This window comes from Anopheles stephensi, chromosome 3 (genome assembly GCF_013141755.1).
Source record: "Anopheles stephensi strain Indian chromosome 3, UCI_ANSTEP_V1.0, whole genome shotgun sequence".
Taxonomy (NCBI): Eukaryota; Metazoa; Arthropoda; class Insecta; order Diptera; family Culicidae; genus Anopheles; species Anopheles stephensi.
In genome coordinates this window covers 34,285,527-34,391,803 of record NC_050203.1, presented here as the reverse complement: position 1 = coordinate 34,391,803, position 106,277 = coordinate 34,285,527, and the positions used below count along the sequence as shown (strand labels likewise).

Here is a 106,277-nt window from a genome sequence, read left to right as displayed (position 1 = left end):
TTACTTTGTGCTTCTTTCTTTCTTCTTTCTTTTCTTTATCGCTCCCCAGCAAGCGGTGTGGTTCCTTTTAAACTTTTACACAAACATTTGATCAAGCATCATCAAACATTACTTTGCTACAGATTTTAATCGTCGTGGCACGTGCTTTTGCTGTACGTGTACGATTGCCGTCACCAGACACCAGAAGAACACAACAAAGAAATCAATCCCTGCTCCCTAGCGATCGGTGGATCGTCGTGATCGTTGATTTATGTTACAATCAAGACCTCGCGTCTTGGCACACAGTCTTCGGATGTTGCGAACATTCTCATTCAACCGTACAGCAAAATGCCACATCTGCTGTATATAATATGTATATATATTTTTGTTCTCCTTAACGATTAACCACCTACAAATGACTATTGTATTTGCTTTATAAAATGAAAAGAAAGGACTGCTACCGCAGGCGGGCGTAAATGAGTAAAAATAAAAATGAGAATTTTGAATCTGAAAATGGGTTATTTTAGCTTTAAAAAACTATTTAAAACTAAATATGTGTATAGTAATAATAATAATTAAAAATCACAATAAGCCGCTGGTCAATAATTAGGAAGGAAGGATGATAAATGAACGAACAAGTTTTAGCGCACAAGCATTAATATAAAAAAGGGACAAAGTACTATGAAATTGTGTTACAAAACTAAACGGGGGAAAAGAGGGAGGGGATAAGCAAAAAAAGGAAACCATAATAGTACACGTTTAATATGTATATGTACCAAGTGTTTGTAGCTTAAACTCAACCTTTGAATGAAGGACGCGCGTGAACTGAACACGGGAGGGAGGGGCAAGATGCGTTTTGCGCTCTGTGTGTATTGCTTCTGCTGTTGGGATGTGTTAATATATCTGCCGGAGATGGATCATCCTACATGGAAAACTAAAAACCTCCAACTAACGTCGTCTATCGTGTCCATTGTCCGCCGAGGATTCCGTCGAGCGAGTGGAAAGCGATCTGAGTGGCATTCGGAACGGGCAACACGGTTCCTTTGGGTAGAGCGTTAAGCTGCAAGTGCCAGAATGTCCGACTGGAAGAGTGTGAAGCTGCCTGAATCGATCGATGATACCGCCTCTTGGCCTCTTGAGATCAACTGCAGTAACTAATTACCTAGCAGTATAGGGAGGTGCATGACAATTCAGGTGCAGATATATAGAAGACAACACCGGAGAAAAGATGATGAAATTGGTAACTATCGTCAGAACTTTCCTGCCAGACCACCAATACAAGGATCTTTCTAGCTTTATGTGTTCCATAGCGGTCCGGCGAGTTTTAGGGTCAAATTCGACATCTTTGCAAACTGCCATTGGTGTAATATAGATAGATAGGGATGGGTTTAGACGTTAATGATCTCGTGCAATTGACACCGGGCATGGCTGTTGCATAGGTAAATCTTGGCGGTGGATCTTCCATGATCAGATATGCTAAATGCCCCCATCGCTGGCTTACTTAGTGACTTGATTTTACCCGTAGCAAGGTACCCAGCCCTGCGTACATTGAGACGGTCTGGTGAAGATCGGCGCCGTTGACGTCTCGGCCACCGGATCGCTCCAACCGGTGTCTGAATGCAGCATGTCTATAGCAGAACAAAGACAAGGACGCTCTATGGTAGCCCCCTTCAAGTTGCGGATGTCTTGACGCTCATGTATTAGGTGGGTCCTCTGCTTACTCTTGTTGTTGTTGGATTGTTTCCAACCCCTTCACGTTAAAATAGAGATCTTACAGCATTTATAGCCATCAAACGTCTGGCTAAAGTCATCAAATACCTTAAGGTCGTCTCCCTGTCGTCTTGAGGTTTCGCGGTGCCACAAGCATAAAGGTTCACTCTCATGCTTAGCTTTCATTTTAAGGCACAGTTCGCCCGTGGTGTTCGCCCTCTGTCACGCCCATTTCATATCGCTTTCCATCTCGTCCCATTCTACCCCACTTTACACAGCGCGTACCGTCGTTTCATTCCGCCATTGTCCAATCCTCATCTCTTCCCGATTATTTCATCTATTTGCCTATAATGGGATAGCAAAATTTCGTTAAATCTACCGAATCCAAATTCATCCAAAACAGTGTGGCAAAGTTGACTGCGGGACTATATTTTTTTTTAAACACGATTGCAACGATCGGAACGGTTGGTCCCGCTCGTCGAGCTACTAAATTGCAATTGCAAGGTCGGATATCTTCATACACACACACATATTTTATTAGCCTACCGGTGGAATTAAAAAAAACTGTCTTGCTCATACGGTTTACGTGCGCGTAAACATCGAACAAAGAGCGATCCTCCCGCTCCAGCTCCTGGTGTGGGGAACGAAATTGCCAAACCAGTCGTAAGTAGTAGGGGTTTTGTTCTTTAAATAAATAAACATTAAGCACTATACACACTAGAGCATGCGGGGAAAAAGAGGCGTTGCGCGTGTGTGTGTGTGCTCTAAAAATTATTAAGATTTGCTACTACAAGTCTAAGGGCGTGTGCAAAAGGGCGCTATCAAGAATCGGGCCTCTCACACTTATTACATTAAACACACACACACACACACACACACACACAAATATACATTATACGAACACAGACGAATACACGCGCTTTCTTTAAAAACGAAAAACTGGAAACAAAACGAAGATCACACAAATTATGAAAGACACCGAACTTTGAGATCCACCAAAACTTGTCGCCAGGTATGCCAGGAGCATCGGGAAGGATGAGAATTAGGGACGGAAAGTCCAGTACGCAGCGGTGCTGTGGCAGAGTCGTTGCATTTAATCTTTCCCCCAAAAGGCCACCATCATTCCCCAACGTGTATTACTACTACTCGCTTAAAACAAAACAAAAACACTGATTAAAACGTATGTGTTAGTCTAACAAAACCCCTTTCTGGCAGGATTTTTGCGCTCCATCGGGTTTTTCTGTGCGCTCGTACGGGACAGAGAGAGAGAGAGAGAGAGAGAGCGAGCGCGGAAGCAAGTAAAAAAAAGGGATAAAAATGAAATAGTTAATTAAAAACCAAAACTTTATAGAACCAATCGTTTAAAACCATTATTAACCTCATTGAGTAATGCGATGAGATGTTGTTGAGGAAAGAAAAGGAAAAATAAAGCACACACACACACACACGCACGCTTATGTTAGAGAGTTTTTTTTCTCTAACAGGAGTTGAAAAAACGGAAAAATCTGTACACAGTCAACTATATCTCCTAATATGTCCAATGATGCCTATTTTGTCTGGAGGACTCTGCACGGATGCAGAGCATATTGCAAATTGCACTGCAGGAAAGGGGTTCTCTCTCTCTCTCTCTCTCTCTCTCTCTCTCTCTCTCTCTCTCTCTTTCACCTTTGGGTCGAGAGTTCAATTAAAACATGTGTGCTGATTGTTACAATTATTCGGAAAGTATAAAAAACGAGACGAGTTAAGCAGTCTGCCCTCGAACGTCTCTGTCACTTTGCACGTACCGGTCTTGGGTGAAGCTTAAATTCGCACGATTAGAGTAGAAGAAGGAAAACACAAATCTGACGCATCTAGCGACGCAGGGTGACGACGATGATGAGGGTGAAGTGGTTAAAAAATAAGGCGATACAAAAGACACAACCACAAGCGAGCTGAATCCTGGTGGCACAGCCTACTCGTTTTCCGACGACTCATGGTCCTGGTGCTGCCGTTCCTGGTGGATTTTATCCAACCGTCGCAGCTTCGATGGTAGCGCCGGCTCGAAGGCGGTCGGTTCGGTTAGCTTGCGCACAACCGTACCGCCGGGCTTTTCGCGCACCAACACCGGTACCTTACGATCGTGTATCTGTTTTGTGGAAAGCAGGATATTTACTACTTTGAACGGTTGCAAACGTAAACCATCACACGTACCGTAGGGCTTTGGCCGGGACTGGAGGGAAAGGTAAGCACCCGCACGTTCGGCGAGCCCTTCAGCGAGTTGATCTTGTTGGTGGTCGACACGTACAGGTTCATGCCGGAGCTGAACTGGCGTGGCGATTTCTGTATGTTGCGCACCTGCGACTTGGGCGTTGGGGACAGGAACAAGGATGCCTGCGACTGAGATGATGAGAGAGGGGAGCGAAAGGGAGAAGATGAATCCAGGCACAGGTAGAACAGCACAGCCGATGTGGACACTTACAATGTCCGTGTTGTAATACTGCAAAGCGAACTGGTGCACCGTCCTCACGTAGATGTCGTTGTAGAACTTGATGATATCACCGTACACCTCCCGATCGTACTGTACCGACGTGCCGGCCATTTCCGTCACCGGCAACCGTTCGGGTTCGGCCGACTGTTGCTGCTGCTGCTGCTGCTGCTCACCATTCGCGCCACCGCTTTCCTCCGACGGTGGCGTACCGTTTTCGTGCCGAATGAACACGCTCCGATAGATGGAACTGTTGGCCTGGGGCTGGCTGTGGTAGCAGTGCATGATCTGCTTGAACGTGTTCGGCAGCTTCTTGATGCGCATCGTCACAAACACGGCGCACATGAGCAGCTGATCGAGGTGCCGATCGCGCATCAGCTCCTTCGCGCGTTTCGTGATCGTAAACTCCAGTATCGTCCAGATCAGCTTCTGAATATCCTCCGTGTCGATGCCGAGATTCTGGCAGAGATTGCACAGCCGATCGTACGCGACCTGGTACATCTGGGAAGCAAAACCGAACAAAGAAGAAGGGTAAATGGGAACGTATCAACGCAGTGCGCGAGGAAAAGCTTACCTTGCGGAAGAAAAAGTTCAACCGGCGGGTTTCGATCGACGGTGGATGATGATGGTGGTGATCGTTGGTGCTGCGCTGAGGAGAGCTAAACGATGAGATCGGATGCGAGTCATTGCTACCGTTGGCAGCGTGGCCTGTACACGAACGAGTGGGAAAAAAAACGAGAGTGGACCCAGTTAAGCGATTGTGATGGTAAAATGATGAATATTTGGACGAATTGATGAATGATTTTGTTTGTTTGTTAGTTAGTTATGATATGAATAGGAAGCAGATTACAGGACACATGGATGATGCAGCTGTTAAAACTTTAAATCAAATGCCATCGATCGAATTCAGCAACAAGCTGTTAGTGGGAATGGATTATGTTCGAATAAAACAGAGGTTTGAAGATACATCATACGAAGCTGGCAGCGTAACACGACGGAGCGCGAGATGGAAAGCAAGTTAGGCCTGAGGGAGATTATTATAGCAAGGGGCAGTCAATCGTGCATCTGTCGTCAAGGATCTTGGTGTATGGCTGGACACAGGTCTGACCTTCTTGTAGGACGACTCTTGGTGTATTGAAGCGTGTAGCCCATGGTTTTAGCGACCCCCGATTGCCTTAAAACCTTATTTAGACCATCGTTAGAGTACTGCTCAGTGAAATGGTAACGCCTACCGCCAGCACCCACATGGACATGCTGGTGAGCGAGTCCAACGGTCCTTCACAAGATTTGCAATACGCTACGTTACTTGATCTGCAGTTCGCCGATCGTTTTCACAGTCCACCCTTGCTGCAGCGGTTCTATTAAACTCTATTGATGCGCCTGTCCTACGCTCCTCGATTCGCTCATATGTTCACGTCCCCCTGTGTTAATACCTCCTCGGCGTACATCAGGAGGGGCGGAGCGATCCGCTAGTTTGCGCAATTCCTTTTCCCATCTTTTTCAATAGCACCTCGCTCGCCTTCTTCACCTGGCTTACTAGGTCAGATTATAAGTTCATTAGAAGTTGGTCAAGGTAACTGGATTAGGTTAGATTAGGTTATTTAGCATGTAAGGGAAACTCCCTTTTTTTGAAGCCTTTAAGGCGAACAATAAATCAAATACATACATAAATTTAGTTAGTTAAGATTAAGAAGCATCGATACATGTTTACCATTCTATTTTTGAGTTAAATGTCTTTTTTCAAATGGTTTAAGTTTAGCTTGAATACTACATAGAAGAAGTTGCTACAACATTGATATCCTCTTTTGCCATGCGGACCTCTTTGCCACATTGCCGGCGATAGAGATTCGTCTTGGCCAGACATGGCAATCAGTTCTAAACATAAGTCCAGCTTTGGCCTTCATTTGATACACTTCAAAGCACTTCGACCACGATGGTTTTCGCAGAATATTATCGTTTGTCGATCCATTTAATATATTGAGTCAATCCGCTTTGAAGATAGTTTTATACTTTTTGTCCTTCATAAAGCTTGGAATGGGAACCGATGCGAAGGTATAGTTAGTCAAGCATTACAACATCTTCCAGACTAAATGCTGCCTCCTGCTGATCTCTGCCTGAACGAATGAGAAAACCGCGCTCGAATGCCGCCCAGATTAGATAGACCAACAATGGAAAAAAAGGTAAGCGAAAGATGAGAAATGGGTTTACACTAGGATGCGATGCGTGAGATATGCTGGGAAGAATGCAACAGAGCGGAGGGATGCGAATGCGTTCTACACAAACCTGGCACAGTGGCCATCTCGGACGACGAAGCGGACGGTGCTGTGGTGCCTGATCCAGCAGCAGCAGCAGCAGCAGTTACGCCAACAGCTGTACCCGCCGCCATCGAAGCTGTGACCGGTGGGGCAACTTTCGACGGCGTTGCGGGAGGATCAACGAAAAGCTTTTTCTTGGCCGAATCGGGATGTGGCACCGGACGGCCGGTTGTTGATGGTGTCGCCGCCGCCGAAGATGACGCCGAAGGACCGGCGGCACTGGAAGAACCTGCAATGCCGGATGAGCTGCCACCTGAATAGGGGGGAGGAGGGGAGGGGGGTGGAGGGAGGTTGGTACAGATAATAGTTATTGCTGTGCACCTGTTTCTCTCACGTGTGCTTCCTGAAACAGACCACTAGGAGATTTTTTGTTTGGTTTCCCGTCCCTACAAACTTACCCCGGGTACCGTTCGGTGTGTTGGGTACGGAATCAGCCTTCAGCGGCGTTACGCCGGCAATGGCGGCCCGCTGCTCAACGTCCTTGTTTTCCGGAATTTGATAGTTTTCCTTCTCCATGCATTCCCACAACACGGACGAGCTTTTCCAGCTGATCGAATCAACGAGCTGTTCCTCAATCTGGCAAACAAAATGTTATGTTAGAATGGAAAAACTCCACCAAGTTATGCTCGCTCAACCCTCCATACCCTCCGCAGATGGTTAACGATGTCCGACGTGAAGATGTCACTGTTGGACGATACCGTCACCTCGATGATGTTGAAGAACTGAAACGGCTGCATGCCGAACACCTCCAATATCCAGGGAAAGTTGTGCTGCTCCTGGCGCAGGAAGAAAATCACCTCGGCCGCGCACACGATCAGCGTTTCGTTGAAAATGCTGTTCGAGCACAGGTCAAAGATCGCCTTCGATACCACCATCGTCGGGCGCTTCTTCAGCTCCCACGGTATAATGTTCTCCAGCAGCTGGTAGTACAGGGCCTCGATCGCCACGAACCGGCTCTCGGCCGACCGCGCATTCCAGCCCTCGTTCCCGGTCAGCTTGTCGACGAACCGCTTCCGCATCCGCACCACGTGCTCCAGCACGGTCGGCAGTGGGCTGGGCGTGCAGTTTTGCATCAGCGCGTGAAACGTATCGCGCGGTTGGCCCGGACTGTGGCCCTGAATTTTCTTCAGCAGCTGCGTTAGGGTGCCACGCACAACGAACGCCCCATTGGTCGGCAGATCCGCCACGAGCCCCGCACGGTTCATGTTCAGCGCCGCACCGGTACCGCTCTGGCCCGACTTGATGCTGAGCGGCGTACGGGGATGCACGGTCCAACGATTCCGCTGCTGGCTCGTGGGCGAGATGCGACTGTTGAGCGCGATGCGCTCGTCCAGCATGCCGCACCGCAGAATGCTCCGTTCGTAGCGGCGGTTAAAGAGCTTCAGATTTTCCTCGAAATTGGACACCGACACCAGGCCGGTGTAGGTCGTCGCTCCACCGTCCGTCGTGACGCGGGTAGCTTTCAGGTCCCTCGCATCGAGCAATCCCGACAGCGAAGGCAGAAAGATGTTCGCGTTCGTTTCGTCCACGCTCTCCACCAAGGTCGGATACTCACTGCACAGCAACTCCCGCACGTTCACGCGCATTGCTGCTTCGGCCGCGCCGTCGATCGAGCTGCTGCCACCGTCGCTCAGCACGTTCGGATTGATCAGATCCATGCGACCGTCGGTCACCACATTCCGGTAGATGAGATCCATCACGCACACGAACAGATCGAGCGCGGTGGTGAAATCGTGCCGCTGTTCCTTGTGCTGCTCCTTCACGGTGAGAAACAGCAGCCAGCTGAACTCGCGCAGCTTATTGTACGAGCAGGGATTCGGTTTCGATTTCTTGTTGCGCTTCGGCTCGTCCGGCACGATGTTGGCTTCGTTGAAGATGCGCGGGAACGCCTCACTGAACACGGCGTACGTCCGGTACGCGACGGAAAACTCGTGGTTCAAATTTTTCACCACCAGCTGCAGGTGGGTCGGCAGCGAACGAATCTCGGCCCAGTGCGACATTTTGTTGAAGAATTCCTGGATGCTGCAAGACATTAGAACGGATCGGCGCGTTAGTGGGATAAAGGCTCATATTTTAGCCGGTTGTAGCGATGGACATACTTGATATTGCACTGTGACAGCAAGTTGGTAATGTTCACCCCATTGCCCTGTATGAAGTGGTCCGGATGGCCGACGGCTGGTAGCTCCTGCAGGCAAGCCACGTACAGCGCACAACACATCCAGTGTTTCGCATTTCCCTACAAAGAAAAAAAAATAAGAAAGAGCAGATAAGATTTATGCAAAAACAAAAGGAAGCACTTTCTAGCATTGATCAATCTGATGTTTAAAATCCGCCACTCGTGTGTGTGTGTGTGTGTGCTCCAGGACAATAACCTCCTTTGTACATGCAGTGCACTGCTTCTTACGCCACATGTCACATTCGATCGGTGTTGAACGATTATTTAACCGGGAGCGGGACTCTCGTTGAGCTCGTCGTCGAGTGTGAATTAAGCTCGCAGCAATACGGGGAGCGGGCGAGCGCGCGCGAGCGATTCTGTTTGGTAAATATTCATCACCACTTTTTTGCTTACACTTGCCCAACACGGTGCCGCTCCGGTGCTCGAATGTATGTAGTTGCTTTTACTTGGCAAAATGGTAGAATATTTTAAAAGACTCTTGGTGTGATAGAGCTGAGAAGTATGGTAGAAGAAGCTTAATTTTACTTCAAGATAGTGTGGATGGGACCTGTTGCATGTCCTATACTATGAGCCACTATCCAAATTCAAATAAAAGAAGAGTTTGAAATTGATCCTAGGTCCTCGAAAAAAATGGATTTGCCTTTTCAATATTTAATAGCCTCAACCAATAGCTTAACCACTCTTTAAATGAGCCAAAAGTGTTCGTTTTTACTTCTGAATAGCATGTGGTGGGACCTGCTAGAAATGCTGTATTATGAGCCAAGTTTATAAATAAATTAATCTGATTGGTTTTGAACAAAACATAACTTTCTGTTTAATGTTTAACAAATTAAAAGGCAAAAAATGGCTTCTTCAAGATAAGAACTTCCTACACATTCCACCCGAAATAGGGCTTCATAAGTGATCTTCCTCCGTTTCACCTTCGCCTCGCAGATAAAAACAAGGGCAAGCTACGCACAAGTACACTTTAAACGGAATATACACTTCAACTATCCGGAAACAGCTGTTTACTGGCGTGAAATGGGAAACCGGCCGGCTACCCAAAAAAAAAAATGCGAATGACACACTCACACACAACAAGAAAATGAACACAGCGAGAAGCAAAAGCAAGCTCACACTGGTTCCCGCCGGTTCGTGGGTTTCTTTCCCCCTCCTATACCTTCAGCAACCTACTGCGCACAGTTGCGTACATTTTCCCGCCACGATCCTGTCGCTGCTGCTGCTGCTGCTGATGATGATCGTCGCTGTACGGGCCCGGCCCAGCTGTTCTGTCGCCGCGCTTTGTGACGAGCGCGGTATCATCATACCGGAACGCGTCACCATCATAAAGCGCCGTTCGTTCGATAAAACACACGATGATGACCTCCTTCTTTTTTTGGTGTGTGGAACTTCTGAACTGCATCGCACGGAATGGTGTGTAATGGCAAAACACCACAAGAGAAGTATTTCCACACCAAAAGACATACGCCGAGAGAGATAGAGCGATGGGGAAGAGATTTTTTGCGAGGTCAATCGTTGTGCAGCTCGTCACCACACCCAATCGTCGTCATTCGGATTGCATTTGAATCCCGCCACGTAGCTCGCGAATAGCAATGCATCACAGCAGGTACGTGATAGCACAATATGCCGGAAAGATCCCACTAGCTTACGGCTTGCGTGCGAGAAATGCATCGAGAAATGCACGTGCAGATCCGTGAAATCCTCGAATGGGATGTGCCAGCCATGTATGCACCCCCGTCAACCTTGCTGGCCCTTCCTAATCTTCCCTCGTTATGGGTTTCATGCTTCGTTCAGGTGAAAAAGGACCTGCTTTTAAGGTTCATCATCAATGTAAGGTTTCGCTCTTGGCTTTAAAAAAAAACGATCGGAAACGAAACTCATCTCGGGGGCAAAAAGGTCACATTGGGTTTCCTATTCGCTTCGTTCGGTGCACGGAGGATTTAAAAATTAAAAATGGGACTTACTTCGAGCGAACGGTTCTTTAAGCGAGAATTGTGCTTGGTATGTAGGTTCTTCGGTCATTTGTTTTGGAAGGGCTTCTCAGCAGAGACTTTAACTGACGGCCGTGACTGCTTGTCAGAAGCTTGACAGCGAATTTCGGCGCGAAAAAAGTCTACAGCAAATGCACTTAACATTGGCTTACCCTAAATAAAATCAATTATAGCGATAAGGACAGGCCAGGCCGTTTTCCGGATAATACACAAAGAAAATTGTTTTTGTAGCAACAGTTTGCTTGTTTCGTAATTTTTTGTATCATTTTTTAAACTATTTTTTTAATAAATGAAACCATTTCAATATGTTTCGCCGATCTAGGTGAAAAGACAAATAAATTTAAAATAGAGCCCTTCACTCAAAAAAAATAGACGGAAACGAATTAAATAATCATCATTTCAGCGTTTCACATACCATAGCGATCGTGTTCGTGATCGCGATCAGTAGTTTTATTTGTTTGACGTATTTTCTCCCCATCCATTCTTGTCCCATTTTTTCATTCCTTTTTCTTCGAGGTTTGAGAACACCATTTTCTTGGCCATTAAAGCGACGAAGTTTCCTCCATTTTTTGGCCAGATTTGGGTGACTGCACACAGCCCAAGAAAACTAGATCTAGAGATTTTTGCCAAAAAAAAAACTAATTTAACGAACAAAATCCCTTTCCAGGAGAGCTGGAAACTACCTGAACAGAAGACTAGACAATTAGTAATAGTGCAACATCATCCTTCTTGGCCAAAATTGCCCCTCTTCGAACGCGCGAGAGACGTCATACAGGGGACATAGAAATTAGCGATTGCAACCAGAACACCACCGCACGCACGGCAACACATTTTGGAGGAATCCGCTTCGGGCCGGGTGGGGGCAATGTGCTCGATGTAATGCATCAACTGACCGGCAACTGCTGCCGATCGGTCGCATAAACCAATCGTTCCGCGCGCATTTTTCTGTAGCACACAAAAAACACACATCGGGCGTGAGAGTGGGTAGGGGGTGGGTCACGGTAAAGTTCAGACGGGCGAGAGAGCAGGCGTATGGCAGGAGCAAACGACAAGACGGAGAAGAAGAGAAGCGATCGATTAATGGTCGAAAAATAGACACGCGCGCAATGTGCGAATGTGGTGCGCGGCGGCCATGTGCAGTGCGCGCGCGCTTCTGCTGCCGTCTCTAATCTACATCTCGGCCAGGGCGTGCTGGTGCACTTTTTTCTTCCATTGCGTGCTTCTTTGTCTGGCGATCGTGCGCTCGCTGCAATCGGAAAGGTAAGGTAGAGAAGAGAGCCACAAGGTGCAATAGACACACATTTGCCAATGCGGATTGATTGCCGGGCGCACACTTCTGGCAAACGGGAACCAACGCTATCGCCTTGAGCGTTGACCGGGAGGCGAATGGAGCGGGGAGGTGTGGGCAGCTCGAAATTGCAATACGCACGGGCACGTAATGCCCCGGCCGTGCTTTGCCTGATGCCATTTCTGTTCGGTTAGACGATATTTCAAGGTGTGTAATGGCCTAGCAACGGTGGTGATCTGTGGTGCGGTGGTTATATCTGAATCGCCCCGCTTCTAGAACCGGTGGTCACCCACGATCACGATCACGATAAAATAGCTAGGAGCTGGATTCATCTAGATGATTCGTTTTCTTCTTTCTTGGCACCTTAACCTCTAAAGGCCTCTTGCATGCCATTTCTGGCTTTCTGTGGCTTGATTTTACCCGTAGCTGGAAAGTCAAGTCCTGTGTACGGAGAGGCGGCAGTCTGGATGGGATTTGAAACCCAGATGGTCCTGCCGTGTGAAGACCGGCGCCGCTGTCGCCTCGGCCACCGGACCGGTAGACTCAATGTTTAGGGGAAATTACTTATTGTGTCATTGTTTAAATCTTTTGTAAGCATTTAAACACTAAATATCAAATGATTACATTTGTAACCGACTATAGGTAAAAATACAAGCAGGATTGACTTGGGATATTTTTTTTACCGGAATTATAACTCAAATGTTCATAGTTATTTTACAAGCAGCCATTTTCTGGCTAGCAATGTTATGCGTGTGTTTTAAAACAAGAAAATGTTATAAGAAAAAAATATAGCCCAAGATTTTAATTAACCTGGCCAAGTTTTTATTTGAAGAAAAAAAATAATTTAACGAGTTTCGAAAAATATTACGATGCATTTTTAGTGGAACGAACACAAAAATATAAACCTCAAAACTTATCCATGCTTAAAAAAACTCTAGAGATATGCTGTTTTGGCTATTCCAAAATTTTACACAAAAAACTTATCAAATTCTACATAAATCTTGTAAAAGCATTAGTCAAAATACTATTTTATTACTAACGTTTAGCTGTATGTGTTCGTGTGCGCTGCACTGTTGCCCTTAGCAACGAAGTAGTAGAAAAATCAAGATGGCTGTTTTGTAAAGTATTTCACCCTTTAGCTCCACCCTCTCCACTCACTTACCCCATGAGGTACAGTTACAGTTTAAAAAAAAAACTTATCACTTAACAGGTACAGTTACAATTCTGATAAAAAGTACCTTCCGTTAATACGCGAAGATCGTTACGCAATGATCTGGTGTACTGGAAACCACACATACACATACATACAGTAGTTAAAAAAAGTAAAACTTAATTTAGCTTTGTACAGTATACAATTGTTTTCAAGAATACAATGACAAGAAAATCAAACTCATCAAAATTTTAATTAGATTTTGGATTCGTTTGGGCAGTCTCTTGATCTTTAAACTACAGCCCCCTTGTATTACGTAACCCTGGCGCAACTCCAGCTCCATCAGAACGATCTTTTTGTGGAGTATTGCATTGAGGATAGCCAGTTTATCAATTAAAGTTAATTAAATACCTGCAATTATTATTAAAGCATGCCTTAATTTCGTGTACCATGTGATGGCTAGATAGTACATTTATGACCGCTTTAACGAATAAGCCCAATAATTAAATTCATTATTAAAATGAGTGTCGATGCCAATGAAACATGGTCAACAACCATAGGAAGGGACAAGAAACCATAGGAAGCTATGGGGTTAACTTCTTGTTAGACGTTAGTCGTCTACATACATATCGAAATGATTACTTTCCCAAAACACTTAACGAGCCCATAATGAGATAGGTTTTACAATCTCGGGTCGGTTGTTGCTGACCGGAAATGGTATGCAACAGGTCATACGATAAATATCGGCCAATTGGAAATCGCGACCGGACACCCACTTCCACCCCATTCCAACTATTCCGGCTTAGGGTAAATAATACTGATGGACAGGGAGACACTGGATTGCAAAGAAGAAGGCAGCACAACCCTCCGTGCAACACGCACGCACCGTAGAGTTCATTATAGCAAAGGCACATACATACATACACACACATACGATCAATGTAATACGTCCGGTGTACGTCACACAGCTTAACTTTTAATGTAATTGATGCAACTTAACATATTAAAATCCTTTAAACAGATAACAGTTATAGATAAATGTTAAGAACCCAATAGAAAATAGGGCTTCAGCCACTTACCGTAAGATCGTACTGATCGCGTGCTCGTTCGTACGAACGCCACGATTGCATCTCCGTGTCCGCATCGATGTTGAGTGCACGGCAAATTTCCCGATGCGTTTCCCGTTCACCATCCAGTGGGTTCGGTACCGTTTCCTCCTTGAAGGACATGTTGAGGCGTGTAATTGCACTTGGATCACGATTAATCTACTACCAGCCGTACTAGCACAATCCGTTCGTCCGTCCTTAACGGAGCCTAGCTTGATGGTTTATGTTCGAATGGCCTTTTTTCCTGCTTTAGTTCGGTACAGTTTTTCCAGGCACAGTAAAATGCAACCCTTGATGTCTCTCAGCAGTAGGCCATGTGTAGCCTGCTGTTGCAAAGAAAAGCGCCGCTTGCTATACACGCACGCACACACACTGAAGCATCGATCACGCACTGTCACCGTACAGCGAATACACAAGCTTGGAATGCCTAACAAACGCGGATGGAAAATTGTTTTTCTTTTTTTAATCTGGTTTTCTCAAAATCGCTCTTTGTTCAGTAAAGGCACCTTTACTAAAATTGCAGTGATCGTTCCTTTACACTGTTCAGGTAAACCTTCCCAATAAAAACACACACGCTCACAGTAATGTATCCGATGCCGAAATATCCGACGGGCACTGCTCATACACACCAAGCACCGTACAAACGCCACCACTGAAACGGAGAAGATTTCGGGCAGACAATCGGCAGGAGAACTCTGGCTAAACGCTGGACACACCGCAGGATGCACTTGATGCTGCTGCTGCAATTAATGTTGCATTGTTGATCTTGACACTACGGCTGCTGCCATCCAACTGTTCGGACTTCTCCATTCAATGCCGTCAGGAAAAGTGTCGCCCAGGCATAGGTTGGCCCCAAAGCACTTCACCATCACTACCCCACGGCACAAAAAAAAGGTTGACTTCCAGTATTGAACCTCCGGCTGGGCGCGGACGAGCACGGTCGAAGGGTTTCACGAAGGGGAGCGATAGTACGGGGGGGTAGCGGAGCCTATCGCGAATTGCGCGTCTTTTCGAGGGTGTTTACGTTCCCTTGTCGCAGCGAGGAGGAGGCAGGGCGCACGTACCCGTAAACCGTAGTTCACACACAGATAAAACAACCCCACAGCAAGCGGGCGCAAAGTGTCCAGCCAGCTTCCGCGGCAAATGGCGTACTCGTTCACTTGGACCGCCGCAGCGCCAACAGTACGGGGGCGAAAACAGCGAAGCCGGCACAGCGAATCACGAAATCCACCACAGTAGTTTTCTCCATTTTTCTTTTTGTTTCCCTCTTGCACCGAGCGCGCGAAAGCAAAAGCTTCACAAATGCTTGATCTTTTTTTTAGGCGCGCGACCACACGAAATGACGGCTGGCAGGCGGCTGACAGATGGCGGTGACAGTGGCCCCTAGCGCGCGGCTACACATAGCGGAAACGCTGCGTAGGGTATTTTGACGTTTGGCAATTTCCCAGCTAGCAAAAGCGAAAAAACATCGCTGCACGGGTGTGATGGCGCGCGAACACACAAGCGCTACTTCGGTAGTGAGGTTTTGTGTTGAGGAGAGCAAAATATATTCTAAAAATGCAGAAGAATTTAAGTACCGCATACGGGGATGGCTTGGTGGTATAGAATTAAAGCCGCGAATTTTTCACTCAATAGTTATACATCGTTATAAAATTACTCCCGGACAATAGATTTTTAACAAGGCCTGGCGTTCAAACTATGCAGTGCAGGAACACCTAATAAGCTTTTCAAGATCTAAGACACTCTCCCAGATAACCGCATAACCATACCCTGCGTGGTCCTAATCTAAGATTCTTATCCGAATACATTACAAAAATATGTATTCGGAATAAGCATGGATGTTTGGTGATTCAACTGCATATTCATCAGGTTTCATTAGCTTTTTCGTGGTTAATGTAGTGAATCAGGCCAGGTCAATTTAAGATTATTTATTTATTTATTAAATATTACGGCCGATGCCGTATTGTCCCAATGTAAGATAAACTATGCAGATTGTTAAAAGTTAAGCATAGCTTTTATTGATGTAAAAAACCTAGGGAAAACACTTGAACCTAGGAAAACACACTCAAATGTAGGTTTTGAAAATGAAATACCGAAGTAAGAAGCTAAATTATTCGTACATTTTACATTATCTTTCATGTTGCACAATCTTTCATTGTATAATCCGCATTATGGAATAAGTATTTCATTTTTATGTCACGAAATATTATACAGACGCCTTATACCGATCTTAAAAGTCGGGTCTTATATCGAAATGTGACTGTCAGAGTGTTGCTAAAAAGCTTTGACTCATTTATCTGTAGCTTCATAGTTACTTAACGCCCTGCATAGTCAGGGCCAGCCATGGCTTACTGGCTTACAAGACTTATTACTACTACACAACGAGGAAACGGTCCGGATAGGATTCGATTCATGGTGCCTTCTATGAAATAAACAGTTCTTAGAAAAAGGGATTTCTTCACCTTCTGCAATTCGTATATTTCTATTCTACTTATTCTTTGGCACTACAATATGGAGAGGTAGCTCTGGCTTTTGCTCTAGTACAAGTCTGAATTTTGGAAGCGATCCAAACGGGAATTGATAATCGGTATTGCAGTAACCGGAACATTAGCCTTGTTTCCGCCTTGGCCACCGGATCGCTCTGTTTACATTCGACAAAAGTTTAATGACGTTCTTCATCTCACTCACTCACTCATCAGACACTGGTAGTTTGGAGTAACTTAAAAAAACCTTGAAAACTTTGCATCTCCTAGCTCTACTCATTCTCATCTGAATTCGGATGATGTGGCGTTGAACGTTTTAAACGTTTTTATTTCGTGTTGTAAAACGTGATAATTCACGAGAGCAAACATTTTTGCTCACCTTATCGAATAGCGAACCCTGTAAAAATTACCGGTTCGCTCTCACTCACACCATTAGACGGTGGAGAAGATCTGTCAGTTTTATTATGCATTGCTCTTTCAAACGTGATTTTGGTACCGAGCCTTCTCAACCTGCGGCCGTTTAATTGTCTCTCATCTCTCGTAGCGCGCGGACGTGTGTGGCGGGTGTTCGCGGTCGTGTGTGTCGTCGACTCGGTTCGGCTGTTTCGTTTCTGTGTTCTAAGCTACAGTAAAATGTTGCCAACCCAACCATAAGTGACGGTGTTCCGTACAGTGAGTGGTAAAATATTTAAAGTTAATGGAAGCGGAAGTTTTTGGGGCGTGTGTGATTGTGTGGTGGGGTGGGGTTTAGTGTACAATTATGCGTACCGTCACACCGATAGCTGAAACTGGGTTGCTGGCTTCTGGGGTGTCTTGGTAGTGGGCAACAATATTCACTGGGAGTTTAAGCACAAGCGGGAAAACGGTGTTACATCTATCTCTTGTACAGCGGTAGAAAGGTGAAGGTTACTTGGATTCTAGTATCTTCTTTACGATACGCATCCAGTGAAACAGTGAAGCAATTTACGTTCTATTTTCCGGAATTTAATTAGGTGAACCGTGCTGCATTCAAATAAAAGCAGCTTGTGTAAACGTGGTGTTTCCGTCTTTGCATGGCGTACGGTGTAGAAAGAAAAACGGGCTCCATCAAGGCTGTGGTTCCTGTTTGCGACCAAAAAAGTGCATTCGTGTACGCACACATAGAAGGCTCCACAGAGTACAGGCTCCTCCAGGTGAGCAGAATTATGGTGGTGTGACACACAGCGAAGTAGCCCTGTCGTTGGGTTCTATTTCTTCCATGCACCATGTTCCATGTTGTACGCGTGTGTTACAGGTGTGTGCAGCGTTGTGCATACGTGTTACCTACGTTGCTAGGGCCTGGAATTCGATCTTAGTAGCTGTCGGTTGGAGTGTGTTTTCGGAGGGAACGATATATTCCCCCCAAAAAGGTGAAGTGAACGGTAAAGCAAGTGAAATCTTTCAACCTCCCGGGAGAGCGAGCCCCACAATTTCCCGACTCCCAAGTTCCTTCGCTGGAGTAAGTAAGCGGGAGGAATTTCTGGGGCTCCCGTACATCATCAACATCATCTGGTTGTGTGGCGCGCATAGCTCGACGTTGTTCCCGTACAGTGAAAGAATGAAATGCGAGAGAAATCAGCCGCTAATGGCTGAAGCACCGTGAGTGAGAGTGAGTGAGAGCGATAAGGTGTGCTACTGGGTGACGACCCCCCCCCCATTCACAACACCCACCACCCACCGAATCCCACCTCTCGCTTCCCTATTTTCTCTTTCGCGGGTTCAACCAGTTCCATGAAGTGTCTCGGAATCGGCGAAGGAATCTTGGAATCTGGTCGGAATCGAAGGTCTCAACGAAAGTGTGCGTATTTGTTGTGAACACTACTCACCACACACACACACACGCGTACAACAGCGGGTTCGCGAAGTGATGTTGTGAAAGGTGCTACTTCACATGGTGGTGTGCGTATTTTTTGCCCCGTGTTGTTTTGTTCTACCGGTGGAGTTACCCTACCAACCCTCCCGCTTCTCTCCCTTCACGCTCCACGCGTGGGGATGCTTCCGTTATCAACGTGAGTAAGGCGTGCGTGAGCTGAAGCGTTCAGCTCATCTCACAACAGCTCACACGGCGAACGAACGCACCATCGATCTCTCGCGCGTTTTGTTTATCCGTTCATTAGCGTGTGGTGTGTCTCTTTGCCACCTTTTTCACTTCCATCGCGAAACCGCAAACTGATGCGGTATTCCTCTGCCACCTCCTTTTCACCTTGCAGTCCCCCTTCCTTCTCCACCTCTCAAGACCGCAAAAAACCACTTTACGCGTGCGACTCCTTACGTACGTCATTCTCGCGTCGCGCCAAGACAACCGGCGAAGAAGAAATCCTCAGCTCTCCGGGGGTTGTCTGGAATGATGATGGTGTGGTGCAACGTCTTTCTAACTTAATGCATTCATTTTAGAAATTTTAAGCACCAGAACCACTCAAACCCGTAAACAGCAGCACAGCTTCGAGAGGCAGAGTGGTTCTATACAGTTGTTTTTTGTTCACAGGTAAGTCCAGTGTAATGCTAAGCACGGGTTTAAAGCTGGGCAACGGCTCATCATATAGAAGCATTTTCATATCATCTACATAACTAAACGATTCTTGGAATATAAAAGAATTATCTCTTAAAATCATGGAATGACTGAGTACTCTTACAACGAATTTAAGGAATCTTTTTTAAGTACTTAACAAGAAGTGGGAAATAATAGTTTCCATGCTAAACTAAAGCCCATAATAAGTATCAGCCTGTATATTTCGGCGGCCACGTTCGTCACGTTATTTATGAAGACGCAATATTTATGGTATAGCACTCTTTCTCTATACCTCAAAAGAGATGATCGACACTCGAATGATCGAAGACGGTATATAGCTTTGGAGAGAGCTATTTAGCCTTCAAAGCGTTTACACTGTTTTTCGGTTCATGCAACAAGTGTTCTCATGTTTATAACAGTATGCGATTTTGATAGAACACACAAACAAAGCAGTTCAAACCCTTTTTAATGTTTAGTCCACGGTCTATTGTTGTAAACTTTCGTATCGGACATTGTTGTTCGTATCGGACATTGTAACGTAGAGACATTTGTTATATATGACGTTTTATCAAACTAGAAACATAATATCTAATCGATAACTAAACAGAACTACAAGGCCTCTTGATAGTCGAGAATCTTACGCCGATCAAGCACGTCAAACGATGACACGTTGTATGGTAGTCAAGATCCTTTTGAAGAAGTGGTTTGTTGGGCGATGAAATCCTGTCGACTGTTAAAACCCCCATGCCGATTTCGAATATGAGCATAAACAACCAATTTTGCAGTACACCAAATGCTTGTTGTGCGAAATTTTGCTCGGCAAAAGGAAGCTCGTTGAAGGAAAGATTTTTGGAAAAAAAAAACTGTTCAATGCCTTATCATGGAAAATTCTTCATTTTATACATCTTTAGAAATTTGATTCACTGTTTGCTGATGTTCAGTTTTACTGGACGACTTGCTTAAATCAAATGTGTTCAAAGCTAATTCTACTATGATGGATAACTTTCAAAGAAACTTTCGTCTTTTGAAAGCTTGAATTGATACATTTAAAATGTGTTCTTGTAAATTTAACAACAAAATAAAACACATTTTGTAATTATTTTTGCCTAATATTGGGAATGCTTTGTCACTTTTTCACGTTAAACGAAATTTATCTATACTTCAAACCACACGAAGATAACTAAATTTCAAAAATAAAGTCGTTCAAAACACCTTTTATTGTAGTATTAATATTTTTGAAACATATTTAAAAAAAAATGTTCTATATCATGTAGGTTTTTGATTTGGCTTTAAAGTTTTTTAAGTATTTAAGTTTTCTTTATAGTTTGGTTGAGAATTTTCATGTTTCATGTACTACTACCTTTCGAAGTATATTATTTTTTAAATTCTGTTTAACTTATTAAAACATTTAAGAATTTTTGCTTTATCTAAAAGCAATCTAGTCTTTGCACGGTTGTGTTGTGTGGAATGAAAAGGAATATAATAATTGATGATCCTACTAATCAATTTTCATTTATTCCTTCCGTTATTCACTTCATCATTTAAAAGAGTACGTGTGTTGATTGATAAGGGTTGCATTAATGAAAATGTGGCAAGGTCTGCTATAAAACTTTTATGCAAATATGTCTTTTAGCTACCGAAGTAAATTATATGCGAATTAGGTTTAGTTTAACTTTGCAGTTGCGTGTGCTACTTTTTTCATCCGATTGTATCTCTGTCCGATTGGAAGATTCAGATATGAAACAGCTACGATCAGTTCTTCTCCCACCAAGCGTTCGAATTCGTGTGCTCGAATCGAAGGTGAGAAAAGGGCATTACGTATTACGATTCGTCTCACTGCGTTAAACAAACTCCGGACAGACGGTGAGACGAGGTGTCCATCAATAATCTGACGTCCACGTGATGCTGTTTAGTGCCGTAATTGCAATCATTATCAGTGTTGGGAGGAAGGTTTTGCTTCTATTTATTGCTGTTCCAATCACAGCTTCCAGAATCAGAGGCAGAGGGGTATTGGTGTACAAATGCATCCCTGTATTTCCTCAACAATTATTTTGTCTTGTTACTACAATTAAAATTTTTAATGCTATTCACAATTTGAATTTTGTGAGGAAATGCTTCACTACAGTCAACACTGCCTTTGTGCGTATTGGTGTGTCCTCATGGGCTACACAACCCATATGTGATACCCGTTGGCCAATAAAAGACTTCACAAGAGCGCCAGCTGCTGCTGCTGCTGCTGCAACGGGGTTGGAAAAATAAACCATAAAAACAAACTCAAGTGATAAGAACCTCGCACACTGAAACGAAGCTACAATCATTCCAACAAACCAACAAACGACGCCACTCAGCTGGCTGTTCAATATACGCACCGAGCACATTAGTCACTGTTTATTTTTCATTTCAAAAGCAACCTTTAATAATGGTACTGTGTTTTTCCATTTAAGGAAAACTTTTGCCAAAACAGGGTGAGCCATCTGATGGGGAAAAATGAAATGCGTGTGTGTGGTCACATTAACCTTAACGCTTGTTTTGGTATTCGAATGCAATTGCGATTTGCTATCACGTTCGAGGTTTAATGCTTGCAGAGGTTTATCAGTGGCCGGGACGGTTGCAGTTCAAGCTGCTGTCGGTAGTAGCAGCGTATAAGTGTTATTGAGCTATTAAACCGCGCTATTAATGTGGTATAACCTTTCGCCCAAAAGTGGTTTCAAGTATCGGATTTTTTCTTTTTCGGTTTCTCAATTGGCTATCGTTAAGTGGCTTGCTGTGAAGGGTACCCGTAACACCCGAAATTGGTTTCAAGTGGATTGTTATGGAAAATGTTGTTAAAGATAATTTAATCTATGTGTTGGATTGATCTTTGCTAGCTTATTAGAGCTGGGTGTTTTTGCTTAGCTCCTTTTTTTTTTCCCCCAATAAGAAGGAAATATTAGAAAATAAAGCTTCCTGGAAGCAGATCAAACGGACGAAGCAGAGCAAAGATAATTCCATCTCGAGTCCAGACTTTAAAGGATGTCTTTTGACCAAACAAAACCTTGACAAATCTCTACAAATCTATCAGCAAACGGGATAAGACAACGAAAATGTTGCCAGCTCTGTACCCTTGACCCTTCTGGCGCGATGGCAACAAGGGTTAACAGTGTTGTTTATGTTTTAAATCACTTGTTCCGATCTGACTTTCTCCTATTGTTTCGAGGCTTTCTACTAAAAAAAAAAATAAAAAATAAAAGAAAGAACTGTAAATTCATAAATTTAACCCACTAAGCAGTTCTTCCTTGCCAGGATGGAGCTGGCCGTGATCCAAAGCTGATTGAGACTAAGGGTGTTCGTTCGGATCGATATCCCATTTTGCTGCACAACGCTTCCGGGGGTCGATCGAGTCTCGTTTGGTTTGATTAACTTTTTTCCCTATTGTTGGCCGGCTGCCCTTCGGGGCACTGCTCGAGTTTAGTTGCTGTGACCTTGGGCGAGGGATGCTTATAAAACCTAACCGGTCTATTGTTGGGAAAAGGCTGTCCAAAAGGAAGTATCCAAAAAAGGAAGGAAGTTTTCGAAGCATGTTCGAAGATTTGGGAGATGATAAAGTGTAAAATATCTTTTTTTAATTTATGTCTCTGCACTTTCTTAGGATAGTACAGTACGATAGAAAGCATTCTTCGATACCGTCACGCAAAAATGTTTTTTTAAAGAGAAATGTTATATAGCAATTGAAATAGGGTTAGCTCGCCCACTTCCAAAAGCAATAATTTATAATATCCAAAAGTAATTAATGCTTTTTGCATTTGTACAATGTTACAAATAGGAAAGAAAATCCCAATTGTTTTAAGTTCTTTAGCAATGATTCCGTCTGATAATTCCAATATCATGACAATGAGGCATCAAGCCGTCATGCTTAAATAAATAATTCCAATATCACCTTGAGTGTGTGTGTGTTGAAAATTGGTAAAAATTTGTTAAAAATTGAATTAAGTTTACGAGTTAAATGCAATAAAAAAACATAGTTTTAAATAAAAAACGAACAAGCAATATGATTAAAAAAAGTTAACTAGTTGAAATATTTCTAAATTTATTTTACTATTTTTATTCATATTTTAATATCAAATACTACTTAATGAAGAGTTCCATTTCGTTTCAAGTAAGGAATATAGTTCAGAATATATGTTATTATCAAATGCAAAATGATTTTATTAATTTAAAATTTATTGTCAGTCCTGAAATAATTTCTTTTGAGCGTGGTGAAAGAGCGAATTTTAATTAGTTTAAAAATAACTTCCATTTTAAGCATATTTTTCATAGCACTGCTGTCAGCAAAATTTTGGGTCAGCTATTTCACGTGAAATCCCCCCCTAGTACATTATTGTCTACGGAATGATCTCAACAATTTCTGACATCAAAAAAGGAAGAATGTCCCTAAATGCGTATGGCAAAATGTTACCAACAACACACACACATACACACACACGCTTTCTCCACCGTAGAAAATGTACCTTTCTTTCGGTAAATTGCTGTACGATTCGGAACCGTCCCGCCATGCGTATGTGACGAAAGATTGTCCCCGTTTGCTTGTTCCACGAGGGGAAGGTAGTACGAACCTGTAGCATTGTGCAGCCGAATGGGGCTTGGTGTAAACGTTTCTCGCACAACATTAATTTTTGCACCACCGTGCGACGTAAAATTGAAGAAATATTTCAAAAAACCGCGATTTGTCATAGTGCATTGTTTGTACAGTGGAGGGCAAAAGCTGGTAAATTCGCTGCTGCTGGACACAAACTCGGTTGAATTTATTTTCGTACAGCCCCGTGTGGTTGGAAGCTGCATCTAACCGCAAGTTATCTTCACTTCGCCGTTACGACTCATTCGAGAGATACGTTTGCTTTACGACCTTTTGGCCAGTGACCCTGTGGCCTCGCATCTCGTTAGCGCCACTGTTCAACCGTTCAACAGATGATAGATGGCGTAGAGAAGGGAATTCTAGTGCTCAGACAGTTTTTGTTTTCGGGGTAGTGTTGGTCTCGGTTGAGCAGGCTGCCGGGTATGCGTCTGTCTCTTACCATCACAACAGCACGAAAGCCCAAAAGCTAAAGCTTAAAAATTGATGGCATTGCGATAAAAAAGAAGAACTTTAAATCGATGAGCCCTTCCATTTTGTTGACCGCGCGTGTGTGTGTGTGCGTAATAGCACAAGACATGATAAACTAGAGCACGATGATGATCCGAAAGAGGAACAATCGGTACGATTTTACTGGCACCGGGGGAGACTGGTGAGAAAAAGCTCGAAATTGAACAGCTGCGGCTGGAATGTCTGCCGCCGACGGGTAGGGTGGCGGCTCGAATCAGAAGGCTTTGAAATGGTGAGCTGTCAACAGTGCCTCTTTAGCTCAGTTGGCAGAGCGCTGGTCTTGTAAACCAGCGGTCGTGAGTTCGATTCTCACAGGAGGCAGGAAGGGAATTAGTATCCACCACACGGTGTAGAAGAGACATTTTCAAACGCGTGAGTGTATTTTTATTTTGATGAAATTTTACCGTTTTTGATGTTGATCAAAATTATATGTCTATACAATAGTGCATTGTGTATGTGTATCTGCTGCTGAATAAGTAAGTAAAATAAATAAAAGGGTATTTATTTCCTAATACAGATATAAAACTCACACTGAGTTTGTATGATAGTCATTTAATAAAGTTATACTCAGTTGTATCTGCATTGCTTCATATTAATATGTTTGATCATGTTAATTATGAAATATTAATTAGTTTAGGATGAGATCGTTGTGTAAAGTTTATTATTGTCAAATATTTGAATTATAAAATTTTTTAGTAGCATGGATTTTTTTTTTTATTTTAAGATTACATTTCAACAAAGGTTACAGAAAGATCGATGAATATTGATGATATTTTTAGTCTGATGGTAATTGAATCGAGTAAAAGTAGAACTAAGGACAAGCGTAATCGTAGAGAATTTCATTCAATTTGTGACATTTATTACTAAACTAAAATTCAAATTGAATATTTCAATACATTTAAACATTACATTACATATATTTCTTAACTAATTTTGCATTTGACACACCAATTTGATAGGTCAAATATTTTTATCTCTATTTGCTTTCACTTCATACCGGATGGAAACAATGCAAGAGAAAGTTTGCAAATTTGTACGTTTCTTGTGTACATCGAAATCCTCGCGGAAAGTATTTAAAATGCATAATTGAATAAGATGCCTTTCTGACATCTGCTGCTTTTTACCAGGCTCTCTGCACTGGAGGTCGCTAGCATTGCATGAATAATTGAATCTTTACCCGTGCTCAATATTCTTTTTATGTTTTTAATTTAAAAACATATTTTGTGGGGATCACCTATCCAAGGGTTTTCTGTTTTAAGTAAAATTGTAAGAAAAATTGTAAGCGAAGAAACTTCACAAATTGTCCACAGAACATTTAGCTTTCCTAGTGAATCTTTTTGACCAGTTACCCTTCAATTCTTGCCTGTTTTCCATTTCACGCCATTTCCATCCAGACCCCAGAAAGGTACATCTACTGAAAGGTTGTTGGTGGTGTGTTTTTCTTTTTCAAATATGAAATCTCTTTCCCTTTTCCTACAGTGAAAATGTTCTGTGGATTATGTACAATGCATGAAAAACGAGAGCTCGAAGACAGTTAGAAACAACTGAAAATTTCACTCGGCTTTAATTTTCCCTCTGCATTATCTTTTTTTCTACCTTCAAACGACACACCTGTACCGCACCGGAGAAGAAGTTGGGTTCATGAACATGAAAAGATATGTTTTTCCGATGTTTCAAAAGCATCCAGTTGTGCTACACCCTTTCTTCCGAAAGCCGTTGGTTCAAAGTCGAAAGTTCGTGTTAGAATTGGCAACATCTGCCGAACCATGGTCGGCAGGGTGTTCGGTGCTGGTGTTCACATGGTAGTTTGTTTGTTTATGTTTTGTTTCGATTCAGCAAGCAAATGGAACTGCTGTATAGCAGCCGGGGTTACCGCTAGCTCGTTGCAAGGCATGTTCAAAGGTGAACCAAATCCAGTGTTCAATAGAATTCCGACGGCGCGCAGTAGCGCAAAGACAGCAAACATAATAAGAAGTAGCAGCAAAAAACACCCACCCATAGGTGGACGGTGTATCACTGTGGACCGAGAGTTTCCCGGTGCCGGTGAATTCGAATTAGAAAACGCACTGTGGTGGGACTGGGTGCTGAAAAATGAAATGAACCTTTGCTCATAAATTGCCACCTCAGGGCCTCGGTTATCCGATCGCAGTGCGCCTGGTTTTTTATTTTTGCTCTTCCAACTTTTGAATTGGAGAAGTGTAAAAATTGCCGAGTTGTGAAGCGAAAAAATCTTCCAACCTGGAAAACCGCCCACATTTGGGTAAATTCAATTTCGAATTCGCTTGTGCGTATTGTGAACGTTGCTTTCCTGAGAGCTGTGGAAGCTGGAGGAATCGGCAAACCGACGCACTGTCCCGTGTTTCGCGTGTTTGCGTTCGAGGTAAGAACGGATGGATGGTTCGGTTCAGGTTTGTTTGTTTATTTGATCGCCGATAAGCAGCAATTCTCGGGTGGTATTATTTCGTGAAGCGCCTGAATTGGCTGGAGTGGCTCGATGGTAAGAGCTGAGAAGTGTTCCAAATTTCATCCACAGCAAATCTGGGAACAAATGGTAAAATGTGATATTGTTAAGAGTTAAAATTAGGAAAAAACTTTACATGAAAGGATGTAATTATTGAAATGTAAGAATTTTTAACAATTGGTGATTTGTATCCATGCCATAGGAATCAGGACATAGCACAGCATCGTTGTCGTTATGGTCTAATTTGAAGATGTTAATGCGAAGTCATCTGACCTAATCTTAATATGGTGATTAGACTACCCTTTGGCAGTTGCATGAGTGAGATGATGCTATAGCTGTAAGTACTTTTCAATTGCATTAATTCCTTCACGGATATTTCCGAGTCAGCGATCGCCTGAATTGTAGATCCTGGATATTGCTGCATGTTTTCATCTCGAGCACCCTGGCCTTAGAGATGCAATAATATCGAGCAAATTCATCGAGCGGTTTGATGATAACCGTTTAGAATTCACAACCATTATGAAAAAATGGCTTCCCGGAAATTTGAATAAAGATGGACGAAGTATTATACTACTTAAGAATCTTCATATGATGGTTACTAGTGAAGGAAAAGGTTATTTCAGTAATTGAAGATTCGACCTGTCAGCTTACAAAGGTATACAGTTGAAGAGCAGCTGCTAGTAGCGTCGCTGATATTAATCTTTAATTTGCCAGTCTTTAGCACCTTTGTAGTCTTGCAGTTTGCTGCTGCTACTGAGGAGAGTTGAGGACCAACGAAGACTATGCCATCAGTTCAGGTAGCGATATTGATAGACTGTCAGAAAAGGGACTCTTTTTGGTGTCTGAGACAGTAATGACCAATTACCTAGGCGTTATTTCGAGTTCCAGAATAGCGGATCGAATTTTAGAGAAGTGTATTTTTATTTTCTTGTGTTAAAAAAATTGTGTATCCATAAAGTTTATCAGTAAAATTTGCTTTTGTTGCTTTTTCTTTTTTTTGTAAATTGATTTAATTTAATACCTCTTCTTCTTTCTTGGCCTAACGACCTCTTAGGTCATGCCTGCCAGTTCTGGGTTCTAGACTTATTGATACTGCATAGTTGGATAGTTAGTAGTGAGGACTAACTATGGGAGAACGGTCCAGATGAGATTTGAACCATGGTCTTGCCGTGTGAAGTCTTGGGCCGCTGTCGCATCTTTCAACAGGACGCCCGGGCATTTAATTATAGTAACGGTTGTCAAAAAGTCAATAACATTTCTTGTGATGATTTAACATGCTCAAGAGAGAATATCTTCTACTTCTTCGGTGGCACTACAACCTCGAGAGGTATTGGCCTGCCAATTTCTGGCTTTCTGTGACTGGTTTTACCCATAGCAAAGTAGTCAGCCCTGCGTACGGGGAGGCGGTCTGAATGGGATTTGAACCCCGGTCCTGCCGTGTGAAGACCGGCGCCGCTGTCGCCTCGGCCACCGAACCGCCCCCTAGAGAGAATATATTACACAATAATTTATCACAAATGGAACTTTGAGCTAATTGTGAAGCAATAGAGTATAATAAGTTTAATGTTTTAAGTTCTCGATTTACTTTACTCTTACTTTAGCTTGAACATTGATGCTTTTTACTGATCAGTGTTCATCTTTCGTTTCTCTCATTCGCCCTTGTTGTCTCAAAATTGACTGCCCCAAACGTGCCCTGCAGTGTCCTGGCATCGATAAAAACAAAACGACATTTAAATAGCTTTTTAGTAGGTCTTTTACTATTATCCCTGTCTACCCTTCGTAGCCGATGGCATTCGTCCGGACAGTTGGAAAGTATAGGAGCATAAACTGACAGTAATACCTTCCGTTCAGGATCCGCCCAGTCCATTCTGAACAACCCAACCCATCACCGGGGCCAGTGGCAATTGTACTGCGCGTGGCAACCAGTGCGAAACAGTGCAGAAACACAAATCATTATAAATTTGTAATTAGACGTCTGGCAAAAGGGTCACCGACAGAGACGATGAGCCGCACCAGACAGCCCTAACATTTTCTATCACGCTAGACAAACGGTGGGCAATACAAACCAACCGCTAATGATTTGCAACAACTCGTCTAACAAACAAACAAAGTTTGCTGCTCCTCAGGCCTGGCAAAAATTAATGGTGACTGTCCCTGTGGGATTTGCATTTTATTAAACGGTCAACGGGTGACACCTTCGTCGGAGAAAGGTAAATTAATCATCTTATTCCTTCCACGCGTCGAATATCACACTCTGGAGAGATAGATAGGGCCGTCAATGGGAAGGAATTTTGTTGATAAATTTATTATAGCCGATGAAGGAATGAGAAATCAGAATTGCTTGACGTGGCTTATTGGGGCGCCTATCTTATGTGTCCCTCGCTGCGTTCTTCCAGCTCGTCGGAACAGAATGGATGCCTTTCTGTCTCTGTGTCTCTCATAAATTCCAGCATTGTTTGCGTGCTGCTGCTGGTCCTCCTGCTGCTTACGGGTGTTGACAGATAGTAAAATAATATGTCTCCTATCAAGCATGCTTTATCACGGCCGCGTTTATGCCGTGATATCTTGCTCACGATGACAGTGGACTTATGGGGTCTCATAAATATGGCACCTCCAAACCGTGTGCCCAGCGTGTGGAGATACAGAAGCTGTTGAGGATTATTCTTTTTACCGCCCTTTATAAATCAGACTGACGGCTCACTTTGGTTGGAAAATAAATATTATCACAATGCTTTCGGTTTTTGCTGACATTGAAGAAGAGAATTGTTTTATCGTACGCTGGAAATGAAAATATTGATCCATTCGAGCTTTGTATTTAAATGTTCGTTTTTTTAACTGGCTGACTGGAGCGGGGAAAATCCCACTCAGGCGTAATGTTTCCAAAACAACGCGCAAGGTAGAAGCATAATCATCAACATAACCATTGCCGGTAGCATGTGGCAAGCTTTTCCGATCGAAAGGCGCCCTGAAGAGCGAATGTTTGTAGGAATTACTCCGATTTCGTCCTATGAATTCTATAAGAAAGTTCAAAAGAAAAACGGTAAGCGAACGTTAGCGAACGATCAAACACAGATTGAAGACGCCAAGGAGATGAAAAGTGATTGTGCTTGTGTGTGGAGCAAATCGAGAAGATGCTTCGTCGGCACGATGAGGAGAAATGTGTTTGGAACGTAATGGAAAATGTAAATTTTCTTTCACCTTGCGTCTTTTGAATGTGAAGCGCTTCAAAGAAGATGCCAAAGGTAGGTTTCAAGGGATTCCTTTTAGAAGATTTTAAATAATTTGAACAGAAGTTGATGGAATTTTTTAACTTTATGAGATGTTTAAAATATCGAAAATTACATAAATAATTAAGGCATTCATTTGATGTGTCTGGCATACATACTGGCTAATAGACCTTCTTGTTAATGTTTGCATTGCGATCCTGCGATCCTCAAAATCGCGATTAAACTGCCAAAAACAGTTTTCCAAAGAACGACCATTATTATCATGAATCGAAGCGGGATAAGTTTTGGTATGTGCTTCTGTCACGACAACCCGGAGCAGATATCATACGAAATAAGCATAGCCCCCCCCCCATAAAGCACAAGCGCTCCTGATTATGCCTCAAGGAACTTTCTACTCTGCCCAAGTGTAGAACAAAAGAAAAGCCGTCTGGTTGGAAGTACAGTGGAAGACAAGTTGCATGAACTTTAAAGTGGCCTGAATATTTTGCAGCGCATACGTCTCTCAAAGTTCCGGTGAGTTGATCATATCATGCAAAAATGGAAAGAGACTAAGTGTACGTGCCGTGAAGTCTTTTTTCGGCTTAAAAGACATCCACATTTTTGCAGATTGCAAAGAACAAAAGAGGATTAGATTCTATAATGTTGATGCTTCTGGCAATGGAGGTTTAAAGAAATTTGAAAGGGATTTTTGAAGGGATTTGTCTGCAAAACGTACTTGTCCAATTCCAAACCAAACTCTTTGTGGGAGCAACTCGCTTAACACGTCTCCAAGTTAGTTTTGGTGCTAAAACAAATTTTTCCTCCCATAACGAATATCGTACATCAACATTTCCAGATAGTTTTAGCTCTACCTGGACCTACCTAGGGTTGAGATTGGGTCACTTCTTCTTTGGCCCAACGACCTCTGAGGTCATGATTGCCATTTCTGGTTTAACGATACCACGTAGTTGGATAGTCAGACCTCACTGCGGAAGTACGGGTCCGGATGGGACTTGAACGCCGGTTCTGCCGTATGGAAACCGGCTCCGTAATCGCCAGACCATCTTACCATTACCATTCCCAAAATTACCTTAAAATTATCATCAAATGTTACGCATTTGACTCTACTTTAGAAAGGCGTTAGTCGACGGGACCGAATCAGGTTTGCACCACGAACTTTTCAACTCTTGAAAAACAAACCCCATTTGATACCGTATTATTCACGTATCTCGTACGACCCCGTACCTAATTGATATTCAAGCGCGTAGTGACCTTTAAAGGGCCACGCGTAAAAATTCGATCGATTCAGTTCCTCCAGCAGCTCCAGCGTCTGAGGCAAAACTTTAATACCTATCTCTTCTTTTCTCTCTCTCTCTCTCTCTCTCTCTTTGTCTTTCTCGCCTCAATCAAAGAAACAATACCGCACAGTTGTTGTTGAACACCCGCAAGGTGTTGGTTTACAGCTTGAATGTGAAATGTACATGTTATACCCCACGGAGAATTGTAACCGGTCGGAGGCGTCGAAGTAGCCAACCGCATGTAAATGGTGTGTGCGGCGGCTTGTGCGTGTTCCGGTCCGCAAAAACACCATCGCACCCTCGCTCGGTGCTCATATTCTCGGTCTAACAGAAACGTGATAACACTACATTTGGTTGAACAAATGATAGTTGCCCCCCTCACAGGCGTTGGGCTACCAGGGCTAACAGTAAAATAGCTAGGCAAGTGTCTGGCCGGTACATGGGAGTTCGTAGAAGTTCCAGCAGTCACCCGTCAGTCAGATGCTTTTCCCGGTGGAGTCATTTCGTCGTTTTCTTTCTGGCGGTGAATCGGTCGGCTGAGCTCTGCCTGCCGGTGGTCACGTAACCGTGATTCGGAATCCGGTCTATCTCGGAGGTGTAATGGTGATGTTGGTGGTGGGTAACAGCTCGGCGAAGGAAGAACTCCTGATGTGTGACTTCCTGCTGTTAGACAGCGCTGGGGTGAAGTTTGATGCCGTCTGTCGGTGACAGGAAGCTTGGTATCGGGTAGAGCTGCCCGAGAAACAGTTCTCTAATCATCATCATCATCACGGTTACAGGCTGCCCCGCAGGTAAACGTGCTTACCAACGTGCTCGCTGTGCTGGAACACCTGTGACGGCTTCCGATGACGGGGATCTCGTGTGCGTAAAGCGTGAGCTTTTCAATTGCCATCCCTCGGTACCGGTTGAGAAATTACTCAATCCCGGTAGAGTTGTGAATATTAACGATGTTGGTTCTTTCTGGTTCGGAATACTCCCCACATCGAGAATCGTCAGGCTAGCTCTCCAAAGCTTTTCCAGAATCAATTCCTCACACATATAAAGCTTAACAATGTGTCCTCTTTATATCCTCACGAATCTATTGCAGCACAAAAGAGGCAATGGCGTACGTGTGTTATCTTACACTTGACAGCTGGTATCCAGCACTCTGCAAGTTGGCCACTGCTACTACTCCACAAGGATTACTGTTCCAGAAACTGAAATCTATTTTTACATCCTTCATTGTCGGATGCAGTATCATTTCGAGAGCATGGACTGCATTCAGTGTGCATCACTGCACCCGAGAGCGCACTCGAATGATGTGCCTTCGGAGCAAGCGTTTATTCTGACAAACGAGAACATTGTGTTATAAAGGCGTATCCGACGCTTTTCTAGCGCACCGTGACACGTGTACGTTTGTCCAGTACGATGTATTTTAGTATTTTTCTAGCATTAGATAATCCTTGTTGCAAAGCATAACACACTGCAATAACCAATCGCTCCGTACCGTCGTCCGTATGTATGATGCCTTTTCCCATACACCTGGCAGGCGGCAGCTTGCGTTGTGCGAGGGGGGGGGGGGGGGTTGGAAACAATGGGTGAAAGTGAGGATAAAAACTGTAACTGTAACGTAACGTGTAGGAATAAGTACGGAAACCATACGGAAATGCCAATTAGGAATAGGAAAATGGTTGTGAAACACATCGGGCCCCCCTGCGTGTGTGTGTGTAGTGACGTGGTTGTTTGAACCATTTTCCCAGCTAACGTTTCGTTCTTCTTTTTTTCCATAACTCTATCCCAACCCCAACTCAGTGTGTTTGTGGTGGTAGCAGAGGCACATCATGCAGCTCTAGCGAATGTGTGCTTTACTCTGTTCTGCTACCAGGAAGGAAATGCAAATGTAAAGCCTTCTTGCCGGTATACAGTTCTCTTTACTTTGTTCCGTCAGGCTTTTACCCTTTGCAAATCAGGTTTTGATTCAGGTTATGTCTGTGACAAGTCGCTTGAACGGGATGAATAAAATATTAATTTAACAATAGTAAATTAGTGTAGTAATTGTAGTTATAAGGTAAATTATATGCAATTCGGTGCATAAATCCAGTTTATTTCTGTGACGTTTCTGTTCAAGGCTTTCATTGATCCGTATTGACAATTATGCGAATCTAGTTCATGTGCTGCCCAGCCGCATCTTCTTTACTCTCAATTTCATGTGAGCGCAACAGATCTTCAATTGGTTGGCTGGTTTTTCTCCAGTTTTTGACCGACACACCCGGACGGGACTCAATTAGAAGAAATTGATGTTCAATTGATCGTTTGAATTCGCGATCCGTTACGAGTAGTTGGCGGCAAAAGATGTTAAACAGCAATTAAAACCGGGAAACCCAATACGGGATATCATTGGGCAGCTAGCCAAAAACGCCATGCTAGAGCTGTTGCTTGTGATTCGTTTGGCACATTGTTTGTAAACTATTGCCACACTACTTAGCGAGCGGATGGATGTGTGGAGCAGACACGAAATGGCAGCCGGTGTCCAAGGAAAGCGTAACCACCATGCGTCTCCATTTGCTGTATATGAACGGGAAACAAGCAACCTAATATGTTTTTCCTTCTCTTTAATGGTAGGGCTGGGAAAATCGGTTATTGATTTTTTCTCGACCACCTTGCTTGTACTGGTACTGGTCGTTTCCGTTCCCGGTCGCCGGATGTAGGTCATATGAAATTTGGTTTTAGTGTTCCGGGTCTTGCTGGGGGAGAGATAAGCGAGATAGTACTGGTTCCGGTGGATGTTTGCATGGAGATTTATTTAAAGTGTATTCTTGGCTTGAGGATCGGCAAAGTTATGTAACTCAGTGGGTTTCTGGTTCCCTAAATTATTAAACGATTTGTAGAACGAAGTTGTTTCATGGACTTCTAAGTACTACTGTTTATTCTGTAATATTTGTATCGTTAGGTTAAGACACATGGCAATTTCTTTCATTTTTTTTTAATTGAAGATCTTTTTTAGATATTATGACTTGATATAGTTTTGGCTGTTGGATTTCTTTCTACGAAGTATATCAATGTCATCTTTTTATCATAATGGAACAAGTTAAAACTATTATCAATAGTTTAAATTATCTAGTCTTATCTTACTATTTTTCCTTCTATTTTATACATTCCTTTTTAAAGGGTTCTCGAGATAAACTAGCTATGTTCACGCCCTGTTTAACCTGAACTCAAGATAACGTGTAGGGACGACTCGTTGGTAGATGCGACATCGGCGCCGGTCTTCACACGGCAGGCATGACCCAAAAGGTTGTTAGGCCAAGAAAGAAGAGAATAAGTGTCGCTAGAACTCTTTTTCGGAGGTGTCAGAGGTGATTAGAAATGGCTCGAACATTTTTCAGTAAAGTAGGAAAACAATGTTTTCATAAAAAAATTATTTAAATTTAAAATTTTACTTCACTTGAATAAAGCACTCCAGGCTAGCTTTGTAAAGTTTGTTTAAAGTTTTAAATCAACTTGAAAGCAAAACGGCCAGGCCGTTCTTAATGAATAAAAAAAAACAACTTGAATGAATTAATTTACATTAAACCAAAAATCTCCAAAGTTTCTCGTTTTCCATTGCAATTGAACTTTAAAATCTTCCATCAACCAGCTCAAGTCTAGAAACCTGCTCTCGATGGATGCCTCTTGTGAGTTTGATTTATTAGCACAATCATGTCCAATTACTCGCTGCCCTGTACCACCGGCAATCTGTACCGGCCCGGTTCGTACAACATTTACCCACAACCTTGCCTTCCCGTTCGCTCAGTCCCCGCAACACAACAACGGCACAAGACACTTACCGCTCGACGTGATGTCACGAGCTGGGTAGTTGTGCCGTATGCAATGCTCCACCGTGTTGGAAGGTGGGCAGGAAAAATGTTTATTATTCCTTGCGACGAGCCAGGCCATGCATGGAAACCACAGTACTAATGTGCGCCTTGTGTGTGATCGCAAACGAAAACGAGGTTCTTCCCATCGTTCGAAGCGTTTGTTTAGATACGCGTTCACGGTTGTCTATTTTGGAGTTTCGATTTTGATTCCACCGAGCGAGGTGAGCGAAAGATGTGGAACACGCCTGGGGCAAAATCACACAGCGAAGAGGATGAATTTTCTTTTTTTTTTCAATTACCGAGAAAAAGCCAAAAGGTCAAATACACGGCTGGCACTAGCAGGTTAGTTTTGTTTTTTTCTTTCGCCTCAAATCTCAAATCAATGTTTATCTTAAATCCGGTAGGTGAAGCCAATGCCACGGGTAGATTGATTCAATGACCAACGGGGGATTAAAGCAATTGAGAAGCAATTCGTTTGACTGGTACCAGGAAGGAAGGCGAAAAATAGAAATGGAGCTCCAGATCCAGGTCCAACCTCATTTCGTTCTACATGAACGAGCAAATAATTAGGGAGCAGCAAAGAGAGCTCCATTTTAAAGCGATTTCCCTCGAAGAGAGTGTATCCGGAACCTTGAGGTGGTGGAAAAAATGGAGCAAAATACGTAGTCGCACACACTGGTGTAACAGACACGCAGTTTTATGAACCTCCGTTTTTTCTAGGACCGCGAATCCTCCCTCCCAACGTTACGATATCAGAATCGATTCGGAATCATACAATTGTTTACGATTTATTTTTATGTCCTTCTCGTGCGCGATCTTCCCTCATACGATGAAGTCAGCACTACTGAACTGGATTGAATTTCATATCGTGTGGAACAGAGTTTATTGTACCGTTTAGCTTCATTCGAATCTGCTTATTAATTTGATACGGTCATTTTGCAACTAGAGTTCAGGATGTGCCAACGGTGAACATGGTGCACTGTATAAATTGTATTTGGTGGCGTAGGTTGATGCTAATCGTGTACCGGTGCATTGAATTTATACATTTCTCATGCAATCGGAACCATACCTAGGGCAGATTGACGCAATGAACGCATCTCTAGCCGCAACACGACTTGGAGGTGTGATCAGTTTCCTTGCAAGGTGTGATGGCTACACGCAGCTCACGAATGCATCTCGCGGGAGATAAATCCATTCACTCTCATTAGCTTTGTTTGTTTATCTGCTGCTGCCCGGTTGAAATGTGGCCGGATGGTAATGTTGCCACGAGCAGTCTCGCTCAATAGCTGCGAGAGGTGATGATATTATATTTATTTAAATCAAGTCAGTCAGTATCGATTTTGCCGGGCGTTCGTTTTTATCGTTCATTTTGCATACAAAAGGTGGCAACCGACAATGGGAACAGATTTAATTGTGTTTTTTTTTGTCTTAGCTCACAAACTGTTTGATCGTTGCTAGCGTTATTATATGCATTTGATATAAGTACTCAACTTTATAGCTTAATATTCTACAAATTTATTGTGGCCCGGTGGAGGAAACGTTAGCGATGCCGATTTTTCTCACAAAGGACTATACATTAAATCTCAACCGGATCGTCTTCCTATACGGAGGAATTTAATTTTACGAATTGAACGTTAAAGGGTTAAATTTTCCCTCTCTAAACAAAATGCTTTAGGTATTTATGTAAGAATTTCAACGTATTTTTACTGAAAGGGTTGATTTTGAATTGAGGAGGTTGCTTACACAAAGGAAACAGTATCGAGCGCATTACTGACCGTTTCTCTATGGGCTTTTTTCTATCTAACGTGTGGACTATTATCCTAAAATACTTACATATCGGGCCTTAACAATTCTCAATGCCGCTCACTCGATCCCGGCCGTTCCTGCGAACGCAACAAAGCCATCACTCAGTTTGGGCCTACCATGCCTCCTCTGTCCGTGTTGTTCATGTGCACGGTTTAAAAGGACTTCACGGGCCGAGCCGTTGGGTGTCATTCTTATGACATGACCAGCCCACCGGAACCTGGCGAATCTTATTCGTGGGTGAGATCACCGTACGTGGAGCTCGTCATTAGGGCGGCTCTTTCATTGTACACATGCCGGGCTAAAAATTCTTTTGAGCATCTTCCTACTGAACGCGGGTAATAGTGTTTCATCAGCAATGGGCAGATTTCATGTTTCAGAGGCGTATGTGACTGGTTATCCACCTACGTGTAAGTTAGGTCAAGGAGGACAAGTTTGAAGTGAAGTTTGAGACAGTTTTGGAGTCAAGGAACAAGAAGAAGAGCAGACTACATATTTACTTATGAGCATTACAAGATTTCGATCCTTAAAATGGGAATTTTAAAACACTCAAGAGAGTTTATCAAACGAACTATGGATAATAACAAGTCTACTGTGGAACTTTGTTATTGAATAATGGAATCTTACATTCAATGACGATGAGAATGCGGCTGTGGAATTTTCAGTTATGTGGAAATGAGTTATGAATTTTCGGTCGAGTGTATGATCCAATTCTGTTAAACTGGGAATTTATTAATTGTCATGCAATAGGGTTTAACAGAAAAATTTGTTAAAAAAGTTTATATGACTATAGTTTAATCTACAGCCCTTGCTGTGTAACATGCTTGCAATATTCCCCTATCCTGCCGTAATATTCTCCTTAACGATCCAAAATTTCCGTTATATGGATCAAAATCATATATTCTAGTGAAAAAAGAATAACTTCGTTTTTAACATCAGTGTATACAAAAGAACCTCTAAAGTAGCGACTAAAACACAACCCAAAAAACGTTTAAGCTACAACCGGGTTAAATGACGGAGAAAAGAATGAAACAAACTGTGCAAACACCATCTTCAATCTACCGTTTTTATTGACTACACTTTTATTTACTTGCGTTTCACCTCGCATTGTCAGCACTTCTTGTGCAGACATGGATAAAATGGCGCTCATGGCAATAACTCCTTGTCTATCCCGGTCTTATCCCGATCATGGCTGGTTGAGATCGTAACTTTAGTTGTTGGCAGTGTGTTTGCTGTGCTCTAATTTGGAATTGTTTGAATTTAGTTTATGCGCTTTCTCTGGAGCAAAATCGAAACGTACCGTAGCAGCTGTTAGTGGAATGTTTAAATCATAAAGTATCATGCACCTCCATCGAACATCCAGTACACACACACGCACCATGGAGTAGATATTGTTGTTTGATAAACGGTCGAAAAATGATATTTATTCTCAAGTTGCGTTGCTCAACAGTGCGAAAACCATCCTTTTCGGAGCGAGTACATCGTGGATTGTCTGTTCATTACTTTATTATCTCATGGTCTGCTTACAGCTTCACAGCCGGTTGTGTTATGAACCATCGTTTATAAAACAAATATGTAGGAGAACTTTTTTTAAATTTCAGTTCTTCTTTCCTGGAAACTGAACTGAACACACAAAGCAAGCGGGTACGAATTTATTACACAATATTTTTCGTTTTCCACGCTGCTGGTTGAAATGAAACACATTCTCCTCCATCTGTTGAATCCATGTGTTGTTGCGTCCATATGGCTCGTTTGCTGAATCGTTTGGGCACCGCTCATTGATATAGTTGGCACGGGCAACTACATTTCCCAGAACGATTTAGTGCTCAATTTCGATCGTCATATCTCATTCCATTAGGTGAAATATTCATTCCTCGATGTGTTGCTGTCTCCCTCTGTGTCATATTTTCCATTCGTCGAACGAATCCATATTGCACTGTCGCTGCAATGTCACAATCTTGCCATACTAATCCCTTATGGGTTGTTTTATTCCTCCTTTTATTACAGATGTTTAACCACTCCAATAAACCAGCCATCATCAAACCGTGGTGTAGTAGTGTGAATAAGCAAAAGTGCCGCAGAAAGTGTTAGAAGCATAGCAGCTGAGTAACTGGGCGTCTCCATTTTTTCACGTTAGGAAATTGTTAGTGAAAAAGATATCCAAGATTAAAAAAAAAAGATAGGTTAAGTGTCCTTCCGTCAAGGGGTTTCTAATCCCCCCACCGAGCCGAGCTCCATCTTTAGCCGAACGTGTAGTGGATTAGTGGGGAGCAAGTGTTATCCATTTTTGCTCCGAGGCCATCAAACCCATCTTAGAAAACAATACAAACCCCACCCGGGTGAAGACATAAAACCCGTGCCCGTGACACGGTGCAGAGCCACTAGGTAAAACACAAAAGCCTTCACAATGGGTGACAGCACGATTGGATCGGTAAGCTTCCTGCATCTCGGTGACATTGTGTCCCTGTACTCGGAAGGAAGCGTCTCCGGATTTCTTAGTACCCTCGGGTAAGTTTCGTTTGTTGCTAGACACTTTCTGGTGTTGGCAGCACATCGTTTGTCGTTTGTCGTGTAACCCTTGTTCAAACTATTCTACTCATACGTGTACAGTCTAGTCGATGATCGTGTGGTCGTGTGTCCTGGGGCTGGTGATCTTAACGATCCGCCGGAAAAGTTTCGCGACTGCCTCATCAAAATATGTCCCATGAACCGATACTCCGCCCAGAAGCAGTTCTGGAAGGCGGCCAAACAGAGCACAACAACGAACACCGACACGAGCCTGCTCAAGAGGTTGCACGTAAGTTTCGTTTTTAATTTTGCCAATTCGGGGCTTTTATTAAAGCAATAGCTTTAAGAAAGCATAGAAGGGTACATTACATGCAGAGATTTACATACGGTGATGGAAAATAGAGTAAGACCGTCCACGGTTTTCCATTGAGGTTATATTGACAATTATAAACGAATTGACTAAGTTTTTTTTTTCGTAAAATTTTGTATAAAGTTCTAGCTTATGCTTCAAGATGTCGAATTCAGAAGTCAATTCAGAGTACTTTTTGTCTTTCTGATGAAAATATGGCCAAAACATATTATACAACAGAACAAGACTATTCGTCAAATTTAAAATTCGAACATTTTTTTTCATGGTTTGGGTATCCTTTCTTTCTAATTTTTTACCATAACTCAGTCTAGTTTTGTTATTAAAAAAGTAGGATTGTTCTTTGTAATAAATTTTTGACTTTATTTACGATATTATTTTATTATTTTATTTATTTTTATTTATTTATTTATATTCTTAGTACTACGGCTTGACACAGTATTGTCTATATTTTTTTCTTATTCAGTGATTTTTTAACTAAAAAAAGTGATATAAAAAGTTGAGATGTTGAGGAGCATGTGTCAATTTTTTCTTGTACCTAGTAGAATAGTATCGAAAACAATATTTTAAAAATCGGATATAAAAGTGGTCATACTTTATTGTGCATTACTGTATCGCTTGTTATGGTCACTTGAGCAAATTTCTCTAAAAAGTTCTAACATGAAGTCCTTTGTAAAAACAATGTTTTAATAAATTAAATAATAGTAAAGTATAAAAGTAGAGGTAAATAATTTTAGATAAGTTGATAGATATTAGTAGAACGCGAGAAGAAAAAATACAAATTACCTTGAGCTATAATATTGACACTCTTAGTAAGTCACGTGATGTTTAAGAACACTTTAGTCGCATTTCGCCACGTGCCAATTGCCGAAAAGTTGAGCTGGAGTCGTGCAAAAAGAAGGACACAAGTTCCCACTTTAACCCAACTTGTCATTGCTAGAAGTTTAGAAGTCCGTCGGCAAAGTTTAACTCCCCCCTGGAGTATCATTTGAATGTCAGCCAACGTGTTTTAACACGCAACAGGGAATACTTTGCAAGTTTCACTTTCACTTTCGCCAGTTTCAACTTCTAAGCAGCTTGTTCTCTCTCTTTCTCCGTCCTCACCAGCATGCGGCCGAAATAGAGAAGAAACAAAATGAGTCGGAAAACAAGAAGCTACTCGGCACGGTCGTCCAGTACGGCAGCGTCGTCCAGCTACTCCATCTCAAATCGAACAAGTACGTCACGGTCAACATCCGATTGCCGGCGCTGCTCGAGAAGAACGCAATGCGCGTGTACCTGGACGCGAACGGTAACGAAGGCTCGTGGTTCTACATTATGCCCTTCTACAAGCTCCGTTCGGCCGGTGACAATGTGGTGGTGAGTGATAAGGTTATCCTGAAGCCGGTCAACGCTAACCGGCAGAATCTGCACGTGGCCGCCACCTACGAACTGCCGGACAATCCGGGCAGCAAGGAGGTAAACGTTTTGAACTCGTCCACCTCCTGGAAGATCACGCTCTTCATGGAGCAGCGCGAAAACCAGGAAGATGTGCTGAAGGGTGGCGATGTGGTGCGGTTGTTCCACGCCGAGCAGGAAAAGTTCCTCACGATGGACGAGTACAAGAAGCAGCAGCACGTGTTTTTACGTACGACCGGTAGAAGCAGTGCGACGGCGGCCACCAGCAGTAAAGCCCTGTGGGAGGTGGAAGTGGTCCAGCACGATAGTTGTCGGGGTGGTGCCGGGCATTGGAATTCGTTGTTTCGCTTCAAACATCTGGCCACCGGGTACTATCTGGCGGCGGAAATCGATGAAGACATTTCGCGGACGGAAAAGTCGAGCAGCTCCAGCCATCCGCAAGGTGGCGATTCGTTCCGCTTAGTGCCGGTGCCCCATTCTACCGACATTGCGTCAGTGTTTGAGCTCGATTCGACCACGATCACGCGGCCGGAAGGATTGGTACCGCAGTCGAGCTACGTACGGTTGCGACATCTCTGCTCAAACACCTGGGTACATGCGACCTCCGTCCCGATCGATATCGACGACGATAAGCCGGTTATGTCGAAGGTGGGTTGTTCCGCGATCAAGGAAGACAAGGAAGCGTTCCAGCTGATCCCGGTGTCTCCGGTGGAGGTGCGTGATCTGGACTTTGCTAACGATGCCTGCAAGCTGCTGCTAGCGATGAGCACCAAGCTCGAAAATGGAACAATATCGTCGAACGAACGGCGATCGCTGATAGCGCTGCTGCAGGACATTGTGTTCTTCATAGCGGGTCAGGAAAACGATCAGAACAAATCGGACGCGCTGGACCTTACAATCAACAACCCGAACCGTGATCGCCAGAAGCTGCTGCGCGAACAGTACATCCTGAAGCAACTGTTCAAGATACTGCAGGGTCCGTTTCAGGAGACGAAAAACAATGACGGACCGTTCCTGAAGATCGACGAGCTGGGCGACCCGAAGAATGCACCGTTCAAAAACATCTTTCGGCTGTGCTACCGGATACTGAAGCTCAGCCAGCAGGACTACCGCAAGAATCAGGAGTACATCGCGAAACACTTTGGGCTGATGCAGAAACAGATCGGGTACGACATACTGGCGGAGGATACGATCACTGCCCTGTTGCACAACAATCGTAAGTTGCTCGAGAAACACATCACCGCAGCGGAAATTGAAACGTTCGTCGGGTTGGTGCGCAAGAACATGCAGAGTTGGCAGTCGCGGTTCCTGGATTATCTGTCCGATCTGTGTGTTTCAAACAAGAAAGCGATCGCCGTTACCCAGGAGCTGATCTGTAAGAGTGTTCTGAGTGCGAAGAATGCGGACATTCTGATCGAAACGTTCCTCCGGGAGGTGGACGATGATCCGCTCGGGTATCTGAATGAGCTGGAGCGTGGAAATCGAGAGTTTACCGAGATACGGGAGGTTGATGAATCGAGCTCGGGGGCTGCAGCTGGTGATGGAGAGTCGAAGGGAACGGCCGTCCCGAACGGAAAACGCAAACTGGACGAGAAGAAGCGATACGAGGTGGTTCTAATGTGGCAGAATCGAACGGTAAGTGTGGTTTGCTGTAGAACTGTGAATAAGAGCCAATAATCATCCTGAATCTATTGAACAGCAATCAAAATCGATGAGCCGACTAGCGCAGGGATTAAAGATCGGACGCGCCGTAGATACCGCCATTCTCGACTACTATCGCCACCAGCTAAACCTGTTCTCCAACATGTGCCTCAACCGGCAGTACCTTGCGCTGAACAATCTCTCGCCCCACCTCGACATCGATCTGATACTGCGCTGCATGTCGGACAAGACTGTGCCGTACGATCTGCGCGCCTCGTTCTGCCGGCTGATGCTGCACCTGCACGTCGATCGCGACCCGCAGGAACCGGTAACACCGGTCAAGTATGCGCGTCTCTGGTCCGAAATACCAACCGTCATGTCGATTAATGAGTAAGTGCCGGGGTGCCGGGGTGTACAATTATCAATGCAATCTAACATTTCGCTCGCTTCTCGCACCGCAGTTACGACATCGAAAAGCAACCGGACAGCAACAAGGAAGCGGTACGGGCACGGTTCAACAAAACGATCGCCTTCGTCGAGGACTATCTGTGCAATCATGTCGTGTCGAAGATGTGGTTTGCCGACCAGGATCAGAACAAGCTGACGTTCGAGGTGGTTAAGCTGGCCCGTGATCTCATCTACTTTGGATTTTACAGCTTCAGCGATTTGTTGCGGCTCACGAAAACGCTCCTAAACATACTGGACTGTGTTTCGAGCAGTGAGGCGGATGGGACGGGCCTGCCGACCGGACATATCGACTGTAAGTGCACTGGGGGGAGATCACTTGTTTTCCAAAGCAATCTATTTTATTTGCAGTTATCTTATTCATTACTACTGTTTAAGCTAAGATTTTAAATCTTCGTGTTAGCATAGTAGTAAGATTACAAATTGATTGTTATTTCGTTCGAAAAGCTTACTGTGTTTGGTGGAGATTAAAGTTGCTCGCATTTTGTTTCACTAACCGTTCTTTAAACAGGGCCTTTAAGCATACAGATTTCTAACATACTTTACTTCATGGTGGGGTATCTTTTTGTCGAACGTTCTCATTCTCATTTGCACGCATACTCACACCAATCATGCTCACATTATGTACTAACATTTTGACGTTGCTCGGTGGGTATTTGCGGGTGCAACATTGGAATGCAGCGACCGAAAAGGGGACGGCACCATTGCCCGGCATCGCGGTACAAGATGAGGCCGGTGGCGTAACGGCGGCCGTCGGTCCGAGCAAGGAGATGAACGCTCGCAAAGATTCGCATGATGGTGGGGGATTATTACTAACGACAGAGTTTGGGTTACCGAAAAAGCTTAACCGGTCCGCTTCAACGGTGGCGGTACTGGCTGCCATCGAGGCAACGAAGGGTGCATCGAAGTTCCGCTCCGGTAGCATCCCGGAAGCGAACATCGGTGGCTCTTCCGGCGGTGGTAGCAATGAGAATGGTAATGGTAAGTCTGTCTGGAACCTGGGTGCTTGCCTGCTGGGGTTAGAGTTGCATGTGATGTGCTGTGTTTGAGTAGAAGTCGTAGTTGCCTTACTTGTTTTTAGATTATTTATCCACAACCGTTGCACAACACTACCACTGTGTTCCCCCTTCGAATCCCGGTGGCCGATGACACACTCTACGTACGCTATGTAGGTATCCAAAATGGCTTGGTCTCTATTATCGAATTATGCAATTTGCTGCTTGATAAATTAATTAAGTCCTCTCACTGGGTAGTATGCTTATGAAGTAGGATTAATCATATTTTAGCCCATCTCGCTCCAACTCCTGCATCATTCTCAAACCATTCCCACGCCTAATGATATAATCATCTGCACCAAAACACCACTCGCCTCCATGTCCATGGCATTCGCCGTCTGGTTTTTTGCGACACGATACGCACATTTCGGGCACCCTTTCCTTATCTGTCCGGGGACTAATTGAATCTATGGCAGATAGTATGGTTAGATAAAGCACAGCACGACTTGCTGACGGTAGGATGGTACTGTATTTGACATCATCATTCCCAAGACCGTGTGTTTTGGTGGCTTATGTGCAGAGGGACAAATAAAGAAAAGCATTAATTTCCCTGTTTTACTCACTTCGCGAAGCTAGGGTTGGACAAAAGCATAGATGATCGCTTTGTCCGACACTGTAAGCACTTCCGTTATAAGATACAGAACCAAATTCAAAACTTGTATCAGTAAGTTGTATTTTTATACCTCTCTCTCTCTAAGTGTGATCTCCTTTTATTGGACTCTTAAATGGCGCTCAAAATTATCACCCTTCCTTTACACGCGGTTCATTCTTCCCGTAAGTCCTCTAAACTCGAGCGAGCGATACTAATCTAGCTTCTCATCAACTCTTTCAGCGGAAGGAGGCGTATTGCGACGCATCGGTGATATGGGTGCGGTGATGACCTCGCTTACTCTCGGCCCCATCTCGACCGCCATCGTGTCACCCACCATACAGCACCGTAAATCCGTCTCGCAGCTGATGAAGGAATACCCGCTGGTGATGGACACCAAGCTGAAGATAATCGAAATCCTACAGTTCATCCTGGACGTTCGTCTCGACTATCGGATTAGCTGTTTGCTTTCGATATTTAAGCGTGAGTTTGATGAAAATGAGCAAACGGCAGCTACGGTAGCTACCATGCCACTAGCTCCACCAACCGTCATCGTTCCCGCCGAAGCACCAACGATCGTTCCGCCAGGTGCCGTTGATCGGCCCTCCACTGCCAGTGATCCGTCCCCATCGGTTTCGGTTGTAGTGCCGACGGATAGCATTCCGAAGGAAGTGAACAATAGCATCGCAGGAGACACCACGTCCGAGGTTTCACTAACGCTAAGCAGCACAACAACGGAAACGACAGCTACAACCGCATCGGATTCCACCTCGGAAGGGTATGGAACGATGGCCAGCGAAAGTAGCTCCATGACGGAAGGCCCCGGTAGCAGCGGTTCCAAACCCGAGAGCCACCTTCCACCTACGGCAGAGAACATAAATTTGCGCCAGAAAAACATCGATCTCGAATCGATCGGGTACCAGGCGGAAGGTATTTTTGGCTGTACCGAGGACACGTACAACCCGCTCGACCTGGACGGACAGGGTGGGCGTACGTTCCTGCGCGTCCTGCTCCATCTCATCATGCACGAATATCCTGCCCTCGTGTCTGGGGCACTTCATCTCCTGTTCCGCCACTTTAGCCAACGCCACGAGGTGCTGCACGCGTTCCGGCAGGTGCAGCTGCTGGTGTCGGACAGTGATGTGGAGTCGTACAAGCAGATCAAATCCGACCTGGACGTACTGCGGCAGAGTGTGGAAAAGTCGGAACTGTGGGTGTACAAATCGAAGCAGACGGACGATTTGCTTGCCGGCGGTGGTGAAGGTGGAGAAGGTGCGGATGGTGGCGGTGGGGCGGGAGGCAAGGGTGGCAATGAGCAGGGTGATGGTGGAGCGGGAGGTGGTGGTAAATCGGGCGTGGGCAATTCGAAAGGAAAGCCGGAATTGGTGAAGCAAGAATCGCAGCTCAACTTTGACCAGGGTCCCGAGCTGAATCCGGAACAATCGTTGGAGTACAAGAAGATTCAACAGATATTGATACGGATGAACAAGCTCTGCATCACGGCGACTGGGCCGGATGGTTTCGTGAAGCCTCGAAAGCATGAGCAACGGCTGCTGAGGAACGTTGGAGTGCACACGGTGGTGCTGGATCTGCTTCAAATCCCGTACGACGAAAAGGATGACTATCGGATGAATGAGTTGATGCGGCTGGCGCACGAATTTCTGCAGAACTTCTGCCTGGGCAATCAACAGAACCAGATACTGCTGCACAAGCAGTTGGATCTGTTTTTAAACCCGGGGGTAAGATGGTCTCTTCCTTTGGCACAATACAACACCTAAGGCATCGGAATGTGTCCTTCCTTTCTTCTCTCTGTTCACCCACAGATCCTGGAGGCCGAAACGGTGTGCGCCATCTTCAAGGATAACCTGAACCTCTGCAACGAAGTGAGCGACAAGGTGGTGCAACACTTTGTGCACTGTATCGAAATACACGGCCGCCACGTGGAGTACCTCAAGTTCCTGCAGACGATCATCAAGGCGGAGAATCAGTTCATACGCAAGTGTCAGGATATGGTGATGCAGGAGCTCGTGAACGCGGGCGAAGAAGTGCTCGTGTTCTACAACGATAAGGCTTCGTTCAACTACTTTGTGGAGCTGATGCGCTCGTACAGTGCCGGCACGCTGGCCGATTCGAGCCCGCTCATGTACCATATCGAGCTGGTGAAGCTGCTCGCCTGCTGCACGATGGGCAAGAACGTGTACACGGAGATCAAGTGCAACAGCTTGCTGGCGCTGGATGATATCGTAGCCATGATATCGCACCCGGACTGCATCCCGGAGGTTAAGGTAGCGTACGTGGACTTCCTCTGCCACTGCTACATCGACACGGAGGTTGAGGTGAAGGAGATCTACTCGTCGAACCATATGTGGTGCCTGTTCGAGAAGTCGTTCCTGATCGACATCAACAATGTGGTGAAGGGTGGTTCGTTCACCAACCGGCAGCTGGAGAACTATGTCTGCAACGAGGTGATGAACATTCTGACCACGTTCTTCAACAGTCAGTTTTCCGACCAGAGCACAGCGCTACAGGTTAGTATGGGGTTATGGGAGGTGTTACGAAGCAGTTGTTACGTTATACGATTATTACTACCGAAGAAGCATACCCTCTCGGAAGAGCCACGCGCGGAAGAGGATGGATCGACTGGTGCCTGGGAGTTGCAGCTGAATCGATTAATCTTAGGTCAACGCTATCAAATAAAGCGTTTGTTGCGGCAGAACACACTGAACGAGGTTCGGTTACCGATGCTGAAGAAATTGGTTCTTAGTCAGGCAAGGAAATTGGGTGTGAAGCGCGATGTGGAGGCTAGTGTGATAGATTGGCTAGAATCGAACAGCTGCTAGAGAGACTCGCTTTACTTTGTAGCTTTAATGGGCTTGCAACAACTTGCTGATACAATGATACAATATAGCCCCTCATTGCTAATGTGTATTGCACCATTTTCCTTTCCCACAGAAACGGCAGCTCATTTTCGTGAAGATCCTGCAGAATTCCTTCAAGCTCACACAGTGCAAGGGTCTTACTCCATCCCAGCGTTTCAACGTGGAAAACTGTATCCGTACCCTGTCGGAAAAGGCAAAACCCCGTGGCATTGCCATCCCGATCGATCTCGAGAACCAGGTGGTGAAGATGTTCAACAAAACGGCCATGCTTTCGCGCCAAACCAGCAAATGGCTGCTGGTGACGAAGCAAACCAAGATGGAACGATCCCAGTCACAGATCATGCGCATGGATCGTAGCATTATCGAGGGCCTGCAGGACATTGTGTCGCTGCTGGAGGACAAACTGAAACCCCTGGTCGAAGCGGAACAATCGCTGCTGGTGGACATTCTTTACCGCTCCGAGTTGCTTTTCCCGCTCAACACGGAATCTCGCAAAAAGTGTGAAACGGGTGACTTCATCCGGCACCTCATAAAGCACACGGAGAAGTTGCTCGAAGAGAAGGAAGAGAAGCTGTGCGTGAAGATCCTGAAAACGCTCAAGGAGATGATGACGATCGATTGTGATTATGGTGATAAGGGTGATCATCTGCGTACGATTCTGCTGAAGCGCTACTTTGGAAACGATTTTACGCTCCAGGCACCGATACCCGCGCTGCCGGGAGCGGTAGGACCGGCCGTACTGCAACCGGTGATCGTATCGGCGGTGGTCAGCTCTCCGATGGCTAGCGTATCGCACGGTCCGGGCGCGAAGTATCTGATCCGGGCCGGACGTACCCTGCACGAGGTGCAGAACCATCTGGACAAGGAGGGTGCGAGCGATCTCGTGATTGAGCTGGTCATAAAGTCGATCAACTCGCCGTCGATCTTTGTGGAAGCGATCGAGCTGGGTATCGCACTGCTCGAGGGCGGAAATCCCATCATCCAGAAGGGAATGTACAACAAGTTCCTGAGCAACGATCTGAGCCAATCGTTCTTTAAAGTGTTTTTCGACAAGATGAAAGATGCACAGCAGGAGATCAAGTCTACCGTGACGGTGAACACGTCCGATATGGCGGCGAACAAGGCGAGCGAGAGCAAGGTGGAGGGTAAGGATCTGGACAAGATTGGCCAGCGCAAGAACGTGAACAAGGTGAACGGGATCGTCATTACCGAGGACTTTAAGGAGGAGCTCCAGAATGCGGCCCTCATGACGCAACAGTCGTACATAAATGCGCGCAATTTAGCGGCCACTTCCGATGGGACCGGGTCCGACAATGGAGATGAAAATTCGCTGATGAGCATTGGCAGTTCGGCGCTCGAGGACATACTGGCGGAGAAGCTCGAGAAGCACAAGGACAAGGATGAGAACAACAAGCTGTCGAACAAGGTGCTTGTGATGCAACCGATCTTGCGCTTTTTGCAGCTGCTGTGCGAGAATCACAATCCTGAGCTGCAGAATCTGCTGCGCAATCAGAACAACAAGACAAACTACAATCTCGTGTCGGAGACGCTCATGTTTCTGGACTGTATCTGCGGTTCGACGACAGGCGGGCTCGGACTGCTTGGGCTTTACATCAACGAGAACAATGTGTCGCTGATTAACCAGACGCTCGAAACGCTCACCGAGTACTGCCAGGGACCGTGTCACGATAATCAGAACTGCATTGCGACGCACGAATCGAACGGACTGGACATCATTACGGCGCTTATCCTGAACGACATCAATCCGCTCGGGAAGAATCGGATGGATTTGGTGCTGGAGTTGAAGAACAATGCGTCGAAGCTGCTGCTGGCGATCATGGAGTCGCGCGGCGATAGTGAGAATGCGGAGCGCATCCTGGCGAACATGAACCCGAAGCAGCTGGTTGAGGTGGCGTGCCGAGCGTACCATCAGGACGAGAACATACTGATGCTGCTGAACCAGAGTGACGGTGGAGGAGGTAGCAGTGGGGTCGGCGGTGGTGGAGGAAGCGGTGGTGGAAGTGGAGGCCCGGATGATGGATACGGCAGCTTACGGCACGAGCTCGGAGACGACGGGCACGATGACGACGATGTCGGCGTATCGCCGAAGGAAGTCGGACACAACATCTACATCCTGTGTCACCAGCTGGCACAGCACAATAAGGAGCTGGCGGGATTGTTAAAGATTGATAGTTTTAATAGCGGCGCCGCTGGGAACAGTGCAGCACCGCCCGCTGTGCCCACCTTCCCGGGTGCAAATCCGAGCAGTCTGGGTGGTGGGCCGCCTAGCAGCAGCAGTAGCAATAGTGCTACGAGCAAAGCGAACAGTAAAACAAACCAAGCGCTTCTGTACTATCAGACACACACGGCCCAGATCGAAATCGTTCGGCATGATCGTACGCTGGAGCAGATCGTGTTTCCGATACCGGAGATCTGCGAGTATCTGACGAAGGATACGAAGGTGCGCGTGCTGAATACGGCGGAGCGGGACGATCAGGGCAGCAAGGTGGCCGATTTCTTCGATCGGCACGAGGCGATGTTTAACGAGATGAAGTGGCAGAAGAAGTTGCGCGGGCAGCCGGCGCTGTTCTGGGTCAGCAGCTACATGTCGCTGTGGAGCAACATCCTGTTCAATCTGGCCGTGCTGATCAACCTGATTGTGGCGTTTTTCTATCCCTTCGAGAATGCACTACCAGGTAAGGGAAATGGGCTTACAGAATTGACTTCTCGTTGAGTTATTACTCTTGACTATTCCTGACTGCACCTCAATATGCCGGACTGCTTCGACGCTAGTAGTCCTTCTACTAAGGGATGCTTAGGGGTACTCTTGACGTATGCGAACTCTACCAGAATGCTCAGGAATATTCCGGAGTGCTTCGGACTGCTCACGATTCAGGACTCCTGGCTACTCCGAACTACTCCACTTTTCTTCGGACCGCTTTTGAATGCTCTAGTCTATTCTTGCCTACACTCAGTGGCGGATCAAGGTCTTTGAAGTCCCTAAGCGGAATGACAGTTGAGGCCCCTCTAGTTGTAACTCGTTTGTGAGTCAGACCATCAGAATTTCTCTCGACGACGAAGCCCCGAGCGGTCGCTTATTCCTCTCCTAGGTTGATCCGCCACTGACTACACTCTTTGAACGCTGGGGAGTATACCAATTGTTCCTGATTATTTTGGACTGCTCCAGACGACTCCAGACCCCTCTAAACTGCTCTTAATCGCTCCTGATTCCTCTTGAATGCTTTTAAATAATCTACACTACTCTGGCCTTCGTACGCTTCTTCGTACTAGCCTTGTCTACGGTGGATTGTTGAGAAGTAAGCTACTTCTTATTGGTCTGAACTATTCCAACATACTCCAAAATACTCCTGACTACTTCTGAGTGCTCTTGAATATCTCGTTGCTTCGGGATACTTCTACCTACTCCTGGTTGCTGACTATTCAGGGCTGCTCTAGACAACGTCCTACATATATAGACTTACTTACTTACTTATCAGGCGCTACAACCGCTTTGCAGTCTTGGCCTGCTGCAACAATCCTCGAAACCGCTCACGGTTTAGCGCCGTCGTCTGCCAATCCGTTATCCCGGCCGTTCTGGCGGACGCATCAACGCCATCACTCCATCTCAATTTGGGCCTACCACGCCTCCTCTGTCCGTGTGGACGGCCTAAAAGGACTTTACGGGCTGGGTCGTCCGGTGTCATTCTCATGACGTGACCAGCCCACCGGAGCCTGGCGAGTATAATGCGCTGCACGATGGTGAGACATTGTAGCGTATCCTCCATTGTCCTTCCACACATACGGGGCCAAAAATCCTTCTGAGCATCTTCCTCTCGAACGCGGCTAAGAGGGCTTCGTCAGTTTTGGACAGAGTCCATGTCTCAGTACACATGCGTATGTGAGTACTGGGACTATAAATGTTCTGTACAGTCCCAGCTTCGTCCGTCGCGACAGGTATTTAGAGTGGAGAAGTTTCCTCAGGCTGTAGTATGACCGGTTGGCAGCCAGCACCCTTGCGCATAGCTCAACATCAATGTTGTTGTCGGTGCTGACTTTTGACCCCAGATAGGTGACGTTTTGGGCGACTTCGAAGGTGCGGTCACCCATCTGTACATCACCCCTGCGTAAATCAGTGTTTGTTAGCAGGGCCGCTGGTGGTGCCACCATCATTTTGGCTTTCGCCTCGTTAATCTCTATCCCGAGGTTCTGTACCGCTCGCTCGATCCTTTGGGAAGCTTTTGCTACATAGGAGAGCCTCTAACCAATGATGCGTATTCCAGGATCTGGATTGACTTATAGAAGATGGTTTCCACCTCAGAGTCACGGATAGCTCTCTCCAGCGCCAGATTGAAAAGGAGACAGGCAAGCCCACATCCCTGGCGCAGGCCCTTGGTAGTAGCATAGGGCCCTGAGAGTTTTCCATCCACCTTCACCATTCGTACAAGCCTCTTGTCCGGGATTCCAAACGAGCTCATTGCGTCGTATAGTTTTACCCTGGCTATGCTGTCATAGGCGGCTTTGAAATCAATGAAGAGATGGTAGGAGTGGCTGCTGCTCCGCCATCTTCTCCAAGGTTTTCCGCATCGTAAAGATCTGGTCAGTGGTTGATTTTCCGTTTCGGAATCCTCTCTGATAGTTTCCGACTATCTCTCCGACAGATTTAGACTACTTCTGCCAATTTAGGACTATCCCGCATTACTTCGGTAAACTCAAGTGCACCTCAGGCTACCCCTAGCTAGTCCTTTTTATTCTGGACTAATCCGGTCTACTTTCGACAGTTTCCCAATGCAGTGAACTGCTGAGATGTAGTTTGTTCTACTCCTGATGATATCTTATTACCCATGGATACTACCAACTGTATCAGGAAGAGTGCTCCACACTTCTCTAGACTGCTCTAAAATACATTCACCTCCTAATTTGATTTGGTATTCCCTCTCTCTCTCTCTCTCATTCCTTTCCCTCTCAGAATTAAGCTTCCATCTTTCATCGTTGATCTGGATCGTGATGCTGGTGTCGTTGGCGATCGTAATTACCCTTCCCCGTCAGTCGGGCATCCGGACGTTCGTGGTGGCACTGATACTAAGGCTCATCTTTTCCTGCGGTCCCGAACCGACCCTATGGCTGCTCGGGTGCATCACCGTCATCATGAAGGGTGTACACATTATCAGCCTGATGGGCAACTACGGCACGCTGGAGAAACACTTTGTGTCGATCATTACGGATGCGGAACTCCTGTACCACTTCTTCTATCTGCTGTTCTGTGTGTTTGGCGTACTGTTGCATCCGTTTTTCTTCTCCATTTTGGTAATTATTTTCATATACTTATTTCCGAACCATTGCTTACGTCTCGATCACTTCTCCATTCCAGCTGTTCGATGTGGTGTACCGGGAAGAAACGCTTCTCAACGTGATCCGATCGGTGACGCGAAACGGGCGCTCGATCATATTAACTGCCGTCCTCGCGCTTATCCTCGTGTACATGTTCTCCATCATTGGGTACATGTTCTTCCGTGACGATTTCCTCGTGCCGGTCGATGAAGAGTACAGTGAAGCTGCAGCCAGCACCACCGGGGATGCCGATTGTACCGGAGAGCCAACCGTAAGCCACATGGTACCACCGGACCTAGTGGAACAGGTGGTGCAGCAAACCTGTTCGAAGCTTCCCACGGCGGGCAGTAGCAGCGAAGTAGCCGAATCGAACGACGGTGGTGAAATGAAGGAGCGTGGATGCGATTCCATGATTATGTGCATCATCACAACGCTCAACCAGGGCCTGCGGAACGGTGGTGGCATCGGTGATATATTGCGCGCACCGAGCAGAAAGGAAACACTGTTCGTGCCGCGCGTCATCTACGATTTGCTGTTCTTCTTCATCGTCATCATTATTGTGCTGAACCTGATCTTCGGTGTGATCATCGACACGTTTGCCGATCTGAGAAGCGAAAAGCAGCAGAAGGAGCTGATCCTCAAGAACACGTGCTTCATCTGCGGGCTGAATCGTTCCGCGTTCGATAACAAGACGGTCAGCTTCGAGGAGCACATCAAGAACGAGCACAACATGTGGCACTACCTGTACTTTATCGTGCTCGTGAAGGTGAAGGATCCTACCGAGTTTACCGGGCCGGAAAGCTACGTGCACGCAATGGTAAAGGCCAACATACAGGATTGGTTCCCGCGGTTGCGTGCCATGTCGCTGGCAGCGGTCGATGGCGACGGCGAGCAGATTGAGCTGCGCAGCCTGAAGAATCTGCTCGAAACCAACCACATTGCGGTGCGCGAACTGATGACACAGATTATGGAGCTGGAAAATAAGGTACCCGCCGCCAGCGCGCGCGCTTGTGGTGTGATCGAAGCGAAAGGTTCTGATCGAAAACCTTTCCCCTCTTTTTTTTGTTTGTTTGTGTAGATGACGGAACAGCGCAAACAGCGGCAACGGCACGCCCTGCTCAACCCAACCACGTCCACCTCGTACCAGTTCTATCCGCAGCTCTGATGCTCATCGTCCGTGCTGCTCGCCGGCGGTGCCGGTGATGAGGGCCGACGCAAAATGATGGCCTAAACCGGAAGGCGCGAGCAATTGTTTCACCGGCAAGCAGCGGCGATTATTTGTGATAAGAAGCTTCGTGTTTTGTTTGTTATAATTTGGTAAGCGATCAACTTCTTCCCGTTAATATGGTACCGACCGATCAACCGGACCGGCGGAAAAAGTAAGGAATCCATTTTCTGTTTATAAAAGTATAGTAAAAAAAGGGGGCAGCTTTTGTCTCTTTTTCCCCTTCGACCTCGAATCGGTTAAGCGGTGTAAATGAAAACGCTGCATGTTATTTATCATATATAGAGTTTACAAAAGCGCACAGTCGAAATGCTGCGCCGTCCCTTTAGTGGTGTATAGCTAGTAGATTGTTCACTATTAGTGTTAGTGGGTTCCGTCTCACACAAAAGTAAATTATCTAGCCCGAAAAAAACTCTTTAAACTCGTAACTAACCGTGACTATGTCCGAATCTCTTTCCCAACGTTTAACCCACCCACCCAACCGACTGACTGACTGACTGACTGACTTTTGCTATTCCACGACAGCCTCTACACGTTCGAACTCCATTTCACCGTGAACCGCCGACAAAATCTCTCGAACCGCAACCCTATTTTTCCTCCGACAATAGTTGTTACTGTGCGTGTTTTTCTAACTTGTAGTTATGTTTGTAAGCTCGTTCCCGCTGCCTAGTTTGTGTGTAACACAAGGGTTCGTAACAGCCTTTTGTTTAAAAGTGTAAGGATGTGTTAATGTGTAGGATAGTAACGCAACTTCTTGTGGTCGTGGAGCCTTTTAAAGCAATTTATAAACACACACACACACTTTACCCTAGCACCGCCGTAACGGAAGCAACGAATTTATCGTTATGCGTTTAAATCACAATAATGTGTAGAGTGTGTATACCATTGTGCAATCAACGTTGCCTTTTTTTGGTCCAATTCGCACGACGGTATGACTGTGAATGATGTCCAACGATGTTCCTTTTACTTTCGTTACTTATCCACTTGCGTTGTGAAAAAAAGGGAAACGTAATTTCGCTTAAATCAACTTCTTATTTCGCAAAGCGTTACCTTTCTTTAACTAACTAATCTAGTGTTTAACACCTTTCCAATTTGCTTAGTGAGTTAGTTTGTGAAGCTGCCCCGTCTGTCATGCAGCAGTGCTCGGCTATTTAGAGAACTGCGTTTATAATAGAGGGGGGACTTCTCAACGATCGCATCTAACACTTATTCTAAATGAAGGTTGCCACGTGATAAAGAGCAAACATAGAAACTTACGAGCGTAATCAAACTGTAGCAGCAAATGGGATTTGATGAGTGAAGTCTTGTTTCAAATATAGCATAGGGAGAGATTAACGCCTGGCTGGTTTGCAAAAGTTAAATGAGGTTTTTTTTTGTTTGTACACTGATACCTACACCTGTTTACAGTTACAGTCGAATCGCTCGCCGTTTTCTTCGACTCACGAGCTGCCTGCTTCGATTTGCATTCGATTTCACCATCGAATGGGCGACACTTTGCTCGAATCACATGCCGTTACCATGGAATTACGTGCCGGTGTACATGGATTCTTGTATGTTAGCACATTTCAAATACGCTGTTTCTCTCGAACAAATAGTTTTTTCTTGTCGTTATAACGCACGGATAATTTTTACTATTTAATAGAAATATAGAAAGCAATATTTTAAACTATTTTACGCGTGTTTTACATATTGTGTCAAAGTAAAAATGAACGATACATACCTACTATTTCCAAGAATTCAACGAAAAATTCACAAACTGAAAAAGAAAGTTTTTTCCAAGTTTTCTTCGCCGTTCGAACACGTTCATTTCCGCTAGTTTAATGTATAGATTGTTGAGCTTCTCGGTTTGACGCGACGAGTGCCTATCAGGCAACACGGAATGAGTGCCAGTCGGGCTACACTTTGTACAACACACACACACACTTTAACTTTGAATAAAGATTCATTCCTGCATCAAGCGTACAAGCGTCTACACGTCTTTTCCTTTGGGTGCAACAGTCCACTCGCTTTTTCCGCTTTGTTTCTCTTCTAGTTCAACAGGTTATGGGCCCAGCTCAGTGTGGCCAGTTCAATTGAAAAGTGCGCGACGCGGTTCGGAATCACAGTGATTTTTTCGGCGTGAAAAAATTAGGACATTTCCGGAAGGTACGCGGTGCGGTTAAGGAATCGTGTGTTTTTCGTGGTGAAAGAAAAAATCCAACCGGGAACGGTTCGGCACGAGCAAAAATGGATTTTTCGAAAGTGGGTGTCATCCGGCTGAACAACCGAAACTATCGGTCGTGGGCTTTCAAAGTGCAGATGTTGATGATGCGGGAGGGTACGTGGACGTACGTTGACCCGGGTGTCGCGCCGACACCGGTAACTCCGGAGTGGACGGAGGGTGATTCGAAGGCGCGGGCGACCATTGCTTTGTTGGTTGAGGATAACCAACACAATCTCATCATGACAAAGAACACAGCGAAAGAGACATGGGATGCGCTCAAGGCACACCACCACAAAGCCACTCTTACCGGGAAAGTTTCGTTGCTGAAAGAGATTTGCAATGCAAACTATCATGAAGGTGAGAATATGGAAGATTTTTTATACGGCATGGAAGATCTCTACTCTCGGCTGGAGAATTCGGGTGAAAAACTCTCGGCGAACATGCAGGTGGCCATGATTTTGCGGAGCCTTCCAAAAGCATTTGACGCTCTTACTACCGCTTTGGAAAGTCGTTCCGATAAAGAGCTAACGATGGAACTTGTGCGGGCAAAGCTGATCGACGAAAGTGAGAAGCTGTACGGCGGAAAGGTGCAGGAGGAGCGAGTGCTGAAGGCGAAAAGTGAAGCAAAACCAGGCGCGTGTTTCTTTTGTGGTCAATCTGGCCATAAGAAACGGGACTGCAAAGAGTTCCTGAATCGGAAGAGCAGCGGGGAAGGCGAAAAGAAGAAAAAGAATAAGCCGAATAAAAAAGAACTAGTGAAAATAGTGCGCGAAAACGACACAAGTTCGTTTACGTTCATGGTTCGTCAGCCTGAAATTCGCGGTAACGATCGGTCGTGGCTAATCGACTCGGGTGCTAGTTCGCACATGTGTAGCGACAAAAGCGCGTTCACGGTAATGGAACAAAGCTTGCGTTCAAATGTTACCGTCGCAGATGGCAGCGAAAATCGCGTCGAAGGTGTTGGCGATTGTCTGATCAAGTGTGCGGTTGAAAACGGCGAAATAATTGAAATCACGCTACGGGGTGTGTTGTATGTCCCTACGCTGGAGGGAAACATGATTTCAATCGGTAAACTCGCGGAAAAAGGTGTGCGTGCAGTTTTTGACAACACCGGGTGCAAACTCGTTTACGGAAATACGATCGTCGCGGTCGCGGATAAAGTGAGCGATATGTATTGGTTGCGAATTGCACAGGATCGAGTGATGAAATCAGTCGTAAAAGAGCACACGAAAAATTGCCAACACACTTGGCATCGTCGTCTTGGGCACAGGGATCCAGCTGTCATCGGTGAAATGAAGCGGTACGACTTGGTGTCGGGTCTAAAAGTGGTCGACTGCGGTATCCGCTGGACCTGCGAATGCTGCATCGAATGCAAAATGGCACGCTCGCCATTTCCACCAGTTGCAGAAAAAACCTCGACAGAAGTGCTGGATATAATCCACAGTGATGTGTGCGGCCCAATGGAAGAAACGACCTTAGGGGGATGCCGTTACTATATGACCCTAATAGACGATCATAGTAGGTATACTTTCGTCTATTTTCTCAAAAAGAAATCGGAGGTCGAGAATAAGATTCGCGAATACGTGAAATTGGTTCAAAACCAGTTTGGCCGGAAACCGCGGATCATTCGCTCCGATCAGGGAGGAGAATACTCCAGTAAGGCGCTTCGAAAATTCTGTGCGGACGAAGGGATAAAGATGGAATTTACTGCAGCATATTCACCCCAGCAAAATGGTGTCGCGGAGCGGAAGAACCGATCGCTCACGGAGATGGGTCGGTGTATGCTTCGGGATGCAGGTATGCATAAGCGATTTTGGGCGGAAGCAGTCAATACCGCTTGCTACTTGCAAAATCGATTGCCGTCTGCTGCAGTAGATCGTACGCCATTCGAGATCTGGTTCGGCAAAAAACCAGATTTGACCAACCTGCGACTGTTTGGATGTGTTGGATACGTACTGATTCCGTCGGTGAAACGAAAAAAGTTAGACGTCAAGGCGGAGCGTATGACTTTTGTCGGCTATTCCGGCGAACATAAGGCGTATCGGATGCTAAACACTAAGACGGGAGAAATTCAAATCAGTCGGGATGTCCGTTTTCTTGAGATTGATGACGGATCCAAGGAGCAGACATACGGCGATCCCAAAATAGAGGATAATCCGACTGAAAGCGTTGAAATTGAGTGGTCTCTCGATGAAACGAAACAGGAAGCTAAAACCAACGTGGCCAATGAAACAACCTCCGAATCTGAATTTTACGGTTGGGATTGTTCAGACGATGGCTGGCCACGAGGTTTTTGGAACGATAATGATAACAATTGGCTTCGCGGACTGTGGGACGATGACGACACTGAAGCTGGAGCTGCGGAGCCGGAGGCGGTGCTGGATGTAATACCGGAGGCGATGCCAGCGGCTGTGCCGGTGGTGTCGAGTACTCCCGTTCGTCGTTCACAAAGAGCGACAGCTGGCGTTCCACCGGCAAGATATGACGAAGAAGTATATCTGGCGAAGGAATGTATAACCGAACCAAAAACGTATAAGGAAGCTGTATCTGGTCCTCAGAGTGCCGAATGGAAATCAGCGATGGCAGAAGAAATGCAGTCCCATCACGAAAATGGAACGTGGGAGCTAGCGGAGCTGCCGCCGCACCGAAAGGCTATCGGGTCGAAATGGATCTTCAAGTGTAAAGCGGATGAAGACGGTCATTTCGTTCGGTATAAAGCACGGCTGGTGGCGCAGGGTTTCTGCCAGAAATTCGGGACGGATTACGACCTAGTGTTTGCCCCCGTCGTAAAGCAGATTACTTTCCGGACGATGCTGGTTCTGGCGAGTAAAAGGAAGATGTTAACAAAGCACGTTGACATAAAGACGGCGTACCTACATGGTCTTCTCAAGGAGGAGATTTTTATGCGCCAGCCACAGGGATTCGAGAGCGGTAACCCGAACGAAGTCTGCAGGCTGCATCGCAGCATTTACGGGCTCAAGCAGGCAGCTCGTGTCTGGAATACGAAGATCGACGACGTACTGAAAACAATGGGTTTCATCCAATCAACGGCGGACCCATGTTTGTACATACGCGAAAAAGCGGGTAAGTCCATTTTTGTTCTCATTTACGTTGACGATGTGATCGTCATATGTAACACGGAGGAAGAATTTTCTGAGGTAGTCCACGTCCTGACACTGAATTTCACGATCAGCGTCATGGGTAACCTAAGATTTTTTCTCGGCATACGAGTTCGGCGGAACGATGGGCGTTACTGTATGGACCAACAAGCTTACTTGGAACGAGTTCTGGAGCGTTTCGGCATGCTGGATGCTAAACCGTCCAAATACCCGATGGATCCCGGCTTCTTAAAACGAAAGGAGGAGAATGGCAGGAAGTTGGATTCGCCAAAAGCGTATCAAAGTCTCATAGGGGCTCTGTTGTACGCTGCAGTGACCAGCAGACCCGATATTGCAATCGCCACGGCCATTCTGGGCAGGAGAGTGCAAGATCCATCAGAAGCAGATTGGAACGAGGCCAAACGGATACTACGTTACCTCAAGGGTACACTGGATAGTGTATTGTACCTTGGAAGCGGCGAACAGAAGCTGGAGTGTTTTGTGGACGCCGATTGGGCAGGCGACGAGAGCGACCGCAAATCCAACTCGGGGTTCGTGTTTAAGTTCGGCGGCGGGCTCATCGGATGGGGCTGTCATAAGCAGAAGTGCGTGGCACTATCTAGCACCGAGGCCGAATATATTTCTCTTGCCGAGTGTCTACAGGAGGTAAAGTGGATCCTGAAACTGATGGCGGATGTTGGCGAGCAACTGGATGGTCCAGTTCTGGTCAACGAAGACAATCAAAGTTGCATTGCGCTGACTAAAGGAGACCGAGCCGAACGCAAAGCAAAACACATCGATACGAAATTTAATTTCGTGAAAGATATGGTTCGGGACGGCATCGTGAAACTGCAGTACTGCCCAACCGAACACATGCAAGCTGATCTGCTTACCAAACCGTTGCAAGCAGTGAAACTTCGACAACTTAGGGAAGCGATCGGAATAAAATCATTCAGTGTTGAGGAGGAGTGTTGAGCTTCTCGGTTTGACGCGACGAGTGCCTATCAGGCAACACGGAATGAGTGCCAGTCGGGCTACACTTTGTACAACACACACACACACTTTAACTTTGAATAAAGATTCATTCCTGCATCAAGCGTACAAGCGTCTACACGTCTTTTCCTTTGGGTGCAACAGTCCACTCGCTTTTTCCGCTTTGTTTCTCTTCTAGTTCAACATAGATCACCAATGAACTCTAGCTAGAAGCTAGTCTCGCTACGTTTATCACTACTGTTCGATGTTGGTATTGTACGACACATTTTCTTGCCATTTATGGTTTATTAGCCGTTTGTTCGTATAAAAATACCAGCAAAATGTTTTCTAATGGTAACAGTCTAACCGGGCTATTCATTACATCAAATGCTTCATACAGGAGCAATCAAAAATCCATGTATATCGGCAGGTGATTCCATGGTAACGGCATGTGATTCGGTCGTCATGTCACGCATTCGATGGTAAGGGCATGCAAATCGAAGCAAGCAGCTCATGAGTCGGAGCAAACGGTGAGCGAATCGACTGTAACTGTAAACAGGTGTATTTTTATTTCACAATAATCACAACACACACAATAATCGAACATTAAAACAATAGTAAAAATATGAGGCCGCGCACGAGCCACGTCTATCCCGGAACCGTGATGAGCAGAGAGAGTGTGTAAGGATCCGCACGATCCCCGATCGTCGCAAGAGCGAGACAGCCATATCCGCTACACATCGGATGCTGTCAGTTCCCAGACAGCGGTTAGGCTATGTTCTAATCAGGATGCAACAAGGTTTATGAAAAAAAAATGAAAATGAGCTATTATATGAAAAAAAAACTGCACTTCAAGCTTCTTGGAAAGTTCAGGAAAGATGAGTCATTATTTGTCAGGCAGGTTGATTCGCATAATTTGATTTTGCACAGTAATTTCTAACAGCACTAGTTATTCTAGTATGGCCTATTTTTGTTCATAATTAAATATTTTCTTTCTTGGTGTATTCCCCTCCCCTTAAAGAAGAAGGATTAAAATCTCATCAGAAACTAGGAAATTAAAAAAAGGAAACTAGTTCTCAGCGAACTGGAGTAAAAAGAAGTAAGAGAGAGCAAACTGGTAGCAGCAAATAGATATGGAAAATAAGTATAAAAGAAACTGTACTCTACACAAATTTACTTCTAAACACGGTAACACTGTAATGGAAACATAGCAAAACACAGCGAAAGAGCGAAAACAAAACAAAAAACTGTTTTTTTTTTGTTTAAGTAAGAAAGAAAGAGCGTCATTCGGATTTTTTTTTATTTCACGTGTTGACGGCCAGGCCGTATATCTTATCGACTGTACTTAATACTTACAAAATAATTCAAGGATGTGTGCTATTTTGGTGAGAGACATTTCCTTCTTCTGCCACTGAAATGCACCTTAACCCGGGTGAACTCGGTAGAAGATGGGGAGTTCCGCTGGTAAAGTGGGAATCGGGAGCGTCGTCAGGTTGTCGTCACGTGTTTTCGGGACAGGGGGCAGCCTTTGTGGTATTGGCGCTTCGGGAATTTGATGAAACCGTCCTCTGCGTCGAACTCCCTCGATGAAGCTTCGCATCTCCTAACCGTTTGTTCCGGATTGCGTGCTGATGTCGTCACTGACGACCATCCCGCCGGCAGAATGTCTGGCTTCGAGGACCACAACAGCTTAGTTGAGCCATCGTCGTATTAAACACACACACACACTCCGCCGGCAGCATGGCCGCCAATAGCGACCTCAGGTCTCTTGAGTACTGCTTTGACACCAGCATAGGCCAAAAATGTGACCTGGCGCACGTAAGAGTTATTGAGCGGGACAAACGAGGAACAATAAACAGAGGCTGATTCCCATCTCTTTGGCGAAGCCGAACAGGATCCGTGCGTATTTGTAGTTCGTCTGACCCAGGATGTCGCGAATTGGCACCGCGGGGGATCTTCCTGATGCCCGAACGGCTGATAGTAAGCCGGGTCGAATTACCGCATCTAATTCCACGCATGACCAGAGGATGTGGTCAATGTCATGGTATCCGTTGCTATAACTACAAACCTTGCTGTCGGCACTGCCTACACGATGGAGATGCGCGTTCGAATAATGGTTCGACATGAGTCTAGACATCATGCGAATAAACGCGCGATCCACCGGGAGCCCGTGAAACCAGGAACGCAGAGATACCTGTGGTGAGATTGAGTCCCACAGCGGGCTATGCAAAGCTTTTGTAAGGAAAGGAGGAATTCGTGTGGGGTGATCGACCTCTCAAAAAAGTTGCATTCGAAGGCACCTCGTTTGGCCAAGGAGTCTGCCTTTTCAATGGTAATGAATGCGATCATTCGGATGTATTACTTGAGCATGATTAATTACTTAAATGGTTTCTGTTTGTTTTGTTTTTCAGTTTTTTTACTAGAAGGAAGAAGCAAAATTGTTTTCCTTTGGTAGTATCACCCTTCTTCTTCTACTACACCGCTGCTGTTTTGTTTTGCTTTTGCGACCGCGCTTGGTCGGCATTACAGTTTACAACCATCGAGGATGATGAGGTTGTTCCAGAGATGATGGAGGAGTTTGGTTTGATTTCCAAAAAAAAAGCCAACCTCAACGACATTGCTCCTGCTTATTTACAGCTAGGGACACAAAGACAGGCGACCCGGGCCTTTGCTTACGCACTAATGTTGTTACCGTTAGATGCTAGAGCGCAGTGGATTAATCACAATACACACAGTTGTGTTTTGCTGTTGTTGGTTTGGTTGGTGTCACCACCTGCCTATCGTTTCTAATCATAATGAGCTTAATCCGTGACGACTCTTTCACCGACCACTACAGCGACATCCTAACTCAACAGTGCCGTTTGTGGGGAAAATTTACATTTACTCCGTTTTTCTTTTTTGCTATAAATGTCGGGGTTTATACTGTACTGTACGAAGTGGTTTAATCACAATTAGTGTTGTGTTAGTGCTGGCTAGCCAGACCGCAAAGCTCCCTGTGAGGGATCCAAGCCGAGCGAACGAATGCGAGTACGGGTGGAAAGTGTTTTAGCTAACACAAATTGATTGATTGGTGTTACATCCTCTCGCAGGCCTTCTTTCCCTAATCAGAATTGTTTCAAAGTAATTAACCGATGAGATGAAGAAGTTAACAAAGCCTCGAAACGATGCAACGCAATGGTGAGCTTTCGCTAGCGTCCGGTAGATGGCGCCACTTCAAACAGCACGAACGGCTTGAGTGGCTACAAATTAACGAACTGCTGCATCACACCGGCCAAATAAGAGAAAAAATCTGTATCTCTTGATGTACGATGGAATAACTCATCAAAAGGACTATAAAAGTCATTTCAAATAAATAAAATATTCATCCGGATCGCATTAGAAAGCTTCGTGCTGTAGAAAGCTTTCGATTGTACATAATTTTAAGTTCAAACTCGTCCAAAAAAAAGGGATATTGCAAACGCTCGCTCAGCTAAGCCACAACACTAATTATGATCATTTTCTTGCTCTATCTCTAAATTTCATTCCGTCATAAAACTTCGCCCATTACTTTTTGGCCGCTTACTGCTATTTTCATGATGCGTTCCACTCATCTGGTATCACACGATTTTTCGGCTCCTTTTTTTTATTTTATACTCCTGGTAAGTTTTACTTATGAAGCTTTTTTTAGCTGTTTAGGCAGCCGCCGGGAGTATTGGAAGGAATCGACTACAATCCAGTTGTGTTGATACGTTCCCTGCTTCTTGGCGAGAACCGTGACCAGTGACGATAGTCGAAAAAAGCGAAAGGCAACGAGCGAGACGACGGTAGCGTAATACAGTGCCGTTAGCATAACTATAGTGTCAAAGTCATTTTAAGTCATTTTATAAGAAATCATGATATTTCCATACATTTAGTACGTGCCGCAGTCATTTTCTTGCTAGTGGCAACGTAATTCCGATCGAAAGCATTTAGTTTCAACATTCCGCTAGATTTGCTTACTAAAACTAAAAGCTCTCAATCAAAAATCCTTTGCTAAAATCTAAAATTGTAAGCCGCTAACATGAAATCGAGTGTGGCTCGTCAAAAAAAGTGTTTCAAGTTTAGCTTAGAAAATCCAATTAAAATAAAAAATAATATTTCGACACTAAGATACTTACAAGAAACCAAGATGAGAGTAAACGAAGCAAGAATTAGCTCAGGGCACTATAGTTTAACCTTACACGACAGTACTTTAGAAGTTTGTGTAGTAGTGTGTTTGCATTAGTCCTAAAATCTGGCAAGCGACATCATTTTAGCGAGCTTACTTGCTAGTGTTAATGGTAAATACTGCTGTCTCTTCTTCGTAAATGACTGTTTCGTTTGATATCACAAAATCAAAACTCTTAGCCTTTCGCTACACCAAAAGACGCTCGAAAGCTCCCAGCAGTTTGTTTACTGATCTTCGTTTATCGTTTATAAGCTACGCTTGAGGAGTTGAGGAGTGAGGGTGCGTGCGTCTGCTCGATCTGGTTGCTGTTTTGAACTAGTTTAACCTACGAATTATGCTCATTTCGCAACTCCTAGCGCCCGGACATTATTTAACACACACACACGCAGACAGACACAGTTTACAAACACGCAGGACAAAAGCAAGAAAACTTCTAGTGCGTTGTGCTACTACGATTCGCAAACCATCACTAACACCACCACCATCAACCATCGCTTCTTGCTCAAATATGTACGTGTGTGTGTGTGTGCTGCTGCTGGTTGGTTTGTTTTCTCTTTATAAAAAATGAGGCAGTTTCCACGTTTCCATAGCGATTTTGCTTGGCCGTTTTTTGTGTTTTGTTTTTCTCTGTGTTGTTGTGTTTCACTGTTTTACTCTTCATAATTTGCCACGGGTTTTCAACACTACTACTACTACTACTACTACTGTTCTGAGGCTCTGTCAGTTCTCTTTCCGTCACGTTCCCGTCCGCCACCGTGTAATGGTTCTACACTAAAAGCAACTACAACTCGAGCGCGGTCTGCCCAATTCAATCACGATTTAGCATACGGCGCTTTTACTCAGCGCCTACTACTCTACAATTGACACCCATACAAACACACTCCCTAGATGGCCGCGTTTACACACAAGGAGGGGCGAAATCGATCGAAAGCCAGCTTACAATCGTCCACGGACAGATGATACAGATGGGTTGCGTACAAATTGTTTCACAATCGTGTCAGTGAGTAGAACCAGCTGCTCTGACCCGGAAGGAAATCTCTTACTCGTGGCGTGGATGATAAAATTACAACAAAAAATATTATTATAAGTTCGGAAACTGAAGTTTATAAATAAAACCGTAAGTCATGCACTCAAACATAAAGCACGCACTGTTGTTGCTATTTGCACTCTTTTTAAAACGACTTTTATTGCAAGTCCACCCCTTGGTATTACGTATCGCGTGTTGTCGCTAGGAAAAGGTGTATAATCTTTTCACATATTGTTAATTTTTTTTGTTTACTCTTCAATTGCTTGTTACCCTACTTACGTAAACTAATCGCAAAAAAAAGAAGAAGCTTAAAACAAAATGGGGGAAAAAAATGCACCAAAAATAAAATAAACACAACAACAATATTGCTGTTTTTGCCACTTTTACATGTCTGATTTGAATTTCTTGAAGCTTGTGTTTGCTGGAAGTGTGTGTGATGATTAATTGTGTTCCGAAGAGATGAACCCCTTCTTACTGTAACTAACACAAAATTCATTTAACTAGCATACTTGCTTTTGTTTGAATTTTAAACCGATTAAAGTGTTTGTTCGTTTTGGCTTTTCTTTACGCTTCCGTTAATGCCACTGTGGAATGCATCGATCGCACCGTGAATATAAAAATGCAAATACCTTCATTCGACCCTAAACCAATCGATGCAGCAGTTGTGTTTCTCGATAGGGAAAGAATTAGAAAATAATATATTTTCTACGCGACTCCGGCTCCGGGGTACCGATATCGCTCATAGTCGTCGATTCATTATCATTTCACTTCCGGCACCACAGTAAAAGCGTCCAAATGCTTGTTAGCACAAATTGATAAATAGACACAGTTGGGCGCCCTAAACGAAACGGAAGGACAATCCGGACAATACAGGGAGTGCCCGATTTAAAAAAAAAAAAGCTTGTGTAATCTCCTGAGAGGTGTACCAGGTCACAGTGTGTCGTCAGAGATGAAACGTCTCTGAAACGGGTGACGAGTTACTGTGTATGTGTGGTATTACTGACACGCTCCTATACTCACTATTCACGACGGACCCGTGTGTTTGCATGATTAATGTATGAAAGGAAATAATCAACACCGGAAGGGCTGCTTATTGCTCCTGGTGTTAGGGCTCCTTGCTCTAACTCCAAATTTTGGGGTTTGTGATGCATTCTAGACCGAGGGGAATAAAGCAGGGACAATCTCTCTCTCTCTCTCTCTCTCTCTCTCTCTCTCTCTTACGCACTCTTTACCATGGTCGTCAATAGCCGTCTAACGGTGGCTACCGTTGCAGCAAATATTATGTGTAGATCTGGAAGATGATCAGGATGCTGAGGATCGTGCAGATGAAGCAGATAAGCACCGGCAGGATGACGATGAAGCGGAGCGATCTTAAATGAAATCACAAACAAAAATTAATTAAAAAAAACAACAGCAAACGCTCAGTTTATACGCTTTACCTCCACGGGCCGTCGGCTGGATGTCAAAGGTCACCGGCGTCGTGTTCCGGATCGAGCTGGTTGACCGAGTTGGCGTTCGATTGGAAGAGGCTGGTGCTAACCGCGTCCTGCTGATCATTGCCGGCCGCGCCCGCCGACCCCTTGCCGGACGCCTGGATGGCCGACTTTGCCGTCGCGGCCGATCGTTTCGATTTTCCTAATAGCCAGAAAAACACTGTTCCCAGTAGGACAATTCGAAAACCCATTCCGATCGATGGAAGCATGGGGTGGATGGTGGTGGGTGGGTGGGTGGGTATGTGATGTTTGTGAGCAAACAACGTGGAAATGATCGTGAGGGAATGATGAAGAACAATATGTACATATGCATGAGTGAGCATGAGTGATCGATGTAGAAACAAAACGATTCAAGATGGAAGGTAAGCAAACACACGATACACAGCAGCAGCGGAAAGTTAAAAATATAATAGGAAAACAATGAGAAAAAAAGCGAAAAAAGAAATGAAAAAAGGGAAATAAAAATGAAACGGAGAAAAGAAAACAAATTAGGAATAAGGATCTAGCAAAATGGTGCGGTACTGAAGTAATGAACCTATTATGAGTTGTTAATACAGAGTTTTTCAGTTGATAAGGCAATAGCATCCATTTTTATGGCAGGCTTCTCAGATGGAATGGCAATCAACGCTAGTTGATATGGAAACGTCTTCATATTACAGGGAAATCCAATACCTTTTATTGTGATGTCCTCAGATGATATTCTCATAGTAGTCGTTGACATTGTACACGTCCTTACAGCGCTCAAGTAAGTGCGTGCAATATCAACGGCTACTATGAGAATATCATCTGAGGACATCACAATAAAATGTATTGGATTTCCTTGTCATACGAAGCCGTTTCCATATCTAGTTGAATATCTAGCTTTGTTTGCCATTTCATCGAAGGAGCCTGCCATAAAAATGAATGCAATTGCCTTATCAACTGAAAACCCTTGTAAGAGCAACTGTTCAAGTTGATAATCCGTCTTTTGCTTTGAATATGATAGGAAAAGAATGAAAAATCTTCAAAATAAAACTCAAGAACGTTTCTTAATTTGAATTAAATTTTCGACATAATATAAATTCATGTTGCTAATATATGTCTCTACTAGTTCTGTATATGTTTTTTTTCTATTTTTTGACATTTTTTTTTTAATTCGGTGTTGATTAAGATGCCTTAAAGAAATGTAAGATGAATCAGCCAAATTCATGGCGAGAAGATCGTGCTATGGATCTGGTGGGACCAGCTGGGTGTTGTATATTGTGAACTTCTGGTATCAAAAGCTGTGCATATCATAGAAGAGGTGTACCTATAGCACTTGTATTTTCTCTTACTAAATTGCCATGAACTTATTTATACTTGAAATAACTATTGCGGATAATTTAAATAAATAAAAAAACTTTCAAAAATCGTGATCGTGCACAACATGCTTAAGTTTTCCTTTAACTCTAGTGATGCATGAACGTCCTATAGCGAACTACTGTCACTCGTCTCTTCCATCTGAGCGCCGGAACTACTTACCACCCGAGAAGCACAGGCACCCCTTATCGTCCGCTGTACAGTCTTTTTTGCCATTGTTCAGCTCCCGACTGAGCTCGTTCATGCAGCGCTGATAGTAGTCGTAATCCTTCAGATACCAAACCGGTGGCCAACGATGCTCCCGCAGATAGTCCTGATTGTCGGGATGGAGGCTTTTCAGGCTGCGCGGGGACAGCCGGCAGATGCTGTTGTAGTTAACGCACAGATACGACATGCACCATTCCGCCAGCTGGTGTGCGTTGTGTAGCTACAATGAAGGGGGGAGATTAGTTGTTTTTTTTTTTTAAATCTATAAGGAAAACTGTAAGGAAGTTTACCTTCACCGGCTCAAGCAACCGCAGGCAGTGTTCGACCGCCTCGCTCGTTTCGTTCTGCGACATGCGCAACAAATCCTCAATCACACGACACTCGACCAGATTAAGCAACCGCGGTAAGCACAGCCGGTTCGCCAGCTCGAGCAGGTTGAGACATTTGTCCGCCGAGATGGGCGGTATTTCGTCGGTGTACAGATAGCACAGCAGCTTGTGGAAGGTGTATTCCGTCACACCGGGAAGTACGATCTGCAAGTAACAGCGGGGTTTTTGTCAGCGCAATGCTCGGATTGGGTCGCGTGCATCTTCGCTAGCGCTTACTTACCAAATTGGCATGCGCTTCGCGGAAATCACCGTTCAGCATCGCCTTCATCACATCACAGCGCGCGACCAGCATGGCACGGTGGGCCTTCATGTGGCCATCGTCCAGCTCGAACGTGATATCACCGAAGATACCGTTCTGAACACAATATTTTTCCAAATTTTGTTTCATGCACTGTTGTGAAATGAAAAAAGGCAACTAATGAGTGAAATGTTTTGCATCATATTTTCTGTAACCGGAATTACCGTTGAATAGTGTTGAATCGTTTCATCGTTCATGAAGCTTTGATTCGCCTGCGTATTGGAGAGCAGCACCATCAGCTGGGGTAGTTCCAGAAACTCTGCCGCCTGTCGTATTTCCTGCGAAAATGTATAACGAAAAACAGAAAGCAAGCATATGAGCAATCGTAACTTCCGGCAAGGCTTTAGGCATTTTAACTACAAGCTAAAGGTAACAGAGCTACAGGAAATAGATCCTAGAACCAGTAAAAAAAAATGGTTAAAAAAGGGAGGAATTAAAGTTATTGAAAGAGCAGAAAATCAGCTTTTTTTGTTAATAAAAATAGACAAAACATATTTCATTTCACAGCAAGAACATATGTTAAAAGGAGATAGTATTTAAAAGGGGTGCGCTTTGTAAACGAGTGTTGGACTGTAAACTTAGTTCGTGGCACTGAGCCGTTGAGGCAGCATTTTTTTTTTAATGATGTTGACAATTAACTGATCAATTGTTCATTTGGAAAAAACTAAATCCCAGCATATGGTGGGATCAACTGGAGATCGTTTATTATGAGCTTCTTCTCGTGATATTAAATGATCATTATGCATGAACCTTGCACACCTAAATAAAGGAGCATCTCACGTTAATTATTCGAATCCGAATTTATTTATGGAAAATTTATGATATGTACTCTAGAGTTGACTGCTCGCCTAGAACACACCCAAGGTTTGAAAAAAACTAAATCCCAGCATATGGTGGGATCAACTGGAGATTGTATATTATGAGCTTCTCCTCGTAATATTAAATGATCTTTATGCATAAACCTTGCACACCTAAATAAAGGAGCATCTCACGTTAATTATTCGAATCCGAATTTATTTATGGAAAATTTATGATATGTACTCTAGAGTTGACTGCTCGTCTAGAACACACCCAAGGTCTGAAATGTCTTAGGAAATTTGCCAAGAATATTAAAATCTATGCAACATCTCTCAGGTGACCGCATTTTTGAAGTCGTCCAAATCATCTCCTATCTGGGGTCAAGACAGGATGTTGAGACACTCCATCGGTTGTACTACAGTCTTAGGAAACTTCGGTTCTTCGGTCTCAAGACAGGATGTTGAGACATTCCATCGGTTGTACTACAGTCAGAGGAAACTTCTCCACGAAGCTGGAACTGTGAGAACATTTATGGTCCAAGTACTCACATACGCCTCTCAGACATGGGCTTTTTCCAAAACTGACGGAACCCTCCTAGTCGCAGGGTCGAGAGGAAGATGCTCAGAAGAATTTTTAGCCCCGTATGTGTGCAAGGACAATGAGAGGAGTCCATTTAGGCCGTCCACACGGACAGAGGAGGCGTGGTAGGGCCAAACTGAGATGAAGTGATGGTGTTGGCGCTAAAAAGTGAGCGGTATCGAGGATTGTTGTAGCAGGCCCAGAGTTGTTTTATAGTAGCGCCGGATAATACTACAAAACATATGCAACATCTCTGCAGAGAATCAGCACTCAAGGTCGAGTCAAGGTCTTTGGAGGCCCCGAGCGGAATAACAGTCGAGGCCCCACTCTAATTGTGACTCGTTTGTGAGTAAGACCAACAGGACTTGCCTCGCCGACGAGGCCCCGAGCTGTTGCTCCTTCCGATTCTAGGTTGATCTGCCACTGTTCCAGAATCGGAGTGAATTGTAAGAGAACCGAGAGTAGCTCAGGCGAAAACAGAATCATTGCCAGTCTAACCTGAGGATATTCCCGTAAAAGTTTATGTTAAAGCATCCGTCATGATCAAGCATAGTGCCATAACGTGGAGCTTGATGGCGGCCATTGAAGTGCCTATCAGGATCTCTGGCTACTTCAATGCAGGTCGCAATAAAAAATGCAACAAAGCTCCTGCCTTCCATCCTTGACACTACAACCTCGAGAGGGCTCTGTCCAGCCATTTCTAACTTTCAGTGACTTGATTTAAACTGTAGCAAGGTAATCACTCCTGCGATCGGGAAGGCGGTCCAAATTGGAGTTGATTCCCGATCCTGCCGTAAGTAAGCACTCTTCTTAAATCAAACTGATTGAATTTTTCTGTGCACTTGAGATTCCAACCTCTGGAAACAGCGCCACGAATTAAGTTAGTGTCCTGCGTACTAGCACGAAAAGCGAAATTGAAAACAAATCACTAGTCATATAAACGTGATCTTGAGTTTTACTCTTTTTTTATCTTGTTTAGAATTAAGCGCAAAGTTTTGTCATTTAAATAATTGATTGCACAGGATAATATAAGAACCCAAAATTAATAAGCAATACTTGGAAAGGCAAACATAATAATGCAAGCACAGAACTCAAAAGCATCCTCTCTACTGTATCTTCAGAAGGATATGTCACTATTCCCGGCATTCGCAGTCATATGCATTAGGAGGGAACCCACATTCACACACCGAAACACAACACACTAAAAAATATAAATTTTAACAAAAAAATAACTAAAAACGAAAAGAAAAGTCTTTAAAACACTCCTATTATTATTGGTCTACGTTTTGCTGCACACGAAACGTTGCAGACAGTCACAAACAAACAAACCAAAACGGATTTTAACGCAAACATTCGCAGCAAACAGTCTAACGCAACGCTTCGTTCTAATTGTTGATTCTGTAGCTGTGTGTGTGTGTGTGTGTTTTTTTTTTGTTACAATTACCAGTATCAATCCTATCGATGCAGTCTGCATCGTTGAAGAGCAGCAGCAGTAAGGTGAAGATGTTTCGTAAAGGGGCGATAAGTGAAGAATATAGACAGAAAACATTTCATAAACATAAGTTGTGGGAGAGGGGGCATCAAGATTCACGATGGATGGAGGATAGGGGGGATAAAAGGGGGAAGGAACACGATAAAATTTTTTTGCCTTTGCAGAAGGGAACTGCTCAAAACTACACGAAAAGATGGCCCTGGTTTTGCGCAATGATCCACATAGATGAATGAACCACAAAGAGGTAACTCACGATTGTTAAAAATGATTACAGGTTTTTTCAGTTGATAATGTAAAAGCATCGCTCTTTTTTGTAGTTTCCTTACATGTTAAAGACAGGCTTATATGATCAGATGACTGGTGAATCAATTACCTTTTATTGTTAAGTGAAGTTACCAGATGATATTGTAATCGAGGCTGATGATATTGTACACGGCCTGAGAACGCTCAGATAAGTGGGTAAGTTACAGGTATGTGAGTAACACGGGTTGTGAGATTTTTACAAGCGCTTGATGTGAAGTTCATTGTATTGGATAAGTGAAAAACAATCTCAATCTCATATCCCACGTTTATACCTGTAAGTTACGCATTTACTCGAGCGTTGACAGGCCGTTTACAATATCATCTGTTTCGATTACAATATCATCTGGTAACTTCACAAAAAAAGATGATGGTAAAAAGCTCGAGAAGCCCCCCCGTTTACAATTTCATCTAAAGAACCTACGAAAAACATCGATGATTTTGCATTATCCACTGAAACACCCTGTAAAGTGAGCAAAAAAAGTACATGATATGCTATAAATAAACACAAAAAAAATACAGATGAGATGAGCAGCAAACGATACAAATACAAACCACAGCGATAAACAAAAAAAAGAACAACAACGAAATAGATGGATAATAATCGATGGACAAACAAACTGGACCGACAATCATGCAACTTCCACTTATAAAATGTTAGATAAATCAAATTATGTACAAAAATTGGAAGTGATTTTAGCAGCTGTTTTCTTTAAAAAAAGAACAATGTTTGCGATAGATGAAGAAAGAGTGAAGAGAAAATTACAGTTGAAAGGAAGGTCCGAAAGAAGTTTGGTGCAGTAATGCAGCGGACGTACTCGTTTTGTGCAACAGGAGTGAGAGATCGATTTTAAGAATGTTTTGCTTGTACTACTACTGAAAGCTGTTTTAGGTGTGATTAGCTGTGTGGAGAATAAAAATGTGGGGAGTCGCTTTCGAATTCAAGTTTGGTGCTCTCGGTGATCTCTTTTTTTGTGTGTCTTGCGATGAATGAAAAAATGTAGTGTGCGCCACTAGAAGGCTTTGCGTACTAACCTGCAAATCTAGACAGTCCCGATCGATCGTGCCCGTATAGATGAACTTCAAGCACTGTTGCATCGCCTGCGGGGTGATCACCTTGCTAATCTGCACGACCGTCTGCGTTTGCGTGTAGCTATGTCTTCCACTTTCAATCTGTAAAGTTGATGCAGCAGATAGAAGATAACGGCCACTTCCTCCCCCCCAAACGGCAACTTCCGACAATACCTTACCTGGAATACTCTAATACTTTGAAACACGGGATGATGCAGCTCCCGATAGAGATCTTTCTTCGGTTCCACCGTTGGCAATGCCTGATAGCTGGATCGTCGTTTCAGCTGTTCCCACATGCTGCCGGTTCGAAGAAATTTCCATCAGAAAAGTGGAATCTTTAACGCTGGCGTATAAACAGAACCGCCACTTACCGATTGGGAGCCACCTTGTTCTGCTCGAGCCGGATTAGACACTCGGTGTCCTCGTTAAAATCGGCCGTCGTCGATTCACCGAACGTCGAGCTAACCATGCTCGACTCGCTGCTGCTTCTTGCACCAATGTCACTGATGTCCATCATTAATAACCTGCCGGCGTGCGCATGAAAAAGAAGGAGGAAAAATGGCCGGTGGCACACAGCTTAATAGATTTCGATGTTCGTTCGGGGTGGGATGGGTTGGTCGTAATTGGAACTGTTTGCTAACCTATGAAATGCATTAGAACTACTAGCTAACATAAATCTATGTACGGAAAAACGGATAGTACCGACAATTAATACTAGATCTGTATAGCACTGGGCATTGAACATGTTAAGCATGTCCTTCGTATGCGTGCCGGTAATGACGGTTACTTCCGGCGGTGGAGGTTTCGGCGGTCGGAATGGGGCCTGCAACGGACAAGAGCAAGAGCCAGAATTAGTTAAACCATTGGCCAGAGCACGAACCCGGGCCAACGAACCCCATACCTGTAGTAACGGCCTCTGAACACGCTTCAGATTGGTCATCCAGAAGCGATGCTCGCGGCGCGCAATCAATGCCGCCCGGATCGCATTCTCAAACACCTCGTTCACGCCAAAGTACGTGAACACGCTCGTCTCGTAGTAGGCAACGCCCAGCTCCTTCGCCACGGCCCGTGCCTCGTCCGGCATTACGAGGTCCGATTTGCGCGCTGCCCGTACGAAGGGGCTTCGCTCGCCAAAGTAGGACAGATACGTTTCGTCGCGGTACATGTACCGCAGATCATTCTTGCACCCGACCAGTATGACGGGCGTGTCGGGACAAAACTTCCGAATCTCCGGATACCACATGGCGCGACAGTTACGCAGCGAGACGGGATTCGCTATCGAAAAGCATAGCAGCACGACGTCCGATCTAGAAAAGAAAAGCACAACGGAAGTGAATTAGACAACTATACAGGCCAAATGAGCTAGCTTCTTACCGTCCGTATGCAAACCGGCGATCCTTGTCGTGATCGCCGAAGGTGTCCCAAAGCCGTAGCGATACATTAACTCCGTCCACAATCTCCCACGATCGTTCGAGGACCTGTAAAGAAGAGGATAAGATAATAAGATAAGAGAGTAAGTATAAATTCCATTTGGCAGCATCCCGTTCAGCGAACGACAGCTTCAATCGATCAACAAATGAATCAGCCGACTAATGTATGCGATCATAAAACAAGATTAATGCAATCTATTGCTTCCTGCAGTGGCCAGTGCAGTGAGGCGCCACTGCCATCGATCGAGAAACAAGATCCAGTCGTCTCTTCAACAGCAGCTTTGCATCACCATTCGAATCAAGAATTATGGCATGGCACGTTAAAGCGGACGCACAAACCCACTCGCGAGTTCTCCATTTTCCAACTGCGCCATATTACGGTACGAAAATACGCAGCTGTAAAACTTGAATCGTTCCACAATACTAGCAATGTTGCACACCACGATCGGCGGCATCCAATATTTGTATGCGATTGCCCGCAGATCTAAAGTAAATAAAAACAGTCCCCCAGTCATGCCCGTGCTGGAATACTAATCATCGCATGTACTCCCAACGGTCCGGTTCTAGCTTCGTTCAACCCAGTTCGTCAGCTTCGTTGGCGCAAAACGGTCGACTTTAGGGTAGACACGTTTTGTCCGTGAGTCGCCTGCCTGCCTGCCTGTCTGATGTAATTGCGCGGGCCTGATCATGCGACCGTGACAAATCTCCTCTGACCCAAAAATACAGTACACACCATTGTAGTGCTAATTACGGTATTGCTCACGGTACACGCTAATTTCGGTACGTTATTTTGCCGTGTGAAATAATAAACCGGACGGGCGTGGGGTTGTAGGGCGGACAGTTTCTTTCTTTATTGGACTGATTGTTGGGAGCGTTCTAGAAAATAGCTTAAATGTATAATAAGTTCTAATAAAATATTTTAGAGCTGACTTTTGATTGCTTGGAATACCAAACTTAATTTGAATCAAGAGAAATAGTTCACTTTCATTCTATTTAAAAATAAAATAAAATGTCAAACACAACAGACTCTTGGTATCTTCATCTCCATCGCTCCGATATGTCTGCTGTATGTTATTAAATTGATGACACAAAATCCACATTGAATTTCAAATGTGATGACTGATAATTGTAAGATAATTAATCACTACTGTCAACTAGCTTGTTTTAAGGGTAAACACATGCTCTGTACAGCACACAGCTCCATTGCTATTAATAATACGGTACACAAGAGCCCCTCAGCTCAATCAAAGGCGCCGGTCCTGTGGATCACCGATCACAGTTTGATCAAACATTTGCAATTCATCAAAAAGCTCTACCGTATAATTTCTGGACAACAACAAAAAAGACAACAAAGTTTAGATGCTTTGTAAATATTTTCGCAATCAATTGAGAGCTAATGAAATTCTAAATTTGAAATATTAAGAGCTGTTTGTGTTTGTGATACCGTACAGTTGAATAGTCAGTTCTCACTATAGGGGAACGGCCCAGATGAGAATTGCACCCCGGACCTGCCGTGTGAAGATCGGCGTCGCTGTCGCATCTACTACAGAATAGTCCAACTTGAACTTCTGAGTCAAATATAGCTAGTATATTGTATTTTGTAGTCGTCGATATTTAAATTATAGCTAAGGCCCTATCGCTTGCTACTCGGAACGGACAAGCTGAGGCGTGTGACCGGATAATGATGGCCGCCCTTGATGAAAAAAAAAATTTGCTAAAGTGATTATTTTCTGGAAGAGGCTAGGAGGTTTTCTGGTTGATGTTCCTGATCAGTTCCAAAAAGAGCTTAGTGTAATACTCGATGTGCCACACAAAAAGATTCAATAATTAATAACAATTTAAAAGTAGTAAAATGATTCAATCCAAAATTAATTGGGCAATTGTAAATTTGAGAAATTCTTTCAACATATTACAGAATCCGTTGATGCTCGGCGCTCTCATAAAAGTACGCTTCATTATACTACAGGACAGTGATGTCAAACTGATTTTTACTCGTGGACCGGATTTAACACAAAAAAGAACCTCTTTCAAGAACATGTTGAATTCATTGACCAGAAAAGTAATCGCGACGTCAAACTTCAAGATGGGCCAACCCCAAATAGTGAATCTCTCGCTGGAGAGACCTAACCACATGATTACATGAACTTCTTGTGAAGTGTGCTGGTCCCAATATCGAACATTTTGCTGGGAAACTAAGTTTTTTGCATCCAGAAAGAGACCCCCGCGCTGAACTTGAGGAAACTTAGAGTGTATTTCCAACTGCCGGGCAGCTTTCCGGCTTGGATAGTGCGTAAATCAAGGAAGTCAGTAATGGCATATTTAAAACTTAAAATTTGAGGGATGCAGCTGGCCCGCGGATCGAATGTTTAACATGTCTGGTTTAGGATATCAACAGTTCGGTTCATATCGAAAGAGACTTCGGCACGTTCTACCTTCTATTGTTTCCATAAAAACAATATTAAAAACGGTTTAATTTCTTTTTTTCCGACAAAATATATCATGAAACAGAGGTTGACCTGGTGGTAGAAGCGACAGCGGCACCAGTCTTCATACCGCAGGACCCCGATTCAAATCCCATCTGAACCGTTCCCCCTTAGTAAGGACTGACTATCGAACTGACTGGTATCATTAACTCTAATAAGTCAGAAATGGTAGACATGACCTATTAGAGCTTGTTAGGCCAAGAAGAACGAGTAATACATCAAGAAAAAATATTTAATCCATTTTCCAATGTTAACTCTCCAGTTTAAAGAAGAATGATATGTTTACAAGCTTACTTGTAGACATAATAGATGAGATGAGTAAATTACCACAATTCAACAACATGAGATATTTAAACAATAACATAATTTCTTATCACATCTATATGATATTCTTTCTCTATGCTCCTCAAACAATTATAATGCTCTTCATTTATAAGTAAATTGACAGTTTTTGAACTCTTTTTCACCAATCAAAACAAATGTTTCCATTCGCTCAATAGACAGTGTTCATGCTACATTAAGCTACACACACCGTAACAATAAAAACCCTAATCACTCTATGCCACTAAGCATAGAGCAGCAGAATAATCCTTCCCAAATGAAAGACAACATCAGAAACCAATTTTCCAATCCCATTCATCCAATTGCTTTCTAAACGCGACTGTAACAACTTCACTCTCTCCCTGCACTCCATCGCTCGCTAACAGCACAATGAAATCTTTTTGGATTAAATTTCGTGCGAATGCATCGGAGTTGGTCGGATGGAACGCTGCTGCTTGCCATTAATCCTCGCCATTCCCTTTACATCCGACGATCTTCGCGCCCGATCGTACACATGAAGCACACTTTAACGGAAGCGGAATCGGATAGCACGGAGCAGTGCTCTGTTTCGGAAAGTCGTTTCGTTTTACGTACACTCATGCACACACTTTCCATCCCCATTTTGTGCTCGCTGGCCGGGTGTGCTTTGGCTGGTTGTTTATTAATAGTAGCTCGTTACTGGGAGTGGGCTCGCCTCGCACGTGGAAGCAGTCCTCCAGCTTTGCTGTGTCCTTACGACACAACACTATAGATTGTTAGTCATTTTCCATTCACGATGACTGCAGTGATGTGCTCTTTGTTCTTGCCTGAACCATTTATACCACATTCCCTTAGAGCTGCCCGGGTGAGAAATTGGCAAGGGAAGGCAAAAATCAGACGAAATTGTATTCAAATAAAACAACCCACCTCGATGCAGAACAAATCGATGGCTGTCGACGGCGTCTAGGCGGTCGTGCCTTTTTTTTTTTTGGCTCGGATCAACACACATTGTACTTCCTAATGTTGCCACTTTTCTCCGTAACGATGACTACCCCTTGGGTTGCTCACACCCCATCGGCCGCGACCTTCTTCTTCACGAAAAGAGGTTCTATCCGAGATCACTACTCTTCGCTCCGAGGAACAAAGAGCAAGGAATTCAATTCATTGTGTTGTTCGCGCATTCCAGCGGTGCATCCGATAAGACTGGCAACACGCCGGGAACCCTAGGAAGGAAACCTTCCCAACGCGCACTGAGGACTCGGGGAGCTGAGCTGGTTGGTGAAGAAGGGGTGATGATGAAAAACTTTTGCCAGCCACCCACCGGACGACGATGGAGAACCGTGCAACTTAGTTCGGTGCAGTGGAGCACTTCGAATGCAAGAAGGAAACTCTACGTACATGTACACACACACACATACAGACTGCTCGGAATGGTGTTGCTAAAAATAAACTTTTCCCCTACTCCGAGCTCGTAGCTCGCTTTCACCCCCACTATTTGAGGGAATGGCTGCAATAGCAAAAGCAGATTGCAAATTTCCTACACCCGGAACCTCGGGTGCTGGTCGGTGCACTGGAACGAGATCGTACGTTGCCCGATAAAGGCTTAGGGGGGTGAGGAAGATGCTCAACAGACGACTCCTACCAAAGGAAAAGAGCTGCTGAGGGGTGCCGTACTCTGGAGCTCGTGAATGGACGAAAGAAAAGGAGTCCACAGGAAATTGAAGAATTAAATATCGTCTACTGCAGGGTTGTCAAACATATTTTGTTCTATCTTTACAGATCTTGGTCATAAGGGGCCTTAGATAAGATTTAGGCAAAATTAACTTAAATTAACTGCAAGCGTGTGGATTATCGATCTTGCCATGTCACTAAGACTTTCACGACCAGAAATACACGACCAGGCCACGAGGCACAACTAGAGAATATGTCGGTATTTATACATTTCTTTATTTATATTTTATGAAATATTGGTTAATAAGACGAATTTTCATAGTAAATGTGTACTGATGGAAAACATTTGGTCAAGTAGCAGTTAGATTAAACCGACGCATTCCTCGATATTCACCCAAGACCAGGGTATACAGTGATTGTTCCTAGAAGATCCAGGAAATATCGATCCCAAATTCACTGAAATCGGACGCAAAGAAGCAGGATAATGACTTGCGAAATCTATCTATTAATGATTCTACTCTATTAGTGAATCAGCTTCGTCAAAATTGGTGTGAATTTGCCGTTGATCCAGCAAGGATTTAATAAACGATCGCTTTAGATGCAGTGCAACTCATCCTGAGTAATCTCTGCGGTAAGTTAATGAACGAATCATCTAGTGAATTCAGTTACGAATCAGCAAGTGGATTCATGATAGTTAGGCAGAAGTGGTGCAAAATTAGGGCTATAATTAATTGCTCGCAAGCAAATCTTTGCTCAAATGTTCCCACGCTCGAACAAATGCTTGAACAGCAGTTAACAGCAGCACGTGTGGCAAATCATTTTGCAAACGAATGGCACGTGTAAAACACCATGTCACAAGCTAGTTCATCCCTGGAATCAACTATTTTCCCGAAGAATTTAAGCATAGATAGAGTAAAACATTTACACAGAGTTAATTCTAGACACTCGCCAATAATCAGTGAAAAGTTTTATGAAATCTTAATTAAATGTGATCTTTATATTTGGCGCTGAAACTTCGAAATATCTTGGCAAGCTATGTCTGAGTTCCTTGAACGTAGATGGACCATCTAGAAACAACCAAATCTAATAACAATCAATATCAATTGGTCGTGAAACGGTAAAAGTGCCCGTGTAAAGCATTAAAGAAAGAGGCAAATTACTTGCGATTTTGTAGAAGATTCATCCTACAGTCCTATGGAGAGGACTATTCTTTAAAATTTTATCGCAAAACACCGGCAAATATTTCTCCAAGATTAAAAATAAACTATTTTACCCAATTTAACATAATTTTACGTAATAAAAATATTCTTGAAATATTAAGCATCATTTCTATTGATATTAGCACAATAAACTGTAGCACTAGCACCAAAAAGCAAGAACTAGGTTTGACATCCCTGCCCATCGTCATGTCAGTTTAATCTAACACACCACCCCAAACGAACGGGACCACCAGGAAGCAAATGCATTTTCCACACTGCAATCCCATTAAAGAAGCTAAGCGGGCTAAAGTTTATCTCCCCAAAACTCCGGCACTTTCAAACCGTTCTTTGACGAGCTCCCTTCCCAGAATTGTTCATCGGGGCCGCGTACGTCTGGGTGTCATAATTTCATTCTCAAAAACCCCGTCCCTGAAACGAATCCCCCCCCCCCCCCTGCGCTGTGTCTGGTCTGGTGGTGAATTGGTTGAACCCTTGTTCCCATTCCCCCAACTGCCCCCGACGAGTACTTACATCCTTGTAGATCCGGTACTGGTCAATGGCAAAGACGGTTGGCACATGCGTGTTGAGCAGCTGGGATAGCGAGACGTGCTTGTTGCAGGCCCGGGCACAGATCAACCGCGTCTTCCCGACGGCCGTATCTCCGACGAGGACACACTTTACCAGCTCCTGGTGTGGCTGTTCGTTGTCCATTCTTCCATACCCGGCGGGAGGATGCTTGTTGCGGTGTTCGAGGGCGGCGGCGTCTTCGTCGTCTTCCTGCGAGCGTTCAAACTTGCGAGTGCTTTATGCGATGTGGACGAATCTGCAACACAAACAGAACGGAGAACGGGTATAAGAAGGCAACTCGCAAACAAATAATCTGTTGATGGTGATGGTGGCCGAGCAAAGCGAATCGACCAAACTTTAGATGTACTTTTCGGCTAAACATTTTGGCGCATTGGATTGTGCGCCAGAACGAAGCAAGAGATAGCGCAATAGATGTCGTTAACAAATGTTTTATGAGACTTGTCTACGTCCGCCAAGCGCGAATCGCGGTGCAACAAAGCAGCCGTTGATTTGGCCGGAAAGTTTCGCAATGCATCGCGGATGATTGTCCCCCGACTAGGGCTCGGTAGTGTCCTGACTGCTCCTCGAAAGACTCCATTCCCAACTCTTAGCCACCTCGAGGACTTCTTCCCGCATTTGCCACACATTGTTGGCGGTAAGATTTCACACACGCAAAATATACCGCCCTCTCCGTTTTTTTTTTTAGGCTAACCCATTAGGTCCTGCAACACTCATTATTAATACCAAGTATGCATAAGACGACCTCACCATAAACTTACCGGCGCTACGCGCATTTGCATAATTTCGCTCGGAAAATTGTTACCTTCTCCGCCATTGTTCACCCACCGAGAAGCACGGATGCTAGTGTTCACGGATGTACGGTCCGGCGACGTCATCAAACTATCGGTGGAAACCACAAGCGAAGTAGGGAGTATACAGCGGCCGGGTTAAGTAATTAGTGCATAAGCTCTCGTGATACACGCCACGAGGTGTGCATTGCGAGAAATAATTTAGAGCATTTATTGGGCAGTAATGGAAAAGAGTTCGTCGATGGGGATTATGATAAGCGGCCGGGAACATTAGTGTGCCGTGCGAGAACACTTGCCGTACTAGTTTGCATTAATTATTGCATCTGTTACGATTAGCAGGGCCTGCTGTAGGCTTTGTGTAGCACTATGAATTTCACGGTTTTCCCCCTTTTCGATAGAGTTCTCAATCAGCGCAACGAGTAATAGCAGAGGGATGTGGGTATGTAATCCTCGGTTGAAGCTTTGACTCACTCTTGCACCCCTCGACAACAACCCAACGGTAATATAGAGACTTTAAAAACTCAACAAGCGTCAAGTCAGACCGCCCTCTTTGAGCGTTCTTAAATAATAAGCTCTTCAACTGATAGGCGATGAACAAGCCTGAAACGGCTTTTTTAAATTCCCTCCCGAAGATGGCTTGTCCACCATCCACACTGGCTGGAATCGATTGTGAAGAGTCGCATTTAAAAATAACAATCCTAACGCGATTATCCTTCAAATCCGCATTCTTCCACCTGGCATACAGTCCAGCCCCCAAGGGACCAGACAAACAAGCCAGACCAGACACAGACCCCGTTGTGCGTCATCATATCACATCCACGGAGCTACCTAGCGGGCATTTTTTCGCTTTCGGTAGTTTTTGCTGCAACTAAAACATTTTTACACACATATTATACACCTCTTTCGACTGGTGCGAACCGCCCAAATCTGGTATCTTGGACGGAATTCAACGACGCTCACCCCCCTCCAGACGATCAGTGGTCGGCAAAATGTGCGGCGACTTTGTTTTGTTTTGCAAGCTGGCTGTATTATGCTAATTCAAGTTCACATAAGATTATTTATAGGTAAGAGCGAATAGGACACAAATATGGAAGAATAACCCTGGGAACTCTCTTCAACTATTCTACATGCTTTTGAGGTTTAATAAGGTAGCAAATGAACTCTAGATTCTAATTGTCCACGAGTACAACCAACCATTCACGTTCGCAAATCCTTTCTCCTTTCAATCACACAACATTTCCACAGGTCTGTTCACCACTGTCCCCTAGACCAAAACTACTCGAGACCGCTGGAAGTAGCGTGTGACGTAGACCGGCGCGATGCACCGGTTTTCGGTGGATTCGCTTAACGGAAACTGGTCTCAGCCAGGTGATTCCTGGGTGCTGTGGTGCCAGCCAAAGCAAAAACATAAGTTACAAATAAACGAAACAATCGCTGGGCCTTATCTAATCATTCGCAGCAGCTTCACTGGCCGTTCACAAACCCCAAACAACTTGGCGTCCTATTTTGCGTCTTCCAAGAAAGGCGGGCGGGCCGCGTCTCAACTTCGCATCGAAAAGCTAATGGAATAACGATCGGCAGGATGTTGTTGCCGCTTTTGGAGTTTGGTGGGATGGGTTTATATCGATTGAATTTTTGGTCGAAACTTAGCAAATATTTTAAGATCGGATTTAAAGTCTCAGATCTTATTATTAATTAGACACCGAATCAATGAAGGCCTTTCGTCTATAATCAATAATGGGACATCATTTTATGTACAAGGTATTGGTTAGAAGGACAATGGAGGAGCCGCTACGATGACGAGCTCTACGAGCTGTACGATGATCTCACCATCGTGCAGCGAATTAGACTCGTCAGGCTCCGGTGGGCTGGTCACGTCATGAGAATGACACCGGACAACCAAGCCCGTAAAGTCTTTTAAGGCCGTCCACGCGGACAGATGAGGTGTGGTAGGCCCAAATTGAGATGGAGTGATGGCGATGGATGCGTCCGCCAGGACGGCCAAGACCGCAAAGCGGTTGTAGCGCCTGATAAGTAAGTAAGTATTGGTTAGAATTTATTAAAGCGTGTTTTCAGATGATAATGTAAAAGCATCGATCCTTTTTTGTAAATAAAGCTAAATGGCATTGGAAACGTTTCAGATAACAATTAATTACATTTTATCGCAAAGTTACCACATAATATAATAATCGTAGCAGATGATATTGTAAACGGCCTTTCAACACTCGGGTAAGTGCTCCTAATAGCCTACAGTTATAAACTTGGACTGTTATATTGGGCTGTAATTTTGTGCATGGAACCAGTTTTTGAATATTCACTAATTAAGTAAGCGATACTTGTTTTTCACGAACTTACCCGAGCACTGAAAGGCCGTGTTCAATATCATCGGCAGCGATTACAATATTATCTGGTAACTTTACAATTATTGATTTACAATGGATTCTGCTGCCATCTGAAGCCCTTGCAATGTCACCTAGCTTTGTTTACCATTTCATGTAAAGAGCTTTCAAACACAATTGACGCTTTTACATTATCAACTGCAAAAAAAACTCTGTATTAATATTCTGCCTAAATGCTATTATGCCCAGCGTATTTTTTGTCTGAGAAAATTTTCATAAATTTAAGAGGAAAATTATCTTAAACAAAGTAAATAAATTAACGAACAAGAAATAATAAAAAAGGTTTATAATTAAAAAAAAACTAAGACAACTTTAAGCGTAATAAAAATAATGTATAGCGAATCGCGAAAAAAACATCGAATCTATATAAATTATTTAACTCCCTCTCTGAGCCTCTTCTAATCTGTCTTGATCCATTACGTAGCATCTGCTAAACGCTTACCGTACTGTATAATCGTGCCCGATTTGGGTTGCAATTCAGCAGCTATGGATTGGTGAAAAGCACAACGTGACCCGGCGCACGTAACGCTCGCTTGTTGTACGTACGTGCGCCGGGGGTCCATCCTGTCCGGAAATGCAATCCGTTGCCCGCACTTACTAAGCGCAGAGTCCGTATGTATGAGCCATGATGCAAACGTAGCATGACACAATCACTTACTGGAAGCTACAGATTCTATAGACAGGCTCTTTCGGCAATGGGTTTGTTTTCCAAAAACCGCCATGCATCATGCACTGTCCAATACTAAGTTCGTCAGGGCCTACTCAGAGTGTGCTGTCAAAAATGACAACTCATTCACAGAGAGAGAGTGAGAGTGAGAGAGTTTCACACAGTGCCCGGGCCTACTGTTGCTAATCTACCGTCACTGTCACTGGCAACCAATGCAAACCCGGGACCGGCACACAGATCGAACGAAACGTGTACCATGTGCTGTGGCATGTGCTGCTGCACCGTGATGCACCGACGGCCACCTTCTGTCACGCGTTGTCAACTTGCCTTTGGCGTGCGAACTTAGAACTTCGTCATTAGCAAATGTCAACAACAATAAAGCTGTCGACAATCCCTTCACTACTATCTCGTGACCCCCCTCCTTTCCTGTCCCTCTCTCTCTCCCTCTCTGCCCAATCACCCAATCTAGGCATATGATTGTCATACAAACACACAGTAGCCACACACTCTGCAGTGCAACACTCCCTCGTTTTCTTTAGGGTTAATAAAAGTGCGATTTTTCTCTCTCTTTCTGTTTCGCTTTTTGAAAGCGTGATAAGACGTTGATCACGATCTTGGTGTATTTGTACGATCCATAGAGAAAAACCGCCGCTATAAACAATCCTCCCCTTCCCCTTCTTCCCGGACAACCTCAACCATCCTTTCCGCTTCGATTCCAATCCCGCAATCAGACGGACCGTCGTTCCGAGCTGCATTTTAACGCGGTTTCACACTTTCGTGTGCGTGCAGTCGCGAATGATTGTCTTATCATTCTACTCGAAGCGACCACACACATATGCACCACCCTAAGCAATCTCAACAACAACAACAACACAGCTGATCGTTGCAGTGCCGCATTGTGCTGCCACCAATCTTCTTCTTGATAAATAACTATCAACAAAGCTCTGCGGCGCACAAGTACACGCACCAGAAATGAACCCGTAAAATGTGAACAAATGTAAACAAAACTAATAACGGAAGCATCGTCGCAGTCGCGAATTACCTCGAGTTAAGCATTAAGTGGTGCGGCCCGTCCAGAGAGGATCAAAGGGCAACAGTAGCATGATGCAGGATCGGGACCCGAACAAAGCGGAGAGAAAAAGCGCAGGCCAGCAAGAAGTGCATTCCCAATGTAGGTTAATGGTGATTCCCCCTATTGGAGGAAATTGACTGACCGCGCGGACTGGCTTAATCGAGCGCAGAAAGCATTTTGCAGACGATGCTCTTCTCGGAGTTCTCACACACAAAGCACGGCTGCAGCAGTATCGCAGTTGGCGGGTTTATTGAAATTAAAACTGTCTGCCATGACCTAAGCCTCGATTGTTGCACATTGAAAATTGTGGCCGCATATAGAAATATTTATTACGAGCTAGTTTCCTCAGTCTTAGGAGCAAAAGATGACATACAATAAGGCATGGACACTATGTGTGATCACCAATTTCTTCGTCTAAGTCCACCTTTCTTAAAGCCTATCCCGCGGTCATTCACTTAACGGACAAAGTCTGGAATACGTGCCATTAGCTAATTGCCCACTTGTCGACTTCTTCCTCTGAGACTGTGCCTCTCATCGTCGACATCTTATTGCAGCATCCAGCAACCATTTATTTCCTCCGTTGATACAAGTATTTCCGCAGTTTTAACCCCGGCACGATAAGACTATACAATATGCCAAGGTGAGCTCTGCCGTGTCCTACTTTTTACGGACGCGACACGAATGGCGACGAATTTCACTGCACGACGCCATTTCCCATATCAGCACTGGATATTCAGCAGGAGGTGTACTCGGTCGTTTACTTTAGCGCGCAGATATGCTAGCGAATGATATAAGTTTTGTCTAGATATATGTGTTTCCTTTTCTTTGGTGCATTATTTAACTCGTCAATAGAGATAAAAGAAAGATAAAACCACAAACGCTACTGAGGGATGAGTTCAAGTTAATTGTTATACAATGTAATGCTTATATGACTCTTATCACACAGGACACTTACGGGAGATGTCAGGAGACAGTAGGGCAGAAGGAGAACTAATCAGGTTGGATCATGTCTGGACATGATCAGGGTGATGTGGAACATTCCCAGATAGCGTTGGAACCTGTTGCACTCACTTGATACTCTTCTTGTTAAAGTAGAATTCGGCACTGAAAGGACAGAGGTATTAAGGTCCAGAAGTAGACGAAACGTTTCGTCAGATGTAGATTTACTCCGCTGAAGGTATGTTCTCTCGATACTAAAATTCTTAGCTAAATCCGCTATAGGAATTCCAACTCCAAGCTAGGAACTCTTTTCCGAAGCACCATTCGGAAGCAAACAATTTTTCCCGGGCGAGTGAAGATCTTGATCTTACAACCACACAAACCCTTGTCGTCTGCCTTCCTGTATCGATTCTTATCGCAAAATATGTCACCTGCGATCGTGATTGATCGTAGCGAACGGGGTTCGGATGATGATAGGCGACACAGCCGCAACCAATCAATGTTCCCACAATCACGCCCGATCTCTTTGTCGGCCATCTGCGACGCAGATCTGCTACGCCGCACAATCACGTACGATCTCCACGCGCTCGTCACAGCGCGAACGCCGTTGTGGTTGTCGTAAATTTGCCGGTCCCGGGCGTTACGGGAGGGGGGGTGGGTTGTTGAAATCATACGGCGACACACCCTTACGCATTATTTGCTGCAATCGCTGCAGTACTCCACGTATGGCGTGGAAGTACCCGTCCCGTCCCGATGGATGTTGTTCCCTCGACAATCTTATTGCTTTTATGGTTAATGGTTCATAGTGGTTTGGTTAATGGTTCATCGTTAGAAGTCACTTCCGTGATTAGTTTGGAGGCCATCGCATACATGCACGTCCCGGTGCGAAGCCGTTTCTTTGTGCGGGAATGAATTCATTGGGTAAATTTCTGTGCTTGATATGGTTCACAGTGAATAAGATTTGATCGCTTGCCCTTTTTTTTACTAATTTCTTCTGATTATTGTGGTGTGTCAAAATTCACAACAACGCAATAAACACGAGCCTCCAAACATTGAATATCGCATAACGAGTTCGATCGATCGTGCCTCTAGAGTTGTTGGCCGCATAATGCGAATGCCAAACCAAAACACCGCAAAATGCGATCACCACCAACCACAACACCAAGCGTCCCCATGTGGTTATGTTAATTTTTGGGCATGTTTCAGAAAGGCCAACCACAACATTTCAACCGCGGCATTTCTTTCTTCCATTTTTGTTTGCGCATTCGGGACCGTTATTTGCCGGTAGCGGGGCAGATTGAAGAAAAACAGGAAATCTTAATGCAACGATAAACAAACCTATCAACAGCAACCCAAATTTTGGCGTTACACGTGCAGGCACGCGCGCATCAAACATGAACAGTTGTTGTTTTGTCCTTGAGATTATAGTACGTTCACGAATTATTAGACGACCAAGGCGAACGGAGATTTATAATCAAAATATTGCCCGGTACACAAGCCGGTTGAGGGAACTCCTCCGGGCTAAACGGGGCGGCCGCGGAAATGTTGAAACAAACAAACATGTGCAACATTTCATCATTCGCAGCAAACGAGCCACCGCTTCCCGATGCGGAAGTCATCACAGACGGCACACCGGGGTACATTGTCGTCAGTAACCGGTTCGTTGGACCTGATCGTGACTGACATTTCGGGCCGAGAGCCTCATCGAAGTTCGAGTTTGCCAACATATTTTGCACCACCTCGGGCTCGGACCCGACCACACCAGCATCTCAGCACCATCATCTCCAGTCGCACGACGCGACGCTCCTCACCGTCTGGCTGCGTGTGGTGCGTGAGAAGACCTTGATCGTGAACTACTTGTTTGCACCGGCTGACGCACAAACCGGCGGGCGTACTAGTCATCGGAGTGTTGAGTGTGCCCCTCACCTGGCAGGGGGCAAACAAAAAGATAATCTTCTCGCACACAGCTCGCGCCCAACAATTGGTCGTCGCTTCTGCTTGGAGATATTTTTAGACTATCATTCCCCAAAATGGTTTGTTTGTCCGGAATCAAAACACACGCGCACACTTCACAGATTCGCCCTCCAGCACACGTCGGCCCCAACCTTGGCTGGACCTTCTGGTTGACATTCTGTTGATCGTGGTACAATGGTGACGCTACGCAGCGATCGTTTTAGACAGTGCTCTGGAATCAAGGCCGGTGCGTCCGGGGTCCAAGGGTGGGGTGTAGAATCTTTTAATCTCCCATAAATCATATGCTGCTGCTGCTGTGCCCCGTCTGTCTGTCAACTGTCACCTCCTGGTGCTTCATACCACACTACACTAAACCCCGGGATGGATTTAAATTCTTCCCTCGAGTCTCTCACGAATTCCACTGCCTGAAGGTACTCCAGCAGTGTAAGTGTCTACCGTCCGAAAATGTGATGCGCCATTTGCGCCGTTACGAACTTCGTGGAACACGCGAGCAGGCACGCTGTTGTGACCGGCCGTTCTTCTCCATACTGAATGGTGATGATTTCGTTACCGCCGATGCGTCCGCCCGTCCATCCCGAGGTTCGTGTCTCACGCCGCCATTCGAACCCGTGATCGTAAACAGTGCCACCGGAACGATCTTTCGCTTGGTGTGTGCGAAGGTGAAACACATTCATTTTTAGCACCTTTTATTGCTCAATTATGGGATGTAGCGTATGACAGCACGATAAACAGGGTGCTTAACCTGATTTAAGCAATGAACCGCAACTGCGGGTTCACTTTCTACCAGAGGAAGATCACTGTTTGCTCACGGGGAAGGGAAGCAAAGGCTGGACGAGGAACAAATATTTGACCATCTCATTGAGCCTGCATAGGTTCTGCAGGTTCTGCTACTAGGCAAACCATCGTTCACGCTTCATTAGTGTGTGTGAAACCGTGCGCGGATCACAGTTTTGGGAAATTAATTTGAAATCAAGGTCTCAGCAGTTATATTCTAATCTTCCAATGTTGATTCTAGAAATTAGCACCATTTTCAACCCGCTTAAAATTAGCACACTATATAATGGCGTTAGATTGGAAATTAGGATCAATTTATCTTTTATGTCTAGAAGTGATTTTTAAAGTGACCTAAATGATATGACGCACGGCGGCCCGGTGGTAGAGACGACAACGGTGCCACTCTTCATACGGCAGGGCCGGGAATCAAATCCCATCCGGTCCGTTCCCTCGTAGTTAGATCTGAACATCCAGCTACGTGGTTCCGTTAAGTCTAGTAAGCCAAAAATGGCAGGCATGACCTAAGATAAGAGGTCGTTAGTCCACAGAAGAAGAGAAATGATCTAACAGTTGGTTTTTATTATTCAAACCGACAGACGGCAGCTTGTTTCTTATGTTTTTCTTTAACCTCCTGTAACGAATCCTATACTCCTAATTTTACTGGGTGTAGAGAAAAAGAAGCGGATGTTCAGAACTAATTGTCCTGTCCTATACGATCAAGCCAATGAGAGCTTAATCTTCAGCCTCAGCACTAAATATTCTTTATCAAAGATCGTGGACCTAATCTCTTCCGATTCGGCTCCCACAGTGAGGACTAGTTGGAGATTGGACAACCTCAAGGACATTTTCTTCAGAAACCTGGAAGAGGAACGCCCCAAATGGAGGCGCATGGTGACAGACACAAATATTCTGTTAGAATATTCAATTAATATCTATTACTAGGAACAAATTCTAGCCGTACGTGTGCTAAATACTTTCTGATGTAATAATATGCTACACCTTGTCAATCAAATCAAATTAGCATCACTGTAAATTTCCACTAGGACCGTACAGTGAAAGGGCCTTCCAATTATCGCTTTCCAAAATAAAAATCAACCATTCACGAAACATTCTTACCGATTCATTTATCACAACTCTTCCGTCTGATGCAATCCAAACCCCAAATTTGTTTATCTAAAGTAAGCTTCTTTTGATCAAAACAGGATTTCTCTGTGGAACACACACGCAGAGAGAGAGAGAGAGGGAGACCGTAAACCGTATGCTTAATTAAATTATCCTTCCCTTTTCCCTCGCCATTTTGTTGACCGACAAAATCGACCTCGGGCGTCCATTTTCTACTCTCTCTCTCTCCCTCTCTCGCTTTCTTGGCGGTACAAACAGCTCGCACATCACTCACCATGACCGTACACAAACGATGACCGAACAACAAGCCTCCGCGTTCGTCTACTCCCCCTCCCCGGGGCGTTCTTCAATTGCTGCAGTTGATGTGCATCATCCCCAGCAAGGGCCCTGGTAACATGAAGGTGGTACCGCAAGCTTTGTGTGCATAAGTTGTGCATGAATGCACTATTATTTCCAGCCACCGCCTCTTGCGATCATCCTCCCAAAAGATCCACCCCTTTTCCAGCGCACACACACACACAGACGTCTGGGCTGCAACGCTTCATCAAAAACCCGTTGTTCAATTATTGGTGATTATCAAGATTAATGCTATTTTTAGCATCCATTCGGACCGGGGGACCTACCGGACCTTTGTGTGTGCCCATCGGTTTAGCGTACCACGAACCAAATTGGACATTCCGTATAGGGAGAGCCACGATCGATTGGCACAAGCGAAAGAGAGAGAGAGAGATGTCGGAAAAGTCGGTCCCAACGGGCACGGCACTAGAAGCGAAAACTGTCTCGGCAAAACGATTTGCGTCTTAAAGGAGACGACTTTCTCGTCCCACCACCCGCAAGCAAGGGTGGCTGTACTTATAGCCTGATGGAAGCTGTTTGCCAAAAACGAGGCTTATGATTGGCCCCCCGCTGCTCTGTTGTCCTTGCGCTGATTTGCTGCGGCGTGAATGTTATTTATTCATTTCAATAAAGCTCTGCTCGACAGACAGCCGGACACGGATTGATAACAAAGCAAAAAAACGGCAATAATGTACAAACACTAATGCATACACTTAAGTGGAGAAAAGAGGAGCCAAAATCGAAATAATTTAAGCATCATAACACAGCTGCGGGAGGGACTAATAGCACCCGGTTGAACGACCGCCAACGAGTGTAATTCAATCAACCAATTTGTCCATAATTTTTCTTTTTTTTAAGTTATTTTTTAAATTTGGAAGGTAAAAAGTGGACATAAATTCACGGTCCACCCACCCACCATTAAATGTCACTCCAAACGACACTTGATCCTTTTCATCAGGTGTTGGAGCACAAACATGCGAATGTCACTCAAAGGTGCAAACCTTCCGCATGGGTGTTGTTGCTGGGTTCTTCGCTTTAATCCTGCATATCCTCACACCTTAACCCTGCTTAACTCCGAGCTGCGGACCAGTTATGTACTGTTGCCGGCTACTACTACCGTCAGCTACCACACGTCGGACGAAACAATGTGACCGAAGGCGCGCTCTCTGATAGCAAATGTCATTTGTTGACATTTCTTGTCACCGAGATATGCGAACCAGCTCTATCAAACAGAGCAGTAGAGTGGAAATTATCGGATGGATATGGTTGGGAGTAGTTTCAATAAAATTAAAATTCCGTAGACTAGCAAAGGAGAGAGAAAAAAAAACGACACCAAATTAAAGAGGAAATGTCAAAGTCGTTAATAGATTCTTTATGAGTGCTATAAAATTAACTCTTTGATAATACAATAAAATAAACAACCTCTGACACGACAGGGCCGAGGTTCAAATCCCATCCTCGTGCGCAGAGCTGACTACTTTGCTACGGTTAAATTCAAGTCACAGAAAGCCAGTAATGGCAGGCCGAGACCTTCCGAAGTTGTAGTGCCAAGGAAGGAGAGTTAAAATAAACTATTGAAAAAATAAGAAAAATCAGTTAAAGGAACACAAACATTAAAGACAAGAGTTAATAAAGGAGCATTAAAGAAAATATAGAAGAAAATATAACAGTCAAACACAAGGAGAATAAATATAGAATTATCAATAAAACACAACTAGAAAGCAGAAAACAACAAAACATTAAAACCCCAACTTGAAACAAGACTTGAAACATTATTTTTAAAAAAATACAAAAACAGAAAAAAATCCTATTTACTCCAATTTATCGATCCCGTCAGGTTCGCCTATTTATATCTTCATAAAACTTTCCCCATAAGCTAGTTTTTTTTTCTCTGGCTCCATTTACTCTACTACTTTATTGTTTTTAACACCTTCATCTATAGTTTCGTGTCGGGGACAATTTTTTGTTTTTGTTTTTTCGACATCAAATGGCATTTGGAAGGAAAAACGGCACTATTATCAAGCTGCAGTTGTCCAACGGCAACACGAATGCATTAGTATTCATTAAATTACTCTCATGATTCATTGCGAGCGACCACCATTGAATGGTAAGCGCTTTTATTTCATTTTCATTTGCTAGACGAATGCTCTTGTTTTTTCGTTGTTGCTGAGCTGGCGACTACCTTCACCATTAGTGTGTGTGTGTGTTTTTTTTTTATGGGGCGACAGTTTCACTCTGTCTCATTGATTCAGAATTGGTGACTGGACCCTCTAATGCTCATGGCAGCGGCTGTGATCGCTCATAAAATGGCCTAATATAATGGGCAACACCATCGCGCTCCTTCAAATCAAAAGTATTGTACCACCATAAGCAACTGATAACAGCAATGTGCATCGAATTTGTGGCTCTTTTTTTAATATTAATATTTCCCCCCGACGGTCGCTAAACTCTTGATGGCGCCACAACGAAAAGCATTTTCATTTCCCATCCACTGAAATCGTGCTTCACAGTTTGTGCCTTCTGGTAGCACTTTACAACCACAACCCCTCAAGGTTCCCGCCACTAGCAAGGGAGGGAAGTGTGCAAGGGAAGGGTCGGCAGCACAAAAGGATTAGTGCTGGTAATTTACATCTACACTTGCTTCCGTCACCTGTCACCAGTCCGCTGAAGAGCGCCCACAGCGAGAGGGCGCACTGTCTGTCACTGGGTGGACATGAGATACTTGTGCCCTTTTTTTTACTTCTTCTTGCTTTCCACTTGAAGGTAGGCCGAGCTGGGAAAAAGTGCTATGCTAGTGACAGGGAAAGCTAATCGCTTTTATGGTGTTGTTTACCGTGGTACCGCCCGCTAGAGAGGAGGACCGTTGGAAACAGATCAATTTTGCAGCGCGCAACGGTAGAAGAAATACTTATCTATTGTATGCAGGACGGTTTGCGGAGCATTTTTGATTACTGAAATGAAATTATTTTCCTTCGTGCTGTGGCCTTTGGATGTGGAGCAATTGGGTTTATTTTTTTAGTTTATTCTTTTTCTTTCTTGGCTTAGCGACCTATTAGGTCATGCGTGCCATTTCTGGCTTACAAGACTTATTGATGCCGCATAGTTGGATAGTCAAGTCTTCACTCTAGGGGAACGGCCTAGATGAGATTTTAACCCCGGTTCTGCCGTGTGCCCGGACACCACTGTCACATCTACCACCCCCATACTTTATCATTATTTTGTTATTAGAACATTTTATACAGGTCTATGCATGGTATCCGTCGTTTCAGCACCGTTGAATGAACGGGTTAAAAATTTGCGAAAAACGACAACTTTTGTACAGTGTTTCTAAGATCATTCTCGGTGTCTCTCAAACATTTGTCTAACAATTGTACCCATACTTATAACAATATGAGGTCGATTCGGACTTATAACAAGATAGGGAGACACTTGCTGCTTGTACTGCTAACATTGTAATAAGCTACCTAGCGTGTGTTCAAGTTTAAAGGAGTCAAGGGGTGATGCCCAAAGCAAAAAAAAACTTGTTTTAAACAGTGTTCCCGCCAAGGTATCGGACAACTCAGCTTCACTCGGAAGCTCGAACCCTTCTTGCCAGGGACCAGATTGAAAGGAATCTAGACAATCTTAAATCAAAATGTCTAACATCCGATTTTAGGATAATCAGAAAGCGGTTCAACGGCAAATAGGCTTTATAAAAAAATATATTTACATTTTGTAAATATTGCTTTTTAATGTTAAACATATGTTAAAATAGGTTATATAAGTTAGACAGATTATCATAGGATGTAAATAATGCATGGGGTGTTTCCTTTCATCCCAGCTAGGCTAAGCTGCTAGCCTTCCACTGCCAGTGGCATTATCTGGTTGAAATAAAATACAAAATATTTTCTAACAATCACAAAACATTCGATAGAAAACCACATTGTAAACACATGGTAGAAAGTGACATCTGAATGTGTTCAAAACGGACCAATACTTGTAAAAAATATTATTGTAAAATAAATTCTATTATTTGTTCTTTAAAAGCTCATAACGATAGAGTGCAATGAAAGCGCAGATTACCTGTATCAATTTTCCCTCCTCACCTCAGAACAAACCGTGAAAACCATCATGTTTTCGAAATGTTTTTTTTTTTTTAAATAATTCCTGATTAAAAATGCTACCAACGAAGCTTCTCAACTTTAAACGATAAATTACATTCCTTAAGTAATAATATCGGACGATACCTGCGATAAGCAACATCCAGATAGAACAAACCCTCGTAAATCAGATTCATATTATGCATAAGTTTTGCCTCTCACCTTATGCTCCACCGCCACCTTTCGTAATACACTTACCTCAGGGCCCTTACCCGTCAAGGGATTTTGGGACCCCTGGAAAACTAAATTTAAACTCTCATCGTCAGTCGGGACGACTTTCATTCATGAACTATTTCTCTCACTCTCACGTTCCGCTCTGGCACAAGCTTAACGTTCCCTCCCATTAAGGATGAGGATTCACTCGCAACACCCAAAAAACGCCGGCCCACCGAACAGCGAAAGTTCCAACAGATTACGTCGATAGATCGGCCACCAGCGGTGTAGATTACACGGCCAAGCAGCACATACTACACCAGGCGCCTCTGGTTGCGGTGGTGTGGTTGCGAATCTTCGCTACAACAAGGACGAAGAAAGCAAAAAGTAATGTCCCATACACTCACGCGCCCACCGCTACACGACATCGATCGTTCGTGCAGCTGGTGCTGTTTGCTGCTTAGTTTGCCTCTAATTTATATTTTTGTTTTTCGCCGACCCAAAGCAGACGAACACTTCACCGCGCGTCCTGGGGTTTCCTTTGATGACGTTAGTTGAGAATTTTGCTTTGCGCTTTGGTTTTGGTGCTGTGCTGTGCTGTGGCTTCAGCATTGCATTGGCCCCCATGAAATCGTGGCTGTCCGAATAGCTGGCGTCAGTCGGCTTCTTACCACGCGTGCCACACGGTCCTTCGGTGTCTTAGAAGCCATCGGCTAATGAGTGTTGGTGGCGGAACCTGCAGTTCCCAAGGGAGGTGGGTGATTTTTTTCTACAGCCAAAGAATGATTGGGTCACATTTATCATTTCCGACTTTCCGATCCAACCCCCGAAGCAGAAAGACAAACTCTTGTCACTAATCCTGATCCCAGACCCCAAGAAAGGAATGAGAGACAGCAAATCACTTTCTTTGATGCCGTCCGAAATTAGGTAAACTTTCATCCAATCAACGCATCTTATCAAGTCCCTGAAGCCAAAAGAAGCAGGGGAGGAGGAAAAAAGCTTTCACTTCATTTTCCTTTCCTTCACATCCGAAAAGCCAGATCCGGGTCGGAAAATGTGGATCCTTGCTTCCATTTTCTTTGTCGTTGCTTACACTTCGTCTACACAGGAAAACGGTGCTGACTCATCGGAGAATCCGCAGAACGAAACCAGCCGGATTCCAACGGCACGTGAGTTTATTTTTAGCTTACCCAGAAGAAGGCGTCATCCGTGCGTCAAACAACACATCATCCAGCATGGTAAACGCTCCTTCGAAAGTTAACAAAGTTTACAAATTTGCCTTTCGCTGCTGTTCGTGTTGCGGTTGTACCTAATTTAGTACATTTGCTTAAAAGATATTATACTTTCCCCGTGTTTAAGGTCCCACCATTGGGGACATTGAATTTTGGGGATTGTGCCATCTTATGTAATCTACCCCCAAGCTGCCATCCCACGGCAAGTATTACCATTTATTAATGAATGAATTATCACATTCCATTTACGAGACTCCAACCCTACAACAGTCTCCTTTCCCCACCGAAAAATCGATCCTCTCGGAAGGGAGTGTCATAAAGAACTCCCAAAAAAAAAAAAAAGGGGGGAATGGCCACATAGTCCACCCTCGGGGTACACCTATTACCCAAAGCTCATTAACCCCGTCACCTGGTAAAACGTTCACCAGTGCGCCACCGAACCGGACACAAGTTTATGTAACCCTGGGATCCGTGATCGAGTCCCACAGAGAAGCGCGACAACGCTAAAAATAGTCACGAAAAATGGTCAATAACCAAAAAATAAAAAAATGGCTGGCTCATTCATAATGCTTGCTTGCTTGAAATAGGGAGCTTTACAGTTTGTTGTGGAAGCGATAAGAGCACAGGACCGCCACCCCAAAAATAAATATGACTGATGGTGGTGACTGCAGTAGCCCTAATTCCCTAACTATTCTCACCGTGAGCGAATCCTCGACAAGGTGCCCACGAAAAGCACGAATCGATTTGTAAAGGTATCACACAAACATCTGGGGGAAAGCTTCAAAATGTGATACTCCCTACTTTATGGACCAATTTGAACACTGAACAATGGAGTTGGCGGGTGGTTGTTTTAGCACGAACCTTAGAGAAACACCCCAACAAAGAGAGAGAGAGAGAGAGAGAGAGAGAGAGCAAAAGAGGGCAAATAATGAAACAAAAACGCTAACATATCGCTGCATGATGCCATTTTTGGTTTTGTTTTTCAAACAACTAAACCTTGACCGAAACCAATTATTAAAATACTTTTCTCCCTTTTCTGTTCCGTTTTCATGTTGCTATACCGAAGAAAAATAAAATAAATCGGAAAAAATGTACATCAAAGTCAAAAACGCGAAAAATTGCAGGGTTTTCCGCTGTGCTTATGCGTTTGAATTTGAAAAATATGAATCCAGGAGAACATTTTCAACAATTCCAAGAACATACACATAAAAAATCTTATTTATGCACAGAAGAAGACAGTTCTAAATGTATAAAAATATGCTTTTTAGCTATCAATAAAAGCGATAAACGATGGCTGAAAACTTAATGAGAGTCATATATAAAAAATCAGCTTACAGACAGTCACAAAAAACCACTTTCATTAATACATTGTAAAGCTCTAACATTGCAGTTCATTACTAAAAATATAGCCAGCTAAACATCATCTTCATCATCATCTAACCTAATCGTAATCAATCAATCATCATGTTGTGTTAGTGTTATCAGGCGCTACAACCGCTTTGCGGTCTTGGCCTGCTGCAACAATCCTCGATACCGCTCACGGTTTAGCGCCGTCGTCTGCCGTTCTGGCGGACGCATCAACGCCAACACTCCATCTCAATCTGGGCCTACTAAACCTCCTCTGTCCGTATGGACGGCCTAAAAGGACTTTACGGGCTGAGTCGTCCAGTGTCATTCTCCCACCTGACCAGCCCACCGGAGCCTGGCGAGTCTAATTCGCTGCACGATGGTGAGATCATCGTTGTAGCGGCTCCTCCATTGTCCTTCCACACATACGCGGCCAAAAATCCTTCTGAGCATCTTCCTCTCGAACGCGGCTAAGAGGGCTTCGTCAGTTTTGGACAGAGTCCATGTCTCAGAGGCGTATGTGAGTTCTTGGACTACCAAAATCATACTCCTAAAGAATCTTGGCAATTATGACATATTTAATATTTTAAAGAAGCTTATATACGAACAGAGTGATGAACAATAAAATAAGACCACCTAATTTTGAAATTATGAAAATCAATCAAAATGAATTGAATTGAATGAATTAATTGATAATGAAATTATGTTACCAATTTTCAATAAATCAACGAGGTTTTTTTTTTTTTTTGGAAAGCAAACTTCTCTGTTGCTAAACTTTTTTAACTAAATTTAAGTTAACATTTTTTAAATTTAGACAATGATTAGATCGTTTTTTGCATAAAGATTAAATTTCGGTAGGAAGTTAAAGTGTTGAGGATGTGGTTACCAAAATTTGGTAAAATTATACCCAGTTGTGGAATAGAAGGCAATAATTTTAAAAATTAATATACAGGTGGGCTAATTCTAATTGTTCGTCACTGTGTACACATCATTACACCGTCACCAAATAGAGTATGCAGAGGGTCCACAACTCTCCGAAACTTACAGAATTACTGAGTACAGAAGTTCATTTCTACTATTATATTTTACTACACATTATACGCTTTTAGTTTTGACCGACTGTGATTACTTTTTGAACTACGCCGGTATGCCCATTTTCGCACAGAAACTAGAGGTTAAGTCCTCTAAAAATAATTTAAATAAATCCTTTGTAAAAACGATAGCTTACGGGAGCATTAGGAACCTTTGAAACATGTTATTAAAATCTCAATTTTCGCGAATAAAAGCTAAAACTAAAACCATCAGCATACTCCATTCATGTTCAGCTATTCAACTAAACTCCACCATGCGGCGCGATCGATGGCCCTGGCAAACCCTGCAAATTGGTGGAGCTACCGTTACAGGATGAAAATAGGTCCCCCGTCAATCACGCAAGGTGAAAATGAAGGATACAACACAACTACCACCACCACCACCATTACCTCCACGGTTTTATATCCTTGCGGTTCTCGCCGTAACGGTCGCTATGTAGCAGCACTACCAATTTCAAAACCTAACCTCCATTTGGTGGTTCACAATCGATAACAAAAAGCTGCTCTCCATTTTGCAGCTGTGGAGCGTTTACACACAACCCGCAACCGATCCCGACCCCGAAAAAAAAAGTTTATAAATTAGCCACAACAAGCAAAAGCAAAGCCCGAAGGCACCTCCACCTTCTGCCCACATTTTATCTGTCGTCGATCCACGCCCGGGAACTTTTTAGTACCGAAAATAGTACTCGCAAGAGAAATGAGCTACGGCAAGAGCAGACTCATAAATATGATGGCTTGCGTGATGTTGAGTTTTTTTGGCCTCCAAAAAGATTTTTACCCCCAAAAAGGACACACAAGAACATTAAAACATCCACCAAAGCACGACTTTCTTGAAGACGCAACTGAATCTTTTTTATCGCCCGTTCGTTCCGTTTGATGCATCTTCACCTCACGACCGACCGAGACGCACAACACCATCAGGCAACAGCGTGAAACAAAAATCAATATCCACAAACCGCCCGCCAAGCAAACATTACACAATGTTTGCGGGTAAATACAACCGGGCCAGCCAACAGAACACCACTCGAGACGAGCCTCAAAAAGGGAAGCAGCCCATATCTCGCTCGAGGGTCTGTCTCTGATAGTGTGGAGTTACTTCATCTTTTTTTTCATTTCCCGCAGGTTCCCGTTGCGATCTTGCACTCCCTTTAAAAATGGAAAGTTTTGAACTAACAAGATGGTGGGCGACTTTTGGCGATACCGAGGCTGCGAGCCGGCTTCACAAAACATGTGTGTGTGTGTGTGTTGCTGAGCTATATAGGTGATTATCACTTATGTAGAATGTTCCAATATTCTGGAGGTGTGTGGAGATAATAGTTGCTAATGATCACTCTAATGAGTAAGGGCTCTTAGTGCTGGTGCTAATTACGGATCGAACGTTACTCACGAATACTTCTTCCCTATCCGTTACTAACCGACTTTTTTATGATTCAGTTGCTCTTATATCTTCCAACAAAGCCTTATCCCTATCCTCGAAGGACGCACTCAAACAGGCCACCAGACGCATCAGGGGTTAATGAATGATGTCCAATCTGCTACCAATGCGGATAATGATGCGCTACTTCCCGGTGTTGCTGCTGTTGTGCAAATTCTGCGGAAGGATGTCACGATGCGGCAATCCGGCATTTCCAAACAACAAAAAATGCTGTCTCCAGGACAATTGCTACACGCTGCAGTATATCGACAACACGGTCCTCTTTCTCACGCCTTACTAAACACTGAAACAGATTTGGCGCTACCGGAACGGTCCGAAATGATCTTAGCGACCACACCCTCCCAAAACACATTTCAAGATCACACGTGACACTTGGCAAATGCTAATTTATCATCAACAGGGCAAACAATCGGAACCGGGCGCGTTTTGGGCAAACAAAACGTGACCACTGTGTGTCTGTGTGTCTTATGCTGACGGAGCCACAAAGCTAACGCTACTAAACGCTGGAACGAGCATTGGGGATGCAAATTAAATTAAATGCATGTTATCATACGCACAGCACCGCTGGGGTTGGGTGGTTGGTGTACGGGATGCGTCGAGATTTAGCGCCATTTAGAGGGCTAAGATAACAGTACTAAACACACCGCGATGCGTGATATTTAATTATCGACCACCGCGATGACCACGCGCAAACGTGAATCAGTTTGGTAAGGGTTGCCCGGTCACTGACGCATATTTATGCTATCAATAAGGAAATAACTCCTATATGCTAAAACACTTCTGATTAAAACGTAAAAAAGAGAGGTAGTTGCAAAGGAAATAACTTCAAGTGTAGCATCAATACAGATGGAGCTTTTGTGTGGGGGAAAAATCAAACACTTCTTACTGCCGGAAAGCAATGAATGAAGCACAACTTCAATTGAAGTACATTGAACCATTGCGCGCAAGAGAGATGATGGTGAACGAATAAAAAAACCCCGACAAAGGGAAAAAACTTCAGACACTGATAAGATGCGTACCACTCACTTCTTCTATGGGTGAATGTATTTATTTGTGGCTGATAAGACATTGTTATTCGGCCAATAAATTGTTCAGCGGCTGAGTGAGTTGCGTCGGGCTATAAATACCTCCGGACAGTAGCAGTGAAGAGGGGCTGAATTGGATGCGTTTTTGGGACGGGCCCATAGGATGTTGAGAGTGGTGAGACTTTCAAAGGATAAGAGGATTTGAGGTTGATTTTCATCTGGAGAAACCATCCGGTAGCAATGACTGATTGTGAGTGATCAATGATGTCATGAGCTTTTTATGGAGTTCAGAAGAAAAAAAACCCATCGAGTAGAGAGATTCCTATCAGGTTAGTCTATAGCAGTCACAGGATATAGTTTTCTGCGGTGGCTGCATCTAATAGACTATGCTCTCCATACATCAGGCCTAATTTTTCTTCTTCGTCCAGTAACATCTTTCTTTCCACAAACTTCCTTCTTCTTTGTCTCAAACATCGACCCAACTTCCTATCAGCCAATAACGTTGATTGTAGGCCAATTATGGAGGTATGCAGCTGGTCGTCACATACAGGACACTTACAATCACACCATCCGAAGCGGGTAACTGCCATCCGGCACGATCCGTTGTAATTACACCGCGCACACGTATCGCGCCTTCATCCATTATCCTTTCCCAATGGCCAATGCCAGTCCCCGGAAGATTACCCCGTTTTGGACAAAAAGACCACCGAGCGCGGGAAAAACGTACGTACATCACCTTATCACCACTGTGCTACTTGTTCGGAAATAATTTCCAAAAAAAAACCAACAAAATAACCAACCAGACCGTCTTCTGCGATAGCTTCGATAGGTGGTCGGTCGGAACATGTCCTCTTATCGTTATTGGACCCCTTTAAAAGATGTCAATAGATGTCGACTGCTTAATACGCTCGTTTCGGTTCCCGGTCCCATCATCAGCGATCATCATCAGCGCCGTGCACACAGAAGATATCTTCAGTTAATCTTTGATGGTAACGACCGTCACGGTGGTAACACAGCAGAACAGCGCCAGATGTAAGATTTGGGTCCGAAGATAAAACTGCAAATGGTAGTAGGTATTGTTGTCTTATCGTGTCTAGCCGGCGACTGTCACACAGGCGATTTTGGGACAATTGATTTCGTTGCATTAATTATTTCTGCATACTGGCATTGTGCTCTAAGTGCAAGAGAACAAGGAAGCGGCTATTCTTAGCTAAAGCTCCTCTTTACAGATTCTTAACATTCGTTTCGCAGAATTTTATTTGACAATAGATGAATTCAAAGTTGCTTCAATTTAGATGACGATTTTTTGTTATTAATCAATCATGCTTCAATTAGATTCATTTTAGAATCAAAATTTTCGAGATTCCGAAACTTAAATACCCCGTTTTACTCAATCTCTCTTCTTGGCTTAACGAACTCCTTGGTCATGCCTGCCAGGCTTACTAGACTTAATGATACAACGTAATTGGATAGTCTATCCTCACTACGGGGGAACGGTCCGGATGGGATTTGAACCCCGGTCCTACCGTATGAACCACGCCTACCGTGTTTTACTCAATATAAGTTGAAAATTTGAGATAATATAAAAAATACGTTCCATATTCGAGAATTTCTTATTTTTAATTGGCAATACAGCTTCCCGAATTCTTGTCATTGCTTGATTTTTTTACTTGATTTTTTTCCGTAGTAGCTGAATAGTCTATCCTGCGTATGGAGAAGCGGTCTGAACAGGACTCTACACAGAAATCGTCATACAGCTCCATAAAAGGAAAATCGCTTATTCAACACGAACATGGCGTTGTACGAACTGAAAAAAAAAACATTCTGTATTTTATAAAGTCCTTGCATAAGGCATCCCGTTTCTTCCATGGGAAATACTATGCAGTTCTAGTGAAACCTAACAAATCAAAGCACAGCTATCAACAGAGCAAATCAATGGCCCTATGACTTTAAGCCAAGCCCCAATAATATCATTTGTGCAAGTTTGTTTTGTAGGACAATCTAATTGGATTGTACGGTGGATTTCTCATCGCGCAACTAATACACAAAGGATTTAGTTCGCATGCATATAGTTGTAAGATATATCAAGGGCAGGTAAAGGTTTCATTTTCTTAGGCTTTTGAACAACTCTTTCCATATTACATATATGCAGGTCGGAAGAATTCAACTGATACTCCGCAAAGCGTACTAATGCATCGGACAGTTGTCATCTGCATTGTTTATCAAAGCAACCTAAGAAAAAAAGAGCACACTTCGGAAGTACAGCAGCAAATGGTCATCAGAGGAAGCAAATGGAAAAAGAAACAAAGAAAAAAGCAGAACGAACCTAGAGTTAGGTGCCCGTGTACGCAATAATCGCAAACGTGCAAAAATCAATTTCAAAGCTCAACGAGCCAGCCCACAAACAGAGAAGGGCTTAGGGCCTGGACAGAGGATCCGTACCCCGGTATCGCTTCGATATGGTCCACAGCTGCTGCTTGACAAAACTTCGACAAACCACCGAAACGATTTGCCCTTTCGAAACACGTCGTCTGTGGTGGCACATTCGGCGTGTGGCAGCAGCACAACACGCAAAGAGGATCAATAGAAATTCTCGATTCTACCATGACTCGATACTATCGAGGCGAAATAGAATACCACAAACGATGTTGGACATAACAAAACCTCTCTCTATTTCAGTGAATAATTGCATCATAATTTGTGATTAAAACTAGAAGCTCCAACAAATCTGATAAAGCAACCTGTCTAAGCAACCATTGCTTTTATCAATTTATACTATCAATTTATGCTGCGGTCGAATAAAACCAAACTCTTTGAGACAATTTGTTTGTCCAATGTTAGCACCATACAGAGACAGTAACGCAACACACTTACACGTCCTAATCAGCTGGAACACAGATTGCCCCAAGGGTTGGGGTGCCGGGTTGTCTACGGAACGGCCGGCTGCCTGAGATGCACGAGACGGCTGCTAATATCCTTTCGATCCTTCTTCCTTCGACGTCAAAACACGGTCGCCATCAAACATCTGACAGACGATGGACGATTTCACACTTGATTTTTTTTTTTTTCTTCACCAGAGCTTTCCACCGCTCGGTGGGCGAAACCAACGGCACACGAAAAAAGTTTCACACCAAAAACGCAAAATCAAACAAAACAGCACCCGGCAAAATCTGGAACACCTATTTTTCCTCCCTGATTCGGCTCAACACACAATCGTTGACGCACTTGTCGCAATACGCACACACACACTCAGCACATTCCTACACAGAAACACATGCACGCACCAGCAATAATACTGCAGCAGAAGCAGCAGCAACGCACACACAACAAGTGAAGAAAACACCTGCAGTTGACGAGGACGAAAGGGTGGGTAGTACACTGATTGCTGTGTGGAAAACCCCACACCCTTTTACAGCAGGATTCTTCCGACTCTGAGGAGCCACCGAATTTCCCTAGCAACTCGCGACAATCGTTCGTTCCCGACAGACGTGTATTACTGCATCCGGTCACCTTACTAAGGCTGGAAGTTTCATGTGCTGTTTTTCCTTTCTCGCTTTGCTTGCCACCCCGATTTTCCAGCAACCACAACTGAACCCGTGCGATCCTTGTAGCGCTCGCTGACGGCTGGCGAACTGGACCCAGCAAAGGTACTATTTTCCCCGTTCTATTAAATGGCGTTCTGGCGTTTTCCAGCCAACGTTTATTCTTCACGAGCCGCGTCGGTTTTCGGTTCCAGCACCGTCGTCGTCTGGGTCGTCTTGGTGTGTGCTTTTTTATTGCCACCCTTGTTGCTTTTCCTCTATTGTGCCCTGTGCGAGACGACCCACTACACCCGTCGAAAGAAAGAAAACCGTCGGACCGCGCTTTGAATGAAACAAACGATTGAATGGGGAAAGGGACTCGACGCGGCTAACAACCCGTTGTTGTTTGATGGTTAAGCACGGTTTGCACATCCCGGTAGGTTCTCGCAACTTGTGGTAAGGTGCTTTTCGAGCAAATAGTATGTAAACATTCGACTTCATGTTGTAATTTTTCTACGCTGGCATTCATTCCCTCTGCAGTTAGATGATGTTGGTACATTTAATTTATTTAAGACGGTCTTTCTCGATTGAAATAACTTGTAACTGCCGTACAGCAATATGATACACAAGTTGACACCAACCGGCAACAACAAAATTCAAGTTTCATTCGCTTTTTTAACCCTTCAAGCACCATGAATTTTTCCATAGAAACAGTGTTATACTAAATTTGGTTTTTATAATCGAAACTATACACGGAGAAGTTCAGGTGCAAAA

The 106,277-nt window shown here is 44.4% G+C and overlaps 3 protein-coding genes, 1 long non-coding RNA gene and 1 other non-coding gene across 17 annotated transcripts; 3 read left to right on the top strand and 2 right to left on the bottom strand.

The window, feature by feature from the left end:
* Positions 1-335: 335 nt before the first annotated feature.
* LOC118509639 (retinoblastoma family protein-like) lies at positions 336-15,546 on the bottom strand. Of its 2 annotated transcripts, XM_036050546.1 has the most exons (9): positions 14,153-15,546; positions 8,568-8,704; positions 7,113-8,490; positions 6,867-7,044; positions 6,437-6,721; positions 4,728-4,861; positions 4,148-4,654; positions 3,880-4,065; positions 336-3,814 (listed from the first exon to the last, which is right to left on the bottom strand). In XM_036050546.1, the coding sequence occupies exons 1-9, from the start codon at positions 14,300-14,302 to the stop codon at positions 3,641-3,643; spliced, it is 3,129 nt and encodes a 1,042-aa protein (XP_035906439.1). In that variant the 5' UTR covers positions 14,303-15,546; the 3' UTR covers positions 336-3,640. The 2 variants fall into 2 exon arrangements, with proteins under 2 accessions (XP_035906439.1, XP_035906440.1); XM_036050547.1 differs by lacking the exon at positions 6,437-6,721 and having other exon boundaries at positions 14,153-15,545.
* A 1,631-nt stretch (positions 15,547-17,177) lies between these two features.
* On the top strand, positions 17,178-56,324 carry LOC118509618 (inositol 1,4,5-trisphosphate receptor). 8 transcript variants are annotated; one of them, XM_036050452.1, is made up of 15 exons: positions 17,178-17,334; positions 17,655-17,834; positions 19,075-19,165; positions 38,920-39,420; positions 39,523-39,709; positions 40,895-42,820; positions 42,885-43,216; positions 43,288-43,586; positions 43,973-44,272; positions 45,179-46,674; positions 46,759-47,463; positions 47,888-50,510; positions 52,781-53,118; positions 53,183-54,127; positions 54,221-56,324. In XM_036050452.1, exons 4-15 carry the CDS (start codon positions 39,320-39,322, stop codon positions 54,305-54,307), a joined length of 9,339 nt encoding a protein of 3,112 aa, XP_035906345.1. In that variant the 5' UTR covers positions 17,178-17,334; positions 17,655-17,834; positions 19,075-19,165; positions 38,920-39,319; the 3' UTR covers positions 54,308-56,324. The 8 variants fall into 8 exon arrangements, with proteins under 8 accessions (XP_035906345.1, XP_035906343.1, XP_035906344.1 ...); XM_036050450.1 differs by lacking the exon at positions 17,655-17,834; XM_036050451.1 differs by lacking the exon at positions 17,655-17,834 and having other exon boundaries at positions 17,178-17,341.
* Trnat-ugu lies at positions 24,557-24,629 on the top strand. The gene has a single exon. It is a non-coding gene; the product is annotated as a tRNA-Thr (tRNA).
* A 9,651-nt stretch (positions 56,325-65,975) lies between the features above and the next one.
* Positions 65,976-105,913, bottom strand: LOC118509665 (rho-related BTB domain-containing protein 1). Of its 5 annotated transcripts, none has more exons than XM_036050645.1 (15): positions 104,857-105,913; positions 81,433-81,724; positions 75,193-75,296; positions 74,720-75,125; positions 74,460-74,641; positions 74,190-74,342; positions 73,998-74,115; positions 73,783-73,920; positions 72,400-72,423; positions 69,743-69,856; positions 69,501-69,671; positions 69,182-69,424; positions 68,847-69,111; positions 67,293-67,506; positions 65,976-67,223 (listed from the first exon to the last, which is right to left on the bottom strand). In XM_036050645.1, exons 2-14 carry the CDS (start codon positions 81,610-81,612, stop codon positions 67,316-67,318), a joined length of 2,289 nt encoding a protein of 762 aa, XP_035906538.1. In that variant the 5' UTR covers positions 81,613-81,724; positions 104,857-105,913; the 3' UTR covers positions 65,976-67,223; positions 67,293-67,315. The 5 variants fall into 5 exon arrangements, with proteins under 5 accessions (XP_035906538.1, XP_035906540.1, XP_035906539.1 ...); XM_036050647.1 differs by having other exon boundaries at positions 67,293-67,488; positions 104,857-105,834; XM_036050646.1 differs by lacking the exon at positions 104,857-105,913 and adding an exon at positions 87,371-87,490.
* On the top strand, positions 102,453-103,274 carry LOC118509793. Its single transcript, XR_004905939.1, has 2 exons — positions 102,453-102,705; positions 102,803-103,274. It is a non-coding gene; the product is annotated as an uncharacterized LOC118509793 (long non-coding RNA).
* Positions 105,914-106,277: the final 364 nt, after the last annotated feature.

Excerpts from the sequence above, each read along its gene's own strand:
- LOC118509639 (XM_036050546.1), bottom strand. The coding sequence starts at position 14,302 with ATGTCCTTCAAGGAGGAAACGGTACCGAACCCACTGGATGGTGAACGG. Across the intron at positions 4,862-6,436 it reads CGAGATGGCCACTGTGCCAG|GCCACGCTGCCAACGGTAGC; the intron begins GTTTGTGTAGAA and ends GTTCGTGTACAG. Across the intron at positions 4,655-4,727 it reads TGAACTTTTTCTTCCGCAAG|ATGTACCAGGTCGCGTACGA; the intron begins GTAAGCTTTTCC and ends TTTGCTTCCCAG.
- LOC118509618 (XM_036050455.1), top strand. The coding sequence starts at position 39,320 with ATGGGTGACAGCACGATTGGATCGGTAAGCTTCCTGCATCTCGGTGAC. Across the intron at positions 42,821-42,884 it reads TAATGTGGCAGAATCGAACG|CAATCAAAATCGATGAGCCG; the intron begins GTAAGTGTGGTT and ends TCTATTGAACAG. Across the intron at positions 54,128-54,220 it reads TTATGGAGCTGGAAAATAAG|ATGACGGAACAGCGCAAACA; the intron begins GTACCCGCCGCC and ends TTGTTTGTGTAG.
- LOC118509665 (XM_036050645.1), bottom strand. The coding sequence starts at position 81,612 with ATGGACAACGAACAGCCACACCAGGAGCTGGTAAAGTGTGTCCTCGTC. Across the intron at positions 74,343-74,459 it reads AGTTCTAATGCATTTCATAG|GTTATTAATGATGGACATCA; the intron begins GTTAGCAAACAG and ends GCACGCCGGCAG. Across the intron at positions 74,116-74,189 it reads AACAAGGTGGCTCCCAATCG|CATGTGGGAACAGCTGAAAC; the intron begins GTAAGTGGCGGT and ends TCGAACCGGCAG.